Source organism: Haliotis rufescens, unplaced genomic scaffold (genome assembly GCF_023055435.1).
Source record: "Haliotis rufescens isolate VD_foot unplaced genomic scaffold, xgHalRufe1.0.p SCAF_25, whole genome shotgun sequence".
Lineage (NCBI taxonomy): Eukaryota > Metazoa > Mollusca > Gastropoda > Lepetellida > Haliotidae > Haliotis > Haliotis rufescens.
The window spans coordinates 3,084,205-3,228,383 of NW_025963946.1; the positions used below are offsets into that span (position 1 = coordinate 3,084,205).

The 144,179-nt window shown below is 39.5% G+C and overlaps 2 protein-coding genes, 1 long non-coding RNA gene and 1 pseudogene across 10 annotated transcripts; 3 read left to right on the forward strand and 1 right to left on the reverse strand.

The window, feature by feature from the left end:
- Nucleotides 1-18,391: 18,391 nt before the first annotated feature.
- Nucleotides 18,392-64,965, reverse strand: LOC124150704 (glutamate-rich protein 6-like). Of its 8 annotated transcripts, XM_046522706.2 has the most exons (19): nt 64,891-64,965; nt 64,149-64,475; nt 62,797-62,950; nt 58,950-59,101; nt 56,498-56,554; nt 50,802-50,953; nt 45,895-45,975; nt 44,047-44,417; nt 41,727-41,756; nt 38,309-38,338; nt 36,403-36,470; nt 34,477-34,593; nt 32,461-32,499; nt 27,253-27,413; nt 26,447-26,532; nt 25,825-25,977; nt 23,026-23,254; nt 21,632-21,711; nt 18,392-20,731 (listed from the first exon to the last, which is right to left on the reverse strand). In XM_046522706.2, exons 2-19 carry the CDS (start codon nt 64,456-64,458, stop codon nt 20,536-20,538), a joined length of 2,466 nt encoding a protein of 821 aa, XP_046378662.1. In that variant the 5' UTR covers nt 64,459-64,475; nt 64,891-64,965; the 3' UTR covers nt 18,392-20,535. The 8 variants fall into 8 exon arrangements, with proteins under 8 accessions (XP_046378662.1, XP_046378664.1, XP_048258203.1 ...); XM_046522708.2 differs by lacking the exon at nt 56,498-56,554; XM_048402246.1 differs by lacking the exon at nt 34,477-34,593.
- A 6,834-nt stretch (nt 64,966-71,799) lies between these two features.
- On the forward strand, nt 71,800-76,899 carry LOC124150703 (annotated as a pseudogene).
- Nucleotides 76,900-84,305: 7,406 nt separating this feature from the next.
- LOC124150713 lies at nt 84,306-86,067 on the forward strand. Its single transcript, XM_048402248.1, has 2 exons — nt 84,306-84,401; nt 84,668-86,067. Exon 2 carries the CDS (start codon nt 84,713-84,715, stop codon nt 85,865-85,867), a length of 1,155 nt encoding a protein of 384 aa, XP_048258205.1. The 5' UTR covers nt 84,306-84,401; nt 84,668-84,712; the 3' UTR covers nt 85,868-86,067.
- Nucleotides 86,068-86,318: 251 nt separating this feature from the next.
- On the forward strand, nt 86,319-87,196 carry LOC124150693. The gene is made up of 2 exons (XR_007222847.1): nt 86,319-86,765; nt 86,938-87,196. It is a non-coding gene; the product is annotated as an uncharacterized LOC124150693 (long non-coding RNA).
- Nucleotides 87,197-144,179: the final 56,983 nt, after the last annotated feature.

Below are 144,179 nucleotides of genomic sequence, written 5' to 3' on the forward strand. Positions count from 1 at the left end.
CGGATTCTATTCAGGGAGTCGTCATTATTTAAGCACGGGTAAATATTTATTTAATTTTAAAGCGTGTACCTTTTCCTAATTTAACACCCTTAAAGAGGCTGTACATAATGTTGATATCTCATATTTGAAATAAACGAGTCGTGGTCCTTGTTTATCGTACAGTAAACAACTCACACTCGCCGTCTGTTTCCTAATTACATTACCATATACACTGATATTATATCTCATGTTTATCAGTTGACAAAAGCGACAAAAGCCGTCCCATCATAAGAAGCCCTTGCCAAAAGTAGCCCCAACTGCACGATTCCGACAACACCAGGAGCATGTTTCATTATTCACCATAAAATATGATGACACTGGGTACTTGCAAAAAGGCGAGCTCATCCCGATCCACTAGTGACACCCTTCACAAACACATGCAAAGGCAAGCCAATTGTTCACCCGAAAAGGCACGGAAACACACGTTTCAAGTCAAAACAGAGAATTGCAACAGGCATCATTTTGGTCATTGATACGTCAAACCTGGAAATGCCGTCTACACGTCCAACACAAAGCCCAAGCCAGGACCCGAATCCTTTAAACCCGCCCAAACAACCCCCCGAGCTCGAAGCTTGCTGCTAATTACATACATTTACCCCTAACCTAAAGTAATCTATACTAGTTCTGAAGTAAATCGTATTTACCCGCATGAATCGCCTTATGTCATTTATTGCCGATAAACACAATATGCATACTTTCTGACAGTAATGTCTGATAAGTAACACACCAAACCTATACTTTCGATATACATGTTGCTCTTACTTAAAGACTATTGGGCTAACAAGATACGTATATTAAAGTGTCATGCTTTCCTGATGTGCTATCATTCTAATTTGAAATAATGACATAAATAGTTACCACTCATCCTTCAATAATTTCCAAGGTCGGGTTCATCACAAACATATGTGAATATATACAACAGCTATACTTAGTTATCTTCATACTTAAAAGCATTAGGTTTGTCTGTCATACACAACCCGAAACAAATATGTCCAATACAGCCCAAAATTTGGCAAAATGAAGAAAGTCTCTTGGCTCCGTTTTATCATATTTTATAACTATTGTTTAACAACTGTTTTTTTTCCTGTAAAATATGTTCATTTCAGAGATTAGATGTTATTTTAGCATCAGGTCTGTGGTACGTTCACTGCATTAGCCTTGACATTAAAACGATATTTACATAAATATACGAACAGAGGAAATGCTTAGCATTAATCTTTAAGGAAGAGTGTAGGTCTTCCTTAATACATGTATATGTGGACATATATGAATGGACATTTGGATGAATATAGATACACCTCCTTATAGATAGTGATCGTAGATTGCTGTAGAACGTGCATGAAGAAAATGGAATAATTATGTGAGTAATCGGGTAAATACCACGTTTAGCAATATTCAGCTATAATGCAATATTGGTTTCCAACATACAAGACGGACCATGAAATTATGACTTGAATTTGGCTAAAAGCACGAATAAACATCACGAGATGAAACTGATGAATACTGACGCTTAGTCTCTGAAAATATATTATTATTTTGGTTAAACGAGAAACTGTATTTAAATTTAAAAGGAGCTCAAGTGAGATGGAAATTTCAGCATGAACCTGTTGAACATCTAGGCTTGTTTCATTTGGGGCTATAGCATTGCAGTAAGGCCTGGGAGGAAAGGGAAATAATAAGGTTCAGGGACTGTGAGACAAACTACGTCACGGTCTGGAGCGCCGTAGTGATCTTTAGAGCTACGGAATTAGAGCCATCTGAGACAGCGACTCGACACCTGTTTGCACCCATCAGATACCAATCACTACTGTCACTATTACCTATTTCTCTCTCCAAATGAAAAAAAAATACAAAAAATGTCGGAAGTGTACATTTTTAATCCTTCTAATGTACTATTTAGATACATGATTTAACTTTGAAGTAATTATATGTATCTCATGTTCAAAAATGTAGTATAGGTATCTGTGATGCTGGTACCGTTTTATCGCCATTGTGTAGCTTTTGTGGAGTTATTATGAATATCAAATACATGTGTTGAAATATGGACTTGTAAAAGAGTTCATCATTGAACCATATGCAGTCTTACCCATTTAATTGGCGTGTGTGGATATATTATCCATTTACTTATGCACACTTATTATGGACATATACAGAATTTCATTGTACCTTATTATTTAAAAAAAAATACTCGCGAAGACCCGGGTTAGAATAGGCCTTCAACAACCTATGCTTGTACGAAGGCGACTAACGTAATCGGGTGGTCAGACTCTCTGACTTGGTTGATGCATGTCATCGGTGCTCTTGATGTCAATAACTGGATTGTCTGGCCCAGACTGGATTATTTACAAACCACCGTCATATAGCTGGTATATTGTTGCGTGCGGCGTTTAACAACACACAATCAAACAAAAACTATTATTAAACACCTTCCATCGATGAGAAATTAATCTTTTATTTTCTATATATTTAGTTTTATTTATAAAACAATATGATTCATAATTTAATCATTGCGTTGCTTTCTTGTCTGTTATTCAATGCACATGTTCAAACCCCTAAACTTTGAATATTTGATTTTTCACAAATGGTTACGTTAGTGAATTGCCTCGATCTTTCGTAACCCATTCACACGAACTGATCAAAATAATTTGTTTGTACTATCATATTTCAATTTATTTAATTCATAATACGAAATTAATAATTCATTTATCACAGTATAGATCATATTCGTTTATATCAATATCTGGAATCCAGCTCAAGTCTAGAACGATTTGCCAAGCCTAGATTGCCTCAATTCTCTCCATGGAAGTAAGCATTGATAAAACAATGTTGTTCTTGGCTCCTTTAGATTATATTTTGTAGATACATATTTTAACTAAGAATATTTTACTGACACCGGTACTGTCCCTGTTGAAGCTATTTATAGCTCGAATAAGAATTTCGAATTATCGTCCATTGTTCGATGTAAATACATCGATGACAAGTGAGGATATCATATAGTAATCGTTGATGCCGCGCTACACTATAATAAACATTATAATGAAGTTGTCTAGAATGTACATTACTACAGTGAACATGTCCATGATCATGCCCTTCGTAATATCAAATACTAATATATTATTGTGTGATGAATTTAACTGGATCATTGGTGACATGTGATATTAATATTCCATCAATTTTGTTCCTGGTTGGTCCATCCATGTCTCCAAAATAAAATTAAAAAAATTAAAAAGGAGAACAGAACAATTCTTAATTTCAGGCTAGAGCTGTGGAAAACTAGACTTTCCCAATCATTGTAGCCTTGCGTTGGTCTCATTTTTTACTTTATTCTCTTGGGTCTACGTCACAGCTCATACAATACAATAACAAGACCAGTTTGCCCCCCACCGGAGCTCCTGGATTTTGGTCATCTAACATGGCCAACTCTGCTCTTAAGTAAACAAGAACCTAATCAGTGAGGGGTCCTTTATCATCCCTATTTGACTGCTTATAAAAATCTTATATCTCTCCTCACAGCTGGTTAATACATATTTTTGCTGATGAATATTCGAAACAGAGTGATTTGGTCGGAACTACACATGTATACGGTTCTATTTCACATGACTGCAGCGCTCCATTCTGAAAACAAATGGTTTTAACGGCTCTCAGCAGTATTCCAGTGATATATGACGGCGGACTGTTGTATATGAAATGAATACAAATTGAATCTTGAATCTTGAAAGTTGAAACTTTTCCGCAAATCAGTATACAGTATATCAGTGTGTACAGCTGATTGCTGTGTCCGGCTTAGTTTACGAGAAAATACACAAGGTAATATTATTCCCTGGATATAAAACAATACCCAGCAGGACAAAAAATACAATTTAAACTGTAAATCAACACGTCTGGTGATTTTTTATCTCAAATTTCGAATTTGTACTGACCAAGTTTCTCATCACCTGTTCGTTTGCCGGACTTCGCTGAAGGGGTACGGTGTAAAAAGAATTCTGCGCTTGGTATTCGATTTTTTTCCTCCAAAATATTGAATCCGCTAGAGGGGGGTGCGCATTATACGTTGGTGCGCACTATACTCAAGAAAATACGGTAACACGCAGTATACAGTATATCAATTGCAATGCAGCATACAGTGTGACGCGAGCTCGATCCGCGCTGGGCGGGAGCACACATTTCCTACCCCTCTCCCTTCGGCAAACACCTCATAGGGGGTGTAACGAGGTCACAGGTCAGGCGTGCACTCGTCAGTTGTCTTATACGGTCAAGAGTAAGATCTTCCGGACGATCATCGACTAGAGGTATGTGGATTCTTGATGAGTTACAACGTGATTGGAACTGGGAGTTGAACACTAAGCACTTATAGAGAAGAGCTCACAATAAAACGTTATGAACTCGCGGACGGACTTGTTTTTTCAATTCAAGACGTACATGTATCAGGTTGAACTTCTACGACAGATACAACTTGGTTACCGCTCCCTAACTGTAACATTAACTGCACTTAATGCCTTTTATACACATTTGTGATGGGGCGACGAGACATATTTTGACATTGAAAATGTCGCGTTATGGCATTGTCGCCCTTTTGTAAAATATAGAAAGAGATTATTCAAAGAGCGACAACGCGACAATGCGACAAATGGCCAAAATGTCACGTTGTTGAATTGTCGCGCTTTGGTTAATTTTGACACGTTTTGCATGTTTTTGTAAGGGCGTCAATGCGACAATGTCCCTTCCAAGATTCCATAGTGATCCGTGCAAATAAAACTGAGTTATGAAATAAAAGTCTAACATGCCAATTAAAAGATAAAGTGTGAAAATGCGCTATAGCAGCTTCTGATTTCATAGCTCTTCAAGAAGGATTATCAATAATGGGATGGGTGACGAGTTCATCTGCATGCCGAGTCGATACGCTGTGATTAACAATAATGCTCTGAGTCAATTCATTTTGTCAAATGTATGACATGTATTACCCGTAGGAACATATTGTTTATACTCGTCCATGTTTTTGACGGACAATATAATTTACATGCTCGGTAATAGTGAGGACGGGCATCATTGTGTGTTTCCGTGTTTTGTTCAGGTGAACAATTGTTTTGTCCTTGCATGTTTTTTGTGACGGGTGCCACCTGTGTGGCAGGATACGCTCACCTTTTCGCGAACACCCGTTGGATGGCCTGAACCACGTCGGATTTGTATCACACACCAGTCTGATACACCGTGATATAACTGACATACTGTTCAAAGTGGTGTTTAATGCGATCACCGTAGTCTGTTACTGCAATTGTCCAATTTTTGTGTAGTGATGTTATGTAATATGTAAAATAAAGCATATTCAATTACCCAATTGATTTGATTAGAATAAACCTGCGTCAGTGTATTTTATTAACGCCCAAAACCGTATTTGTTAAACACATATAATAACAGATCATATACACGTATGGTGCCTTGACATACTATTAGCTTAAATAGGTCATTCCGGATTAAAATAGTTCCCCCCAAAGCGAGGAACATATGTTTTAGTTTGTTTACAAGAAATATCCTCATTAGATGAGGTCTGTTTAGAACTACCTCAGTTAGTCAATCACAATGACCGAGCGTCGTAATACATTTACATCACGTACAAGACGTGCGCGTAAAAATGGCCGACACGATAAACGGGACGAGAGATATTTCCGAGGTTGTTAATTAACCTGTGGCGATTTCAAGCCTGTGTCATCACTGATCAATTGGCCGATCATTGAAAGGTGATTGTAAAGATGTGTCAAATAGATACTAAGGTCAATTCATAGATTGATGTAGATTGTTACTACGACAGTTTGGATTTTTGGTCGGTTTTTTTCTCTCTAGGATGGGTTGTAGAGAGGGTATCATTGAACGGGCATGCAACCAAACTCTATGACTTATCCCAGAGTAACTGTTGATGAAAAATTAGAGACCAACTCATTATTATAGAAAGTAATGCGTCTTAGCTGAAGCTGAAAAAGATAGACTCACTATAATAAGAAATGGGGCGCCTCAAGGGGTACCGACACATTGAAAGACCAACTCAGGGCTCGAAATATTTCTTTAACATAACTTGTCCTGCAAGCAAGTAGATATTACTTTGTACTCGTCTTGCAATGTTTTCGCTTGCCCGTTTCATGTTCTCGGTTATTTTACCTTTTTCTGCAATTAACCTATATAAAGAAACAAATCACAAATATATTCATCGGTTTTGCATAATATTGTGCCGACTGAAGTTAATTCATAACTTGTTCATATTCACAACATTGAACATATTCCCCCTTTTCCCTTGAAGGTTTAATTTTTAATTTCTGAACTTATTGTTTAACCCAATCACCAGTCAAGAATTTGGAACTGATAGTTCATGGTATTTAACACAGACAGTACAAAATAATTCACAGTCCACGCCATCTAGTCATCTTCACCAATTCGCTTACAACAGAAATAATAAACATAATTGTATTCCTTTAAAAATGTCTGTTTATTTCTTTAACAGACAGTTGCCAAGTGTGCCGTCTATTAATGATATGAGTGACGTGTGCAACCTTATTATTTCTGAGAACGTGCGAGAGATAAAACATATTTTAGGTTTGAAATTATCCTGCATACTGTGCTTTATTTGTTTCTAAAACAAATATATACACAGTTGTCTAGAGATGGGTGCGCAATCTAACACACACGCCATCATAATTTGTGATGGGTTTTCTTTCCCAATGCAAAGACATTACCGTGAGCACGTAACACTGGAAATACCATGTCAAGAAATCCGTACTGAAGTACGCAAATTAAATATCTATTTACACTGTCTGGTTATAAAATTGTTCATTGTATATCTGGACTTATGTTTGTAACCTATTTCATTAACTGTATTCCAAATTTAATTCACTTTTGTTTACATTAATTTCGACGAAATCGTTTGTGAAGTGATCGGTAGCTCGCACAACTGACTGTTTACAGCAACCATGGTCAGATTACCGCTATTGACGCCTTGAAACGAACTTTGTTTGACAGAGAATGGATATCTATATATCATAAATGTCGTACTTTTACTCGTTCAAAGTTATATTTGTTGTAGTATGACTATTATATGTCAACGTAAAATTTTCTCGATCAGAAGGGCGGGAGCCTCGACGGTGACTGGACAAATTATTCCATACGTAAAAATATCCGGCAATAGCGATCATCCTATGAAAGAGCTTCACTTATAATTATGATTATTATTTTAAATGTATATGATAAGGCTGCAACTGAAATGAAAAGATATTAGAAAATTCCTGATAAAATAAAAGTTTTCAGATACAATTCTGCCGATCATTGCATCAAAATTCTTTGAAGTTTTATTATTGGGTAATTGTTAACCGAATCACCGGAAGAAAAAGTGTGTACAGCTGATTGCGGTGTCCGTTTTAGTTTACGAGAAAATACATGTAGTAATCTTAATCTCTGCAAATAAAACAATGACTAGTTGAACAGGAAATATAATTTAAACGGTAAATAATGTTGTCTGGTAATGTTTTATCTCAAATTTCAAATTCGTATTGACCATGTTTGTAATCAGCCGATCGTTAACCTGCATGAATTCGCTGAAGGGATATGCTGTTGTTTTTCTGTGCCTAATACTCGAAAATTTGTTTCCAAAATACTGAATGACGTAGTTGAGGGGGTGCTTGCGTGCAATATTCTATTTGATTTGATTAGAGATGAATTGATAGGACGAGCGTGTGTTCACTGCTTTCTCGCCCTGCATGTGCTACCACTCGTCAGTACGAGCGGACAAGTGGTATTTTCGAGCATTGCCAACTCATTTCAATAAGCATAAAATTGAAAACGATGATGTCTGTATCTGCATCGTCCGAGAAATCCAGATGGATCTCAACTTGAGCGAAAACATTAAAAGTACAACTCATTTTAACAGGAGGTGGCGCGTCTAATGGAACTAATATATTAAACAAACTAGCTAGTTATTGTAGGAAATGGAATCACATGTCACAACTGAAACTCAAGCATTTAAGATGCACTGATAATGATTTCAAGCATCTGAGCTAAAACATTAAAAGACGCACTCATTATCATTTATGTACATTATGTCATGGTATAATGGGCCGTAGCAAGTACTAACAGCGACAGTGACATCCCGGCATCCACATTAGCACAAGGTTCAACAACAGCTTTAAACCTCCATCACTAAAGTCTCCGACCAAACCACAATCCAACAAAGTTCTGCTCCTATTCTTCGAATAATTAAAAGAAAATACCCTTACCATATTCAATAGAAATTTTAGCAGAGTCGATTGTACGATTCCGTCTATATATGAACATGTGTTTATGAATCACTCCAGAATGGTAAAGATACCAGGTATTCGCGAAAAGGTGAGCGTATACTGCACCACCGGTGGCTCAGTCACAAACACAAGTAAAGGCAATTAAGTTAATTGTTGACCTGCAAAAATAATGATCAATGTACAAACTGCAAAACAACCAAGGACCTTGACAACTGATCTTTGTATCATGATCGCCAGCAAACCTCTGTTCGAGCTCTACGTCAAAATATAAAAACAATCTAGCTTTACTCTTCAGGCCATTCGATGCATCGACAGTATTCTCGGTAATTTCAAATTTCATACAAATATACAGCAAACATTTTAGATGAATCTTTGACAAAACAAAACAAACCAATTGCCAAAAAAACATTTCTCCATTTCGGATCGGGATCGAAATTATCTCTACATATTGTAATATTCGTTCATATGGAAGAAATAAAGAATATCTTCTATCTTTGAATCGACAGGTCCCCGTGGTAGAGCGTTTGCCAGGAGAGCGGAAAGTTGGGGGTTCGATCACCGGCCGCGTCATACCAAAAGACGTTAAAAGATGGTACTTAAAATTTACCCTGCCTGGCGCTCGGCGTTAAGGGCTTTAAACAAGGCTCGAAGTCAGTATACTTTGGCTGAGTGGGGGTATTCATGTTAAACTGCGGCATGGTATCTCAGTGGGGTAGCACTATAAAATCGGCATTAGTCCGGACTAGTACAAGTACACACACACGTACGCACGCACGCACACACGCGCGCGCACACACACACATACGCGCGCGCGCGTGCATGCATGAACGTCCCAATATAAGTGTAATAATATTGAACCCGACGTTTAAACCCCATTTCACCTAACCTATCTATGAGTCCATCCAACTCGATTATACAACCAATTTATCTAGGTCACCACGCCCACACAACCCCAACACTGCCATCATCAGCCGCCTTACCCCGCCTCCCAGCCCAACGTTTTTTTCGAAACAGCAACAATGATTTATCTCCTTTTTTCTTTTTTATAGGCCTATTATACTGAAACCAGTTTAACTTATACATTTTATTTTATACTCTCTTAATTCTATACTTCACAGTATTAATGTTACACATTGTTTTTACAGCTAGTATTAGTCTTTGTTTACTTTGTTTTGCTTTTGAGAGAATGAGACAGAGAGATATATATTTATTGTTTACGTGTCACGATATATATAATATGCACAAAGTCATGGTATAAATTCTTGGTGATGTATAAAAATAGTGTCCACGGTATTATATAAATACAACCGTACAATCACCGTATAAAGAAAAACAAGATAATAGCTGCGCGTTAAGATGTAATAATGTTCATACAGACTTATGACATAAAAGAAAGGTTTATCTTATACATGAATAGCAAGGTCCTTGATAATCGTGTTACTAAACTATCATTTTGTATAATGTATATTATTTCACACTCGTAAAGATTGTTAAACTTCGGTACTATATTATTTGCATGTGATAAAAGTTTAACTCTTAAGTCAGTCAGAATAGAAAAAAAGTGCTTTTCATCTTCAACAGTGCGAACATTACATATACTAAAACTATTTGTGCAAATTATATCATTTAAAATATTTGGTTGGTTAGTTTGTTGTTTTACGCCGCACACAGAAATATGCAAGCTGCAAATAATCGAGTCTAGACAACACAATCCATTGATTGACATCATGATAATCGATCCACGCATTTGGGATCGATGACATGCATCAACCAAGTCAGCGAGCCTGACAACCCGATCCCGTTAGTCGCCTTTTACGACAAGCGTAGTCACCCTTTACGGCAAGAATGGGTTGCTGAAGACCTGTTCTACCCCGGAATCTTCACGGGTCTCATTTAAAAGAGTAGGTGGTCTACTATAACGGCCGGGTTCTACTGCAAAGGGGAGGAAACCACATCTAAACATGGCTATGGTCGGCGCTGGTCTCTAAACCTAACATTATCGAAAACAAGTTTGACCCAGGAATGACTTGCAAAATGTAATTAGGCTTCAAACTGTTGAAATAAACAAAATGGCTGACACAACAATTAACAAGAGTCATCCGAAGATGACATATCCCCCCGACGTGGCATGTCGGTAAACTGTGTGTACCTTCAAATGTATTTAGATTGGCAAGGAAATCTTTTTCCTTGATGCCCAAATCAGAAATATAATGAAGGTTATTGAATATTGGTTCATGTAACTCACTTTCTGTTGATCTCATGAAAATGTAATAACAATAACTTCGCAGATTCGCATATGAATAGCTCTGTAGTAGCCTCATGACACAAAGGCATAAAGAGTATGTACTAGGGATTGACAAAAAAACAAACCTAAACATATTGTTTCATTATATGTCAGGGGCTACAAATTAAAAAGATTAACATCTATAAATAACAAACTGCACTACTAGTGAACATGATTGATATTTGCATTAAGTTTGGTGAATCTCTGTCGCATTGTTTAGAAGATATATGCTCCAGACGAGGACATAACCCTAAGTTCATCAATTTTCAATTTAAATTGAAAAAAAGAAGAAAAAAGGAAAAATCTGTTAATAGCAAAGGCACCACTACATAACCTGCTTGATAGGTGTAAAAACTTTTGAGAAGCTCAGTTGTATGGTTCGGGAGATATGGTCCGGACAAGAGCACTACCTGCAAATGTCCTAAGTTCATCATATTTCCATGGAAACGACAAAAATAAAAAAATCTAAAAATCTCTAAATAGCAAAAAGGAATTACTACTGAGCCTGATTGGTAAGTGTACGAAGTTTTGTGAAGCTAGGTTGTACGGTTTAGGAAATATACTCCGGACAAACAATGATTACAGACGGACAGGCAGACGGACAGACAGACAGACGGACATACTGATGGCTATATCCCCCGTCATTATATGTCGGGGGGATAAAAAACAATTAAAGCTCATTTTTTTAGATTTCCCAAACAAAGCTGCTTTTGCATCTGTAGCTGAAAAAATCCAGTCTCCATACATGTATCGCATTTTGAGAGTTTATGTGACACACGGGGCTGCACATGAGCATATCAAACACAGACGTTACTTGAAACACCATTTCAAGCATAGTTATTTTGCCAATTATGCCTACTCATTCGTTTGAATGGACAAAGGACAAAACTAAACAGCATATTATTTAATCTAAACATAAATATATAAATATTTATTGAATTTAAATTCGGTTTCTAAAATCTTTGTATGTTTGTAGATGTCGGCAATGGGTGTGCAAGGGTTTAGCAAAATCACACCTTGTGAACATTTGTTGATAAATACATAATGCCGAAGAAAAACGTGACACCTAACCTCACCTCTTCCTCTTTAGACACTGGTACTAAATTTGCGGCTGCTTACAGCGGTCCAAACGACTACCCTCGTTGGAGTATGACTGCTGAATCGACGTAGCTAAACTCGTTTCTATTGCAATTAAGTTTTATTGACAGTAAACCAACAGTTTGCAGGTTTCACAAAGAAAACAGCATGTGTTGCTGTTATTAAACCTTTCAAAGCGGAACTAGACAAGATAGAGCTGCATTGAATGGTTAAAACGACCATTATGTTCTAACACCTATGTCGTTGGTGTTTTCAACATTACCAACTACACAATTATAATTATATTTCAGCCATACAACACCAGTGATGTAAACAAAAGAAAACAGTTTCGTTGGTGTCATAACGGCTTCTTCAACACAATTATGCCTATTATCATTTATCGGTTTCTTTCAGATAAGGTCAATATATTGAAAATAAGTTTATTTCGCATTTTGGATTATTAGGGATATCATGACAAATACGGAACCACGATGTCAGTTGAACTAATAGCGGGTGTAACTTTCATTACACAGTACACAGGCTCGTGGGAGTAGTACCACACACACACACACACACACACACACACACACACACACACACACAGAATTATTCTTTTCAACAAATTTTCACAAGGAGACTATTGTCCAACACCCCCACACATTGACCAACATCTGCATACAATATAATATGCATCAAATTCATTGACAATTACCCAACCCCCGCCCCCCCCCCCCCCGCCCCCCCCCCCCCCTCCCCACCGACACACACCAATTCCACATTCACACAAAAAGGCACAGAGAGACACTAAATGACTGAGAAACGCTCCAATTGGCCTGGTCCCCATGACATGAGCTGTTTTGTATCGAATATAACAGGGGCGGCCGGGAAGCCTAGTGGTTAAAGCGTTCGCTCGTCACGCCGAAGACCAAGGATCGATTCCCGACATGGGTACAATGTGTGAAGCCCATTTCTGGTGTCCCCCGCCGTGATATTGCTGGAATATTGCTGAAAGCGGCGCAAAACCATACTCACTCACTCGAATATAACATCACATCATCTGTGAATCGTTACAGCCACAGCGATTATACTGTTACAAAATTATAAGTTCACCAACTGATTGTTTAATTACATATTGCTGCACTTACCTTGTCGTTTTGTTCAACGTCCTCTCCAGAGCGACAACGTTCGACAGGGGAGGAAAGTCTTCAAAATGCACATATACCGCTCCAAAAGGCAGCGTTCACCGTAGCGTATGAATAATATAAACATGAGAAATTGCCCATTGCAATCTCGATTTTAAATGAATTCTAAACAGCTTGTTGAAATTAATTTAACATGCACCGGTACACTTGATTAAGCAAGCGTCGTCTGCTCCGATCCATGGAGTCGCGTGCAACGGAAGTGTTTCCCGATTGGCTAAACTCGTGACCATGCCATCATGTGACTATTATGGTGAACACCTGCATGAAATATACAACACTTCTAACCTGATTTGACATTTGTTTATACAAATAATCTTAACCGACAAAGCCATTGGCGGTGGGGTTTGTCCAGCAAGGTTATAGCGTCGACTCGTCACCTCATGGGTACACTATGTAGAGCCGATGTTGACGCCCCTCTCCTTAATATAGCTTGGATTTTTGTTAGTTTTTAAATAATAAATGGTAATTTTAAGCGGTATTCATCATAACAGAAAGAAGATATATTACAGAGCATGCGCCTTGACAATTTATTGCAGTTTAATCTTTGTGACGATTATGAATAAAAAATATGAAAGAATTATGAACAATATGTATAAAGTACCACACGAGCAAAAAAATGTATTAACTGAGGGTCAAAAGAAAGAATACCGTGTTTGTTTTTTATCTAATGGAAAATTTAAACAACTGTTGTTAAATTTGATTTTGTCTATTTAACCATCACTCATTCCTGCAACAGTTTGTGAAAGGTAACCTGTGGCTGGGTACTTTGTGTAAAAATATATTGGTTGTGTATTATGTGAATTAAATCTTTTAATTTTAAAGTTTTTAAAGTTCTCAATCAAATCATATTTAAAAACATGTTGGGGTATTGTGTGAGTGCTGGCAAAGTGCCAGAATATTTTTTTTGGGTATGATATCGCTAACTTAAGATATTTTTATTTGAAAATCAAAGATATGATAAAATCCACAGAGATGTACAGTTTCCTTTGTTCGTCAGTATATATTTGGAATGCAACACAGCGGTGCAGCAACTACGTGGCACAGCAAGCGCTCACAATTTGAAACCGTGTTTCTGGACGGCCCAGTGTGGAAATTGTCGTTTATGAGTTGACTCGATATCGTTGTTTGATTGTTGCATTAGTTATATGGGTTTGATCACAATGCGACTTACTCTTACGACTATGCTTGTCGTAAGACGCGACTAGCGGGATCGGGTGGTCAGGCGCGCTGACTTGGTTGATGCATGTCATCGATCCCAATTGCGTGGATCGATGTTTAGGGTGTCAATCACTGGACTGTCTGGTCCAGACTCGATTATTTACAGACCGCCGTCATATAGCTGGAATATTGCTGTGTGCGGCGTAAAACAACCAACCAACTATTAAAAATTATATCTTGTTTTGCATCAGAAGCTGAAGAATGAAGAAATATCTAGCCTCCAAACAAAATCCCTCCAAAGACATTAATATGGTCGGTCCCTTAGGATATGAAAATAGCGTCCATTTTTAATACACCAAATTGCTGGGTAAGTCACTACGTTCCAGTTTCAGTGTCACATTATTGCCAAAAGCGGCATAAAACAATACTCACTCTCTCACTCACTCACTCACTCACTCACTCACCGAGTTTTCAAGGAGATGCGGAACTAAGGGCAGATGTAACTGAGATGTCAGTGACATATTCTTACAATTGATATATTGTTTTATTGCTGGTATAAGACTAGAATATTCCAGAAAATGTGTTTCACGGTCAGATATCTGTTTTAGGTAAAAACAAGTATGGAACCTTTCAACTCTCGTCCAGCAAATCATGTATAAGATTAATGCCTTTTCCTGAGTATTTTGTATGGTACACAGGAGTGTTTCCTATTCTTATATTCGTATTTGCCATAATGGTTGTGATAAAATATCTTTTCCCTCGTTGATAGAATTTCATTATTTTTCAAGTAAGCTTCCCTATACATATAGAACACCTTTCCAAAAGACGCGTGAGGATTACGGGGTAGAATAGGTCTTCAGCAACCCATGCTTGCCGTAAAAGGCGACTAACGGGATCGGGTGGTCAGGCTCGCTGACTTGGTTGATACATGTCATCGATCCAAATTGCGTGGATCGATGCTCATGATGTTAATCATTGGATTGTCTGGTCCAGACTCGATAATTTACAGACCGCCGTCATATAGCTGGAATATTGCTGAGTGCGGCATTAAACAACAAACAAAACAAACATTGGTCCTCGCATTAATAACCATTTCCGAAAGGTAAAATTGGCATTTAAGCTGAAATTAAATTCGTGTTAGGGTAATATTATTATTCAAGGGAGTGGTAAGCTAAGAGTGTTGGTGTGATTGGACCAAACGTCCAAGATATCTTTTGAGCAGTGATTGTATTTTTTATAACAGGCATTCTAACACATCCCTTTTCGTACGGTTTTATTATAATATTTCTTCAGATTTTGACTTGTTTCATTTAAAACATAACATGAAGAAAGGTGTTTCGAGTTCTTTCACAAAGCTTTCACTTGGATCCCGCCCCCAGGACTTTTTAAAATATATTTACTATTGTTGCAGATGCTATCTCTTATGAGACATTTTAGAGCGAAATTGGTCTCCAATGTTTTAAGTGCTGCTTTGGTTTGTCCTTTTGTTTTTGAATGCATTAGATCCTGCTTTTGATTTATTGATAATTCTCCTCTGTTGAAATCTAGGGAAACTGATCGTATCAGATATTTAAGAAGATCTTGCCAGAAAGAAAAGGGGAATTCTACAGTAATCCATCAGGACAGGACTTTTCTTCATTTTTCATAATTTTCAAAGACGTTAAAACTTCCTCATATTGTAAGTCACCTTTCATAGCCTAATTGTTGTGGTGTGCTTAGTTTTGGAACATTGATATCTAGGTTTACGTTTTTACAAATCTGTAATTACTTTGAGTTTTGTTTATGATATGCTGTTTCAGTTATGGCATGCCCATTCTTTGTTTCTAGCTAAGCTACATTCTTCAGATAGTGGGCGGTCGGGTAGCCTAGTGGTTAAAGCGTTCGCTCGTCACGCCGAAGACCCGGGTTTGATTCCCGACAGGGCTACAATGTGTGAAGCCCATTTCTGGTCTTCCCCGCCGTGATATTGCTGGAATATTGATAAAAGCGGCGTAAAACCATACTCACTCACTCTTCAGATAGTTTACTTTTTCTAAGAATAAAAAGTATTTAGTTGGCTATTTTCCCATTTCTCTCCACTCTGTCCAAGAGTGCATGATTATTCTCTCTTTTTTTACAATTTATTTCTTCTAGTTTGGTGTTTGCCTCTTATTCATCAATATTTCATTTGATTCTTATATCCATTGAGGTATTTACAGTGATTTGCAATTCTTTGATATCTTTTTGTAAGTCGTTTTCTTTCTGTTATCGCCTTCATTTCATTTAGAAGCGTATTTCATAGTTTGACCTCTTATCACCAACAGTTATGATTCGAAGAAACAGTTCGTCTTCTATTTTAAATCTGACATTGCCTTGCTCATCGACACGTTTTATATTCTTCTATTTTACGTTTAATTACTTATTTAGTTTTAAAAACAAAACAAAAACGTTTTGTCGTTGAGTAAGGAATTAATAAACTTCCAATGGCCCCTTCCTCTCTCGGTGCTATTAAGTTTTAATTAAGTTAATACCTGAAACATAAGATGGACATGTCATTTTGACGGTTTTATTAAAACAGTTAAAATTAAAGTCTTTTCAGTCCACTGTCTAGGGTTAAATAATCAAAAGAAAAGGAGAGATGTATTCGAATACTTCAATCAGAAAAACGGAAATATATACTTGGTGCAAGAGACTAATTTTACCCACGACTTAGAGCGGAGGATTACATTAGAATGGGGATCGTCAGAAGTACGTTATAACTCCTTTATTAGCCAGTAAAGAGGCATAGCTATTTAATTCCAAGATAGTTTCGAATTCCACATACGGTGTATGAGAGGAGATCAATGACAGTGATGATGGAAATTACACAATACTTTAAATAAAAGTAGATCACTGTGTGAAGGAGTATGAGGCTGTTGCTGACGTGGCCCCAGTGTCGTTGATCCAGTGCATCCCATAAATGTTCGAATGGGTCTAAGTCTGGAGACCTGGAGTAGAGGGATATGGCAGGACCTGGAGTAGAGGGATATGGCAGGACCTGGAGTAGAGGGATATGGCAGGACCTGGAGTAGAGGGATATGGCAGGACCTGGAGTAGAGGGATATGGCAGGACCTGGAGTAGAGGGATATGGCAGGACCTGGGTGTTGTGACACCTGAAAATGGCTGTTATCAGTCTTGTCTTGCCGTGTGGTCAGACGTCGTCTTGTTGGAAAATGGCATTAGCTTGCTGCATACTAGGAAGAATCTCATCCATGTAACGTTGTGTGTTAAATTCCCCAAAACGTGCACAGAGTCTGTTCTATCAGTGTAGGAGATGGCTGCCCACATCATCACACTACCACCACCCTGTTTTTACAAACAAGAGAAAAGTCTGGTTATGTGATAAGCCTTCACACAAAGAGTGGTCACTAGAACAGAATCCTCTTTCACGGCATAAGGTGACCATAGCCGAGTATGTTTTTGAGTTATTGGCTATTGTTCACAAACAATGCTTCAGAATGGTCGACATCTGTCCTTTCAAGAAGCGTCCTGATCTAGGATTGGACTAAAAGTCCCAAACTTGCTGCAAGACACAACAGTGGAACCAGATAACCAATGGGAAGGTCACAAGTAAGTAGTCAATAACGTCTGGGGCCCTTAGTCAGTAGTCATTATGTTTTCGCCTCAGTCAAAAACACACGTAAAATGTTTCAAGTGAATCTAAAATGCGAAATCATCTATATTAGAATTTAGATCATCAGCATGTCTGTAGGTAAACATGGGGACAACTGGTATTTGTTTCATTATTGTAGACCCGTGAAGATCCAGGGTAGAATATGTCTTCAGCAACCCATGCTTGTCGTAAGAGGCAACTAAAAGGATCGGATCAGGTGGTCAGGCTCACTGACTTGGTTGATGCATGTCATCACATTCCAATTGCGTGAATTGATGCTCATGATGTCAATCACTGGATTGTCTAGTCCAGACTTGATTATTTACATACAGACTGCCATCATAAAGCTGGAATATTGCTGTGTGTGGCATTAAACAACAAACAAATAATCATTACTGTAATTCGTGTTTTGCAAATAGGGTGCTGACAAACGTGGAAACATAATCGGGGCCAACAGGGATTTGAACCCACAATCATATTTCTGGCGTGCCCAAGGGACGCAACTCTGCACAGCAAATTGCAGCGCCTTAGATGACTGGGCCACCCGTGCCCCCTGTTGTGTTATTAGATCTATGCGACTTGTATGAGATTTAAGTTAAAATTTGACTCATTATGTTTACAAGTTTTCGTAGCTGTTTTTCGCTCAACAGTATAGCAGATTGGAACTCTCATAAACAACAAACAAACAAGGTGATGTCATAGCATAAAACAATGTCAATGAAGGAGATATTCAGTTTGGTTTATTTACAAGAATAAGGTATCAGCACAAACCCTCACATCAGCAGCAGGTCATAGGCTACAGTAAGATACAGGTCTTTAAAATGCAGCGCATGGTTCTGATCTAAATCATGTAATTAACAAACAATTCACCATTTAAGTTAGGTGAGAAAAGACAATCCTGGATTTTATTACAAGTAATGATAAATTGCCTTCTGCCAAAAAACAAATTAAATTGCATGATTATGTGTGATCCAAAAATACATATACCGTATTCGACTTAATAAGCGCCCCGCTCTAATAAGTACCAAATTTGTTAAAATATTGGTTAGTAAACGTATTACGACGAATACGGTATGCTATATAATACTTGTTGTATAATACTGACAACACCTGCCCCTAGAAAATATCAAGTGTTAGTAAGACATAATATAACCCTACCCGTACAAAAAAGTTATTTTTATTTATTAATAATAAAAAATTTGTTAAGTGAGTGAGTGAGTCTGTTTATTAGATACAATATATTAGGAATAAAAACAATGTGTATTATGCTCGCCAAAGGCTATCGTAATACAATATATATTCCTAATATATGATATATAAAAGATACACAGGTGGGGCATAATCTCCTTATCATATAAAGTCGTTCTTTAAATAATACCTAATTTATATATGGCACCAAATGACTTGCAGTTATGTCTGTCGCCATATTTTGACGACAAATTGGGAAATTCACCAAAGGGAATGATTTTGAATCACGTTTGATGAATGGAGCTTCAAGTTCCTGCTGGGGCGGTCGGGTAGCTTAGTGGTTAAAGCATTCGCTCATCACACCTGACCTGGATTTGATTCTCTACCTTGGGTACAATGTTTGAAGCCCATTTCTGGTGTCCCCCGCCGTGATATTGCTGGAATATTGCTAAAAACGGCGTAAAACAATACTCACTCACTCACTCTAGTTCCTGCTGGGCAACCTCGTTTGCATGTCCATCGGATCAAGTTACAAAATTTATCAGATTTGTTTATGTCATTGATGACACAAACCTATAAATGATAAATTCACTTAAGGGTATCAACTGGTGCTAATTTCATAATTGTATATGGTTGGCGCCAGTATTGAATATGTCAAGAAATCCTGGTATTCATTTGAATCGTGACGATCAACACCCTCTGAAAATGTCAGCATCAGTATATTCTGCATCCTGCTAATGTATAACTGTTTCTACATGCACTACTTCCAATCCCCCAAGTTATCTGAGTCTCTACATACTGTACAAGCAATGGCATGTATTTACACTGTACAATACAACTTATTGCATTCTAATGAACAGATTGTTGTGACTGGTGGTGGCAAGGTGAACTAATAGTAATACTTTGATATTATTAATATTATTTGCAGGTTTATTTACAGAATCATTACATTGATAAAAGTAAAGACAATACGCGTTAGAAAAATCATGGCAGCGGAACCTGGATAAATTAAACAGGGAATTCTGAGCAAAGAGAAATGGCAGACACGGGAATTATGGAAGTTCATAACTTCATAAACACAGGTCGATGTAGGCACTATAGGAAGTAAGTAAGACACCAGAAGTACATGCCACTATAAGTACATAGTGGTCATTCATCATTTATAAAAAAAGAGAAGTAAAGAATATGCTTGAGCTCTGAGTAAATGTTCTTGAATACAGTTGTTAATTAATTGAAACTGATTAAATCTTTCAGATGCTCCAGTCCCAGGTGATATTCCGGTACACAGTTGGAACAACGTTGTCGGGATGGTTTACTTTGATATCTGTTTTTGAGGCCTCTCAGAAATATCAAATGTTCATCGTATCCCAGAATAAATATGAAACATGAGACAGAGTCTTCTGCTTATACATATAAGTAAATCATAAAACTCAGGTCATATTCCTCAACACAATATTAACTAGCATTACAGTAAATGTTATATATTTTTGACTACACATAAATGTTTTTCAAAAGGAGAGAAAGGGAGAAACATTATTTTTAACAATATTGAGGAGTTTAACACAAAATATCTCCTCAATAAATTACAATGTTCATCACAGTGACTTTGGAGCAACAACTACTTGACAAGCTTGGTTCCTTAAGCACATGGTGAAGAGTACAGGGAATTTGTGGTTGAGTTAGTTGACAGTTACAACCGGAAGTGTTCCCTTCCCTCGCGCTGACTTTCTGCCAGATAGCCTGGTGGCAGTCTTCTCCTGCCGCAGTTTCTCTGTGCGTTGTAGTTTGGACGTCAGGTGGATTGGCGGTAGGATCTTGTCAAGTTTCGGTGACTTGGGGAACTTGAGGAGGTTGGACACTTTGTCAAGTATTGATCTACAAGGAGAGTGGGAGATGGAGTGAGGTCAAAAGGTCAACACTAGTTAAGTCACCATGGACAAGGTCAAAAGGTCATGAGTGAGGTCATTAGGTCATGAGTGAGGTCAATAGGTCATGATGCCTATTATCAAAGTAAACAATGTGTTGGAGTTGAGGCCACTGCCTGAATGAAAAGATGTCAGTCTATTTGTTTGTGTGCTCACGTCAATGGCTTAATGGCCCATTGCACAGTATTGTTAAACAACAAACAAACAGCACGCACAGTAAGATGATACCCAAGTGTGGTGCTGACAACCCAAAGATGATAACTTGTGTGAGTCCAGTATCTGAACAACATCACTGGTCACCTTGGCAGGAATACCGTAATCGACGTAATAAGCGCCCAGGGCGCTCTCAAAATTAGAAATAGGGGGCTCTTACTAGAATATAATTTTGGTGAGATTAAAAACAAGGTTGAAAGATTGTAAATTTTGTGGTTGATCCTAACAGCCTGAAATGATATGAAAGAAGAATCTGTGTGTATTATACACGATAGATATATTTTCGAGAATTAAATTGCCCATAATTAAGGGGGCATGTAACAAACGAGTGCGTATTATACACAAATAAAAAAGTCTTGTGTACATTGATCAATTGGAAAGGGTGCTAACTGGGATTGTTCACTAGCCATTATATTAGCAAATACCGCCGTGGGCGCTTATTAGAGTGGGGCGCTTATTACATCGAATACGGTAGTAGTAGTTGACTTCATTTGCCGATCTTTGATTATCGAGTAAGCAGATTCATAGATACACTCGATTTGTGGGAAAAGGCTCACTACATTTTCATTTCTAGAAAGAGGTAGATGCCTGCTTTCAATAGATTCCTATACAGTCAGACCACATGTCAGCTACTTACTCAACATAAGCTTTGCGCTCATCCAGGAACAGCATGGCCTCATCAATCTCTTTGGGCGGAATGTTTTCTGGCGCCACCAGCTGCAGCAACGCAAACATGATGTCATTATCCACAAAACATTTTAAAATCAGTTTCATAGCAGCAAGCAGAAGCTGAAATATATTGACTATTCTCTCTACAAATGTGTTCTTCGCTACAATCCGCTGTGACAGAGCTGAGATACAACTACGTTCTGCAGCATTACTACACGCAGCTGGCTACAACTGGTCCCCCACATCTTCAAGAGGCAAGGGAGATAACTGACTCTAAAAGTCCAGTTTCCACCCTTGCCGAACTAGCCTGGTATTAGGGAGTTACATTTTGGCTGGACTAACGAGTCTATGCATAGTCCAATCAAAATCCCGTAACAAACTAGACATCCGGGGCGTAAACAACATGAATTTCGATGTGCAGATTTCGGTCGACTGCAGCATTTGCAAAGCATGTGTACCGTCAACTGGCTGTCGACAGACATTTTGCAATTCTTTTCATGTTTTAATCAAGGTGCTCAAGTGATTTGATGCACTTTGTGGGGTAAGACCTGTTTCATTACAATATGGATCCTTATTATCAATCAGACCATCTTGACCGGGCGCAGCCATTTTGTTAGAATCAAATGATATGAGAGGTGGAATCTGATTGGTCAATAGGAGGAACATAGAACGAACAAAACTAATAGCCACTGGAAATGCCAGCCCAGTTTGGCAAGTTTGCAAGCAGAACTTTTTTAAGTCTTTTATCATCTTCCCGAGGCAAGAGAGTTAACTGACTTTAAAAGTCCAGTTTCCACCCTTGCCGAACTAGGCTGGAATTACTGGGCTCGATTGTAGCACCACCAGTGGCTATTACAAGTTATGTCCCTTCTAAGCATCTCCTATGGACCAATCAGATTCCACGTCACGTGTCACTTGTGTTTGCTTCACACAAAATGGCGGCGCCCAGTCAGGACGATCTGATCGATAATCAAGATCTATATTGTGATAAAACTGGTCTTACATCGCGAAATGCATCACATCACGTGAGCACCTTGATTAAAAGCATGAAAAGATTTGGAAAATATCTGCTGACAACGATTTTGCGGTGCACATGCTTTGCAAATTCTGCAATCGATCAAAATCTGCACGACAGTTTACGAACCGGATTTTGATTTTGGTGCGTGATTTTGATTGGATTATGCATAGACTCGTTAGCCCAGCCAAAATGTAACTCCATAATACCAGCCTAGTTTGGCAAGGGTGGAAACTGGACTTTTAAATTCAGCTAACTCTCTTGCCTCGGGAAGATGGTCTTTTATTTGCCTCTGTGAGATGGTTCCCCAGGGCTGCAATACTGTTAGTACTTTACATCAGTGTTACCTTAAGACGCGAGCCGACATTGAACCTGCAGCTTCTCTTCCTGGCCGTGAGGGTGAGGGCGATGCTGTCCTGGTTCATCACACGGATGCCGATGTAGCGGTTCAGGCCGAAGCAGATTGGCTGGAATGGCGGGGCGTGGACGTGAGTCTCCTGGTCCTTCCACGTCCACTTCCTCCTCCTGCCCCCATGAACATCCAGCTCGATGCCGCCCAGCTGGTCAAAGTACAACCTGGGAACAGTTTCATCAGGTGGTCAGGAGCCGATGTTTGAAGGAAGAATCAGCTGATTCTTAAACATGAATTGTTTGTTTGCTGTTTAACGCTGCACTCATTAATATTCAAGCTATATGATGGTGGTCTGTAAATAATCGAATCTGGACCAGACAATCCAGTGATTGACATCATGAGGATCGATCTACACCATTGGGATAGAATGACATGCATGAGCCAAGTCAACGAGCCTGACCACTCGATCATGTTAGTCGCCCCTTACGACAAGCATATTATGAACATGACTGTCAAGAATGTCATTGATTGTAATGTCATGATAACCTATGGAAGCCTGTTTGGAGAATTCACTTACACAATCTTGGGAAGATACCTAAATGTGAAACCGAGGTGGGCCTGTAAAAACTCCATACATATCATGTTTGTTTTGTGATAATAAGTACTATAATCTAGCAATGTTTTAACATGTTGCAGTTTGAAGTCTCTATAAAGTCTTCAGTTACCATGTTTGGGCAAACTGACACAGATTTAATAGATTTCACTGAATTGAATTTTGCTCAAGGATAGCAATGAATTGCTTGAAAGGCATTTTTTAGAAGTTGACAGATACCGTATATCGCTGTGTATAAGGCGAGTTTTTCGTACCTAAAATGAGGGGGTTAAGAAGGGGGGTCGTCTTATACACGGAGTCGAAGATCTCACATTTTTTTCCACTGGCGATGTCAACCGGCGTCCGATAGCCAGCCCAGCATTTGACAATAAAACTTCGCATTTCGTCCTAAATAACTGTTCCAATAACTATTTCCATACATAAACATGATCTGTATCTCTTTTCCTTGAATAAAGTTTAATAATTTCTGCAAATAAAGTTGAAATGACCCTCGCCTCGATGCAGATTGTCAAACCACCTGACACGGTAAAACAATCAACATCCGTGAGTAGAGAGCCGGAAGTACCGGTAAGCATTTGCATATTGCACATGTGACCTAACATGTGATAACCGGTGAAGCTGAAATCAATTCCCGCTTTACAGTTGTATTAACAAGTGTTGGAGACGGTGTGTACAAGTGATTGTGGAATAAACACGCTGAATGTGAAGCAAACATAAGCCTAGTTAGTTACAACATAGTTAATTGGCGATTAAATTACTCACCATTGTCTCTTATATGTTATTACTTCAGAAATGAATTTTATTTTACGGGCACTAATTTGGTGTCGAACCGTGTAAACACAAAATGGCGACGTGTGCTGGAGTTACACACGCGACCTATCATTGTAGAAAAAAACAACGCAAGATAAACATATTTTTATTGCATATATAAGGTTTGTGTGCGCACTTGTGATGTGCTTCATTCCAGGTCGCCTTATACACAGAGTATAGGATTTTGGGTTGATTTTGAAGGCATGTACAGGGGGGTCGTCTTATACGTGGGGTCGCCTTATACACAGCGATATACGGTAACAAAGTAGACAAAAGTTTATGGATAACAACTTGCTTGACAACGGCATAAGCATCAACACCGAAACCCCTATTGCAGCATAACAAAGAAGCTGTTATCCAAAGGTTTCTCTACTATTTGGTCAGCAATGTCACAGTTAAATTCTGCCCTGAATTTGGAATTTACTCGATTCTGATTGGTCAATCAGAGGCTATTAAATCACAATAAACCCCCTCTGATTGAAACAGCTGGTTTGACGGCCGCATCACTGCGCGTTCGGTTCCAAATTTAATTTAGCGCGGTTAAATCTACAGGTAACCTACCTCTACATTGAAAACACAGTGTGTTTGTCTCCTAATTGTTTCCTGTTCGTAACTGAGTCAGATAAACAAGTGGCTGATAATCAGGGTGGTTCCATAAAGAGATATGATGCTCGGAGTATCCCTGGTAATGTATGAGAGATATGATCGTCTTTGTGCGCATCAGTGATATGTGAGCAACAGCCAATCCGGTTCAGGAACACGACACACACCTACATCAATGGCACAGTTCTTGGATAGAGGCTATCATGGGAGTGGTTTGGAATGATAAATTTTCTGTATGAGGAATACACATTGTGCTTAGCAAGCCATCTAATCCGTCTCAGAAAGTAGTGGACAATTTTGTCTCGGATTTTACAAACAATAAGAGATATTGTTCCCTGGAAAACCAGGTTGTTCAGAAGAAATGTTTGTTAGCAATATTCCAGCTGTAAATGATCGAGTCTGCACCAGACAATCCAGTGAATAACACTGTGAGCATCGATCCACGCAATCGGGATACAATGACATGCGTCAACTAAGTCAGCGAGCCTGACCAACCAATCCTGTTAGTCACCTCTTACGACAAGCACAGTTGTCTTTACAGCAAGCATGGGTTGCTGAACACCAGACACGGATCTTCAGAAAATACTGGATAATTTTGTCTCAGATTCTACAACCAATAAAACAATTGTTCCCTAGACAACTAGATTTCTAGGAGTGATGGCAAGATATGGTTTCCTGTCTCTAACAAAATTTCTGCCCCTCCAATGTTTGGGATCTTGCTCTGTCATGGAGTCCTTATTAGGTCAACATATTCATTCTTCCACTCACCTGACTATTCCGTTGTTATGGTAACAGGACCCATACCCACTGGGTTCAAACACAGCCTTGACCGTGCGGCTGGGTGAGTCGTCATGCACCACGTAGATGTACTGACCAAGGCTCACACAGCTGATGAGGATGGCGATCTGACCGTTAGGGTAGCTGGTCATCGGTCAAGGAGGTCAGCAGATAACCAAGTTAATACAATTGACAACAGAGTGTTTGGGTTTAGTTAAGTGCAGATTTGAACAGCATTTCAGTTAAATGTGAGCTGGAAGCAGTATGAAATCTTGGATGAAGATTTTACGGACGTGGACGAAAAAACCCAGGAAAATTAAATTTGACAAAAAAAAGTTCCCCTTCCCCGAAAAAACAAAATTGATTGCCAGACATGTTGGATGATCTGGGAAAATGTGCTGTGAAAAACGTAAATGTTCAGCTCCTTTCACAGAAAAAAATGCATATTTTCTAAATAATGACCCAGATCCCACAAGAATATTAAGTGTTAGGTCCCTTAGACTACTGTGTTTATTACATGCTGTCAAACCAAGAATCTTGGACTTAAGCCATGTTTCAAACTGTGATGTGTCAGGGTGTGAGCTGTTACACAGAGGTATCTCTGGAAGGATACAACACATTGCCGGATCCATCAGGGAATACTGTTAGGAATTTCTTTCCATCCTCATAAAACTTCTGTATCAATGGACGTTCTCGAAACTGAAACACAATCATTCAGTTTTTAATAATAGTCATGATAAAAATATCTGTATATCGTCAGTATCAATCCCATAAGTAAATTGTACACAACCCAAGCTGCCTCGCTAGAAGCTGCTGTGTGGCCATTACTGTCTCATCCCACTTGGTACCCATCTGCTGCTGGTTAACATACGGTAAACAACAGTAAAGAATTAATCTTTACGAACTGTAATAAAAGGCACTGTCTTTTGTCAAGGGTAATATTTTCACGTTTTTCACATTCAAACTAGGACAGTTACGACACCAATACGTTACACGTCCTTCTTCAGACTGCTTGTTGACAAACATTTCAGAACGTGAAGTTACCAAGTCTTACGTTGTTTGTTGTTTAGCACTGCACTCAGCAATATTCAGCTATATGATGGCAGTCTGTAAATAATCTAGTCTGGATCAGACAATCTTGTGATTGATATAATCCACGCAATTGGGATATGATGACATGCATCCACCAAGTCAGCAAGCCTGAACACCCGATCCCATTAGTCTCCTCTTACAGCAAGCAGAAGTTGCTGAAGACCTATTCTACTCCGGATCTTCACGGGCAACCAAGTACTTATGTAAACAGAAAGGTTTACTTGAATGTTTCCTTTATTTCGATGTTGGCAGAACTGTAAATCTATCCAATAAAATATAAACCAACTGGGATAGTCAGCAGTTATACCAAGTCAGTCTACCACCTACCCTCCCTGTCCCCATCATGGCCGGGTTTAATGGTTCAGGCATGAAGATGTCTATATCCTCGTCCTCTTTGTTGAGTGGGCTCGGCGGCCGCAACGTCCATCCCTCCTCCAGACATCGCTGTGATGACAACTGGTAGTTGATTGTCTTCATCTGACGGGCAACTGCATCAAACATTAAACAACTTTCTAAACTTTCAAGCAATCTTCTGAGCCACACCCTAATATTAAAGGTATTTTACCTGCAAATAAAACATCTAAAAAAATATATTTAACGAATCTTATGCTAAAGATTAAGACACAAAAAACATGAAATTCTCCTCATATTTTGGTCATTTTGTATTAAATTAGAAAATCATACAATATCACAGAGGTTAATAATTAGACTTAAGACAATTATTTTAAGAATCACTTATGCCCCCAAAATATGTCTTTCTTGGTAAACTCTGTTTCATCAACAGTTTCCTGGAATTATCCCATCCTATGTGAACAATAAATTAAGCCACCTTGAGGCTAAGGGAATTAATATTACTGGAGTGTGGATCAACTTGATCATCATGATCATACACAGATTTGATCAGAAACATCATGCTCCTTGTAAGACAACTTTCACTGACACACAACAAATATGTTAGTGACAACTTGCCTTCCCACACACAACAAACCATCACTGTACCCAAACTACCGGTAGACAAACATGAGATGAAAATATTTTGAAATCTTTGTCGGTTCAATTATCTTTTAATTCATAATCCATAGAATCTCTCTAATTTCAGAAACTGAAGAAATCTAGACGTGCTAAAACACTGAGATTAAGATATTTTTGTTTCAGGTCAGTGAGAGGGGTTACATCATAATATCTGCTACAAAATAAATATAACACTCCTCCAGACTCCATGGCTGCTTGTACTGACTATATGGAGGGGGTGGGAGAAGGGTTGGGTGAGAGCAGGATGGGGTAGATCTGAGGGTGGAGAAGATCATGTGACATGTCATGTGACCGTCACATGTCATGTGACTGATCCATGGTATTACAGGTAAATGATTTCACAATGATGAACAGTCTAACTGCAAGAACTTATCGGAATATTTGCATAGATCTAGGTCTATTGTGGCGATTTGAGCACATACATAGCGTATGGAATTTAGATTATTACAAATACATTTTCTTTTATTATTACCGTATTCAACATAATAAGCTTCCCGCTCTAATAAGCGCCCACGGTGATATTTGCTAATATATTGGCTTGTGAACAATCCCAATTAGCACTCGTTCTCCATATGATAATCTGTGTCATGAACTAGACAGGAAAGTGTTATAGATATCAATTTACCAGTCTTGTCAATTGTGAAACCATTGCTGCAATTGTCACCAGGGATGTCTATGCACAAACAATACAATATATTTTTCTGGGGTCGGTTGGTCACTGCGTATATATATATATATGTATATATGCACAACATGATGATCATATATCAGAAGGATCAAAAGCAGGGCCACTCATGTACAAAATCATATTATGCCAAAACATTTAATTTTTTATTCCTTTTTTTTCAAACAGATTTTATATCACCAGGACTTGAGCACCTATCTTGGTTAGAAATTGCATTGTAATAAGGACTGTGGTATTAAAAGGCTCTCTCCCAAAATTTAGAAGAGGGAGGTATTCATTCACTAGTTTCTAAACCTTTTTATTTCATCGGTTGATGAGATTAATATGTGCCGAGAGAATTTTTTTTTTGATGTCATATTTTCTAAAGTAAAACACATTGTAATTACAAAATAAAATAAGAAACATGATCCAAGACCTCACTTTGGGACAAATTCAAAGAACAAACAATCAATTTGTTGAGTTTTATAAATGACATGTGGTTATCATATGGGTGGGGAATAGCTGAAAACGTAGCTGAGTACTGCTCCCCTTACACAGCCCAATATCTATTGGTCGCTGATATGTAGCCACAAATACTCCACAACAATGTCTTATGGAGTAGGATGCTGATTTTTCATCAACAGTCACAACTTGTTCAGCAAGCGAGCCTTTTAAGCCGCTTTTAGCAATATTACAGCAATATCACAGAGGGGGACACCAGAAATGGGCTTCACACATCGCACCCATGTGGGGAATCGAACCCGGGCCTTTGGTGTGAAAGGGCGAACACTTTAACCACTAGGCTACCCAACTGCCCCCAAACATGCTCAGTGCACTCAAACTATTTAACCGTTGGCACACCAAATACTCCAGATGAAAATGTATTTTCTCAAAAGTTATGTCTCTGTAAACAAGGGTACAGAAAACTACAGTTATAACAAACTGAAAGGTGGCCACTAATGTCAGTTATAACTGTAGTTCGTAATAAGCATACATACAGCAAACGCCTGGGACCAAAAAAAGTATGTTATATCCATCAGTTCGCTACAAGCGTGTTTGTTATAAACGTAGTATACCGTACACGCGAAAGGTATACTTTTCTTTCTCAATGTTGCTGTGTTCAGGAGCTGATGTAGCAACTCTCCTAAATTGTCTTTCTGGGCCCCGTTCCTCAAAGCGATCTTAGCGCTACGATGATCGTAAGCCTATGTTTAAGTATGGGACTTACGATCACCTTAGAGCTAAGATCGCTTTGAGGAACGGGGCCAAGGTTCATAACTTTTGACAAGAATATATTTTAAACCAAATTCTTGGAAAAAAAAAAAAATGGTTTGTGTACTACGAGTTATAACAAACTCTGTGCTGTTCTTTAGCGCACACTTCGACCAAGCTGGTGAGGGTGAAACCTGTTGCTGTGAGGATTCCTAGCTATATAATGGTGACCAGAAGAGGTCGGACAGTAAATTGGAGCAGTACGGAACAATTCGGCAGCTGGGGAGGGTAATGACATCCTCGGTTATCCAGTATACCATATCTCCATTCTATTTTGATATACACCCTGGACCCAAAATATTATAACTATCTCCTGATTAAAATAAATATATCAAAGGCTCACTCCTGTGAGATTGTGATTTTGAATGTAACCCTGTGTCAAACTCGCATCTAGAAGAGGCATTTGATTGGTTGTTGATTTCAATTTCAATGAGTAATATTCTGTGCTAATTCGAGCGAGGGAGCGGTTGAGATGGTGATGTCGTTCCGAAATGAAGCTATGGTTGATTAATTAATGTTTAATGCCGCATTCGGCAATATTTCAACTACTGTATTTGACGTAATAAGCGCGCTCTCAAAATTAGAAATAGGGGGCTCTTATTAGAATATTATTTCGGTGAAAGAGTCGAAAGATCGTAAATTTTATGGTTTCTGCTGACAGCCTGAAATGATACAAAAGAAACGTCTGTGCGTATTATACTCGACTGATATATTTTTCCAGAATTTAATTGCTCGTAATTAAGGGTGCATATATAGCACACGAGTGCATATTATACACGAATAAATGTACACGTATTGTGTACATTGATCACTCAGAAGAGTGCTAATTGGGATTGTTCACTAGCTAATATTTTGGCAAATATCGCCGTGGGCGCTAATTAGAGTGGGGCGCTTATTATGTCGAATACGGTATATGACAGCGTTCTGTAAATAATCAAGTCTGGTCCAGACAACCCAGTGATCAATATCATGAACATCGATCCACACATTTGGGATACAATAACATGCAATCAACCAAGTCACCGAGCCTGACCACCACCAGATCAATTTACTCGACCCTTTGGACCAGAATAGGATCCTGGGGATTTACATTCTTACCCAGAACCCCTGGGGGTCAAATGAAGCTATAGCTATTGGTCATGAGTGAGTGCAGGGGATATCCCAATAGAATGGAGGCCCCTGGAATGGCGAGGAGTGGATTATAAGGGAAAGCATTGGTCCACAGAGACCCTGTCACACTCCTGGTACCCCACACCTGCAGGTATACAAGTATATACCCCACATCTGCAGGTATACAAGTATATACTCCACATCTGCAGGTATACAAGTATATACTCCACATCTGCAGGTATACAAGTATACACCCCACATCTGCAGGTATACAAGTATACACCCCACATCTGCAGGTATACAAGTACATACCCCACATCTGCAGGTATACAAGTATATACCCTACACAAGGGCTTCAGTTACCAAAACACAATACATGTGACCAACCATGAGATAAGCGACCTTATGGGTGAAAAATCACATTTTGACTTTTCATTATATTTTAAAATTACATTATGTTCAGAACACAAAAATCCAATTCACAAGATTGAATTCATATTTTTTACAGAGATACATGACATCACACATCTTCATGACGATGTCTATATGACGTCATAGCACAATTGTATCCTAGCACCCATAAGTTGCCTTTTCTCCTGGTAGTCACATATCTTTATTAGTAAAATCACCAATATGATGCACTTCACACATATCAGACCAACATTCTATCACATCCCTTAAAGAAATAATCAACAGTCTTAACCATGTTTAAACCCCACCATCCTAACTACACTGACTGATAACTAAATGACTTAACACTAATGATTTTTTTAATTAATCAAATATGGATAAACATGACAAAATGAAATGGATGGATGAAAACAGATACTGAAACTAAATGACACTTTTGAAAATGAATGTAAATGGTCAATTTACATAAATATATTCCCCATACATATTAAGTGACGATGACATCCTCCGAGTTAAGTCAGAGCTCCAGATAACAATTTAAGCAATTGAGTTTTTACTCGAAGGTTTCTATTTTAATTGGGTTATTACATTTTTCATTGGGTAACCAATATTTTTTCACTCTTCTATTCATCACTCTATTGTGTTTTTCCCAAAATGAGCTAACATTTTGAGATTTAAAAAAAAAAAAATAATGTTTTAGATGTATATAAGGTTTCTTACTATAAGCTTGACTTGGAAAGTAAATTAGCTTGTAATTGTGTTTCGGAAATTAGCTCCATTGTACCCATGCTGAAAAAGTTTCATTGGGTATTTACACATTGAATATTTTACACCTTTGAGTTTTTTTCTTTTAATGCATGCGTTTTTGTATACAAGTTAATTGAAAGTAATTGGGTTTTGAATATTTGGGGGGATATTTTACGCAAATGCGCAGCTTATCTGTAGCTCTGATTAATGTTCCTCTTGTTAATACAATCTGCAGGGTTTAATGAGAGAAGCAACACGGGTATATAGAGGGGTGATACATGTCCCGGACACTAGCCAACCTTCATTAGGGAGCAACCCTGAAGATCTGTTCGAGGTAGCTGTCAAAAACACAACAGACAACAGGCTGATTGTAAAATGTCTCCCAGTGGCATTTACTTCATGTATTCAGCGAGCAGCATGATGGACACTTACCTTACACTGGGGAAACAATATGCAGTTGGGTCTTTGATAATTATACTTAGAGCTAAAATGGATAGAATTATTGTTAAACCGCCTGCAAGTTATCAGAAATGAGCGGGCCACTGTAACTTGATAATGCCCTCATATTGCTTGACGACGGACCATTATCACGCCCGTTGTCAGGTGACGACATATTGATGTTTAATTGTGACGTCATCTGGCATGATCTGGTTTGTTCTGTGACGTTACCATATTTGTAAAAGTGGGTCAGTGACATTTGTTGTGTGTTGATTGCAGGAAAACGTTTCAAAACCGATATTGTTGTTTATTTTTATTTGATAACAAATTCTATCCATTTTAGCTATAATAATGGTAATGCTATTTTTCAGGGCATTATCATTTGCAGAAGTCCTCACTTTTTTCAACTGCCCTCTTTCGTTGGGCAGTTAATGGAAGACTTCGGATTTCTGCATATGATAATGCCCTGAAAAATAGCGTTACCCTTATAATATGTCACTGAGTTTGATTCAAAGCTTATGAAGCATATATTATCAAGGTGTTTACACCTATGTCTAAAAATATATATCTGGACCAGATTAATTAATACAAATTCAAACAATGATGCCTTGTATGAGAACACTTAGACACAAATGTGAAAACATGGTTGAATAAGATGTTCTAAATACAGTTTCAAAACAATACTGATAAACACAAACATCTAAACAAAATGAAACCAAATTTTGGAATATGCTACAACGAAACGATGGCAGGCTTTATCCAGGTGCTGTATACGCTCCATTCTGCGCAATAAGGGGAGATAACCCTTGTCGATTGGCATCTCGTACAAGAGAATCAAGTCTGCAGTGATTTGGGTGATATGGTTGTTGATGTTTTAAATGTCCACTCTCAGACTAAATGTTATTCATTAATTCACACAACTACACAATGTGAGGAGAAACACTGTTAGTGTGAAAATCTTATGGTTCTTGAAATATTCGAAAACTAGCAAATTCAAATGTTCTTTACCGAACCTTAAAAACCTTGTCACATATAGCACTATAACCCACACTAATATATATAAAAAAAGACAATTGTCAAATAAAAAAAATACCCTCATCCTTGTCGTACAAACAAAGTACCTACACCCTTGTCATATAAACAATATAACAACACACATAAAGAAGACAGCCCTCACTTATCATACAATTTAAAACAAAAAACCAAACATATCATATAAACAAAATACCCCAAACAAACAAAAACCTTTCCTTTAAAAAAATAACACTTCACCTGTCATATCAACAAAATAACTAAACCCACCCGCAAACATGTTATATCAACAAAATACACTTATCATGTTAACAAAATACCCCAAATTTGTCAAATAAACAAAACAACCTACGCTTATCGTGTTAACAAAATACCCCAAACTTGTCAAATAAACAAAACAACCTACGCTTATCGTGTTAACAAAATACCCCAAACTTGTCAAATAAACAAAACAACCTACGCTTATCGTGTTAACAAAATACCCCAAACTTGTCATATAGAAAAATAACACCCTACTCATCATATCAACAAAATAACCCCCCTCTTGTCATTCAAAGAAAATAGCTCTCACTATTCATATAATTTTAAAAAACAAATTTACTATATATAAACAAAATAACCCCACAATTGTCATGAAAACAAAATAACCCTCACTATTCATATAATTTAAAATAACCCCCAACATTTGTCATGTCAAGAAAATAACCCCAACATTTGTCATGTCAAGAAAATAACCCCAACATTTGTCATGTCAACAAAATAACCCCCAATGTCAGAAATGAACAAAATAACCCCAACACTGGTCAAGTGAACAAACGCATGCAGACAACCACACTGTCACCTACCACCATCTTTATAGGACATTCCTTGCGAAGGTAAAACGTTAGCTTTGATAGCCGCAGCCTGCGTGGCCCGCGCGGAGGGCATGATGCCCCCGCCGTGCCCCCCTGTGCCCCCTGTTGCTGGAGTGAAGGAAATAGGGATAGAGAGAAAGGAAAGGAATCAGAAAAAGAAGAATAAACTAAACTGTGAACATGTCAGATGGAGACTACAGGTAAGGCTTTCACAACACTTGGTTCTCAGGCCATCAAGGAAAGACCTCAGTGGATAATTACACATAATAGTAACTGCCCCAACAATGATATGGGTTTCGACAATCGAGGTGACTGAGGCACGAACCTACTTATACTACTGGGATGTGTTATGTCCATAGCTCAGGCATGTTGTTATACTTCGTAACAACCCTGCAAGGCAACGTGCCATGGTCGGACGATGCGATTCGGACGAGAAGGGAGTGAGCTTCGTCCAACCCTGGCATGTGCACATACAGGAAAATTAGGCCCAGCTCTCGTATTTTTTAAAATCCTTTACGGCTCCGCAGGCTGTAAATTTTGTTCAAATTTAAACAAAATGCTCTCTTTTTCACTCGCCGATAAGCTGACAGCAAATTGCACCCAGAAAATATTTCCTGAACAAACTTGTCCGGAAATTGATAGAATGCATAGATGCACGACAGTATTCCCGGTTGATTTGTCAGGTTTGTTTTGCTTAAAGCAACAACTGTGTTGCAAGCTCTCATCCCACATTAAACCATTTCTATTTTGTTATACCAGCCGACCTGTAGGAAAAACTAAAAAAGAAATTGACTTGCTATTTTTTTCCCCCTACCCACCAACAGGTATTTTCCTGTAAATAATCTGTCAAGTGAAAAACAATTTGTTGAAACAATGGACATAGCACAGCCTAGTGGTGTAATGTGACATAGCTGCCTCTGGCCTGATAAAGCTGAAAATAGACCTACAATGTGATAAGTCAATAGCTCAACCAGGATCCACTGCTCAAACTATGCTGGTTCACATGCAGGTTATAGTGCTCAAGTATCATTGTGATGACCCAGTAAAATTAGAAACCAAATCAAACATTGTCTTTTTCCTTTTATATTTTCTGCCACCTACTGACAGGAATTTCCACAAAAGAATCCGTAAACCATGCATAATAGCCTCAACACACTACATGGACAGTTTGTTCTTTGTTACTAAAGGAACTAAGGTGTAACAAGCTGACTGTGATATATAATGATAGGCCATGAAACCCATCAGTCTGATTCCCCCCTATGTTATTGAATGGACATGACCATCTTCAAAGAAGAAGGTTGGCCGAATAATGGTCCGTTTGGCCAACTGGAAGTGTCAGATATTTAAGTGCTGAAATCAATTAGACACATTCAAAAGATTCACAAGAAGACTTGTTATTTCTTTATACTTGCAAGTTTTGGACTTTTGACATGAAAAAGTATCAAACAATACATCAGTATTGCTAAAGGTGTAAATATACTCAGGAAGAACTTAAAGACCTTCTTCAGGGTTTGGTATACATAAGGTTGCTAGTCCAAGGCAAGTAAGTTAAGAAAGGTCAGGACTAGTGATATTTCCTTGTAGACTCCCACTCTTACCATTAGACAGACAGCAACACAGCAGATCATTTTTATGGACAAGTGAATATTAATATATATTTCTAACCCTGTCCTCAAGGAATCTGGAATATAAAGAAGTGCTTGTTGCATCTGGAAGAGGAACTAGACTATATCTACCTAGCAGTACCATACAACGGGAAGTAAGAGATGTGTAACATACTCCTTAGATGATACACTTACAGCTAAATCAGCGCTTGTTGCATCTGGAAGAGAAACTAGACTATATCTACCTAGCAGTACCATACAACGGGAAGTAGGAGCTGTATAATGCTGTACAATATACTCTATAGACACTCACAGCTGTAGAAGCTCTGCTGTAGGCCACTGGCCTCCTGTTGTCTTCGCTGAAGTTCTCTTTCTCGCATCCTGAAATACATCACAGACACTATCACAGCTGAACGCTGACGAAGCAGCAATAATCATGTTTGTTTGTTTGTTTGTTGTTTAATGCCACACTCAGCAATATTCCAGCTATATGATGGCGGTCTGTAGATAATCAAATCTGACCACCCGATCCTGTTAGTCGCCTCTTACGACAAGCACATAGTCAGTCGCCTTTTACGGCAAGCATGGCTGCTGAAGACCTATTCTACCCCGGATCTTCACGGGTCTCATCAACATCAAATCTTGCCTGACCTTTCCCAACAAGTGTCAGCTAAAATAAATCAGGGTGGCACATGGTCTTTCAAGAAACTTTATAATACCGGTAATAACTTGCCTGTAATTATGCACCACCCCAGTGGGAGAAGAAAATAATTTGGTCAAGTGAGCACCTCAACAATCCCAATGAAAGAAAAATTCAAACTATGATCCCCTGTAAACATGGTAAAGCTGCATGCTCTGTGAAATTGGGCCTTGGACATTAAGTCTGTTCATTAATGTCCATGTGTTTGTCAAATCTAGTTTCAAATAAAAAATGTCATAAGGTTGATAATTAAACATTGTTTCTAATTTTAACAGTGCCATGGTGATTTCACCTGTGTCTAATTGGCACACTGATACAAGAAGGTTTGAACACAAGCAGATGGTAAAGAAATATTTAGAATGTGAACATCCCCCATAACTCACTAGACTGAAGTTGCAAATTAGAAAAAGACTTCTTCCACCAAACCACACCAAGGTATCTCACCATCACATGAAGCAAGTCTGCTAAAGTTTCAACTACAAGATGACACAACTACAATCTCAAGATAGCCTCAAATGCCAAAGGCGTCATCAAATTAACATATTCCTGTTGTTCTTAATGACTGAGAATGACATTGGATAATAATAAAATCGCACCCTCCTGTCTGTTCATATCAAATAACCAACAATCATCAACAAAATAAGATATCTTCTCGTCAGGCGTCAGAGTTCTGCAGCACTATTTGACTTGTGTTGACATATTTGACATCAAAAGACACTCAGGTGAGATTCACCATTTACATACTTTGAAGGAAAGACGGGAAACATGGATCTTTGAAATATTTGAAAATACACAATAATGCATGATTCCATGTAACCATGGTAATGGGACAAATGAAATGAACAAATGAAGCAAATGTTGTTGGCATTAGCTACTGAGCTACTCTATAACACAGCAATCAGTACAGGCCATGTCCGTGTGAAGAGCTGTGTGTCTCTGCAAGCATCTGTAGTGCTGGCATTAGCTACTGAGCTACTCTATAACACAGCCATCAGTACAGGCCATGTCCGTGTGAAGAGCTGTGTGTCTCTGCGAGCATCTGTAGTGCTGGCATTAGCTACTGAGCTACTCTATAACACAGCCATCAGTACAGGCCATGTCCGTGTGAAGAGCTGTGTGTCTCTGCGAGCATCTGTAGTGCTGGCATTAGCTACTGAGCTACTCTATAACACAGCCATCAGTACAGGCCATGTCCGAGATGGCAGCCTGAAAATAATCACATCTGGACCAGACAATCCAGTGATGGATATTATGAACATCCCATACCATGGTGGAGCGATGACACACAATCAACCAAGTCACGGAGTCTGACCACCCGATCCATCTTGTCGGCCTTGACTACTAGAGGTTTCTGGGGAACACTTTTAACCCAGAATACCATGAGTGAGTGATTATTGTTTTCCGCCATAGAGGGGTCTCAACAATATGAATGTAACCATGGCAATACTGAACTACATAATCTAAGCAGCGATAAAACAAAAGAAAAAGAATAAAAAAATATCCTCAAACTGATGATTACCTCCCATGAGCTACAGAATATTTCTTTTTGCTGGAAAAATAAATAACATAGCTTCAATCTTTTACAGCACTGTACAGAAGGACATATAGCATGTGTAGACGGAAAAGTGAGAGTTATCTTAATAGGGTGTTATGTGATGGGTAACTCGGGTACTCAGGTCATGTTGGCCCTGAGTAGGACCTGGGTACCCATATAACTATACAGACTCGTGGTTAGTCATGTGATATATTGCTTAATGACAAAAGTTATCTAGAACTCTATAGTTACACTACAAGTCACTAATGTTCGCATTTCTTTCTGATTATGCACTTCAATCAACTTCAGTGTATGCATGACCAGATAGTTTCATATGTGTATCAAAATACATTTGCCAGGACAACTGTCAAACTTTTCCCCTCCGGGCAGTTTGTACCCATCTCTTGAATGAGTGAGTGAGTGAGTGAGTGAGTATGGGTTTACGCCGCTTTTTGCAATATTCCAGCAATATCACGGCGAGGGACACCAGCAATGGGCTTCACACATTGTACCCATGTCGGGAATCGAACCTGGGTCTTCTGCGTGACGATCGAACGCTTTAACCACTAGGCTACCCGACCGCCCCCCCATCTCTTGAGACCTACAGCAGGTACCCGGGTAGGTCAGGAAATAGGGGGATGCTCATCTGGGTAGTAAATTTGGACTTGTCCCAGCCCAATTATGTACCTAGTCTGCCATTAGTCTGCCATTAGTCTGCTTCAAACACAGACATGACACACGTTGTACACTAACAATTCACCAGATTCAAGTTTCAGAAGACAAAAACTAGACTGAGAAAAGCATATCATTCCAAACATACAGTATATGTATATCACTATATGCTTCTCACAGGAGACACAATTTATGGATAACAACTTCTTTAATATACTATCATAGCAATGTTCAGATAGAGATCCTTAAACAGTATACTACGTTTATAATGAACACGCTTATTACGAACAGACAGATATAACAAAACTGTCTTTTTTGTCCTGGCCATTTGCTGTATATATGCTTCCAATGAACTATGGTTATAATGAACTAAAATTCGTGGTACGTCCCTTTATAACTGTAGTTTACTGTAATGTTGTCCAGCAAGAAGTTGTTATCGACAAAAAGTGTCTACTTTGTCATCCGTAAACTTCTAACAAATGCCATCCGTCAACTTCTAACAAATGCCATCCGTCAACTTCTAACAAATGCCATCCGTCAACTTCTAACAAATGCCAATCAAACAATTTACTTATAGTCAGTCATTATTAACCCTTATACATATGGAATCCTTGTCTTCATTATTAACTTATTATTTATTATTCATTAATTATTGATTTGTGTGGAGTCAATTCTTAAACATGAACATCAGAAAAGAATAAAAAATGTTCACAAGAGCTGTTTCAAATACTAGCCAATTCATACTTCCTTCAAGGTGAATTAATAAAAGCATAATAGAGGCTCATATACATAAACTGTTTTTAATAGCTATGCCGATAAAATAAACTATATACCTATAAAATATATATATGTGCTGCTATTATAAAACCTATCTAATCAATTTACAACTATGCACTTGATAATGTTAGTTAGCTTGTGTGTTGTTTAACACTCAGCAATATGCCAGCTATATGTTGGGCTGTAAATCGCATCTAGGCCAGAATTTCCAGTGACTGACATCATGAGCATCGATCTACGCAGCTGAGATATGATGACAAGCATCTGCCAAGTCTGACAGCCTAACAACCCGATCCCGTTCGTGGCCGGTTACAACAAGCATGGGTTGCTGAAGACCTATTCCACCCCGGATCTTCACGGGGGAGACAAGCATAGGGTTCCTGAAGTCCAATTCTAACCCAGATCTTCACGGGGGAGACAAGTATGGGGTGCCTGAAGTCCAATTCTACCCCAGATCTTCACGGGGGAGATATGGTATTAACCACACAGGATAACCAGCAGAAATGAGTGAGTGAGTGAGTGAGTATGGTTTTATGCCGCTTTCAGCAATATTCCAGCAATATCACGGCGGGGGACACTAGAAATGGGCTTCACACATTGTACCCATGTCGGGAATCGAACCTGGGTCTTCGGCGTGACTAGCGAACGCTTTAACCGCTGGGCTAACCGACCGCCCCCCAGCAGAAATGCATGGCATGTTCTATTAATAAGGATGCTGTGTTTGTTATTTAATGCTGTACTCAGCAATATTCCAGCTACATGACGCCAGTCTGTAACTAATCAATCTGGACCACACCATCCAGCCACTGGTATTATCAACAATAGGTTACCATGGTTACATTCAAAGTCACGGGGTACAATCAAGTCATTGAGTCTGACCACTAAATCCATGTTTGTTTGTTTGTTTGTTTAACGCCGCACTCAGCTATATCGCAGCCATATGACGGTGGTCTGTAAATAATCGAGACTGGACCAGACAATCCAGTGATTGATATCATGAGCATCAATCTACACAATTGGGATATGATGGTGAAGTGAAATGGGGTTTAACATCACGTCCAAGATTATTGCACTTATATAGGGACGTGCATGCACACGTGTGTGTGTGTGTGTGTGTGGCTGCTTGTACTACTCCGGACTGATGCCGATTTATAGTTCTAGCTCACTGAGATACCATGCCACAGTTTAACATGAATACCCCACTCAGACACAGTATACTGACTCCGAGCCGACCAGACCTTGTTTTAGCCCCTTAATGCCATTCTAGGCAGGGTAACAATAAGTATCATCTTTTAACGTCTTTTAGTGTGACATGTCCAGGAAACGAACCCAAGAACTCCGTCTCCGGACAGACGCTCTACCACTAGACCACAGAGGAGGTCCACCGACCTACTCTAACCCAGAATCCCAGGAGAAATTAGTGAGTGAGAGAGTTGGGTTTAACGCCGCTTTTAACAGTATTCCAGTTAATCACAGCGTGTCAGCTTAATGTGGGAGGAAAGCCCCAAGTGATGCAGGTCTCAGACGTTTACCACTTCGGTGAAACCCACAAGCACGGGTATTGTGCTGACAAACCTAGAAACATAATTGGGGCGAACCGGGAATCAAACCCACGATCATAGGTTTCTGGCGTGCCCAAGGGACGCAACTCTGCACAGCGAATTGCGGCGCCTTAGACGACTGGGCCACCCGTGCCCCCCAGGGGAAATCAGAGCCTAATGCAACCCTAACTGTGACAAGATTCTACCATATCTCGCATCCTGACTCAGGAGGTCAATGAGATCTCACAAGGGCTTCTTACCAGTGAGCATCCAGAAACAGGGATGCTTTGTTTTGTCTTTTTAAAAGTATAAAGCGATACAAGACATTTTCTTACATCATTGCGACTACATATACCTAGAGGCAAAATGAAATAAAATAAAAATATAAACATCATCCTGGAGCTGATGATTACCTCCCAAGAGGAAAAGAAAATTTCTTTTTGCTGAAAAAGTAAATTATGGAAAAAATAGAAAACATGTATACATATCATTAACAGCGATTAATGTGTAAAGTTCTGCCAAATATTTGATAATCATAACAATAGCTTTGGGTAGATTCTACACTTTAGTTTTCTGTAAAAGATCTGTAAAACACACCCTGATACACACTAAAATATACAGAGCCATATTATTGTTGGCCTAAGTAGAGGCTTAATATCGAAATCCCTTACAGATTGGTCCAGAAGTTGGTGAGGTTTTTTTATTTGAACATAGTGCTAAATACAGTACCAGGAAATAGGGGATGAAAATGAATTTGAATACATTAGTAACAAATCAATCTTTTAGAAAAGTCTGACATATATTCTGACTGGACCTCTGACAGGTACTTGAGGATGTGTTGACCAGCAAAGCACGGTTCAGGTTTAAGTCATCTTCCCCAGGCAAGGGAGTTGACTGATTCACAGTGATTGTAAAAGTCCAGTTTCCACCCTTGCCGAATGAACTAGGCTGGAATTTCCGGGCTCGATCGTAGCGCCACCAGTGGCTATTATTAGTTATGTCCCCTAACATGTTTAAACCTAACGAGAAGGGCTCGAGAAGTCGACCACATCTTCACTTTCCTAACACATGATGTAGACATAGAAGGGAAACAGTAGTGTCTTGATGTCTCTTGAGTAAGATGAGGGTGAGAGTGAGTGAGTGAGATGGGTTAATGCCGCTTTTAACATTATTCCAGTTACATCACGCGTGTCAGCTTAATGTGGGAGGGAAGCCCAAAGTGGTGCAGGTCTCAGACGTTTACCACTTCGGTGAAACCCACGAGCATGGGTATGGTGCTGACAAACCTAGAAACATAATTGGGGCGAACTGAGATTTGAACCCACAATCATAGGTTTCTGGCGTGCCCAAGGGTGGCCCTAGACGACTGGACCACCCCTGCCCCCGATGAAGGTGAGAAAATATTTGTGAGTGTGTGCCAGAATGCTATTGAAGTTGGTTTCTTGAGTTCGGTTTTCCCTTTCCCTACTGACTGGGCTCCTGTCAACCTAAATTAGTAGAGGAACCGTTGCTGATGATTCGTTGGCTGTGATTGGAGGATGACACTTAATCTAGTATTCGCTGGCTCTCAGAATGAAATGACAAAAACTACACACTGAAGTAAAGTTTGTATGTGAAGAAAAATGTTTTCGCTAAAATTAACATCATCAGATCATCAGAAAAAAACTTGAGTGAGTGAGTTGGGGTTTAACACCACTTTGAACAGAATTCCACTTACATCATGTCATGTCAGCTTAATTTTGGAGGAAGGCCTTTCATGTTGAAGTGAATCAGGTCTTAGACGTTTACCACATTTTCCATGAGCACGGGAATTGTGCTGACAAACCTAGAGACGTAATCAGGGCGGACCAGTATTCGAACCAATGATCACAGGTGTCTGACATGCCCAAGGGAGGCAACTCTGCACAGCCAATTGTGGCGCCTTAGATGACCTAGGGCCATCCGTGCACACCGTTAAATTTGTCAACAACAGTGAAACCAGTTTACTCCTGATGTAGACATAACTGCCAATTTTCCTTAATTCCAATTACGATATGTCACAAAAGCTCGACAATATGAATCATCCACAGTACCATACAGTCACGTTATTACAATCTCAGTTTCTATGCGACTACAGTGACTTTAGAAAATATGAGTTTCTTGATTGGACGTATGCACAACACAATAATGGCCTTTATACCATGAACAAGGGACATATGTATATACAACTACTTGAATGGGACGTTTGGGGGCAGATACTAAACACTTATCAAGCACGTGATGAGTGAGTGAGTAGGGTTTTACGCCGCTTTTAGCAATATTCCAGCAATATCACGGCGGGGTACACCAGAAATGGGCTTCACACATTGTGCCCATGTCGGGAATCGAACCTGGGACTTCGGCGTTACGATCGAACGCTTTAACCACTAGACTACCCGACCGCCCCTATCCTTGCAATGAAGAAGTAGAATATCCATAAAGCTATCATCCATGTTCATTATGGCAAATCCAAGAACACTCCAGTTGAAACACAAGACTTATTTGTCGCAGACCGTGAAAGGCTAAACAATGACTCTCTCTTTACCATTCTGTGTGAAAATTTAGTTAAGATGATTCTTTTGTCTGTAGATGGGGATATTATTCATATGATCTTAAGAAGAAATCATATTTATGTATTTTAGTAGTAAATTTGTAACAAATTATGCGATTAAATTTGGGCTAGTTGTCAGTTATGAAGGACGGAGAACAGCCTACCTCTGTACTGCTCTCTCCTTCGCGGCCTTCCTGTCGTTCTTGTTGCCAAAGTGAGCGTGAGGTTTGATATTGATCAGCTTGTTGGCATTGCTCGTCTCCTGCTCAAGATCCATCGCTGTTGAGGTTGCGAACTGCACAAATTCCCGGTATTCCTCGCAGCAGTACAGTTCATCGGGGGGGAGTTGACGCTGGCGTTCCAGCGAGGGGAACGGCTTTATGTCCTGCGCACAGAACTCACACTTGCCGCCGAACATGCCATACATGCGTCCGCACTCGTCCAGGGGGTAGTCGGTGACGTCAACCCCCTCCTTTTCCTTCCGCTTGTCTGGGTCCTCCACTTCTATCTCAGCCAGCTCCGACTCTCGGATGTACTGAGGATAAAGCAAGTATAAAGATGTATCAATGACGGATGCAAGGTGAGGTGAGGTGAAATTGGGTTTAACATCACGTCCAAGATTATTGCACTTATATAGTGACGTGCATGTACGTGTGTGTGTGTGTGGCTGCTTGTACTAGTCCGGACTGATGCCGATTTATAGTGCTAGCACACTGAGATACCATGCCGAAGTTTAACATGAATACCCCACTCAGACACAGTATACTGACTCCAAGCCGACCAGTCCTTGTTTTAGCCCCTTAATGCCGAGCGCCAGACAGGGTAACAACAAGTACAATCTTTTGGTATGACGCAGCCGGGGATCGAACCCCAGACCTTCCGCGGACGCTCTACCACAAGACCACGGAGGCGGTCCCGATGCAAGGAGTAGCATGACCATGTGTCAATGATTGTTTGTTGTTTAACACCGCACTCAGCAATATTCCAGCTATATGACGGCCGTCTGTAAATAATGGAGTCTGGACCAGACAGTCCAGTGATTGATATCATGAGCATCAATCTTCACAATTGGGATACGATGACATGCATCAACAAAGTCAGCGAGCCTGACCGACCGATCCTGTTAGACGCCTCTTACGACAAGTATAGTCGCCTTTTACGGCAAGCATGGATTGATGAAGACCTATTCTACCCCAGAATCTTCACGGTTGGATGTGTCAGTGAGTGATGTAAGTGATTCATCATTCATAAGGTCTACACCATTAAAAGTTTGTTCGGATCAAATTTCTTTGGATTCATTCAGAGTGAAATAAAATATACTATTAAACATCAATAATTCATCTTGATACAGAAGAACAGTTAAACAAAATTATCTAGGAAGTTTTACCTTCATGAATCGGTGATTGAACATGAATATTTTTAATGATATCTAACACCTTCTCAACACACAAAGCACTAAGGGTTAGTTCAGCTTGCTAAAGGATGTGAAGAACTCAATTAGATGTATGCACATACGAAGCAAGTGGAAGCACTAAAAACGAAATGAGAGAGACTGTTGCCATGACAACCAGGCAGACATTGGAAGCGAATTCAGGTATAAGTAACCATGGCAACAAGACGAAGAAGAATTCAGGCAAGAAGAATTCAGGCAAAGTGCAACACATGGTAACCATGGTAACAGCCAGAAGCCAGGAAGTGTGCGAGAAGAGGGAAAGAGGTGTAACCATGGTAACAAGGTAAACAATTAGAGGCAAAGTCGGCCAGAAGCTAGGAATTCCGCTGAAAGTGAAAACAACAAAGAAAGAGCGTCAGCATAGATCGTGCACAGGAGACAGAGAACACAGGTGGACGCTAATAAAACAGATAAAACAGATAAAAAGAGCAGAATGTGTGTGAGCCGTGATGCAGGAGTGAAAAGTCATCGGATGTTACTGAAGTGTTGTTATGAGCAGAGAAAGCTGCGGAGGGTGGTCGAGGTGGAGATGTCACAGGGTCTCCATCACCAGTGTTACCTGCAGGATCTGAGGGGGACCAATACTTGGCAGAAAGCTACGGTCATCCGGGTCTTTCCTATTGGAGTCCTCGTCGGAACTCTTCGTGGAACCAAAACAAGCATCAATTATTTCAACAGTCAATAAAACAACAGGTTCAACACGAGGGGCAGATAAGGGACGCCTGCTGTGACCAGACACCGATCATCGTGTGATATCAGGTTATCAATGTTTTATTGTTTGTTTGTTTTTTAACACATACTCAGTAATATTCCAGCTATATGACAGCGGTCTGTAAATAATCGTGTCTAGATCAGACAATCCAGTGATTGAAGTCATGCACATCGATTCATGCAATTGCGATACATGTAAATAATGGAGTCTGGACCAGACAGTCCAGTGATTGATATCATGAGCATCAATCTTCACAATTGGGATACGATGACATGCATCAACCGAAGTCAGCGAGACTGACCACCCGATCCCGTTAGTCGCCTCTTACGACAAGCATAGTCGCCTCTTACGACAAGCATGGGTTTGTTATCGATGTACTGCCACTGACCCATGGTCAGGTGCGATGCATGAATACCTCCGTCAGTTACATGCCAATTTCTCTCTTCCACATCAGAAAAATAAGCTATCTGTTAAGGGCTCAATCTCATTAAAATCAGATCTTGGTTCTCGCTAACATCTGAGGACGTCACATTACAGGTCACTTCAGAACGACCTTGCGTGAGAACATTGACCAACCAACTACTGACAAGAACTCAACATTAGCCAATCACAAGGCAGCTTTCTCGTGCTTTATGGCGACTCCGCTTCGAAACATATTTTGACAAATTCTCGTATAAAAATTTGAAACCTGAACAAAAAACATTCTTGAATGGCTAATAGATGGTCTAGAATGTATAGATTCAGTCGTGAAGCCTGTAACTATCATTCAGAATACCCTGTGTTAAAGTTTTCGAGGTTGTATGATTCCGACTGTCACTTTCATGATCTGGTAAGTGACACTCTGATTGCTTCGGATGAAAGGTCGTTCTGATGTAACCCGTAATGGGATGTCCTCAGATCTTTGTTTAGCGGTAGCGAGAACTAAGATCTGATATAATGAGATTGTTAAGTGCTCAACTTAGCTATAAAAACATGCACCAGTGCAACCTATCATTGAAAAAAAGCAATCTAATATTTATGTGAACATGTACCAAGTCACGTTAAAAAAATTCAAATATTGTGTCTATCCCTTACTAGTCCAGACAACATCTATCTTTAAACACATTCAATACCTCTAACTTAGTCTAAGGCTTATTTACCACGCTACATCACCAATCTCTGTGTTACGTGTAACTTGTCATGCTTTCACGGGCTTGACATCATCAAACTGTGGGTACTTCAAAATTATGTGCAGATGTTCCTATTTCTATTAAAGCAAAGTGGGATTAATTCATGTGACACAGGCAGCAGACCAGCAAATGTTTTAAATTTGGTGCAACCTAGTTTTGTCCGGTGCAACTGGCTTTTCTTGTCAACATGAACCTTGTGCAAGTTAAATCAAGTTTCCTAAATCAAGCCCTGCTACTGGTGTCGAGCCCCTTGTGTGAATACAGTTGGCTTGACAGCCTGTTTAGTGTCCGTGCATTGACAACAAGCCTAACAGCTGTGCACTAACCCACTAACCCCGTTCCGCATAGCGATCGTAGAGCTACGATTGTCATAAGTCTATGTTAAATTATTGGAGTCAGGGATCAGCTTAACGTTAGGATCACTCTGAGAAGTGGGGCTCTGTACACTAACCCCTGTGCACTAACCACCTGGGCACGAAACCCTGAAAACACCGAACCCCCTCACCCTGTTCCACAAAGCAATCTTAGCGCTACGACTGTCGTAAGTCTATGTTTAAGTATGGGAGTCCTGATAATCTTAATGTTACGATCACTCTGAGGAGTTGGCCCCTGTACACTAACTCCAATGCACTAACCTCCTGGGCCCACTTGCACAAAGCGATCTTAGCGCTACGACTATTGTAAGCCTATATTAAAGTATGGGCGTTTTGATCATCTTACGTTAAGATCGCTTTGTGCAAGTGGGTCCTGGGCACAAAGCCCCGAAAACACTTATCCACTAACCCCGTTCCACAGAACGAATGTAGGGCTACGACTGCCGTAAGTCTGTGTTAAAGTATAGGAGTCCCAATCATCTTACCGCAGTGTTCGAAATACCTGCCTGCCCGACCGTCCGAGACGGGTTGATTTCAACATATGATTATAGTGGGCAGGCAGGTTTTGGTCAGGGCTGGCAAGTATTTCAGCTAGCCAGTCCTGTGGTCTGGCTGAAATTTTGGGGAGTTTCATACCCTGCTTACCATCATGATCGCTGTGAGGTGTGGGGCCCTATACCCTAACCCCCTGTATACTATATCCCAGTGTACAGTGACCCAATGGAGTGCCAAGCTGTGAAACTGTGAACGACAGAACACTTCACCACCTGGGCATCGCATGTGTGTATCACAGTGCCACCTGTGTGGGTACAACACAGCCTACCATGACATCAGCATCGCATTCAACATCATATTCCACATCACATTCAACATTACATTCAACATGACATTCAACATTACATTCGTATAGAATACTAAACGAGCTCCCGTGTAATACAAACGTGAATAGTTCTGGTATCTGACGAGCGAAAGCGAGTCAGATACCACAACTATTCACGAGTTTCATAAAATTGGTTTTACACGAGAGCAAGTTTAGTATTTTATTTATTACTTGTCATTTATAATGTTTTTAGAATTATACTGTTGAGTGTAAATAGGCTGACACCTACACGATCCATGGCATAATCCAATTGAGTTTAACAGAATAATACTTCAAACACGTCAAAAGTTGAAACGTATGAATTTAATATCATACAATGGTCCACCTTTAGAATTCAGGCGTTCGTCCCACAAAATTATCGTAGTGCTAAGTCTATCACAACTCATATACTTTAACTTTGACCAACGACTGTCGTTGCGCTACAATACAATCGCCTTTAGGAACGGGCCTTGCACCTCAAAGTTTACAATCACGTCACAATACCCGATGACGGAATTTGTTGAATTTTGTTGCAAGATCCATCGGCGAAACAATGCCATGTGACGTCAGCCTAGCAACAAGGTTGCTGGGGTCATCGAGTGTGCATAAGCTCCTCCCAGTGATCTATCATCTCCACACACAATGTCGTTGAATAAGCCAAGGGATGTTGAGAGCTTTCAACATTTGTTTGTGAAATGTGTTCCGAGAGTACATAAGCACGCGTTTTGGTATTACTCAATCTGTAATACAGCTGTATGTTTATTAAACGGGTGATCTCTTCACGGGCAAGTAATAAAACATCACATTCCACATCACATTCGGCATGACAACATTTCTACATTCCACATTATATCGTTGTTATTACCACGAAAACTAGTTGAACACTTTCACATTACACACTTGAACTAACAACACAAATGATTATTTTGAGATGACATGGCTTCCCTACTTTAACATTCACGGAATTGTGAAACATACTCCAATATTGCTACTGGTCTGACGTGTGAAAATCTAAAAAGGAATAGTTTTCTCCTGAGATGTAGTGAAAACAAAACACTGGCCCCGTTCCACAAAGCGATCTTAGCGCCACGACTGTAGTAAGTCAGTGTTAAAGAATGGGAGTTACGATCGACTTAGTGCTAAGATCACTTTGTGGGACGGGGCCCAGGTCCCAATTTAGTTGGACTTAACTCATGGTGTGTTCCCAGGGAAGTAGCATATCGTACATCTCTCTAAAATACTGCTAGCATGACAACAGATTGTGATACACCAACATGCTACATCTGCTGCAGTGGGGTGCGACCCTACCTGTGGCCATCAGACAGCTTCTCAAGGATACAAAGGTGCTTCTTGTTTAATATGTTACATCACATTGAAATATATGTCAAATAAACCCTTCAGAGCTGTGCTCAACTGGTTTGACGGTCTCTTACTGATGCCATGTCATTACACATGCTCTAAAGCCAGGCACTAAACACAGACCGGGAGTTCCTTGTTTTAAATCAAATGTAGTGAATATATAATTAGCATGATTATTTTACAAAAATCCAAACAATTTGAAATTTAATTATATTTCTTATTTGAAGAGAAACAGCTGTTAAATATCAATGTTGCAATTGTATCATGTTAATGATTCAAACAGCCAGACAGTTTTATATCAATGGAATTCAGTTGTATGTTATTTAGATCCCATTTGTCTGAGAAAATGATAAGGTGGCGAACAGCGGATATTCTTCAGGAAACCTGGGATGTTTTTTTGTGAAAATGAACATTTCCTGAAAATGCAGTAAAATAATATTTTCCCATATTCACTGGATATGCAGGATGAAAAATAGGTTTTTCATCCCAAACTGGATTCTACAGGCGATATTGCTTGGACGGATATTGCATCTCAATACTTTGCATACAATTGTGACATCATCGGTTACCATGGTATCACAATCAGATGAGATCACTAATCTCTCTGCCACAGAAGCTGGTTAGATGTACCTTGTACATTCAAAACACTGATTCTAACTCTTTACAAACTGATGAAGTTGGAAACACGATGTTGGATGAAGGAATCTCATGTTTGTGTCTTTATATCAAATAAATGTAAAATATAAACACTGCCGATATATTTGGAATCAAAAGACACGAGGGTATGATTCTCATTGTGTCTTGGTAAAAAAAGTATGTGTTTTTTGCTCCTCCTTTCAGAGAACAAAAACACTGACGAAAAAATTTCTGCTTCAAACAAAAATCCCAGGCCGTTACCGTGTCAGAATATTACATTGTCGGTCCCTAGGTTAAACTGTCTAATGCAATGTCATCAAGATGATATGTCAAAGTAGGTCTACAGAGGCTACTCACATCGGAGTCTGAGCTGATGTCAAGGATGGGGATGCCGAACTCATCACTGTAGGGCGTGAAGGGCGTGGTAGGGGCCATGCGGTCATCTGCCGACACTGCATCCGTGAGGTCCCCCTTGGACAGACTGGTGGTCTCCCGACTGTCCGGCTTCACTGAGGAGAGATCAGGGTGAATGTGTCCATCAGTTCAGGGTCAAATCATTCTCTGCAGTAGAGTTCATGCATGTTGTTTTACGCCGCTCTCAGCAATATTCCAGCTATATGACAGCGATCTATACATAATGGAGTCTGGACCAGACAATCCAGTGATTGATATCATAAGCATCGATCCACGCAATTGGGATACGATGACATGCATCAACCAAGTCAGCGAGCCTGACCAGTCGATCCCGTCAGTCACCTCTTACAACAAGCACAGTCGCCTTTTACAGCACGTATGGGTTGCTGAAGACCTATTCTACCCCGGATCTTCACGGGTCCAACTGGAAGAGAAGCCACAGGCCATACTCAAGTTCTGTCACGTTATCGTGTGTCAGTGTGCATCACATGATCACAAAAGTGACCCTTGACATAACAAATTCGGCAGAATTAAGTAGGGGTGATATAACACAGCAAGGTCACATGATGATACGTATCTCATTACACAATACGGTACACATTGCGATACACATATTTACATGAAATTGTGTGGAAACTTCTTGACTATAAATATTTCGGAGCATGTTCTATAGGAACAGCTAGCTGTAGACACATGTTCGTAGCTGTTATTTTTAAGTAGTGAACTTGGAACACATTTTGTAATAATTTGGCTGACAAAATCGCTGAGGTCATTAAACGAGTAGCAAGTAATATATTTTAGCAAGTGTATCATCTTGTGTTGACATAGAAGAAAACGTATCATGTATGATATGGTCGCATGAAAACTAATGGTGCACTGATGTATCCATTTACCCCTAGAATTCAGCGAAACCACGGAAAATTCTCAGCCCCATTTTATAGTGTGAGTTGGGTTTAATACCGCTATTAACATTATTCCAGTTATATCGCAGCATGTCAGCTTAACATGTGAGGAAAGCCTAAAGTGATGCAGGTCTCAGACGTTTACCACTTCGGTGAAACCCATGAGCACGGGTATGGTGCAGACAAACCTTGAAACATAATCTGGGTGAACTGGGATTCGAACCCACAATCATAGGTTTCTGGCGTGCCCAATAGACGCAATTCTGCACAGTGAAACGAGGCACCTTAGACGACTGGGCCACCCGTGACCCCCAACCCCGTTTTATAAGGTACCAGTTGTATATTAAAGTTAAGCGCTGTTAACAGCATCAGCTCTCTTGGATTAGTGTTAGTAGTAGCTGCACAAAATGGATGACGAGGCACGGCTCCAGATAATGTTCCGAGCCATCCAGTACTTACACATTATCATTCACATCGGGTAATCCTAGTTTCTTATGGGTATCAATATATTTTTATTCCTTTGGGTCTTGTCCATTTGGTATTTTTAAGCAAAGAAAAATGTTTAAAACCCAAACAGTCTGGCAGGTGACCCATAAATGCTGACTGCCCAATTTCAAATTAACCTGCACACATTCAGACATTATAAATGTTAAAAATGCGCATAAATAATGAGAGTCAAATCGCATCTTGAGTCAGTTGAAACAATGCAAACAATTACTTGAGAATCTTCAAGAAGACCTTGATAAAACTAAATACATAAGTAGTCTTGAAATTATCTGCCTGATAGTCGGGCAGGTGGAGGAAAATTTCATGTAGCCCGACAGAAATGTTACCAGCCCCCGACAGAAATGTTACCAGCCCCCGACAGAAATGTTACCAGCTCCCGACAGAAATGTTACCAGCCCCCGACAGAAATGTTACCAGCCCCCAACAGAAATGGTATCAGCCCCGACAGAAATTTTACCAGCCCCCAAAAGAAATGTAACCAGCTGCCGACAGAAATGTTACCAGCTGCCGACAGAAATGTTACCAGCTGCTGACAGAAATGTTACCAGCCCCCAACAGAAATGGTATCAGCCCCCAAAAGAAATTTTACCAGCCCCCAAAAGAAATGTAACCAGCTGCCGACAGAAATGTTACCAGCTGCCGACAGAAATGTTACCAGCTGCTGACAGAAATGTTACCAGCTGTTGACAGAAATGTTGCCAGCCCCCAACAGAAATGTTACCAGTTCCATACAGAAATGTTACCAGCTCCAGACAGAAAAGTTACCAGCTCCCGACAGAAATGTTACCAGCCCCCGACAGAAATGTTACCAGCTCCAGACAGAAAAGTTACCAGCTCCCGCAAAGAAATGTTACCACCCCCCGACAGAAATGTTACCAGCTCCAGACAGAAAAGTTACCAGCTCCAGACAGAAAAGTTACCAGCTCCCGCAAAGAAATGTTACCAGCCCCCGACAGAAATGTTACCAGCTCCCGCAAAGAAATGTTACCACCCCCCGACAGAAATGTTACCAGCTCCCGACAGAAATGTTATCAGCTCCCGACAGAAATGTTACCAGCTCCCGACAGAAATGTTATCAGCTCCCGACAGAAATGTTACCACCCCCCGACAGAAATGTTACCAGCCCCCGACAGAAATGTTACCAGCTCCCGACAGAAATGTTACCAGCTCCATACAGAAATGTTACCAGCTCCAGACAGAAATGTTACCAGCTCCAGACAGAAAAGTTACCAACGCCCGACAGAAATGTTACCAGCCCACGACAGAAATGTTACCAGCTCCCGACAGAAATGTTACCAGCCCCCGACAGAAATGTTACCAGCCCCCGACAGAAATGTTACCAGCTCCTGACAGAAATGTTACCAGCTCCCGACAGAAAAGTTATCAGCTCCCGACAGAAATGTTACCAGCCCCCGACAGAAATGTTATCAGCTCCGGACAGAAATGTTACCAGCTGCTGACAGAAATGTTACCAGCCCCCGACAGAAATGTTACCAGCCCCCGACAGAAATGTTACAAGCCCCCGACAGAAATGTTACCAGCTCCAGACAGAAAAGTTATCAGCTCCCGACAGAAATATTACCAGCCCCCGACAGAAATGTTACCAGCTCCAGACAGAAATGTTACCAGCCCCCGACAGAAATGTTACCAGCCCCCGACAGAAATGTTACCAGCTCCCGACAGAAATGTTACCAGCCCCCGACAGAAATGTTACCAGCCCCCGACAGAAATGTTACCAGCTCCCGACAGAAATGTTACCAGGCCCCAACAGAAATGTTACCAGCCCCCGACAGAAATGTTACCAGCTCCCGACAGAAATGTTACCAGCTCCATACAGAAATGTTACCAGCCCCCGACAGAAATGTTATCAGCCCCCGACAGAAATGTTACCAGGCCCCAACAGAAATGTTACCAGCTCCAGACAGAAATGTTACCAGCTCCATACAGAAATGTTACCAGCCCCCGACAGAAATGTTACCAGCCCCCGACAGAAATGTTATCAGCTCCCGACAGAAATGTTACCAGCCCCCGACAGAAATTTTACCAGCCCCCGACAGAAATGTTAACAGGCCCCAACAGAAATGTTAACCATGTTAACAGCCCCCGACAGAAATGTTACCAGCCCCCGACAGAAATGTTACCAGCCCCCGACAGAAATGTTACCAGCCCACGACAGAAATGTTACCAGCTCCAGACAGAAATGTTACCAGCTCCAGACAGAAATGTAACCAGCCCCAGACAGAAATGTTACCAGCTCCAGACAGAAATATTACCAGCTCCCGAAAGAAATGTTACCAGCTCCAGACAGAAATGTTACCAGCTCCAGACAGAAATGTTACCAGCTCCAGACAGAAATGTTACCAGCCACTGGAAGGCAGTGAATTCACGTTTCTAAGCCAAGTAATACTTAAAATGCTCTTTCAGGTCCTTTCTAATTTGCATCTGTTCATGTGTGTCACATGTCACATCAGTTAACATCAGGGATATACTTGACAATGAACACCATTGTGCATTTCACTGCAGTTGAGTAGGTCAGAATATCGGACAAGAAAGACACTGTTGATATAGTATAGTTATTTTTATACTTTTCATGCATATTTGTTATTAACTTATTGATTGGGTTATGGGGAAATATGCGGCATAACTGGATCTTGTTTGTTTCTTGTTTAACGCCAGACTCAGCAATATTCCAGCTATATGATGGCTGTCTGTAACTAATCAAGTCTGGACCAGACAATCCAGTGATTGACATTATGAGCATCTATCCAAGCAATAAGGATATGATGACATGCATCTACAAAGTCAGCGAGCCTCACCACCGTGCCTTCGGCGTGACAAGGAAATGCTTCAACCACTAGGCTACCCCACCGCCCACTTGGAGAAACTTAGACATGACCTGCAAACATTTCTGCTGATGTCTACCCTCTTCCCTGTGGTCTTGTTATCTTTGTAAATGTGAAAAACTGGAAATTATGCCAACGTACAAAGTTAAAATAATCTCAGATGTTTTTAGCACCTACTAACACTGTTAATACATCCATTCAGTATTGGGGTACCGACTTTATGTAAAAACTAGCACACATTACACTTACTATTTTCTGCTTCTTTTGATAAAAATTCAAATGAATGACTGTTTCATTTTGTTATTTTTCTTCTACACAGTACAGGGAAGATTTAAAAACTCGGAATCTATCTCGTACAGGTAAGAATTAGTAACTAAGAATCTATCTCCCCTTAGTGTAGAGGTATCTCACTTGACAGTGTTATTATCATAAGTAATCAAAATAACAATTATCTCCCCTTATAAGTCATGTTAACATCCTTGACAGTGTGATTATCAAGCTCCTCACAGCGACAGCCAATTCGCGGAGCTCTCTATACTTTCCCTGCCACCCGTGAAAGCTCCCCACTGTGATAGGTGGCAGAAACCATGCTTGGAGTTGAGCTCGCAACCGACTGACCGTTATGATTACAAACAAGTGATTGCTGCCGTGACACCAAATACTCTTACGCCTGTTAAATTCTTTTCTTTGTATGTCAGTTGGTATTACTGTTTCATTACAACTATCATGTAATTGGTATAAAAAGAATGTAAGGGAGAAAGTTGGTTGATTTTCAATTCGTCTGAAATCTCCAACCAATCCGATCAATCAAACAAAATGGTTTACTTATCTGGGAAATATGGACAATCGTAAACCTTTTTAAAATAACTATGATCATTCCAAAAGAGCATAATTGGTTGGTTGGTTGGTTTGTTGTTTAACGCCGCACTCAGCAATATTCCAGCTCTATGACGGCGGTCTGTAAATAATCGAGTCTAGACCAAACGATCCAGTGATTGATATAATGAGCATCGATCCTCGCAATGTGGGATCGATGACATGCATCAACCAAGTCAGCAAGCCTGACCACCCGATCCCATTAGTCGCCTTTTACGACAAGCATAGTCGGCTTTTACGGCAAGCATGGGTTGCTGAAGACCTATGCTACCCCGGATCTTCACGGGTCCCAAAAGAGCATAATAAAAGTATAAATGTTACTACATTTGGGGTTAGAGGGCAAATTTCAAGACTCTTGTAATGGCAGCACCAACACTGCTGGCAGCGATGTTACTGAGAGTGTAATGAATGTGTTACGCGCTGGGAAGGAGCTTGTGTGATTATCTCCCTTGACATTGTGATTATCTCCCTTGACATTGTGATTATCTCCCCTTAATGGTTCAAGATTTACCCAGTATAGATTTGAGATCACTTTTTTCTTTCTTTTCCTCACTGCCGATGACTGCACCTGAAATATACATGCAATACACAACACCTGTCAATCACACTCAACATGCAGTTACAATGGGATATATATTGAGTTCATGCAAACTTCCAGGACAATGTATATATCTGAGCAACAAACTTGGATTAGAAATTTGTGAAGCTGTTAATACATTTTGACTAATGTCATGAATTAAATGAATGATGAACTATCAAAAAATATTGAAAATGAAAGAAAAAAATTCTTAATAATCTTTATGAAAGAAACATAAAAAATGAGATAACAGATAATAAACACTTTGGTCCAAATACTTGTTGCTTCATTGACTTCGTACTTTGCGTGACCCTGTCCACTCAACTTGGCATAGTGTTACCATGGTATTAGTAATAGCTTTAAGTTTTTAAGTGACTTCTTTTTTATACAATTGTTTTCAACCAGAAAAGTTCACTTGTCATAATCATCAGATTTACCGTATTCGACCTAATAAGTGCTCCGCTCTAGTAAGCGCCCACAGCGATATGTGCTAATATATTGGCTAGTGAACAATCCCAATTAGCACCCCTTCCGACTGATTAAGTTACACAAGACTTATTTATCCGGGTATACCTTAAGTCTTAGTTGCCCCACTCTAAGCCTTATCATAACATTTCAATACTTTATTTCAGTAATAATGGAAAGACATTTTTCTGGTTCCAGGAGAATTTTAAACTCTTTATACAGGATGTACCTAGATCTAGCCTTGATAGTACTATTCAATGATTTGTAGAACATATTTATCAAAACGTTTTTGAAACTATTTATGAATAATGGTTTGTCGCCAACAGCTTGACTGAGCCAAACTACTCCAAATCCGTGAGAAAATAATATGGAACGAATAGAAGAAGCGTAATTTTGATGGCCACACTTATCGTTATATACAAGCATATCATAAGATTTTCTTGGTATCCTATCTTCGTACATTTCAATCACTTTAAGACAATACTTTACAGAACGGCACATAGCATTTACATATCGTGGGTACCGGCCGCATTCCCCATACACAATAGCATTTGGTGTTTGCAAACCAACGTTAAGAAACTTCTTACAAGCCATAATATGCACTTGTTCTATTTTTTTTTAAATCTCTCTACAACCCATATTTCCGCACCATATTAAAGAATAGGTTGAATCTGAGTATCAAATATATTAAAGAAAACTGAAGTGTCAACAAAATCAAGTCTGAACCAGACAAACCAGTGATTGATGTTATGAGAAATGATCCCCCCATCACTGACCAAGTCACCGAGCCCAAACCACTCAATCCATTTCAGTCACCTCTGAGAAGCACACCTCAACCAATCAATTTCAGTCACCTCTGAGAAGCACACCTCAACCACTCAATCCATTTCAGTCACCTCTGAGAAGCACACCTCAACCACTCAATCCATTTCAGTCACCTCTGAGAAGCACACCTCAACCACTCAATCCATTTCAGTCACCTCTGACTCTGAGAAGCACACCTCAACCACTCAATCCATTTCAGTCACCTCTGAGAAGCACACCTCAACCAATCAATCCATTTCAGTCACCTCTGAGAAGCACACCTCAACCAATCAATCCATTTCAGTCACCTCTGAGAAGCACACCTCAACCACTCAATCCATTTCAGTCACCTCTGAGAAGCACACCTCAACCAATCAATCCATTTCAGTCACCTCTGAGAAGCACACCTCAACCACTCAATCCATTTCAGTCACCTCTGAGAAGCACACCTCAACCACTCAATCCATTTCAGTCACCTCTGAGAAGCACACCTCAACCACTCAATCCATTTCAGACACCTCTGAGAAGCACACCTCAACCAATCAATCCATTTCACTCACCTCTGAGAAGCACACCTCAACCAATCAATCCATTTCAGTCACCTCTGAGAAGCACACCTCAACCAATCAATCCATTTCAGTCACCTCTGAGAAGCACACCTCAACCAATCAATCCATTTCAGTCACCTCTGAGAAGCACACCTCAACCAATCAATCCATTTCAGTCACCTCTGAGAAGCACACCTCAACCACTCAATCCATTTCAGTCACCTCAATCCATTTCAGTCACCTCTGAGAAGCACACCTCAACCACTCAATCCATTTCAGTCACCTCTGACTCTGAGAAGCACACCTCAACCAATCAATCCACTGAGTTGACTCAACGTAAGTTAATGGGGACCTATTCTAACCTAGAATCCACACATATTGTGTTTTAATATTAACCCTTTCATTTCTAATTCAATACTTATCCATGATTATGATTCCATGATTATTATGATGATCATGTAAAAATATTGCAATAAAGCAACCATCACCCAGAGCACAATACAAAGTCGTATCATTTTAAATGAAGAAATTAGATAAGACCATCAACACAGCCAACAGCAAGGCAGTACCAGAAGGGATGTGTTTCCCGAGTCCAGTCTCCACAGCATCTTCCACCCATTGCCAGTCTGTCTGTGTGTCCAGCGTAACCATGGTGATCTCACGCCCATCGTAAGTCTTCCGTTTCGCTGTTTCCTTAATAGCTGGTGATCTGGAACTTAACCTGGAAAAAAAGTGAGTGAGTTTGGTGAGTTTCATTCTAAAGAATATTTCAGTCATATTATGGTGTGTCAGCTTGAGGGAAGCCCAAAGTGATGCAGGTCTCAGGACATTTACAACTTAGATGAAACCCACAAGCAAGGGTATGGTGCTGACAAACCTAGAAACATAAGGGAGAACAAGGATTTTAATCCCCCCCATCACAGGTTTCTGGTACGCAAAAGGGACATAACTCTAACCCGAAAAAGAAAATGACAGAATAAACTTGGCGATTCAATAATTGGAAATTTTACAAAAAATTCTACATTTATATACTTATCCTATCTCATCATGCTCATATGCATTTCTCTTTCTTCTTTCGGCCCAGATCTTGGGAAGTGTGAGGTATGTACGGGTGAATTAACTTTAGAGGCTCGAAACCATTATTTTCAGCTAAGTATCCACTTATAGTATTAGGATCGAAAGAAGAAAGAGAAATGAACGGTGTGAGATGGGACAAGTATAAAAAATTATACCTGGTGATTCAGTGAAACATGGGCAAGGGTGGACACTCGTGAAAATATCTCCTTTTCCCCCCCGTCACTCCACACATGAAATATCCTCTATGTATGTATATATACATCTTTCCGAGGCAAGAGAGTTAACTGACTATAAAAGTCCAGTTTCCACCCTTGCCGAACTAGGCTGGTATTATGGAGTTACATTTTGGCTGGACTAATGAGTCTATGCATAGTCCAATCAAAATCCCACACTGAAATCAAAATCCAGTTCATAAAATGTCGTGCAGATTTCGATCGATTGCAGGATTTGCAAAACATGTGCACCACCAACTCGTTGTCAGCAGATATTTTCCGAATCTTTTCATGTTTTCAATCAAGGTGCTTACGTGATTTGATGCATTTCGCGATGTAAGACCCCTTTTATCACAATATAGATCTTGATTATCGATCAGATCGTTCTGACTGGGTGCCACCATATTGTGTGAAGCAAACGCAAGTGATGGAATCTGATTGGTCCATAGGAGAGGCTTAAAAGGGACAAAACTGGTAATAGCCGCTGGTGGCGCTACGATCGAGCCCAGTTATTCCAGCCTAGTTCGACAAGGGTGGAAACTGGACTTTTAAAGTCAGTTAACTCTCTTGCATCGGGAAGATGGTATATATGGTGTATTTCATGAAGTAAATAACGTTTTACATGTACTTGGGAACCAAAAAATGAGTGAGTGAGTTGGGTTTAACACCATGTTGAACAGTATTCCACGTTTGTCACGGTGTGTTGGCTGAATGTTGGAAGACAGCCCAAGCTGGTGCAGGTCTTAGGCGTTAACCACTTTGGTGCTGACAAACCTGGAAACATAATCGGGCTAACAGAGATTTGAACCCACGACCATAGATTTCTGACGTGCCCAAGGGACGAAAAAATTCACAGCGAATTGCAGCACCTTACACGATTGGGACACTGTGGGCCCCCAACATAAAGATGGGGTGTTGGTAGTGAGGTGGACAGAGGATGAACATAATTGTAGGAGAGTGAGTGAGTGAGTGAGTATGGTTTTACGTCGCTTTTAGCAATATTCCAGCAATATCACGGCTTCACACATTGTACCCATGTCGGGAATAGAACCCAGGTCATCAGCGTGACGAGCGAACGCTTTAACCACTAGGCTACCCGACCGCTCCTAATTGTAGGAGATATCAATAAACTTATCTCAACCAGCTCATTTTACTGCTTTCCCTACTTTTCAGTAAAGGAAAATATTCTTGCAAGAAATAACTCGGAATTATAAATGTCTATCAGTATATTTCTATATGATTTAGGGGGCCCAGTCGTCTAGGGTGCCGCGATTCACTGTGCAGAGTTGCGTCCCTTGGGCACGCCAGAAACCTATGATTGTGGGTTCGAATCCTGATTCGCCCCGATTATGTTTCTAGGTTTGTCAGCACCATACCCGTGCTCAGGGGTTTCACCGAAGTGGTAAACGTCTGAGACCTGCATCACTTTGGGCTTTCCTCCCACATTAAGCTGACACGCTGTGATATAACTGGAATACTGTCAAAAGCGGCGTTAAACCCAACTCACGCTATATGATTAAAACATGGTTTTATTCCTTTAATATTTGTTTTACATAAATTTGTCTTTTTGCTAATATCAACAAGAGTTTGCCACTACATTGCTATCCCCGCCCCTGTTGCAGAATTTATGACATAATTAAATCTAAACAAACCCTAACCTTTTTTAACCGAGGTGGAACTTGTCATGGAAATTGTAAAAAAAAGAAGAGTTTGGAACCCAAGTCCATCTTGTTGCCATGGAAACATAAAAATTAAACATTTTTAAAATTCACCAGTTCAGCATGTACCTGACAAACCTGCAAAGTTTCATGAAAAAATATTGAACGGTTTCTGAGAAACGAAACGTGACGGACGGAGCCCGTTTCTATATCTCCCGCCAACTTCGTTGGGCGGGGGATAATAAGTGATTCAATAAGAAGGTGTTTGTACCTCCAAAATAGGTATCTTGTTTTGTGATAAAAACCACGATAACATGTCCAAAAATAACAGTTATAAAAACATTAAATTTGTCCTACAAGAACATTTTAATACACGTGATCAATGGTTTCATTGCCTGACTTACAAAATGATCATTGGTTTCTGTCAGCTTAGTTGATCTTCAATTATTCCTTTTTAGTGTATTTAATTTTGTGTAGGAATTTGAATTGAAATTTTAATACTTTTATATCCATTTTAGATTTATAGTTTAATATTAAATAAAGTACCTTTTATGCCATACATTATCTAGAGCTCAGAAAATGGAATAAAGCCTTTCTTTCACATGGCAAATACCCATGTACACCAATTCCTAATAAAATCTGAAAATTTACAAGTGTGATTATACCACAGTGGTTACATTAGAATTCCATTAACATCATTTTCATTTAGCATATACTTTTTCATATATTTGTCCCATGCATCTAATGTGTCTTTCCAAAAAGGGTTATCTGAAAGTGTTTTTGAATATTAGAACCCAAACGAAAGTATCTCGTGAGGGAAAGCTTGAAAGATGGTAGCATTTTGGTTTAGAAATATATCATTTGATACATGATAACTTAAGTGAGTAAATAAAAATTATAATATCAACCATTGTTGCTTGTTGTTATGACTAACTTCAACACCCAACTCCCCAAAGATATGACAAAATGACAATTTTATATCTGTTGTTTTACAGAAATCCACGACGCTATCAAATATAACTTAATGATAACAACAACAACAACAACAACAACAACAACAACAACAACAATGCCGGAAATGTCACAATGTCTAAAATTTAAATCATGAAGGCTGAACACAAGAGTGAGTGAGTGAGTTGGGTTTAACGCCGCTTTTAACAGTATTCCAGTTATATCGCAGCGTGTCAGCTTAATGTTGGAGGAAAGCCCGAAGTGATGCAGGTTTCAGATGTTTACCACTTTGGTGAAACCCACGAGCACGGGTATGGTGCTGACAAACCTAGAAACATAATCGGGGCGAACCGGGATTCGAACCCACAATCACAGGTTTCTTGCCTGCCCAAGGGACGCAACTCTGCATCGCGAATTGCGGCGCCTTAGACTTGGCCATCCGTGCCCCCTTGAACACAAGAAAAATGGGACAACATTCAACAATAGGACACTGGCAGATTGCATATAAAGCAGCTTACATGTCGTCTGATGGTTTGGGGGTGAAGGTCACTGAACGTTTAGATGTCCTACTTTCAACTACAGCCTCATCATCAAAGATTTCTGGTCGGAACCCGCGTGCTATCTTTGGAAGAGACCGCCCTTGGCCAGGAACGTCCAGTGTGGCTGAAGAGCCTGAAAACAAAACAAAAAACAGTTAAAGTTAAACGGGCAAGTTCACAAAAAAGTGACCTTGACCATCATAGTCTACCACTAAGTTGGTTGGTTTTGTTTGTTTGTTGTTTAACGCCGCACTCAGCAATATTCCAGCTATATGACGGCGGTCTGTAAATAATTGAGTCTGGACCAGACAATCCGGTGATTGATAGCATGAGCATCGATCCAAGCAATTGGGATCGATGACGTGCATCAACTTAGTCAGCGAGCCTGACCACCCGATCCCGTTAATCGCCTTTTATGACAAGCATAGTGACCTTTTACGGCAAGCATGGGTTGCTGAAGACCTATTCTTCCCTGGAATCTTCACGGTCTCTACCACTAAGTAGTATATCCTAAAGATCACATGAACATGCATTAAGTCTATTTCTAGTGGGAAGCACTCTTACTCTAACAGCGTACGTATCCTATTGTCTTACATGTTTTTGTATGCACATTTTGCTTCTTGGTGAACGCATAAATTAACTTTGAGCAAAAACATGCTTTTCAGATTTCTCCCCACCCTCCCTTAGTTTTAATCTTGCAATTCTGCAGCATCTGAAAATAAAAGTTTAAAACAAACCAACCTTGCTTAATAAAAGATAAAATATTAATTCTTAAAACAAAGCAAAGTATGACAAATTCTGTATCACAGATGTATCATTTTGGCCCTATCAGTATCAGCTGGAAAACAGACACACACGATAACATACATAAAGCATTAATGCATAACATAATTAAAGGTGCTACTTTCTTACCGAGGTAAAACCATGGTAGATACTGTATTTTTTGTAGAAATTTCATACTCCACTAAACATGCTAAATGTACGCATTATTCCTGTCTTGTGTCTACTACATCCAAACAGCACCCTGTGACCTTGTCTATCGCTCTGTCAATGACATCACAATCAGGGTCATGTGACCAATAATGATATGACATCACAATCTAAACCTGGTTTGGTGTCAGCAATGACATCACAAAGGTATGACATCACAATGCTTATGACATCACAGGTTTTATCATTTCCCTGACACAACAAACCCTTGCAAATAATAGAAACATTAAATTCATTTTTTTAATATTAATTATCATCCAGCTCTTATTTGTTAAATATTATCCAGTTTTTCACAAAAACTAATTCTTACAACTTTCGTTAAATTGATTTATCGCCTATACCTTCTGAGGATGTGTCTTCAATGTCGGGCTTGACACCGATATCTACTTCGCTCTCACTGTCAGTGGCGAAGCCATTGTCGGGCCCGTCCTCTTCCCTGTTGTCCCCCGGGCTGTCCTCACCCCCACCCCCAGGGCTGTCCTCACCCCCTCCAATGTCAACATCCCTTTCTTCCACATTGTCTAAGAATTCCACACTTTTCCTTTTCCCAGATCCTGGGCTCTGTCTCTCCATCTGTTTGGTTTGTTCTCCCGCATCCCTGGTCCGCTCTGTGGAATTCGGGGGAGATAGGGACGACTCTTCCTCTTCCATATTTCACACCTATGGCACTGTGGAAGTCAGACATTGGGACATATACCATTCATTATATGGTAAAAATAGCTCCGCCGAAATATGTTGACAAACATGATAAATATTCAACAGGATTAGGAATAGAAGACAATTCAGAGCAAGAAAAAAAGTCAGCGACATATTGCTGTGATTATATTCCTTCTAATCAGGTAAATTAGACAATATTTTATGTCATGCAAAAGGCGGAATAGGCCTCGGGCCTAAAATATTGTAAATAGCCTAGTGAACAGTTGAAATAGTATTTATATTGCGAACGACTTCAGTGATTTACCTGACAATTTATAACGTGATGCATTTTCAACATGATTTAATAGCAAGCACATAGTTTGTTAATCAAATGTCGGGATGACATACCATAACACGTTTACATGAATACAACAATAAATATTATACCTGTACGAATGTAAGACTCTCGTGTTATCGGTCCGCCATTACCTAGTTTGTTTATAGCGACGATCACGTGCTGAGAGGACGGATTTGATTGGCTTATTTCTACCATCATTTGGATCGCCCATGCTGCAAATATCAATTTTACAGCAATGAAAATCCCCGGCGAATCCACAAAACAGCCATACTTGTATCTTCAGGAAATATGTACTGCTCATAAAATAATACATTTACCGTAATAAAGAAAACACTGCTGTCGTAATATTCCAAGCGGTGTCGATGCATTCCAGACCGGTGTGGACCTCCTTTCTCCCCTATAATATTAAGTACTACACCGAGGAACAAAAACTGCCCATCCAGGATCTAAATGACATCTATAATGCTAAGACGATGAGTTGTTTGCACAAATATAATAAAATAATGTACTTTATACTATGTATTCTTACCTTTGTTTGTGAGTATGTGATATTAAATGATCGAAGTCAAAGATCGTATAGGGGCACGAGTGACCCAAGAAATGCCTATCAAACAATCTGATGCTCGGTAGTTTTGTCTCATGTGGTTTAGATGAGTGAGTTGGGTTTAAACGCCGCTTTTAACAGTATTCCAGTTATATCAAGGCGTATCAGCTTAATGTGGGAGGAAAGCCGGAAGTGATGCAGGTCTCAGACGTTTTACCAGGAGCACAGGTATAGCGCTGACAAACCTAGAAACATAATCGGGGCGAACCGGGATTCGAACCCACAATCATAGGTTTCTGGCGTACCCAAGGGAAGCAACTCTGCACAGTTAATTGTGGCGCCTTAGACGACTGGGCCCCCCATGCTCCCTGGTTGTTAATAAAAGCACGAGGATCATATCGCGCTCATATTCTGCGTTACCATTGTTCATAAACATAGGGCATATCCCAGCCGAAAATTTCACGTTGCATTTTTAATATTTTAGCCTCATATATTAGAATCTCGTATGGTTCAATTTATAACAGTAATTTAAGTTATTAGATCTACACACTTTTTTTTAGAGAATAATCGATTTCTTAATGATAACATGTTTTCAGTGTAAATGTAATTTTTCGTAATTTTGATGTTTTAAATACATTAGATTCAATTGTGTGTTTTTTCACAGTGCATTATCTATAAATTATCAAATACTTCGATTAGTGACATACTGGTTTGTAAAAAATAGACTTTTTGAAAAATGAATGCATTCTTGTGGTTCTTTTTCACAATTTTAAATTGTATATGTTCCCTCGAAGCTGTAGTTCAGCTAGGCCAGGAGAAAAATGGAAAGACATAATAACTGAAAACCATTTATATTAAATATTTTGCTGGTTACATTTTCGAAGTTCAATACCAAGAATATATTTTTCCTTTTATGATATATAATTCCATTACTTTCACTGACCTTCAATCATTATCTATTTCAAACTTTTCCTTTTGTAGAATCGGATGAAATGGGAACTGTACTGGAAATAAACTATCACACATGTCCTTGAATGTATATATGTGCATACCAAGGTGTAAACACACTAAAGTCGTATTTATAACACAATATGAAAGAAAAGGTCTCCGATGACCAATCGCTAAAACAGGTGGGCAATTTTTTGTTTACATTTTTGTTTTTTATAAACTTAAGTTTCTTTCCTTACCTTTTTACGTTTTATGGTTTCTCAAAATCTTAGATTTTTTCCCCGATACGATAGTAAATCGGGTTTTAGTTTGGGTTTGATCAGGAGCAGTCGCGTTTGTTCTGTGTCAGCGGCCACATCTGAGCAGGGTACTATATTGTTTTCATTGGTGCAAGATTCCTGTCATTTCGGAAAACAAAGCATCAAAGTCAATATCGCTCAATAAATCAATTTCGTTCACCTCAGTAAGTTTACAGAATTCATTTTCTTCACTTTCGTTATTAGTATTGAAAGATAGCCATCTAATATCCAAATCACCGTGAGGACAATCCATTTTGTTTCATGTAGCAGCTAGACAACATTAAACACCAGAACCAAAGCATTTATTTATTTTTAAGTCAGATGAAATGTTACTAGACAAGGCAAAAATACTAAATTAATTATAATCCTGATAAATGGAGGTATTAAAAAGAAAATAGAAAAACGAGTTGATTGAAAACACCGATCGAGAATTCGGGGAAAACCCGGAAAGTAGTTCCGGCAAAAGTTCACACGATCAATTTCACAAAAAGATGTTCACATCGTGTGAACTTTTCTGTCTGTTCACAGGAGTGTGAACTCCATATATCAGATCACGTGACTACCCATTCTGCCAATCAGCATGAAAGAAACAGTGTAAACTTCAAAGTTTGAAATTATATGGAGATGATTGAAAACACCGATCGAGAATTCGGGGAAAACCCGGAAAGTAGTTCCGGCAAAAGTTCACACGATCAATTTCACAAAAAGATGTTCACATCGTGTGAACTCTTCTGTCCGTTCACAGGAGTGTGAACTCCATATATCAGATCACGTGACTACCCATTCAGCCAATCAGCATGAAAGAAACAGTGTAAACTTCAAAGTTTGAAATTACATGGAGATGTCAACAAGCGACCCAGTCGGGACAAACAGTGACAATGTACGCATTCCGGTACTATCTCGGTAACATTTATCATAAGTATTGAACATTATACTTATTCTTATCATTGGCAAAATATTTTACTGTTATCTTGTCTTCTTACTGATATAAATTTAGCAAAAGAGTCTGGCCGTTCTGTTGTGATTTCAATTTCAAATATCCATGACCACCTTGTAACTCCCAGTGCAGTTTATGCTACCTGAACAGATGATACAAATCCTACTAAGATCGTGTAAAGTATAATTCATTGTTTACACACCATTAACTGAAAGTATTTGTTTATCATGTGTTTAAGTCAAGGTGTGAGTTTGAATAACTTTGCGAGTTGTATTTGAAGTCGAGTAGAAAATATTGACTTTGACCATATCTAGATAGATGTCAGAAACTAACTAAATTGATATGTTGATATAATTCATCTTATTGTAACCTATTGAAGATTTACAATCATAAAACAATCAAAATTGTGCATCAGTTGTGTGTTTGATGTAAATTGTAATGGACTAAATGCATTCTAATGAAATATTAGACCTCTAGATCTACTAGTGCTGCTGTGAACAGTAGTTATTTTAATTTTCATTGTTGACAGATTAGATAGCATGTGTTGTAATATTTTAACTGAATTATTACAGAAAGGGTCTGTAAATATTTAAAGTGAAGTACAGTTTGATCAGCAATTTTGTAAACAATATTTCTACCAAAATGATATTGACTTTTCTGTACCAAATTAATTATGTCATGAAATGAACACAAAAACAAGTGATTAATGGCCAGTAAATCTACATGTGATCTTTATGTAATGTATAGAAACAGACAACTCTTTAACAGTCTGTATTCAGATATTTCAAATTCACAAATTAAGATTACTATAAACAGAATTGTTTTTTTATGAATGTTGCGTAATTCCCATGGGTATTGCAATCATAACTCTTTGTTAAACTAACGAGATCGGGTGGTCAGGCTCGCTGACTTGGTTGATGCATGTCATCAATCCCAATTGCGTGGATCGATGCTCATGATATTAATCACTGGGTTGTCTGGTCCAGACTCGATTATTTACAAACCGCCGTCATATAGCTGGAATATTGTTGAGTGCGGCGTAAACCAACCAACCAACCAAACCAACTTTGTTTAATTGTGAAATCCATCAGGTTTTACGTACACAAACATATTTTGAAACAAATAATTTCTTTTGTGCAAGCAAATGTCATGTAATGTATTATGATTATTAATCATATTAATTTATATATTAGATGATAGTTGTGCTTATTGTGTCAGTGTGCAATGATTATATTGTTATGATGTGATATTTTGCTATTGTTAACAATCTTTAGGACTTCAGTTTATTTTTTAATCAAGTCAAGTGGTGTGATAATTTTGATAATTCAATCAAGACGACTAATATAAAAAAGTATAAATACATAGAGGAAATTTGTTTTCCTTGTCAAATAATGATGATTACATGAATTTATCTCATCTTGTGATCTGACAAAGTTAATATATTCATGAGTGGCACATCCACAAGTCAAAATATCAACTTTAGTAAATCACAAGATGAGATAAATATTTCATTTGACAAAAGATACAAGTCTTATTCATGTTATATTTTCTTTGTGATCTTCACGACCTTACTCAGAGAACCATAGTGTCAGTGAGGCAGACCGACTGTAGGTGTGACAAAACGTGATATTTCACCTGATTTTAATAGTCTTATTTGTTCACTCAAGCGAAGGTATGCTTTCAGCATGGTTAGGTTAAATAAATCTTAGAAGTAGAAATATTATTACAATATTATTGAATTATTTATTTCAGATTTTGTGTCCAGAGTCTCAACACAGAGAATATCTATAAGTCGGCAGTGTCCACTCTGTTGATTTCCTTTCTTCATGGAGAAGATGTATGCTGAAACTGAAACCATCTCCGGTAATGAATGTCTGGTTACAATGTGCTTCCTGTCACATTTCACTTAAATAGGGCGAGGAAGTGAAAAGCCATATTAACTCACCAGATGGACCCTTGACGATCCGGGGAAGAATAGGTCTTCAGCACCCAATGCTTGCCGTGACACGCGACTATGCTTGTCGTCAGAGGCAACCAACGGGATCGGGTGGTCAGGCTCGCTGACTTGGTTGATGCATGTCACCGATCCCAATTGCGTGGGTCGATATTCATGATGTCAATCACAGGATTGTCTGGTCAAGACTCGATTATTTATAGACCGCCGTCATACAGCTGGAACAGTACTGAGTGTGGCGTAAAACAACAAACCAACCAAGCTTAACCCAATACCAGCAATTGCCATTATAGAACCTATACTCATACATTTACCTCAGAAATCCTGGCTATATCCACAGGCGGACTTGGCAGCCATCACAACATATATTTCAAACGCCAACCTATAGCTACACTACACAACTTTTAGACCATCCCAAACAAATTCAGGGGCCTGAAGTTAGCAGCGGGTTCGTTATTCGTTTTTCGTTATTCAAATGCTGTATATTAAACAACTACAGTAATGTGGTCAAATACACTGACACTCATTTAATATATGACAGCAGGTTCGTCTTACGTCATCATCCAAAAGCTGTTTAGTTATTCAGTACTTTTGAATAACGAAAAACAAACCAGCACCGGGTTCGTTATTCAGACTTGGTAAAACAAATATAAGATACCATATTTCCAGTGGGTTCGTTATGTCCATTTTATAAATTTGCTGTGGACAGAAAGTTATATACGTCACAATGCAAAACTGTTCCATCTGACTGCTATACTACTAAAAGGCAATGTATCTATACAGACAATGTACACTTATGTTTACTGAAGCCTTGAACTCTACTGAACTATAATCTAAGTTTACTACACTATGCAAGTGGTTGTCTAGAACTGTGCAAACAAAAGTGAGGTTAACGTGTCACCTGTAAGATGAATACAATCATGGGATCCATTACAGGTCGTAGTCAACGATCAAAGTTACAAACCCAAACAAATCTAATGTCATAGTTTCAGACATTCGGAGAGTAGTAAGACATCTTAATGCAGCTGTGTGATATGTCATCACCATTTACTGACCAGTCATGTAATTCATGAAAACATAGATACATTGTAAAACTCTGTTCTATAGTGGGTGATGATGGGCACTGACCAGAAACGTGTTTTGCTGTGGGAACGGATATAGGTTGTGTGGTTGAAGAAAGCGATAGAGTGGCAGGGTCTCCGAGCAGAGGCCACACTCATTATACAATTAAATTTTCCTATATTTGTTAATTTGTCCTAAAATACAGTCAATATTTAATGAGGGCTACTTCTGCAAAGGTTTTCCCACAATTTAAGTCTTTATTGTAAAAACGTTCATAAATAAAAACAGTAGCAGATTCTTTATTCCATTTATTTATATATTTTCTGGGACATGAACTGAATAACGAACCCAGTGCTGGTTAGTTTTCCTTATTCAAAAGTACTGAATAGCTTAACAGTTGTTGGGAGATAGAACATAGACTATCTTATATTTAATAGAATTGTTGGACATAAACTGAATAACGAACCTGGTATTTGACCACATTACTGTAGTTGTTTAATATACAGCCTTTGAATAACGAAACCGGTGCTAACATCAGGCCCCAAACAAATTCACCATCCAAAACACCGACTATGAACAACTTTTCACATTTCAGTTCGGGATCAACATTCTAAGCGAGTCTTCTACGACGTCAGCGCCCCATTTTATCTATAAATTTTGTACTATTATTTACTATCATGATATTTATATTTAATCTAAACCCACAATGACATAGCCCCTCATCAGCGCCAGTAGCTCCATGTTCCGGGATGGAATATGTCTTCAGCAACCCATGCTTGCCCTAAAAGTTGGTTGACGCATGTCATCGATCCCAATTGTGTAGATCGATGCCCATGATGTCAATCACTGGATTGTCTGGTGCAGACAGCCGTCATATAGCTGGGATATTGTTGAGCGCGGCGTTAAACAACAAAAATCAACATCATTATCTTTGCGATATTTCGTTATTATGTTTCAAGGGGCGGGGAGTGCCACTATATGAGCTGCCAGCTTATCAGTCGACCAGCATCTGCACCTTATCACGAAAGTCGGCCTGTGTGTTGATAGACAAGAAGTCCTGCCACTCCAATCACACACAGCAGCCCTCTCTTATAAGTAGATGGGTATTGTATTTCACACTTCCCATGCTGCATCAGATAAGCAGTAAATATAAGATGAGGCATCTGTATCAGGGGGCCGACTGCTGATTGGCTGCAGTTATAACCGTGACAAGCACGAAGAAACATACTGGGATTACTGTGCGAGGAGGTCGCGGTGAAATTGACATCGAGTGCTGCACGTGGGATTCGACTTGAAACTGACATCATCGCTCTGTTCGATACGAGGCCCGAGACTTGAAGTGAAACGTGTTGCACGTGGGAATTGTGTTGCGCTAACATCACGTGTTGCACGCAGAATTTGTGCTGCAACAAACATGACTTGCTGTCTTAAGGTAGGTAAACAATTAGAACACGTATACAGTAAACTACGGTTATAATGAACCCGCTTATAACGAACTGACCGATATGACGAACTTATTTTTTAGTCCCGGCCATTTGTTGTATATATGCTGTATATATGCTTATAACGAACTACGGTTATAACGAACTAAAATTAGTGGTCCCTTTGAGTTCTGTATTATGTTTGGAGCATGTCATAGCCCTGGAAAACGATCACTGTGTTGTCTGAACAATGTTTGTTGAAATATATATCCTCACAGATCAAAACATTCAGTTTCTTAACGAAATATGTGTGTATTTCCGTACTTGTCGATAAAGCATAACATGTGTTCCGACATGCAAAAAGAATATGTTTGGGAAGAAAACGCTATGTTGGTTTAAAATTTACTAATTTAAATCAACAGAAAATCGTGGCCTGATGCATATAATATGACATATTGATATCATGAGCTTCGATTCACGCAAAAGGAATACGATGCCATGGATCAACCAAGTCAGCAAGCCTGACCACCCAATCCCGTTAGTCGCCTCTTACGATAAACATAGTCGCCTTTTACGGCAAGCATGGGTTGCTGAAGACCTATTCTAAACCGGATCTTCACGGGTCTTTTAGTGAGTGAGTGAGTATGTATGTTTTAATTGTTTTACGCCGCTTTTAGCAATATTCCCACAATATCATCTCAGAGGACGACAGAAATAGGCTTCACACATTGTACCCATGTAGGGAATCGAACTCGGGTGCTCGGCGTGACAAGCGAACGCTTTAACCACTAGGCTACCCCACCGCCCCTCAAAATATATATTAATAAACACAGAATGAGTGAACAGCATTTCAGTAACATCTACGGTTTATCAGCTTGGTGTGGAGGAATTGTGTATGAGTGTCTGACGCATGCATGGACTTGTAGCAATTTCCGAATCCCATGATGGGATTCGAACCACGGATCTTCTGATTCGAGGTCGAACGCCTTGTCCATATGACCTAAGAGATTAAGGATGTCATCTGTGTGATGACTGCACATCCTGCTATACAGTGACGCACATCGAGACATCCACAATGTGACATGTCGCTGATACCAATATAAGGTCGCTCTTCCAAACAACACCGTATATCTCATATAACTTGGCCAGAGAACGCTGTACATCAACGAGTTTGAACTTCGGCTCGCGTGAAGGTTACAATCAACTATCTCAGTGTTTGCCAGTAACGTTTATTTCACATCATGACTGCACGCCACTCTCCTGTGTTTAAACGACACAGGTCTAGTGGTGGAGCGTCCGACCGGAGAGCGGAACGTCCAGGTTTCGAACTCCGGCCGCGTCATACTAAAATGCGTTAAAGGATGGTACTTGTTGTTACCCTGTCTGGCGCTCGGCATTAAGGGGCTAAAACAAGGACAGGTCGGCTCGGAGTCAGTATACTGTGTCTGAGTGGGATATTCTATTCATGTTAAACTGCGGCATGGTATCTCAGTGCGCAAGCACTATAAGTCGGAATTAGTCTGGACTAGTACAAGCAGCCACACACACACACACACGTACATGCACGTCGCAACAAACTTGAACGCGACGTTAAATCCAATTTCACCTCACCTCTCCTGTTTTTAAACTGACAGATAGCGAACAGACATGTGAATTTATCTCAGCCCTTGGGATCTCCAGATTGATAAGAGAAGGGTGTTATTCATAAACAAATGTGGTGTTGTGACAGGCGGTCTTGCGAGGTTTCTGTGCAGATACTTGAGCATTTATTAACATTATCTGACATTTTAATCTCGCAGCACAGTCAGCTTTACGTTCAGACAACTAGAACAAGTGGGGTTAGTGTTGAGTGGTGTTTTGGTTTAAGGCCGCTCTGAACAGCATTTCAGTTACATGTACAAATACATGTATCATATATATAAGTATGTACATGTACGTATATAAGGATACAAGTATCATAAGTATATATATATGTATATATATATATATGTATATATATTGATACAGATATTGTATTCAAAATGGACCATATTTGTATCCCCTAAAAATGGTGACATGTATGCGACTCTTGTATAGTTTTAAACATTAAACGTTTAACTTCTTGTTGATATAAAATACCACAGTCGTTCGCTCTGACCTTAGCATAACAACACAAGCTCATGTATAAGGAGCTATCATCAGGCTCGCTGACTTGGATTGTGCATGTCATCGTATCCCAATTGCGTAGATTTTTGCCATGATGTCAATCACTGGATTGTCTGGTCCAGACTCGTTTCTAATGACCGCTGTCACATAACTGGAATTCTGTTGGGTGCGGCGTTGAACAACAGTCATACAAACAAACAAACAAATCTTTGTTGCAGTCACTCTAGTTTGATAACGGTGTACAAAGCTACACCGAAACGTCCCTAAATGCAACAGACCAGACGGTGTTGCCCATAAGTTGTATTTTTTCTCATTTACTCACCAACTTCTAGACTACCAATGAAACACGTATGTGTCATATATAACACTCGCTAATTTAGTTCTTCCCAATGCCATATAGTTTGGATGTCGCAAATCAATTTAATAACTTGCATGGCTATAAACTGGAATATTATTGCTGCCTGCATTGATAAACCTGACTGTAATAAACAAGGCCTCAGATATATTCACATCCGTTGACTGGGGTGTGATGTACGTGCCAAAGACCCTACCCTTTTATGAAATATTCTGTGACATTTAGGTCGAATGAGCCGTGAGACGTTGGTGTTCACAGCCCCAATCAAATACTCATCAGTAATCAAATACGCTACAGTACATCACAATTAAAACAACAATCAAGACCAGTGAAGATCCCGGTTGGAATTGATCATCATCAACCCCTGCTCGTTGTCAGAAGCGACTAACGGGATGATGCCAAACACTGGATTGTCTGGTCCAGACCGCCATCGTACAGCTTGAATACTGCGACGTTAAACAATCTATAAAACAACAATAATCAAATGTTCAATAACAAAGACTCAACAACAACCATATACACTCCAGTACCACTATATCGTCACTATAACACCAATCAACTGTTTGACAACAACTACTCAATTACAATCAAATACGTAACAACATTCAGCTGTTCATTAACCATTAAAATACTCAACAAAATTCACATACTCCATTATAGCTATAAGTAAATACTCAACATGAAGCAAATACACTTTACTACACTACCGTAACCATGTCCCAAACAAATCAACCAAACAACACAACAATCAAACTTATTATAACTGAACAACAAGTACACAGACTTAAAATCACACGGTCATATGAAATAACCTACATCTCTACTTTTTCCAGATCATTCCACAAAGCGACGCCGTCAAAGACGAGAGGAGAGAGATGGAACCACACATTTCCAGAAGAATTGGCATCATTGGAACGGGCACCTTCGGCAGAGCTCTTGCTAAACGATTGATTCTCTCTGGGTATGACGTCATCATCGGCAGCAGAAAACCAGCATGCCGGAAATTGTCGGAATATGACGAATGTCTCCGTGACGTTAAGCTCACAACAATCACAGAATGTGTGAATCTGTGTGAGGTTGTCTTCGTTGCTCTTCACGCAGAACACTTCCAAGACACACTATCACCTCTCACAGACATATTCACCAACACAATAACCATCGATGTGTCAAACAGAGATCGTCCTTCAAACAAAATATCTAACGCGGAGCTTCTTCAGTCTTTGTTGCCAACAGCAACGGTCGTTAAGGCCTTCAACGTCACTTCAGCCTACGTAATGGAAAACGACATCGCCGGCGGGAGTAGAAACATCTTCGTTGCTAGCAATGACGTCAGTGCACGAGACAGAGTGAGTAACCTTGCACGTGACATGGGCTTTGTGCCAGTAGACTTCGGTGGGTTGACGTCATCACGGAGAATCGAGGCGTACGTCACACGTCTATTCCCTGAATGGAAGATGCCAGTCCTGGTCACCGGTGCCATATTCGGTATTTGGTGTCTGTACACAATTTATTTGTGTTTTATAAGACACACGTACAGTTATGATCAATTATTCTTGAAAGTTCTCAACAAACCAATCAGCGCGACGGCCATTACACTAATGACCTTGACTTACATGCCCGGATGTTTCGCCGCTTTCATGCAGATGGCGTATGGGACAAAACACAAGCCGTTCCCGAAATGGATGGATGCTTGGTTGAAGTCGAGAAAACAGCTTGGAGTTCTTTGTTTCATCTTGATTTTAGCCCATGTTCTTATGTCCGTCATACTGATTACGCCGGCAAATTTCAGCTCGTGGTTTCATTCAACCGCCATTACAATACCCGCGAATCTTACACACGACCTTCACCTTCCCATGAAGACGGTGATGATATGGAAGGGCGAGGCCGCATGTCTTGCCGGTATCGTGGCGTTCATCCTGCTCTGTCTCCTAGCAACCACCACGCTGCCGTCTGTCAGTGATTCTTTGAACTGGCGGGAGTGGCGCTTCGTCCAATCATCGCTGGGCTTTACAATGTTGTTTATTCAACAGGTCACGTGATGATCATGGGCGTTCCTGGTTGGATAGAGACGGGATTTCCAGAAGCGTTCACTATTATCAGCTTCCTGTGTTTACTACTTCCCGTTTGTGTTGTCGTTATGAAACTGGTACTCATTCTGCCGTGTGTTGATAAATATTTGTCAAAAATACGGAAAGGCTGGGAACACAATACACAGAGACTCCACACCAACACGGGATCGACAGAGGAACGACATTTGTGAGGACGGCATGTGACGTAAGAAGCACATCGCCACCACTCGCCCCTTTCCATAATCAGAGAGGAGACTGCACGATAAAAGTAGGTTTGTAAAAGAATCCTACCTTTTTTAATTGCTGGAAATGGACGCGAAACAAAGGCCTTGTCAACCTTTCACCTCTTTTCGAAGGAGTCCAGCCATACCACTTAAAACAGAATGATCTTTACACGATGTACCCAGAAAGAATCGAACATTGAACTTCGGCGTGACGACCCAACGCTTCTGCCACTAGGCCCTTTATGCGCCTGGGCCTAACCTATAGTTAGTTTGATTGTTATTATGTTAGAGTAGCTGTTAATTCCATACCTTATTGATGCATTATTCATAAAAAGGCTCCTTCTGAGATCCTACGACTGTTGTGCAGTGATCGGAACCGTGAGGACAAGCAAGACCCAGTCACGTTCTATGCCATACACCTGCATGTCTTTACAACGTAGGATCACGTGTAGTTCCTGGTTTGAATTTGTCTCCAGCATGAGCAAGTTAATCAGCGTTGTAAGAGTCGCCTGAAGTTTTTTGTTTGTTTATTTGTTGTTAAACGCCGCACTCAGCAATATTCAGGCTATGTGATGGCGATCTTTTAAAAATCGTGTCTGGACCAGACAATCCAGTGATTTATATCATTAGAATCGATCCACGCAGTTCGGAACGATGACATCCATCAACCAAGTCAGCGAGCCTGACCACCCGATCCCGTTAGTCACCTCTGACTACAAACATAGTCAGCTTTTACGGCAAGCATGGGTTCGCCTGAAGTGGATCGGGTGGTTGTGAGTTGTGACGCTGCCAGCCCCCTGTTTGTCTCTTCCAGTTGACATTACTTAGAGGCCACTGTAACGCAGCCTGAATATTGCTGACAGCGGGGTAAAACCTTGAACTCCCTTCAATGTGCATGTGTAAAACTAGACGTGGGTGTTGATGACTAGTAGACTGTGCCAGACGTTGCTGTCCAAAATATAATGTCATCTAGGCGTTTTGATGTTGTTGTTTTTATGTGTGTGTGTGTGTGTGTGTGTGTGTTTGTGTGTCGGGGGGGGGGGGGGGGGGGGGGGGGGGGAGGGGGAGCTGTAAAACTAGACGCGAGTGCTGATGACTAGTAGACTGTGTCAGAAGTGATGTTTTACTCTAATAGTTATATGTTTAGATTGATTCAACTGGATGTATATATAGGTAGTCGTAAATAAAACATCATATATCGTGTGTATCAGTTTGTTGTAATATAATATTCCAGGGCAGACATTCTCAAATCAATTAATCAACCTTAAAAACAAAAACTCACTGACGTCAAATCTGATCAATACTTATGTCAACAATAATAGCTTTTCAAAATGACTATTTAATCACTAACACAACAAAAGTGTAAACAACGAAACACGAAATCAGTGACATCGTTCTTTGCAAAGGTTCGATCCCCGGTCGCGTCTACCAAAAGACGTTAAATGATGGTACTTGTTGTTACCCTGTCTGGCGCTCGGCATTAAGGGGCTGAAACAAGGATTGGTCGGCTCGGAGTCAGTATTCTGTGTCTGATGGGGGAATTCATGTTAAACTGAGGCATGGTATCTCAGTCAGTTAGCACTATAAATCGGCATCAGTCCGAACTAGTACAAGCAGCCACACACACACACGTGCATGCACGTCGCTATATAAGTGCAATAATCTTGGACGCGACGTTAAACCCCATTTCACCTCACCTCATTGCAATAATGCAGAACAAACCCAACCGTTTTATTACCAGCCAATCATAGAAACATTAGTCCGTTCGTGGACGTTACCTAAATATTTGTAAACGCAAAACTGCTTGGTAAGCCAACAAAGGCCACAAAAGTACTTGCAATTATATTTTCAAGGCAATCAAATTAGGTCTGTTCCAGCGAGTTCTCAGATGACCTCACACAAACAGCAGTGATTCTCGCTTAATACGGTGCACAACAAAGCCTTGTGGCGTCATCTCATTAGCGGACTGAAATAAGACACACGTCACCACTACGTCACTGCTATGTCGCATCTCCGCCTGTGTATTCACAAGCGAGCAGGGGGCACGGGTGGCCCAGTCGTCTAAAGCGCCGCGATTCGCTGTGCAGAGTTGCGTCCCTTGGACACGCCAGAAACCTATGATTGTGGGTTCGAATCCCGGTTCGCCCCGAGTATGTTTCTAGGTTTGTCAGCACCATACCCGTGTTCGTTGGTTTCACCGAAGTGGTAAACGTCTAAGACCTGCATCACTTCGGGCTTTCCTCCCACATTAAGCTGACACGCCGTGATATAACTGGAATACTGCTAAAAGCGGCGTTAAACCGAACTTGGTTGATGTATGTAGATCGATGCTCATGATATCAATCACCGTATTGTCTGGTCCAGACTCGATTCTTTACAGACCGCCGTCAAATATCTGGAATATTGACGAGTGCGGCAACAAACAAGCAAACAAATAAGTAAACAAACAAACAAACACCAAATCTGTAAACACGACCAGCATCACTTCTAGCTCTGCTACGACATTAAACTGACACTAAACAGACTATTCAGCATTTAATCCTTTCTCCTCACTCTGTAAATCGAACACTATAGCTCAGTCACTATCATCAGTATGTCTCAGTACCTTTCTAGATAGAGAATGCATGTTAGCCATTACGCTGCAGCAGAAACCAATGCAGAAGAACACAAGGATTAGACTATCTATCAAACGATCAGACACACAGCGTTAGCATGCTGTCAAAGTCAGCGTAGATAAGCCTGCCTTCCTTTACCTCGTCACTGTGACAGCAGATACCCCTGATGGCGTTGTTTGTTACCACGTGATACATTTGTGAATTTAGTGATGGGAGTCTCCTGTCACTCGGGGAGACTGAGGTAAGTGGAACTATAGCAAACTAAGAACTTAGATCAGGTAGGGATCTCTTGCTTAAATATATTCCACTTCTTTCTTTAACATTATACGTCATTCTACAGCCGGTGTTAACAATAAGCGCAGGTCGTCATATGGCGACGTCTCTGTGTGTGTGGATGTCGTAGGAACTGTATGTTGTTGAACTGTTGGTTGGTTGGTTGTTTTGTTGTTTAACGCCGCACTCAGCAATATTCCAGCTATATGACGGCGGTCTGTAAATAATCGAGTCTGGACCAGACAATCCGGTGATTGATATCATGAGCATCGTTCCACACAATTGGGATCGATGACATGCATCAACCAAGTCAGCGAGCCTGACCACCCGATCCCGTTAGTCGCCTCTCAGGACAAGCATAGTCACCTTTTACGGCAAGCATGGGTTGCTGAAGACCTATTCTACCCCGGATCTTCACGGGTCTTGAACTGTTGAGGCCTATTACAGTATCATGCTTGGACTTCACACATGTACGTTATCACGGATCCTTACCTTAAAAATCATAAAGCATGTAAATAAAAACAACAACACCCTTTCAATAATCATAAGAAATCTCTGTTAAAATCTCTGCTACATCATAAGAATGCGTTTAGAAATCCCTTTTAAATAGTGATGATAAATAGGGATGGGTTTCGCGGCAATGTCACACATGCGAAGACAGTACCTTTTGTCAGTACAAGGATGACATCGGAAATACTGTTGGGCGACGCAACCTTACCTATGCTCACACTTGTAACGTGTTGCCGGACACTATTGATAATGGGCTATGTTCCAGATATTGACATGGAGGAAATCCATTGGTATGCCGTCTCCCGCCTCAAGTTCTCCACTGCCTGGTACCCATTTTCTGCCCGGTTTAGACATTGTAATACCATCTGAAAAGTCTGAGACATTGTCACTGTGTGTCACACATTGACAGCTTTATTGATCCATATAATTATATCTGCACAAAAAAGTTGTGGTTTGGGATATTTCAATCATATTAAATGCCTGAGTTCTTGTTTAGTGTGGTCAGGTTGTTTTCTATTACAAATTGCTTCTTATTTGACACACAGCTAAATGTATGAGTGAAGAGTTATTATGGATTATCTGTCCTGAGTGAAAATAATGTTGAAAGTCCCTGGCTTATTATCCATCGCCAAGTCTTACCAATAAGAAGCTAAAAGAACAAAAACAGAAACATGTGGGAATGATGTTTCATTTGAATTGATAGAAAAATACATTTTTAGAATGCTTTCTGATATAAATGACAAGTTTCGTGCGGCACACCATTTGTTGAAAAAGATGAATAAACAGAATGGATGGGGAAAAAGTAGTTCCAGCAATTCGTCCGTAAGCAGTGAAATTACAGGATGTCTAAAGCAGCCGGTCGGCATAAAGCACCTTCCTGCCAGGTAACAGGAAAAGTTCATCTCCCTTCCCATATGAGCTATAAACACTTTTAGTGTTCGACACCATGGATTTTATTTGATTTCACCAACACATAAAATAAAAATTACAAGCGTAAGGTGTGTTGTCAAACTGCATCCCTATCTCCGCATATAATGCATGTAGAGACAGCTACAGAGACAGACAGCAGAGACTCGTTTTAGGTGAGGTGAAATTGGGTTTTAACGTCGCGTCAATGAATATTGCACTTATGTAGCGACGTGCATGCACGTGTGTGTGTGTGCGTGGCTGCTTGTACTAGTCCGGACTGATGCCGATTTATAGTGCTAGCTTACTGAGATACCATGCCGCAGTTTAACATGAATACCCCACTCAGACCCTGTATACTGATTCCGAGCCGACCAGTCCTTGTTTTAGCCCCTTAATGCCGAGCGCCAGACAGGGTAACAACAAGTACCATCTTTTAACGTCTTTTGGTATGACGCGGTCGGGGATCGAACCCCGGACCATCCGCTCTCCGGGCGGACGCTTTACCACTAGACCACGGAGGCGGTCACACTCGTTTTAACGCCTGATAGATAACTATACATATCGATTTACACGAGCTGTTTAGACATCTGTTCTTTTATGAGCATTGTGCATTACCTTCTCTCATGCATTTAACCGACAAGTTTGAAGTGTCGCGTGTCTCTTACGTTCCTGTTTTGTTTCACTGTTGAACATGGCGGCTGTCATATTTGGCTGTCTATTGTCATTGACATGGTGTGTCGTATAAAGTTTATTTCACGTGTACAGAGCACAATGGATGATAGAATTTATGTGAACCATTTTGTTGAAGCAAGTTTGTTTGAAGTCATCATACAAGGAAAATATGTACTAATTGTTCATGATGCAGTAAACATAACACTTTGCCGGAAGTATTGTCATACAATAGTTATCTCCTCACAAATTGTCTCCCTTTATCGTGCCTGGCCCGTACACAAACTATTGATTTCATGTTTACTTTAGTTCCACATTGATAAGGCAAAATAATGACAGACAGTCGTTTATTGAGTTGATATCGCTTCTTGCCATTTGTATTTCTCTTGAAAATGTTTCGTTATAAACTATTAATTTCTCATTTAACTCTTCAGTCGAGACTTTTGTTTTGCAAATCGACATTTTTCTTACTTGACCAGAGTGTATTCTTTCGCTTTCAACAGCGGTCTTGTAGCTTTCAAGAATATGTTTCTGAATTTGGTAATGTTTGTTTGTTTGTTTGTTGTTTAACGCCGCACTCAGCAATATTCCAGCTATATGACGGCGGTCTGTAAATAATCGAGTCTGGACCAGACAATCCAGTGATTGATATCATGAGCATCGATCCACGTAATTGGGATCGATGACATGTATCAACCAAGTCAGCGAGCCTGACCACCCGATCCCGTTAGTCGCCTCTTACGACAAGCATAGTCGCCTTTTACGGCAAGTATGGGTTGCTGAAGACCTATTCTAGCCCGGAATCTTCACGGGTCGAATTTGGAATATAATAATATCCAAATGAATGATAAGAATTTTAGTGACCTCAAATATGTTTTATTACTTTTGGTGACGACACGTCCCCTGCGACCCGTTAGATCCGGGGTAGAATAGGTCTCCAGCAACCCATGCTTGTCATAAGAGGAGACTAACGGGGTCGGGTGGTCAGGCTCACTGACTCGGTTGATACAAGTCATTGTATCCCAATTGCGTGGATCGATGTTCATGATTTCAATCCTGGATTGTCTGGTTTAGACTCAATTATTTACAGACCGCCGTCATATAGCTGGAATATCGCTGAGTGCGGCGTTAAACAACAAACAAACAAACAAAACACGCCCAACACGCCCTTGCGTGTCAGTTAGGGAGAATTCACGTTTCAAGGATTCACCTTTGTAATGTTATAACATCCCGTGGACAACTACACCAAAATATTATAATACATAGGGAATATTCCATATGTATCGTAAAATGTCATGATTCTCTCATCTCGTGACGGGGGCAAGTAGATATTTTCACTTGTGGCTACCCCGTCACTCGATGAAAGAAACATGATATTTCAAGGAAATAATGAGTCAAGTTAAATTGGTTTCCTTGGATAATATGCTGAATGTTGCCACCCATATTTTTCGGTTAAGTAGTTAAGTTCAGCCACAATTCCATTCATGTTGACGCAATAAAAATAGACGAATTACATAACATGTTTTGGATCAATACACGAGGGTTAAGTCTGGGGCACTACCGCAGGACATGATAAATATATGTATATAGTCGTTTTATTTCGAAGAAACAAACACCAAAGTACATGTTATGGTCCTCACTAAAATATTTAAATCATTTCTTAACCTGACACAACATATTGGAGTCTCCTTTTTCCCTTCAACCATTTAACAAAGAAACAAAAACGTGCCTTTTACCCAACCAGGGCGCCGGTTGCTCTTGTTTACAAACAGATTGTTAATCCTTAATCTTTCGCGTTCCTTTTCATTGCACACGGGATACGTATGTATATGTGCTCATATCCTTGACTTCACAGATACCTTTCTAGGAGGTTATAACATTATAATTTTTTAATTTGAAGTTTACACGATATACGGCTTTTCCATTGGACGAGAGGTCGGTCACATGACCGCGAAATTGACGTTCATAAGTGTATGAACGACACAATTTGACACAATTCCCTAGCACGAAAACATACATAAGCGTTCTATCTGATCATTTAGAACATTTATTCTTGGTCTCAGCGTTTCAGTATACATTGTGAAATGTCACAGAGCGTGACTGCATGATTGTTCACGAATATCCTCGCTACGGCCTATTCTAATGAACAAAGGAAGAAATGCACATCTAAACTATCGTAGTATCGACTCGATCCGTGTCTAGGCTGACATTGACCGTCTCCAGCAATCTATGAATTTACCCTAGTGTCTGTTTGACGCATCTTTATTCACCTTTCAATGGTTGCCCAGTTGATCAATGATGACTAACACATGTAACCGCCACAGGTTCATTAACAACTTTGGAAATATCTCCCGTCACGTTTATCGTGTCGGCCATTTTGACGTCTTGTACCTGATGTAAATGTATTACGAAGAGCTGTCATTGTGACTGACTTACTGAGGTAGTACTTTACAAAACTTTCTCATCTAATGAGGATATACAAAACTTTCTCATCTAATGAGGATATGATTTGTAACATTAACACAACAACATATCGGATCATGATGTAGTGTAACTATTATTTCAGAGACTACAAGAAGAACTGGAGGCATATGAAGCTTTATCAGGGGTTCCCAGGTCACTGACTCCAGATAGGGCTAACATTACAGAGCAAGTCCAACGAGCAGGTACATTGCACGAAGGGACAATCCATCTTATAAACATGTTCGTCACGCCGAACACCCGGGTTCGGTTCCCGACATGGGTACAATGTGTGAAGCCCATTTCTCGAGTCCCCCGCCGTGATGGTGCTGGAATACTGCTAAAAGCAGTGTAAAGCTCACTCACTCACTCTTATAAACTTAAAAAGTGATGAACATAGAAACATCAAAAGATAAGTAGGAGCTTGAATAGATAAGTCTAAATCGGTTTCTTTACACTTTTACACCATTAGGTTCCACTGAGAGAAAGTGCCAGTTTTCAACTCACTCTTGCTGTGATGAGAATCAGCTTTGTCTTCTTCCGTGCCTTCATTCTGCCTGCAAGCCATGCATCGATCACCAAGCTACCAAAGCAAAGCAAAACTGCACACAGTGTCCCTCTTGCGGCCACGAGTTCATGGACCACACAGCAGTTGATCATGTCAGACGCAATGAAGCTGCCTATGTTGCCAACGTTGATGGAGAGAAGAAATGCAACTATCTCGAAGGAGATCATCATGCAAAGTCTGACATGTACTGTCACGAATGTGATGACCTGTTCTGTTCCGACTGTCAGAACCTGCATGACTGCTGAAAAGGAATCAAACCACAGAGTGGGTCAAATCAACGAGGACGAAAATATCCCAACAAATCAATGGCTTAAAGAACTCAACTGCAGAGACTACCCTGACACTATGTTGCATTGTCATGATTGTGATAACCTGCTCTGTTCTGACTGCCATAAAGTGCATGACATACCGACACAGAATCGAAACCATAAGATCCCCCAGGCAGGAAATATCCCTTTGAAGCAATGGCTGAAAGATCCCATCTGCAGAGACCACCCTGACACTAAGCTGCAGCTGTATGACCACACATGTAAGCAGGCTATCTGCCTTGTGTGTGTACACTGGGCCCACAAGGATCACAAGAGTGAAGCCTATCGGGGTGCAATGGGTCTGCCTGAGGAGCAAGTGCAGAAGCAACAACTAAAACTGGAAGATGTCACAGACAGGACGGGAAATGTCAAGAATCACCAAAATGAACTGGGCAATACACAGAGAAAACTGGAACAAAAAGTCATTGAAGTTTTCAGAAATGCTGCTGTAAAGTTTCTTCATCGACAGAGGCAACTCATGAACGGGATTAAAGGGAGTCTACAGGCGCCCAATGAAATGGTTCAAGAGAAACAAAAGACTACACTGAGAGAACTTTTGAATCTACAAGACGAGAGGAGCTCATTACTCTTCACTGGTGTACTGCAGAAGCAATCTGATGAAAACATCAAGAGGCAGCTTCCAGAAGATGACACACGAGATACGCGAATCCTTCTTTCCTGTCACGGCCAGAAAGCTCTGGGGGAACTCATCGACACATTTGGTGGCCTCGCCTCCAGTCTCGACTTGGGTGATATTCCAGATTCACAGCCTACTTTACAAGGTAAATATATATGAAAACATGTAAATTACTACAAAACCCATGGGACATTGCCCAGTTACTCATTCTACTGTCGAAACTAAACCATTTCATAAATGTCTCAATCACCTTTATCCATGATACGTCATCAACGAAAATAGTGTAAACAGTATCAGAATCGACTAAAAGGACATTGCATTGTGAATATTCATTGTAAAGCGATCGTTAAAGACAATACAGTTTTGCCAGAGCCGGAGAGAACAAGAAACCAAAGCGGTAAAATCTTGTTTAAAATACAAACTTATGATGTTATGGTAAATGTAATTGAATATTTCTTTAAGATCAATATGGTTTGAATTGGACTCTGACATTTGTAAACAACTTCAGTACGGCATCGAATAGAATAAATATAGTCTGTGAGCCTATATATCTTTTGTTCACTAACTGATTTCTTTGATGCAAGTGTTGTTGTTTCAGCTACATGAAGGGTGGTGGCATCAGCTTGACCCGATAATACATCGCATCCCAGGTACAATAACACTGGGATTGAGGATGGGAAAATTAAATAACACATTTAACACTGCAAAGGGTATAGTATACTCAGCGCATAATTATTCAAATTTATCTGCCAATATGACTTGCATCATAATGTTGACATATGCATTTGTAAACAATACAATCAGATGTTTTTAGTGTAATTCAATATCTTTATTTAACAACTGAATGCAAAGGAACTGACACCAGAATACCGGGATCACAGGACCTCCAACCTGAACTGCAGACATCACAAGACGTGTATGACGCTGTTTTAAATGTAAGTTCAATCCTCCCGTGGGCATTGTGGGTTAATACAGGTCTCCAGTTCTCACTTCTGACTGTAAGAGACAACTAAATGGATCGGGTGGTCAATCCATAAAGTGTTGACTACATGCCCAGGTGAGCTACAGTGTTATAGCACTATTATTAACCACGCTATGGGCTATCATTACCAAATCCATTCACCTTTCATTGGCAAATACTGTAGCCTTACAGATAAGAAGAATAAAATAATAATTTGTATGTTAAAATTATACATTTAACTCGTTCAGTTGTTTTTTTGTGGTTTCAGATATCCGCTTTAATGATGTCATGAACTAGACGTTGCACTCTTGATTCCAGCACTAATCTTGTCATGACCAAATGCTAAAGTTGATATTCAGCAAGTTGAAGATAACTGACACCACCTTTAAGTATAAGTTTCACAAATATGGTGAAATATATATTATATATATTATAAGAATGGTATTCAGATTTTTTTTGTTTTCACTACTGATTAATATATAGTTTAAAAAATGGATTTCTGTAATAGAATAAAGTATTGGAATACATGTGATACTAGTTGTGTTTCCGTCACTAAAGTGTGGATGTTTTATGCTGTTTGAGAGAAAAGTTGGCCTAATGGTCTAAAATGCTTCAACACTGTCATCCTCCTCAAATTACAAGAGTAAAGGCTACGTATTTCAAATATCCTGATTCACCTGGCGGTCACATCCGCACAAACATCCTGCAAGTACATGCGTAACCACTGCTGTTACAACGTATTGCTTGTGTTAACCCTCTGACTGATAAAGTATATTCCTGCTTGACTGTCTTGATTTTGCCCTCACAAGGGATGCATATTCCATATCATCAACTATTTAGGACCTTTTTGATGGTGTTAATTATCGTTTAATCATTTTAAAGGAAAGCGTTGTTTGAAAACTTTTGATTGATGTGTTTAAAAACAGAATAGTTTTATGATTGGTAGATTAACAATCGATTAATATGTTGTGTATGAAATCAAGTTTTTTTTATAAATGGCGGAAAAAAAATTGATTACTTAGATTGTTTGTGGCTGTATCCTCCAAGGGGGTTCAAGTACTGTAAAAGTATTGTTCCCCCTGAAAGGCTACGCAAGTTCCACATATATTAAAGTAAATTTAGAGCTATCACGATTTTAATAGTAGAATCTAATAATTGTCATTTTAATAAGTTAGTAAATAATCGCCAACACTCGAAGGGATGATGTAAATCCTGTTTGGTCCTTGCAGGTAGCAAATGTACTGTAATTCCCCATGGCCCCCAGACGATAGGTCATTGGCTGGCTGTCTATAGCCTGTTTGTTTTTTTATTTAATACTAGTTTCTTACCTTTTTCTGTGATAAGTCTTGTTATTTTACTGTCTATTGTTGGCAGGTTGTCATTAATGTTTCATTGTATGTATAATATGTAACCCTTGATAGTTGCGATATATCTGATATTGCCGAGGTGACTTTTTAAATTTTTCACTCACTCACTGAGACTGATTAAGGTGAACAATTTCAAATACACTTGAATCACGAAACATCTTAACAAAATGTATTTTATGAGTCGCACATATTTTGCTCACTGTATGAATCTTGTTAGTTCTGAGGAATGAACCTGGACCGATGTGATGCTATCCAAAACCTAGGAGTAGTTGTTCCACTTCTGACCCATTCCGCCAATCAATGGATTTGTGATGTAAACAGCAAATTATTGATATGTTAGTTTGCTTCATTTGCTATAATTCTTAATTTAACTCTAAAATAAAACACTGAAAGCAGACTCATGTTTGTTTTAATTTGCATAGTTATCTGCGAGTTGTGTTATAGTCAGTTGGCCAGGAGTGAAAAACAAGCTTTTCGTTCCCACATTTTCCTGTACACCTTAAACCTTTTCAAATGCATAAAGGAGGTATTTGTACACAATTTTCATTGGGTAGTAAGCTTTCAAGTGTGCGCGTGAATTTTCAGGGGGTCAAAATTGCATAAATTGAAGGCGAAATGCATAATTTGACATAATTGGCGGTAACATTTTTATTAAGTCATAAAACTATCCAAATACTGTCTTTGATTACAGGTAATGTGTTCGGTTATCTGAATTTGGCAAACATTTTGTTTCATTTAACTGTTATTTTAATTCTCAGTTGAAACATTGATAAAAATAAGTTTTTTTTACTTCATTTTCAAATCTTGTGAGTAGGTAAAAACACTAATTCCATTGAATGTGACAATAAAACCACTATAACTGGGTATTGAAATCTGCCTGAACCATTGTACTTTCCTAAATAGAAAACAAAATGAAAACATATTACATACGGGCTGAGATAGTGTATACAATGTTACCCCACCCGCTAAAAAACAATTTTGACGAAAATTGCTTATTGAGATATAGTGGTAGATGATGTTGATATAGTGGATGAGTGGAATGATTGCAACAATGCTTAAAAACACCAAAATGGTAAACTCATAAAGAAAAAATATGTTTCAAGTTTTTCTGTTAGCATTTATGGTGGCCATCTTGAATTTCAAGATGACCGCCATTTGACCTGTTTTCAAAATCAAGATCTAATATAGTTCTTCAACATGGTCATGTAATATATCATATGAAAGCTTTTCACATTGTCTTTTCAATGAAGTACATTATTCACTCACTTCTGTGGTAAACTGATCCCAAACAATGAAAAAAAAGAAGAAATATTGAAAGCTATTTTCTCCAGCGGCTAAATTTAGATTTAAATTAACATGGACATCAATTCACTCAAAATTGTAGATATACTGCACCTTTGTCTGAGCATTTCACAAGTTTTACATTTGAGTGAAGAAACAAACATGAGAATACTTGTAGTATTATGAAGTATGAAAAAACATTGTGAAATAATGTCACCTCTAATCACCGTCAGAGTACGTCTCATCTGGAGTGAGTTTTTATTTTACGCCACTTTTAGCAATATTCCAGCAATATCACGGCGGGGGACACCAGAAATGGGCTTTACACATTGTACCCATGTCGGGAATCGAACCCGGGTCGTCGGCGTGACGAGCGAACGCTTTAACCACTAAGCTACCCGACCGCCCCGTCTCATCTGGAGAGGTAGGTAAGTTGTTTCTGTTTAGACATGACACAGCACAACTGTATCTTTGATGTCGAAGGCGCCAGTTTCTTCTGTTGGTTCCAACAAATACGGTTGTGCGATACATATGTTCCAGGTCCACAACCTGTGACCGCATGGAATGCTGGTAGAGCTGCTACAACATCTGAGAGAATGAGAGATTGTTGTACATCATCAACTGTGGTCTTCCAGAACATCGGTCCAGGGAGAGGCAATGATGTCGCAGCAGCTCGGTGCAATGGTCAAGTCTTGAGACCACACGCCATACCTCATTTGTCACGTCGCCGTAACCACCAGTTTCCGCATGATAACGCCCGTGTTATGATGGTGTCGTGTTTCACTTTAAGAACATTTGACACTTTAATTTCAACCTTGATGATAAGTTTTGCCAAGTTGCATCTTTTAAATATGTATCAACGTATGTTTACTGTGTTTGGACAAATAACTTTTTACATCATTGTCACAGATACCAAATCGTGCTCCTTAGGTTCTTGGAGGCATCACCCACACCGCCGAAACCATCCAAATACGGTCCCTAGTAACGTTGCTATCAAGATCAGATTCCAAACTTCCAATGAAACTGTGATCAAGTTATTATATTCTAAAAGGGGTAATTGGCTTCGGTTTCGTATTCTTGAAGCAAAGGGTGACCACAATCCTTCTTTATATTCACGGTTGCGTTTGGAAAAAAAGGTCTACAAGTAAAGCTGGTGAGTTGGAAGATGTTACAAAGTTTCTGTCTTGAGGCCTTTTGATTGAATGGGCCAGTAAAACTCAATTACTGGTCCTACAATCAATACTCTTAATTACAACAAAGGTCTTATCCGGGAGAGAGATCAAATTCACGTTGATGCATAAATTGTGTTTGAAATAAGAAGTGAAGGTACCATTGAGGCAAAACGATTTACCTATCATAAAGATGGCCCCCTATTCCTTTCGCACACATATCGTTTGACTATTGACACTCCAGTACTTCCCAGTCGGATGTTTTTCTATACATGTGGATCTTTTCATCCAACGTCCTACACATTGCTTCAAATGTCAGAAGTGTGTTCAAGGGCACATTTTCTGAATAAAATAAGCTAACTTGCTTCATATTTGGAGAATTTTGTGATGATGACAACACAGGTAGCCAGACCATAAAGTGCTGAAATTGCAAAGACAACGTATGACATCTTCAACTGACTGCTCCGTTTAGAAATATGAGGCCACTGTGCCCAAAATGAAATCTGAGAAAAGATTCAGCTGCACTGATGCTAGTGAAGACGCTCGGTTACTTCACATTTTCGGACGCCACATGCCCAACAGAGCCTTCAATTCTCAGAACATTCACAGCCACTTTCTGAAGTAGAACCTACATTAACACACACAGAACCAAACATCGAACAGACCAAATCTATCCATGCCAACCTTAAGAAACAAACACATTCAATCTGACCTTATGCCAAAGGAACTCAAAAGATTCTGTTGGTTGCTTCAAGATTTGGGTTGTTTGAAGATATGGTGGATACCGAAGTGTTTACCAGTGGTCACTCACCAAAAGAGAAAGCTAGAGCGGTATCACCCATTATCCCACCTTAAAAACAAACGCATTAATTCAGTGGAATTGTCGAGGTTAAAGGGCATTTTTTTACACGATAAAGCAATCCATTTGGGGGTTCAACAAATCATAATGACAAAGGTGCAAGACGACTTGCTTCAAAAACATAAACGATGTTCGTTTAATGATGGTAGTGATACATATCTACATCCAGCAACAGGTACATACTCTTCCAAAGACTTATCTATATCGATATTTCTGGTCAGTTTATGACGATTAATGTGGTAGTGATCATTTTCCGGAAGACCCGGGTTCGATTCCCGACATGGATACAATTTGTAAAGCCTATTTCTGGTGTCCCCCGCCGTGATATTGCTGGAATATGTCTAACAGCCGGGTAAAACCATACTCACTCACTCACTCTCTTATGTGACATTGCAACAGAATCTTTTCCCAAAACATCGACCAACTCCAGTGTACATACTCCATGTTACACTGATGGCTGTAGAAAAGCTAGGAATGTCAGGAAGAAGTCGAAAAGACTATATGGGTGTCATACTCCAGCATTAAAGACATACATAGTTGTCATGAATAGAAATTTTAGGCAGGTGCGACCCATGCCATTTTCCTATAGAAATATACAGAATTCATCGGTCCATATCAATAGATTGGCCCGTGAGCCACCGCCTTGTAGGTTTGGACTTATTCTATTTTATATAATCAATGTTATTAAATCCATGATCAAAACTTGTGTGATATCTTATGTCTAAATTATCAAGTAATAAATGCACATGGTATGGCGTGACGGGACAATTGTTTGACCCCTGAAGGTGAAGTAAGGGTCGAAGTGGTGAACGGTTCCTGGCACCAGTGCCCTCAATCACAAAGGAGAGGCAGCGTAAAATTGTTCAACGTCATTCGAAGTATTTTTCCGCATTCCAAAATTTAGAAATAGTATATTTGTCATTTTACATTGATAGCAGACAAGTTTGCAGACAATCGCCAGCAGCTGAATGGATGGTGCAAATCCTGCTGGGGAAACAGGTGCAGGGAGTAGAAGTTTTGTAAGTCTTGTTGATTAATTATTCGTTTGTTAAATGTTCCCAACTAGTTTTGACAAGTTTTAATTAAATCTAAATATTCTTATTATCTATGCATAAGTTCTCGTCACGATATTGCTGAAATATTGCTGATGTGAAGTAACACTTAACTGACTGACTCATTCCCTCATTGAAAACGGTTTGAGAGACGGTGCACTTTTATCAGCAACTCTTCGTTGCCACAAGTTATTCAATAAATATGGTGTTTCCTTCGTATATGAGTATTCTTTGTTCCGCTTGCCAATGCATTTTACCTGATCGTTTACCTCACAATTTAATCTTAAGAAATAAAAATATGTTTGATGCCACAAAACACATGCATTGATTTGGTTGCAACACTGTTCAATGTTACGAAAATACACGACAGTGCATGACGTTTAGAGTTCCTTTTATTGTTTCCGTAAAACGCTTTGCGTATAACAATAAACATGATGACGCAGGACATACCTCTATCGATTTGTGAAATACATTGTTCTATTAAATACTATCAATAATTTTTACATTATTTGTTTTACTTATTTATCACTTTCAAAAGTAAGCATCGTAGAATGGCGCACTCTGAACATTTGAAGGCAGATGTAATTGCATTTACATCAGAAAAAACTGCTGACACGAAAATTGTCAGCCACTCAGCCAATGTAACGCGAGTGAGTGAGGAGACGTGTTTAACGCCGCTTTTAACATTATTCCATTAATATCACGTGGTGTCAGCTTAATGTGGGAGGAAAGCCCGAAGTGATGCAGGTCTCAGACGTTAACCACTCTGGTGAAACCCACGAACACGGGTATGGTGCTGACAAACCTGGAAGCATAATCGGGGCGAACCGGGATTCGAACCCACAATCATAGGTTTCTGGCGTGCGCAAAGGGACGCAACTCTGCACAGCAAATCGCGGCGCCTTAGACGACTGCGCCACCCGTGCCCCCAAACAGTGTACACGACAGAGCATGACTTTTAAAGTTCGGTTTATTTTTGTACTTCATTGTTTACGTAAAACAACCACCATTTTGCACTGACGATGGCATACCTCAACCAAATGGTTAATTGCACTATTTGATATCAAAATACATTTGTGATTTATTTTGTGATTTATTTTTTTCAAAAATAACTCCCATAGAATTGAATACATTTTACGACGAAATTGCATCTTAATCAGCAACCTTTGCTGTCTTCGTCGTCAATATTGTTAGCAATAAAACATTAGTAATTCAAATATATGTTTATTATATACTATTTACATGGGGTTATAGATAAATATTTAACCGGATAAACTATTTGTTCAAATAAGGTAGTACCTAATTACGTCGTATCAGTCAAACAGCACGAACAGTCTACACAGTTTTCAATCAATTTATTTGTTTTTGCTTTAAATCGGAAAACTAATATTATGATAGCAAACATAAAATCAGAGTTGTTACATTTTAAATATACACGTTTTATAGGGCAAAACACAATAAAAATGAATTATTCACATATCTAGCAAAATCTTTTTTTTAAACTTTTATAAGCTACTATCGTTTTGTAAGGAATAATGAATGTATGTTATGATTTCTGCAACCAGGGAAATGCTGCACAAATCTATGTCACAACGAAATCTGGCGAAGAATATAGAAATGGGCTCCGTCCGTCCGTCCGTCACGTTGCGTGTATTACATCACCCCATGTAATACCCCATCACCCCACTCCTTTGCTTTTTGCTATAGAATTATTATTTAGAGATTAAAAATAATGCTATCAAATGAAAAATACAATATTGTAAAATACCAAACATTGTCAAGCATGACGTGTGTATGCTGATGAAAATAGAGTATGACGAAAAATCTATATTAATTAAATACGGCAAAATATTTGAACGATATAATGATATATGTATATGCTTATATATATACCTTCACAACTCCGAGACGAAAAATAACTTCTTATATATGTCGAATACACTTGCACAAAGTAAAGGGGCTATAAATCCGTTATGCTTCAAAACAATGCCCCGAATCATGATACAAGATGTGTTCATTGTACGATTCCCATTATATCATGAACATATGTTTAGGAATAACTATCAATTAGTGACGACACCAGGTAGGTGTTCGCGAAAAGGTTGGTGTATGCTTCCTAAAGGGTGACACCTGTCACAAACACATGCAGAGGTAAGTATGCATAAAGTTTTATTTAAAAGCTTTACAAAGGCCTTCAATGTTATCACCTGATCAAACCAGGTTTTAGCAGGATTCATATGACGAAGTATCGCAGAAAGAACATCCGTGATTAGACCACGAAAGTTGTGAAATGTAGACCCAGGCTGGAGTCCATAAGTGGAAGGAATTGGCTACCTGATCACCATAAAACAACATCAGATCATCGATGTGCCTTTTCAAAGTCGCCCTTCTTGTCACAGAGTATTGTGGATATTTTGCTGTCACTCTACATCTTTTTGCACTCATCAAAATATGAAACAGATTAGGAGGTTTCACAGTTTTTGAATTATATCTGATCATGATATACCTGTTCAAAACTTAAGTGAAACGTCTTTGCCTAATTCAAGCATATAATTTTGACAATGGGAGGTAAAAAGATATTGTCCTCTTGTGTGACACGTGCACACGACGTGACACAGTGACTTAGTGGATGCATGTCATCGTATCCATTGTATATCGTTTCGTGCCCAGTGGGGATCCGGGATTGTGAGTGAATGAGTGAGTTTATGCTTTACGTCACATCGGCAATATTTCAGCTATATCTTGAGGAGAAGTTATACGTTATGAATACATATATTTAAACATGTCATCGACGGACAGTAAAATAACTAGAATATGACAGATTAATAGTTAAAACTAGCATCCAACCATAAAATGAAATCGTTATATGTTACGATACAATATAAAAAGGGCTAGATTTCGCCAGCAGCTGAGGGTAGGTCGCCATGTTAGGGTCCATGGGGACTTACAGTACCTTCGCTACATGCATGGACCCAAGCCGGATTTAGATCATCCCTTCAGTTGCTGGCGACGATTAGGAAATGCAGCCGAAATTTAAAAGAACACTGATTCTACGATTAAAAAGCCAATAATTAAATGACAACTGTACTATTAAAAACATCCTAAAGAGATGATAACTTGAACTGTTTTTCCCTTGTGATGGCACAATCAATACAGTCAAGCAGGACATGCTTGACCGTGACTCTCTCATCACAAAGCGGAGGATCCTCACCTTTCAACAAATATTCATGGGTGTGACGAGAATGGCCTATACGACATCGTCGTAAAATGACCTCTTCAAATCTGGACGGACAACTAAGTCTGTGAAACCGATATTTGCTTTATTTTCATGTAAATTATTAAACCTACTTGGGTGTCCCACTTCTTTTGCACCAGATCTCGAATATATGATCCAATCACTGGCTTATAGTTAGTGTATGGAATACGAAGTGGTGTCACAGATTTTTTGAGTGCTGCGTTTGCAGCAGCATCAGCCATTGTGTTACCAGTGATACCAACATGGCTGGGTAACCAACGAAAGACGATGTCATATTGGCCAGTAGCAAGATCATTAAATAACTCAAGAATTTCAATTAAAATTGGATGTTTACAAGACATATGTTAATAGACAGAAGGCACGAAAGTGAATCTGAAAAAAAAGAAATGATAAAATTTGGACTGTTTCTTAATATATTTTAGTGCTGTTAAAATTTCGTTCGCTTCTGCTGTGAATATTTAACTATTATCTGGTAGTCGTGATGATATTGTTCTGGATCCAATAGCTGTGGCACTAGCAATTGCCCCACCATCCTCGGATCCATCTGTTAATGTAGTTTTTTTATGTGTCATAAGTGTTTCGTAATTGATTGTATTCTTGTTTATAAATTAGTGGATTTGTATCAGATAGTAGAATCTAATAATTGTCATTTTAATATGTTACTTGAAGGGATGATGTAAATCCTGTTGGGGTCCATGTACGTAGCAAGGTCCCCATGGCCCCCAGAGAATAGGTCACTGGCTGGCTGTATTTTATGATAAAATACTGGTTACTTATCTTTTTCTGTGATAAGTCTAGTTATTTTACTGTCGATTGTTGGAAAGTTGCCATTAATGTTTCATTGTATGTATAATATGTAACCCTTGATAGTCGCGATATTTCTGATATTGCCGAGGTGACCTTTTGAACATTCCACTCACTCACTGTGACTGATTAAGGTGAACAATTTCATATACACTTGAATCACGAAACGTCTTAACAAAACGTATTTTATGAGTCGCACATATTTCTTTTGCTCAATGTATGCATCTTGTTAGTTCTGAGCAATGAACCTGGACCGGTGTGATGCTGTCCAAAACCTAGGTGTAGTTGTTCCACTTTTGACCAATTCCGCCAATAAATGGATTTTTTTTATATAAACAGAAAATTATTGATATGTTAGTTTGTTTCATTTGCTACAATTCTTAGTTTAAATCTAAGCGACAAAACACTAAAAGCAGAGTCATGTTTTTTTAATTTGCATAATTACCTGCTGTGTTAGGAATCATGGCTCGAGAAACTAGTGATCGATATAAGGAGCAGCTTATATAACCAAGTCACCTGGCAACACAGTTTGAATAAAGACACGTCTTGCGACATACTAACGTTAGAGTTTTAAGACCCAGTAGGACACAAGACCTGCTGTTGAGAAGAAAATGTCAATATTTTAAATTACATACTATTTGCATACTGATCTGTATACACAGTTTCAGCAAGAAATATACAACGGTTTCGAATTTCTGCTCGGGTAACTGACAACAGACAGAGGCCAGACATACGGACGGGCGGAAATAGGATAATAAAAGTGACAAAACCCTGTCAATATTAATAAGAAATCTCCACTGAAAGCAGAACCCAGTGAACGATTCCGACTGCATAATGAGTATGTGTTTGTGAATCACTCTCAAATAGTAATGATACCAGATATTCCTCAACAAGTGAGCGTATCGTGCCCAAACCTGTGGCACCTGTCACAAACACATGCAAAGGCAAAGTGAATTGTAAGGTTTGGTCAGAGTCTTATCACTTCATCTGCCGTGCTCTTGATTTATATCAAGAGTCAAGGTCATCACAAAGTTCACATCCAGAAGCATAAAAAAGAGGACTTAAGGATTTCCAAGAACCTTCCTAAATGTCGAGCAATCTCCCAGTAGCTCCAGCCTTTGGTGTCTACATTTCACATTTTTAGGTACTCAATCTGCGAAGATTTCAAAAGAGCGTCCTACAGTTTGATCATGGTCATAACATTCAAGGCCTCAGTAAATGTTTCAGAAAGTGTCATGGGAGACATGTGGAGAACGGATCTAAATTTCACGCAGTGACTAAAATAATGTCCGATGCAATTATTCAACCATGACGAGAACAAGCTATACAATAATAATAAATACATTTAGATCACAATTTAGACAATGCTTGTCGTCAAAGGACAACACGATAATTGAATATCATAAATGTTTTATTTATAAGCTGGTATAACATTAGATTATTTAACTGTTATTTGACATTAGAATATAGATCTCCAGGTTCCAAAGGGTAAATCGCTTTATTGAGAACAATGGGTGCTCACTCACTCACTCACGGGATGATCATAATCGCATTCAACATGGAAATGGCTATAACCTTTTAGTCCATTGACAATGCAACGTCATCGGAAAGTTACATGAGAAAGAATCCATTCAAGGCCAACTCTACCTTGACTCATGGACAATGCTGTCAGTTGGGGCAGGACATTTCCTTAATGTTTTGGTTCATCACCTTCACATTGGTTCTTGTGGGTTCTTGAATTCGTTGCTGGTTTTGTTGGCCTGTGACCAAAAACGTCGCTCAGACATTGACAATAGAATTTTTAAAGATTAGAACGTGTTATTCTTACCCCGGACTGGGAGTAAACAAGTTGTTTTGTTGTGACAACGTATTGCTTGTTAGTTTAGTTAACCCATTCGCGTGTTTAGTAAATGAATTTCACATCAATTACACACATCCAGTACACGATAGGGTTAATGATAATATCATTGACAACAAGTCTGCATGTACGTTGATGAATCACAGACGGCAGAACCCCAGTGAGAGAGTGTGACTGTATGTACTACTCTTTTTGATGTGCTTGTATAGTTAACATGGTGTAGATATGTTTCTGTTTATCCTTTCACGTTTATGTTTCTTAGAACACCAAGTGTACTTTAATGTCCACTTCACCATCAAAGAATGTACAAGTTGACATTTGAGTTAATTATGTACTTTATCTTATTTCTTATATCAGAGACCCGTGAAGACCTGGGGTAGAATAGGTCTGCAGCAACCCATGCATGCCGTGAAAGGCGACTATGCTTGTCGTAAGAGGCGACTAACTTGCGTGGATCGATGCTCATGATGTCAATCCCTTCATTGTCTGGTTTAAAACTTGATTATTTACAGAGCGCCGTCATGCAGCTGGAATATTGCAACAAACACACACACAAATTATAATATCAGATTTTGCTGATGCAACTTTGAATTGTAGTTTAGTCACTCACTTTAATTCATGTTACACCAACACCAGACCGATACAAGCAGCAAGGACCATTAGGCTGGGAAGAGATTTAACATGCAAAGTTGACTGTCATATCTGGAGGCTTTTCGCCGTTGTCTTTCCTTCTTCGTTTTCTAAGTATTGTCTTCTGGATGTATTTTCCGGATGAGATATGCATCTGCAGCCTTCACGACTTTTGCAGGTGATAATCATTGCGTCCAACCGACACCAGTTCCCACAAACTAATAATGAAGCTTCCACAGATCTTCCTGCTGATGCTATTTGTCTCCCCCTGGGTGATCCTTGCAACCAGGAGGCGTGTTTCGTTTACGAGTTGCATGTCCGCTAAGACGGACAGTGATATAGTTGAATCAGTACCAGTCAGAAGCAGGATCGAGTGTTCTGTGAAGTGCCTGAATAACCCGGTCTGTCTGTCAGCCTCCTACTGTAAGACTGGGGATGGTTATACGTGTCAGTTAACCGGGTCGTACATGGAGGGGAACTGTTCGAGGTTTGCCGCTGGGAATGACTGTAGTCAGACTGCGATGGTAAGTTTATAATGTTGTTCTTTATTTAAGTGAGTGAGTGAGTTGGGTTTAACGCCGCTTTTAACAGTGCTCCAGTTATATCGCGGCGTGTCAGCCTAATGTGGGAGGAAAGCCCGAAGTGATGCAGGTCTCAGACGTTTACGAATTCGGTGAAACCCACGAGCACGGGTATGGTGCTGACAAACCGAGAAACATAATCGGGGCGAACCGGGATTCGAACCCACAATCATAGGTTTCTGGCGTGCCCAAGGGACGCAACTCTGCACAGCAAATCGTGGCGCCTTAGACGACTGGGCCACCCGTGCGCCCTCTTTATTTAAGACTGACCTTTTTTTGTTGAGCCGTTGGCTAAAATATACTCACAACACGTCCCATTTTAATTCTGTAAACCCATTTGTCCAGAAACTCTCCATGCTGTGGCCAGGTAAAAGGTATTTACAAATTGAATATGCTGTTCTCATGGGTACATAAAAAAGTGGAAATTTAACCAAAAAAAATCTTTCGAAAACTCGAAAACAATGTCGTCCCTTGGCCTGCCTTGGGAGCAAAGAGTAGCCCATGAGAAGGCCCATGGGCGAGAATATGTTCCTTTGTTCGAAACGCATGTTGTTTTTCTTGTGAAAATACATAAAGGTATGTCTACAAACATCATGACACGTGATTCAACTCATTTTAACTTAATTAAACAAATTTGTGGCGTTTTAAAAATATTTCGCCCATGGGTAAAAAGGTTTCGCCCATGAGCAGACCTTTGGGCGAGAATATTTTCTTTTGGTCAAAATTCATATTTTTCTTTTGCAAAAACATTAAGGTGTATCTACGAGCATCATGACACATAATTCTCATTTAAACTTAAATCAAATTATTTGTGGCGTTATTAAAATATTTCGCCCATGGCGAGAATATTTTCCTTCGCCAAAAACACGGTTCTTTTGCAAATATATGAATGTGTGTCTACAAGCATCATGGCACATAATACAACTCATTTTAACATAAATTAACTGACTTGTGACGTCATTAATTTTGTTTCGCCCATGTTTTGGACAGTCTCTTTAAAGCAATAACTAATTGTATGCAAATTATATTGCATCATGTGAAATATACTTTAGATTATATCATAACATTTCTATTTAAAATGGGCCTTTGGTTGGATGTTACCTTTTGTACAAATTGTAATGAACTGAAATGAACTTGGCCTTACCTCTCAAAAATATTTATAGTTTATCATACGAATTCATGCGAGTGTACTCCAATTCATTGGCGTTATTGTCCACAACATTGAGGTTAGTTGGGTTCTTTCTCAATTCCCATTGTATGTCTTGACGTTACATTTGTATTCGTTACATTGTTTATGATGACTTACAAAGACGAGGCCTCACCGCTCAACAAATATTTATAGTTTATCATACGAATTCATGCGCGTGTATTCCAATTCATTGGCGTTATTTTCCACAACATTAAAGACCACCTGGAATTATGTTCGAGGCCGATTGAGGAAAACGTTAGTACATATATTGAGACATGAAAGCAACTTTTAAATGCATTGACACTTTTGTTATAAAAAATGGGAACAGTTCAGAAAAAACGATTATTCCCGTTATCTCACTGGTAAAATCTACAGTGTCGGCCTTATTTACAGGTGAGTCTACAAAAACTACTCTCGTTCAATTACAATCTGCCATATCAGCGTGAATAAACAGTTATGTAGGTGTTTGTGTGAGCATATACCTAACCTGTATATATATTTTTGTGGACACATGTATGACATTTTTTCGTTAATGTTGGAATGTTATCAGTTCTGCGTTCTGAGATATAATGATGTAAGTATCTTCTACAATTAACAATACATGTATATAATAAAATACAATAAATAACATACAAAAAAAGTCTCTGCCCGAAGTTTCGTAGAAATGATTCGATCAAGTAAAAATGAAATATTTATACCCGATGAGCGAAACTGCTTAATTTACAGTGCTATAAGATGACACTTGAAATTGCCGCTTTTAGCAATATTCTAGCAATATCATGACGGGGGACACCAGAAATTGGTTTACACATTGTACCCTTGTCGGGAATTGAACCTGGGTCTTAGGCGAGACGAGCGAACGCTTTCACCACCAGGCTACCCGACCGCCCCCACAAGAGAGGATACCAAGACATATTTTATACGGTTGTATTGCCTATGCGGTCTTAAAATTGATTTTATTAGTCTAGTCTAACGTCTAGTTCATATTGTCATTTTCCAGTTAACTTAATTACTGTATTGTGTGTGTGTTTTCTTTTTATCAAATAAGAGGACTGTACACGACATACGTCAGTCTGTAAATGAACTTTTTACAACTGAAATTTTGAGAAAGCCATTTAAATGCCAGTTTAACGATATGGACCTTGTTGATTGTTACTGATTTCTGACGTAATTCAATCTCCTTCCACACTGACACAAAGTTAATTGTGTTCCGATTACATAACTCTTACTGACAGGGTAAGAGTGACCGCGGGTGGTAGTTCACGCAAATAAGACCACATTGTGTCTATTGGGCGGCGCCTTTGATATCGCCTCCAAAGATACGGTTTTTGAATGGCCCATTAAACGATGATGCACATCAGAATCGCGGAGGAAATACAAGATCCGTCCTTGTTGAATATATCAAGGTACCAATTTTCATCTTTCATAAACATTTTGTTTCGTTGTGCTTAACAAATCCACAACTAACGAAATTATGTAATACATGTATCTTCGAAAAAATATATATACAGGCTAGGTATTTGCCCACAGCTACACCTGCATAGCTGTTTATTCACGCATGGTGTGGCAGATTGTAATTGAATGAGAGTAGGTTGTGTAGACTCATCTGTAAATAAAGTCCTTGTGGGGACTTGGGGAAGATAAACAAGAATGTAGAATATGTCCACAGCATCCCATTGCTGGTCGTAAAAGGCGACCAAAGTTGGCAGCCTGTTTGCCGTGGGCTGCGACCCTGTGTCGGCAGAGCCTGGTTGTTGAGGGCGACGGAGCCGGCAATAGTGCTCCTAAGGCCAACACACCACTTCGACCCTAACTTCGCCAAGACAGGTGGTAGAAACTAAAAACTAAATCCGTTTGCAATCTCCAAAGGTACCGCTGGCACCTGCGGAAAAGGTTACAAATGTCACCAAGCTTCTCTCCTTGTGGAATGTGCACGGCGACAGCAATCCATCACTCTACTCGGTTTGAAAGAGTTTGTAAACATCAAGGTCACTGTCTCTGAACACAGGACACTAAACTCATGCAAGGAAATTGTCCGTGACAGGGCTCGCTGCCTGTCCGGCATGACCGAGGATGAAACAGTCAAAGAACTTGTCCAACAGTCCGCCACAGCTGTTTAACGATTTACGGTCAAAAAGGATGGTGTGGTTGTAGAGACCAACACCTATCTCTTCACTTTCGCCTGTTCGAAGATTCCACAATCGATCAAAGCTGGTTACTGTAACATCGGGGGAGGTGTATGTCCCCAATCCACTCTGGTGCTACATTTGCCAAGCGTTTGGACATGGATCAAGTCCTGCCATGCCTCAGTTGTTTGTGCTGCGGTGACAAGCACGGGGCCACTGACTGCAGAAAGGATGTGAAGTGTTCAAACTGCGGTGGGAACCATATGGCATCTTCCAAATCCTGGCCTGTCTGGCAACAGATCATGAAATTCAAGACCGAACAAACCCACTTCTACTATGAAGCTAAGAAGAGGGTTGTAGGTTCTCCTGCAACCATTTCTTCTATCTCTTACTCTGCTGCTGTCTCTCGTCCTCCTGTCACTTCTGCCTTTATCGACTTCAGACTGATCTGACATGAGTCAAGTCTGTTCAGCCACTTCCGACTGCTTCAATCCAGAAACCAGCTGTGCCACCTTCACCTGTAACACCCCCAAAACCAAAAATCTTCGAAAATGTTGAGCCTCAGACTCCTAAAATAACATATGTAAAAAAACCTGAACCAGAACCAGTTAAACTTACAAACAGGGAAAAGAAGTTATTGAAAAAGAAGCCACTGAGAGAACATCTGCAAACACCAAAGGCCACCTCTCCTTTAGAGGTCCGAGCAGAGGTCCATAATCCCTTTGGTCCCCTGGACATGGTACCGATAGGAGTACTGAAAAGTCTTCTCGCGTTTGCGTGACATTTCTCCTGTGGAAGCATCCTCAAAACATAATACAATTGTTTGGTTTGGTTTGGTTTAATGTTTAACGCCGCACTCACCAATATTGCAGCTATATGACGGCGGTCTGTAAATAATCGAGTCTGAACCAGACAATCCAGTGATTGATATCAAGAGCATCGACCCACCAAATTTGGATCGATGACATGCATCAACCAAGTCAGCGAGCCTGACAACCCGATCCCGTTAGTCGCCTCTTACGACAAGCATAGTCGCCTCTTACGACAAGCATAGTCGCCTTTTACGGCAAGCATGGGTTGCTGAAGACCTATTCTACCCCGGACATAATACAATGCAATTGCAGAGGTCTTAAGAAGAATCTTAATGAAATACAACTTTTAATCCAAGATTTTAAACTGTCAGCAAACTCCAAGAAACGTATCTAAAAAACACAGATCTATTTGATATCCGTCAGTCCAGTTCTTACCACTCGTTTTCCCCTCCTGGCGATGAAGCAACAGAAGGTTCTTCTATCCTGGTGAAGCAGGGCATTATCCATAGCCCTGTTCCACTCAATACTACTCTACAAGCTGTTGCTATCCGTGTAACTTTGAACATGGTGTTTACACTATGTTCACTGTATCTTCCACCTTCCTCAACTCTCCGTCAATTAGATCTTCAGACTTTGTACGATCAGCTCCCGATCATCAGCCCGGTATCATCATGAGCGATTTAAACGGTCATAATCCGCTATTGGGAAGTACTGATACAAATAATAAGGGAAAAGTCCTTGAAGATTTCTCTCCAAAAATGATTTATAATTTCATACTGTTTCTTTCATGCTGATTGGCTGAAGGGGTAGTCACGTGATCTGATATTTTGAGTTCACACACCTGTGAACGGACGGAAAAAGTTCACACGATGTGAACAATTTTTTGTGAAATTGATCGTGTGAACTTTTGCCGGAACTGCTTTCCGGGGTTTCCCCGAATTCTCGATCGGTGTTTACGATCAACTTGTTTTTCTATTTCAATTTTAATACCTGAAATAATCAGCAATATAATTAATTTAGTATTTTTGCCTGGTCTTGTAACATTTCAGCGGACTTATTAATAAATAAATGCTTTGGTTCTGGTGATTGATGACGTCTAGCTGCTACATGATACAAAATGGATTGTCCTTGCGGTGATATGGATATGGAATGGCTATCTTTCAATACTAATAACGCAAGTGAAGAAAATTATTTCTGTAAAATTACTGAGGTGAACGAAAATTTTTTTGGAGCGATTTTGACTTTGATGCCTTGTTTTCGGAAATGACAGGAATCTAGCACCATTGAAAACAATGTCGTACCCTGCTCAGATGTGGCTGCTGACACAGAGCAAATGAGACTGCTCCTGATCAATCCCAAACTAAAACCTGATTTACTATCGTATAGGGAAAATATCAAAGATTATGAGAAACTATAAAACATAAAAAGGAAAGGAAAGAAACTTAAATTAAAAAAAAACACACCAAAAACTTGCCTACCTGTTTTATCGATTGGTCATCGGAGACTAGAAATCTACTATTCCGGTTTCTGAGTTGGCCGACATTCTCCGTGCATTTTGGGCCAAGAAGCGGCGGCATATGAGGAACAGAAATGAAGCTAGTATCAGGTCATACAGTAGGTCCATCTCAGGTGACAAGAAACGCCAACTGAGCAAAGTATTACAGCACACGCGACAAATCCCAAACTCCAAAATATAACACACCCTGACGTTGAAAATTAACACAAAATACACAAGTTTCAGGGCTCTCAGTTCAATCCCCACCACTCCATTCCACATCGTCTGAATTGGTTTGCGATTGTCCAAACACAAGCAACACATTCATTAATTGGGGATATTCCCAATTTGTTAGGGCCATGAGAGGGTTCATGCGTCCGGGTGTTTTCCATAACTGCTCCATTAACGTCATTTTCAACAGCAGTATAAATTGCATCCTCATGCTCCCGTTCGACTCGAAATGCACCTCTTTACAAACTTATGTGACGTCATATATAAATCCGCGCTTGAAGGTTAACCTCGCCTCGGTGCATCGAGGTCATGTTTAAATTTTTGTTCACCTTCCTGTAACCTATTTTAAAGATTTGATTTATCCCAAATATTGTTTGTAAATTTGTTCATAGAAAGAAATTATGTTGACATATTTCTAGATTATGTTGTATATATTCTAAGAACTATTTTTCTTTGAGTAACTGAGTATGAGTGGGGAAACGTATTTGACCGAGAGCCGGCAAATACCGACAAAGTAACATTGTTGCAATGTTCTCGGCGAAAACAGAGGACTTCAAAATGAAGCAAACATTGTTACGATATTATTCGGCGAGACCAGTAAACTATATAGTATAAAATTATAAGAACTGAACGTCAGTTTGGATGGGTTCATTGAAGTGTGAACGATTTAAAAGCGCTGAATAAACTTTCGTGTGAACACACAGTTTTACCAGCGCTTTTAAATCGTTTGTTGCGTTTAGAATCATTTATTAAAAAAATCATTGTCAATAAACAACATACTGTATCAATCTTTTTCGATCTAGAGAAGGCATATGATACAACGGGGAAACATGGTATTTCAGACGATTTGCATCAATTTGGATAGGAGTCAGATTACCTCAGTTCATATCTCAATTTTTAAACAACAGACAATTTTAAGTACAAGTGGGATCTACCCTGTCTGATCATTTGCATCAAGACCAGGGCGTCCCTCAAGGCAGCATACTATCAGTCACACATCAAAATTAATAGTCTCACTAAAGTATTAAACAATAGCCTTGATGTTTCACTTTTTGTGGACGATTTCAACACTTCTTGTCGTGGTAAGATAATGAATACAATAGAAAGACAGCTACAGCTCTGTCTTATCAAAATTTAAAAATGGGCGAAACGAAAATGGCTTAATTTTTTTCTATATGAAAAACAAATTGTATTCACTTTTGTCCTAAATATAAACCTCACAAGGACCCAGATCTGGTTTTAGATGGTACTCCTATCAAGGTAGTAGAGGAGGCCAAATTCCTGGGCCTCATATTTGACCGTCATCTCACATTCCTACCACACATCAAATATCTCAAGGCAAAGTGCCTGAAGGCTCTCGACTTGTTGATAGTCGTTTCAAATTCCGAGTGGGGAGGGGATCAGACCACCCTCCTTCACTTGTACAGATCGTTAATATGCTCCTAACTAGACCATGGTTCCATTGTCTATGGTGGAGCCTGCAAAAGCAATTTAGAAGAAATGGACACTATACACCACCAAGGCCTAAGACTCTGTCTTGGAGCTTTTTGGACCTCTCCCGTGGACAGTTTGTATGTGGAGGCTGATGAACCTTCATTCGAACAGCAATTCAACTTTCACTGCAATACATTACTAAATTGCATTCCAATAAATCAAATCCAGCATATAATTTCATTTTTCACCCTCAGTTTGAAAACCTGTTTCAAAATTTGTCCAACTTGATTCCACCACTTGGAACCCGAATTTAACCTCACCTCACTGCAGCTAAAATAGATCGAAATATTATATCACCTGGCAGATTGTGAAAACAGAAGTAAACCTCACCCTAACCCAACTAAAAAAATCCGAAACAAATCCTTTGGTTTATCAACAAGCGTACAACCAATTGCATTTCAATATAATTCTCACAGGTCCCTTTTTACAGACGGATCCAAGGATGGTGGCGAAGTTACTAGTGCCACCATCATTGGATCCAGAACCTTAAGAATCCCAGATTCTAGTTCAATTTTTACTGCTGGGGCCAAAGCTCTCTGAACAGCTTTGACCCATATTCAACAACAAAACCAATCTAAACATTTCATCGATATTATCTTCTCTGTTGTCTTGCCTTCAGGCACTTAAACGTGTCTCACCATATCACCTTATTATCCTTGCAGTTTAGAACCCTATAATGATCTTGCTACTGGCCAATGTGACATCGTCTTTTGCTGGTTGCCTAGTCATATAGGCATAATAGGTAACTCAAAAGCCGATGCTACAGCTAAAGCAGCTCTTGACAAACCGTTATCTCCACTACTTATCCCGTACAGTGATTTCAAACCAACAATTAAAAGTTATACTCGGGATCTCATGCTAAAGGGGTGGGACATTAATAGTAGGAAGCAATAAACTTCACGAATTAAAACAATCAGTCATACCTACTTGGGTTGTCAGTCAAGACATGACGAGGTCGTTTAACGACGATGTCTTATTGGCCACAGTCGGTTTACACACGAATATCTGATTAAGACAGATAAGGACGAACGTCCTAAATGTATCCCTTGTGATGAAAGGTTCACCGTCAAGCAAATATTGCTTGACTGTGTGGACTTTGCACATTCACATTATCAAAACGTAAATCTGAAAGATCTCTTTTCCCGTGTCAGCGGGCATCTCATTATCAGCTATTTGAAAGAAATTGGTCTGTATAATAAATTTTAAATATGTATGTGAATAATTACATGCTTGTTCTTAAATTTGGTGTGATGCTATTATAAACTGACATTATTGAAGGCTCTGTCCAGGAGGTTAACGTAGCGTAAAAATATTGTCCCCCTGTGTGACACGTAATCCTATCATAATAGATGTTACTATCATCAACCAGTGTTTTTAAGCCAACTCATTGCAGACAATTTTTTTCATATTAGCTAGTATTATGCACAACCACCAGCCGCTAAGTAAATCCTGCTGGGGTATCATGCAGGAAGCCGAGGTACTGTAAGTCCCCATGATCCCAAGCGAGGTGGCCTAGGTTTGGCTTCTGATGGCCTATCGCCCGTGTTTTAAAACTGTATTATATTGTTATCTTCAAATATGTTTCATTTATTGTTTTTTAAATATTATGCATGACTTGATTTAAATATGTCTTTGCATAAATGACACAATTGTTAACATATTAAACTTGGTCTCGTCGCTATATGGCTGAAATAATGGCGATGCGACTGTAAATTTTAACTCACTCACTGTAAATAAGGCTGACACTGTAATAAGATACAACATACTAATGAGAATATGGACTTATCGTAAGAAGGCTGTTGTTTTTTTCTGGACTGTTCCCATTTTGTTCATACCAAAAGTGGCAATGCATTTAACATTTGCCATTGCGTATCAATATACACTCAAATTTTCCTCAATCGGCTTCAAACACCATTCCCATTGGTCAGATATTATTTCGCGATTTCGTTAGAATGTGAGAAATTCAGCCAGACATTATGTAATGAAAGACGAATCGGTATTTTGTCATTACGTGAACCTGTATATCGCACACCTAGTGTCACTTAATTTCCCATTGTGATTAATGGAGCGCATAGGGAACGCAAAATCCACTTAAAAGTGGAGGCCTTTAACATTTTTCTTAAATACACAAGACCTAAAATGCGACAGGCCTGGTTTTTCCGCTCTGTGGCCTCGTCTTTGTAAGTCATCATAAACAATGTAATGAATACAAATGTAACAACGAGACATAAAATGGGAAATGAGAAGGAAACTTACTAAACTTTAATGTTTTGGATGATAACGCCAATGAATTGGAGTACACTCGCATGAACTCGTACGATAAACTATAAATATTTGTTGACAGGTGAGGCCGGGTTCATTAAAAATCGTAACAATATGTGCAAAAGGTAAAACATGTAAAACTTCTATAAAAGGTAACATCCAACCAAAGGCCCATTTTAAATAGAAATGGCATGAAAGAATATAAAGTATATTTCACATGATACAATATACTTTACACACAATAAGTTAATGCTTTTAAAGAGACTGACCAAAACATGGGCAAAATATTTTAATAATGCCACAAATTGTAGACAAACCTTTATGTATTTGCAAAAAGAAAAACATTAGTTTTGAGCAAAGGAAACTATTCCCATGGGCGACATGGTTTAAAATTTGAGTTTTCGAAAAATTTGTTTACATTTTTTTCCCTTTTTATGTACCCAATTTTGTAAATACATAGACCTTGACACAAACGAACGCACGCACGCACCCACACAAGTTGTGAGTTGAAAATATGTTTTTCATTGTAAAATATATACGTGTCTACCCATAGGTGGATCCGTGTGAGAATGGGGGAACTTTCTACCTTCACAACAGGACCTGTCACTGTGCTGAAGGCTTTGTGGGTCATTACTGTCAGAGGCGATACCGTGGTAGGTGATTCAGTGATACTTTAAATTTACAACATGTCAACCTATCGTTCCGTATGTTGGCCAAAGGAAACCAATCACTCGTAGGTATCTGTTATTTCTAATACAAAATGAAATGATCGTTTAAGTATGAAGCATTCACAGGGCTATTTCTTTATTGATATTGTCCACTCCGATATGACATCCAAACTATTTTAAAGGCTTCCCTAAAACTTAAAGTTGATGTGTCAAGATGAGGAGACAGATCACCGTGAGAAGCAGCTAATGGTTCGGGCGTCGCGTGGATGTCATCGCATACCAATTGCGTGGATCATGATCAGTGGATTGTCAGGTGTAAACTCGAATATTTACAGTCCGCCGTCATACATCTGGAATATTAGTGATTGTGGCCTTAACGAACATACAAACAAACACTAAACCAGAGCTTCTACAATTTTCTTCTATTTTCTACTTCTTTATCACACAGCTGACCCATGACGATCCCGGTTAGAAAAGGTATTCAGCAACTCATGCTTGTGACTAACTGGATCGGGAACGGGATCGGATCAATCGTATCCATATGGCGTGGATCGATGCCCATGATATCAATCACTTGATTTTTTACAGACCGCCGTCATATAACTGGAATATTACTAATGGCGGCGTTAAACAACAACAACAAAAAAACAACAAACAAACACATGTATTATCACACAGCTACAAATTCTAGAACACAGCTGATATGTGTATTGCCCAGTTTCGTTACATGAAACTTTACCACTATGTGTATGACACCACGCCTTCTGTTGATGCATTACCTTCTTTTCTATCCAGATTGTACAGAGACACCCAAGATAGCGAAGTTTATTCAATACACCATCCAGCCATTTGGATCTAAAGACGTACTTGAGTGGGTTTGTGCTCAGGGGAGCGGTCGTGTTTCACAGATATACCCAATCAGTTTTAATGTAAACTACACACTTCCATGGCAACAGATGAAACGGTCTTATCCATTTTTTGAAGGCTTCTCTTTTTTGGGCCTTGAAAATCTACACCAGCTCACACAGCAGGGTGTGTATCACGTACGTATCCTTCTAGTAGTTTCCCAAAATGATGTGGGTGATATATACTATAGGAACTTCCGCGTGGACTCTGAAGCGGAAGGTTATGCTCTGCACTGGGATAGTGTTGAATGGGACAATACATACTACGCAATGAGCGAGCAATATCTGGATGGCTTTGGTGGAGCAGGGGATGAAACCAAGAACTTGAACGGGGCACGTTTTGGAACATATGACAATGACGTCAATGGCTGTGCCCGTGCCAATAGCGCTGGATGGTGGTTTAATCCAATTGGTTGTACAAAGCTGAGATTTCATTCAAAGGGATTGTATTGGCCAACAAACCGAAATGGAACAGTTGAAATGGAGTTGATGACCTTCGTTCTTATGATTTTAAAGAAGGTTTATTGGCATGTAGAAGATGACCTTGTTCTGTAAACAGATTATCTGTTCCGTCAAGTCAACGACAAGGAGTGTTCTATCAGTAATAGTTAAGTATAACGCAATTGAACTGTCACATTTGTCAGCGAAGTATATACATTAGATAATTTTGATTAAACTTGCATTATGGTAAAACCCGAATGCACCTAATAAATGCAAAAGCGAGATACTGCTTCCTGATTGGCTCGTGACAGAGTGGGATTGTGTTACATTATTATTTCGAATAATGCTTGCAGTTCTTTTCTGTTAATGATTGAAAAAGAAGTTTGTGAAGTAATTATTGTATTATAGAATTTAAAGACTTTTCAAAGGTTTTGATTCGATTAAACATGACGTTTTCTTAAAAAGCTTAAATGAAGTAGGAGTTAGTGGCAAATGTTTTAAGATAATAGTTTCAATGTATTCAAATTAAAGTGCTTGTGTAAGACTCTCTGGTGATTTATAAAATTATTTAGGTGTAACATTGGTACGAGGCAGGGATGTACCCCAAGCCCGCAGTTTATTATTATTTTTATAAACAAGTTAATGTACTTCACACATGGTGGCAGGGGTGTCTATGTTTCACCTTCCTTTAAAGAGATGTTTGTTTTGATGTTTGCTGACGATGTGTCATCTATGGCAGATTCGTGTTTACAGTTACAAAAAAAGATATATGCCTTGGAACACTTTTGTGATGTAACAGGTATGAAAGTTAATTTGAATAAAACAAAGATAATGTTTTTTCGTTTTGGAGGCCCTTTGCGTGCATATGAGAAGTGGTATTTTATGGGAAAACAGGTTGATGTTGTATCGTCATATAGATATCTGGGTCTGGTTTTTACGCCCAAACTTGTTTGGAGTAAGGCACATCTTTCACTTACCGCCCAAGCACAAAAGGCTTTATTGGCTATTTATACATATTCAAGGAAATTTGGTAATTTTTCATGTAAAGATTTGTTTAAAATATTTGACGCTACAGTTGTACCCATTCTTTGTTATGGTGCAGAGATATTGGGTGTGAATTACTGTAGGAGAGTTGAAAGTGTACAGATAAAGTTATGTAAATGGATACTTAAAGTTGGTAAAAGTACTACAAATTATATGGTTCTAGGGGAATGTGGAAGAATTCCTCTCAAGTATATTTATATGACAAGAGCAGTTAAATATTGGACTAAACATATTAATTTAAATGACAATAGATTACCATTTCAATGTTATAGTATGATGTTATCACAGGATGAGAGTGGAAGAATAAATTGGGTCACACATATAAAAGTTTAACATATTCTGTTTCAATATGGATTTGGATTTGTTTGGGTTGCACAGGATGTGGGTCATATTGATACATTTTTTCAACATTCAAACAGAGATTGTTTGATAATCTCCATCAAAAATGGGTTGCAGAACTAGGTAGTTCTTCGAAGGCAGTTTAAATCATTACTCAAAGTTGAATTGTATCTATCCTATAGTCTACCTTTATCTATCAGGACAGCCATGTCAAGATTTAGATGTGGTAATTATGTACTTGCAACAGAAACGGGACGTTATAATAATATTGAATACTTAATGCGATTGTGCCCTTTTTGTCTCAAGAAAGGTATTTCATCTATTGAAGATGAACATCATGTACTACTTGTGTATAAACAGTATGATACCTTAAGAAGTATGTACATTGTTAAGCACTTTAGATCAGCCTCATTACAGGCGTTTATAAGTATTATGTCATCAGATAATTATAATGTTATCCATGCTACTTGCCAGTATTTACATAATGTTTATAAACACAGAATTGCATTCTTAAAGGAAGAGTGATATATATATAGTCCATTTAAACAGAATGTTCAATGTTAAACAACTGTTTGAAACATGTACCACACTTTCTTGCATAAGGATTCTGTCATCAAATAATTATGTTATTCATATACCTGTCAGTATGTACATAACGTTTATAAACACAGAGCTGCACTCTTAAAAGATGAGTGATATTTATAGTTCATTCAAACATACTATTTTATAATGTTTAATAACTGTATGCAATATTTGAAACATGTACCACATTTTCTTGCAAAAGTATTAGGTCATCAGATAATTATGTTATTCATGGTACTTGTCAGTATTTACATAAAGTTTATAAACACAGAACTGCACTCTTAAATGAGTGATATTTATGGTTCAATGAAACATAATGTCTCAATGTTAAACAACTGTTGTCAACATTTGAAACATGTGCCACACATTTCTTGCATATGATTGTACATCTGCCTTCATATTAGCGTAAGCGCAGTACATGTTAATAAAATCAAGCATGTATTATGGGCCTTTGGCCTTTATACTGTAATAAAGAATCTGAATCTGAATCTTTATGGGACTGATTTCAATATAAGTTTATTGGGGCGGTATAAACTCAAAGCCAACCACAGCATGCAAAACATCAAGGTTGTCAAAACGAGAGGGGCGGGGAGAAAGTGAAGTTAAGGTGAACTATCAGACGCAACCCACTAGAGGTATCAATGGAAATATGGTAACATGACTATTGAAATTATACACATAGATAAAAAGTTAAGCACACCCCTATTTCTGAACCATGACCATAGGCAAAAATCGTGGCATTGGGCGATAATTTGCATGGATAGAATAAACATTTGACAACAAATAAAAAAGATATTGGTGAGTTGTGATTGAACTTTGCTGACAAAAACATGGTAGCACAGGTACTGTGTTTGATCCTAGACAATACCTTAAAAACGTATGGAGCTGCAGGATTAAGTAAACGGGTTACTTTTGATATTTCATGTGAAAATGTGTCTTAAAGTCTCTACTTGAGATGACACGTGAAACAGATCAGTAGCGGGTAAAACCGCCATGTGCCCTGATGACGCATTCCAAACTACGTCTCATGCCTCCAGTCAGACGTTGGATCTGTTGATGGGTCAACAACAACCACTCCTGACGCAATGCTGTATCCAATCGGCGTAAATCGTGTACAGGAGGATCTCGTGCATGTATGCGCCGCCCTAGCAGAGTTCAAGGGGGTTCTGGTCTCATTGCTGGCCAGAGTAGAGTCGTTATTGCATTGACCCTCATGTAGTCAACGACTGCATGCAAACGATGGAGGCTTGCATTGTCATCCATGTACTGAGGTCGAGTAGCAAGAGGTAGGTTGTCAAAATGAGGGATGACGACTGGCCTCAAAACGTCCCGGATGTACTGAGCCCCTGTTAAGTTGCCCCTTATGGTGACCAAATCCAACCTGCAGTCATGAGATACACCCCCAAATCATTAACGAACCCCCTTCCGTATGCAACAGTCGGTTTAATGTTCCTTGGGGTGTAGGCCGTGTTCCGGTGCCTCCAAACTCTCGTTCTTCCATCAGTGACGTGGAGCAGAAAGCAACCTTAGTCTGACCAATGGATCCGTCTCCAAGTTCTCAGATTTCAGTTCTGTCGCGCAATACACCATGCTAAACGAGCAGCTTTGTGGTGATCTCTCAACAAAGGACGCTTTAGGACTCGTCTAGACATCATGCTTCTTTCAACCGCTCTCTGACGGTTCTGATGCGGTAACGACGATTGGGCAACAACAGCTGTTTCAGACGAGTACTTGTTAAAAAGGGTTCTCGGCGTATGAGACTAGAAGGATCCCTGTCTTCGCGATGTGTCGTCATAGGAGGTCTTCCGGATCTTGGACGGTCATGTACATCACCGGTCTGAGCATGTTTCTCGACTAAACGGCTTACGACAGTGTGATGATACCCCAAATTCTGACCAATGGCATTACAAGTCAATCCTGCATGCTGAATTATTGCCATCTTGTGGCGTTTGATAATCGCCCTCGTGCCACTGTCACACAATTTCACGGAATAATTGTTTAAAACCGAACTTAAGAAAGCAATTTTAAGGTTTGGATATACTGCCTTTAGAGATACTCGAAGGTAGCATGCTGCTCGGGCCTACCATGCATGGCACGTGATCATGAGCTGTCGTCATGCATGACTGATTACTACATCTCGAGAAAACATAATTCTTCCCGTAATTTAATCTTTCATGACTGTTACAAATATTGGGAACAAACAATAATGAAATATATTAGGGTGTGCTTAACCTTTTTCTTTGTGTAGAGATAAAAGTTCTGCGTCAAGATCTCCATTTACACAAGCGAGTTCGCCTCATGGACGTCAATACAGGGAAGATCAAGATAATTAATAAAAAATACAGACAGATGGCTTCCTCATTTTTGCAAGCACATGCATCGAATTATTTCATGACAACCAGCATATATTTGAGTATCATTTCCGATGACCAACAGTTTTGATAACAGCAAGTGATTCACAGTAATACACCATGGTCACTGATCAAATCCAGTTCAACACAAAAACCTTAGTTTCCTCTTCCAACAACGAGCAGTGTTTGAAGCAAAGTGAAAGGCGTCAGTGGAACCCCGCAGGTAAAGGTCCATCTGTGCATAGAAGTTGCCCAAATGTAAAAACTGGTCATGAAGTGCACCCCAGCACAAGCTAGATAATTAGTTGTCATAGTTATCAGATTGTTCTGACAAGGCGACAGTAGGATATCTTTGACATGGTTTTCATTATAGATTTAGTCTGGAAAAAGAACGACCATGTGCCATTGGTATGCTGCAAACAGGAATATTGCAAAACGGAGTTGCCGGACGTTTTAATCTTCATCGAAACACAACATCATCAAATTTTATGTTTTGTGCACTGAGACAACAATCTCAGTATTTGCAAAATGATGTGCATTGAGAAGATTTTGAGACTGTTGTCACCTTGCACATTCCACAAGCAATGATCCGGACCAAAGAAGAAGCACATTTTTTTTAACTGTTCCACATATATCTTCAACTGTATTTGAAACAACGAAGGGGTTGATTTTGAGGGACTCTTCATCAACTCCTCCTACAACCAGAAATCGTGGCCAAGAATCAATATTGTGTACAGACTCCTCATCCGAAGATGTAGCTGTATTTGTATCAACACGCCTACGTTTAGTTTTTGATCTAGAACCTTTGAATTGTTGGGTAGCCATAGTGAAACAAATGAAATTCAACACACCTGCTCCCCACCCGCAATGGAGTGTCAACAGAAACGATGTTGAAGTGGAAACCAACTGCAAACACCAGGGCTGCAGGGGTGCTATACTCCAGCAAAAAGGAGACAGGTAGCTACAATTGTCAAACAGGGTTAAAATTCAAGCTGGTTCCACCCTAGAAAGATACCTGATAACAAATAAAACCCGGAGGTCATTGATGCGAGATGGCCCTTGAACCACCGCCTTCGGTCATAGGACTTATAATGTATTCAAAATCTTGTTTTCCAAAATAACTATTTTGAATATAAGAATATATTCAAAATCGAAATATACCATGCACAGGCCATGGCGTGACCAGCCAATTGATAAAACCGGACCCATTCTACCACACGTCTAGGTGATGATGGAAAATTAAGGTAATAAATATTGTGTTTTTTAACAACCTCAATGTGTACGTGATTTAAAATGTGACTTCGCATCGGCATTATTACAGCAATATAGCGACGAAAACAAGTTGACACAATTGAGTCATGAATACAAATTTAAAATGAAAAACATATTTCTCGACCATATTTGGACATACAAATAGTATTTACAGTTTAAAACGGGCCATAGGCCACAAGTAACCAAGTCACCTCGCTGGGGATGATGGGGAAAGCGGCATCCTAAACGAGTGATGTACATATGTGTATCCTGGCTCACTAAACCTGTATGTGATTATGTCATTCCAACACAATTTATTCAGTTGAATATCAACTATACACCGGTTGTATTTCATATCCAGCATATATTTGGTTTTCAACTACATGTCTTTTCTTGAGTATGTTAAAACTTTACATCGTATCAACAATATTTCATCCATATTAGGGTGGAAAGTTGGTAGTTTTTTCTTAAAATATCTGACGACAAAGGACAGTAAAACAGTAAGGTATACCACAGTTTTAGGATAAGAAATGATATATTTTTACGTGTGTGCATAATCGCAAATTGACGAGGCAAACCAGTTATTAATACTGTAAACAACGATCCAGGCCCTCGAATTACGATGGCACAAAATGAACCTATCCACACGACGAGCAAAAGCTACTTTGGAATCCCCACATGGTTTGAATATTAAAATGGTCCTACCATGTTGTTTGTATCAATTAAGAAATACGTCCATACATCACTGGACATAAAGTTATTAAAATGAACACATATAAAAGGTGTATTCTTTTTATTAAAGGGGCGGTTGGGTAGCCTGGTGGTTAAAGCGTTCGCTCGTCACGCCGAAGACCCGGGTTCGATTCCTGACATGGGTACAATGTTTGGAGCCCATTTCTGGTGTCCCCCGCCGTGATATTGCTGGAATATTGCTAAAAGCGGCGCCAAACAATACTCACTCACTAACTCACTCACTGTTTGTTAAAGTTGTCTATGAAGGGACAAATTCAGTCACGACAGCTCAGAAAGACTAAATGTTATTGGTTGCCAAAATGTTTTTTTTTCAAAATGATAGAATCGGTATTTACATCAGATACATTGTAGGTTCAATAAGTTGACATGAATAAACGAGCGCCTACTCGTAACGCCTACGCCTTACTGTAAGACGCGGATGGAATAAGAGAGATCCTTCTTGTAGGCCTGTTGTTCATATGCCAATATGGATACCCTCGAGAAGCGCACGTTTTGTCCCGGAATGAAACAAGCTGGTCACGAAAAAGTCAAGAATGTCGTGAGGTACACCGGAAATTGACGAACACCTGTGAAACTGGCGCGATAGACTATGTAGGGTTTCCATTTAATTATTATGACACATGTTCTAGTACAATTTATGACTTTATGGATTTAGTTAAAAAATGAAATTGAATGTATACAATTGCCAATTGTCACAGTCAATAGAAGACAAAATTAGGATGCATGAATTTTCTACACAATTACCCATCAACTCCCATGTCCCCACAGCCTTTAAACAGAACTATTACAAATAGACCGAAATCGACAGCTTTATTTGACATAATTATACCTCAATCTCAATATTATATACACAAAGAAAAAAGTTAAGCACACCCAAATATATTTCATTATTGTTTGGTCCCAAAATTAGTAACAGTCAGAAAAGATATAATTACGGGAAGAATTATGTTTTCTCGAGTTGATGTAATCAGTTATGCGTGACGAAAGCTCACGTGCCGTGCATGGTATGCCCGTGCATCCTACTACCCTCGAGTATTTCGAAAAGTAGTGTATCCAAACGTTGCAATTGCTTTCTTAAGCTCGGTTTTTGTATGATCATGGCACGAAGGCGAGTATCAAACGCCACAAGATGACAAATAATCGGCATGCATAACGCAGAAATGTCTTGTAATGCCATTGGTCGTGGGCCGTTTGGTCGAGAAACATGCTCAGACCAGTGATGTACAGGACCGCCCTAGATCCAGAAGATCTAGACCTCATGTGACGACACATCGCGAAGACAGGGACCTTCTTCATGTCATACGCCGAGAACCCTTTTTAACAAGTACTCGTATGAAACAGCTGTTGTTGCCCAATAGTCGTTTCAGCACCAGAACCGCCAGGGACCGGCTGAAAGCAGCAGGACTGAGAGCTAGACTTAAAGCGTTCTTTGTGGAGGGATCACCACAAAGCTGCTCGTTTAGCATGGTGTATTGCGCGACAGAGCTGGAAACTGAGATCTTGGAGACAGATCCACTGGTCACACAAATGGTGTTTTCTGCTCCATGTCACTGATGGAAGAACGAGAGTTTAGAGGCACCGGAACACGGCCTACACCCCGAGGAACATTAACCCGACTGTTGCATACAGCGGGGGCCCGGTAATAGTTTGGGGTTGTATCTCTCATGATTGCAGGTTGGATTTGGTCACAATAAGGGGCAGCTAAACAGGGGCTCAGTACATCCGGGACGTTTTGAGGCCAGTCGTCATTCCTCAACTTGACAACCACCCTCTTGCTACTGGACCTCAGTACATGGATGACAATACCAGGCCTCATCGTTTGCATACAGTCGTGGATTACATGAGGGTCAATGCAATAACGACTCTACTCTGGCCAGCATTGAGCCCAGATTTGAACCCGCTTGAACATGTGTGGGATATCCTGGGGCGGCGCATACAGGCACTCGATCCTCCTGTACAAGATGTACGCCAATTGGAAGCAGCATTGCATCAGGAGTGGTTGTTGTTGACCCATCAACAGATCCAACGTCTGACTGGAGGCATAAGACGTAGGATGGGATGAATCATCCGGGCACGTGGCAGTTATACCCGCTACTGATTTGTTTCACGTGTCATGTCAAGTAGAGGCTTTAAGAAACATTTTTACATGAAACATCAAACGTAACTCGTTTACTTAATCCTGCAGCTAAACACTCTTTTGAGGTATTGACAACGGTCAAAAACAGTACCTGTGTTACCATGATGCTTTTGTCAGTAAATCACAACTCACCAATATCTTCTTTTTTTGCCATTGGTATCGCCGAGCTCCTGTGGTGAATCATCTCATGCCATAATTTTTGCCATTTGTCATGGTTCTGAAATAGGGGCGTGCTTAACGTTTTTCTTTGTGTATATATTGGGTATTTACCACATTAAAACACGTGAACATTTGGTTAGGTTATACCACTGCTTGTCTTGATTGGGCGCAAAAGGAGAAAATCCGCATTGACACCAGGTGTTCGCGAAAAGGGTAAGCATGTCCTGCTCTTCCAGTAGCACACCACCAGCAACACATTCTGCATGCAAAACGCCTCACATGAGAGTCATTTTCAAAAGATGCCACTATTTCTGTCCAAACCCATTACAAAATTAAAAATATATATATTGACATTGCAATTTGTACAAATTATCACCTGCAAAGTAATGCATATAATAAAATGGTTATTTTCAATCATTGTGTCATATTATGTGTTTTTGATGCGTTTTAAAAGGGTAGAAAGTGCATTTTTGGCTGTCCCAGTGCATTTAGCTTCAAATTTGAGAAACGGTCATTGTATAAATATTGGCATATATATACTGAACCAACTTAAAAACTTCACAATCCTAAAATTTTAACATTTTGACCAGATCTAATTGTGGGCCCTTATTGTGTATTTAAACAGTAATGGTCACGTATTGTCTTCAGATAGCACCCGTTTTTGTGGAGGTGAATCGATCAAAATCATGTGCACAACACTATAGTGGCAAAAGTGGTTTTCACGTGCAACTTGTCAATACCGCACGTGTTTTCAGCCATACTTGTTAGCAGTCATTAACAAAAAAAGAAGAACACAAGAAAACAAAAGTTTTTGCGGCCATTGTCATGCCACGCCTTTCAAATGTGCAACGTGAACGGGCAATCGGCATGTTGCAGACGGGACCGTCCATAGCTGAAGTCGCAAGGACGATGGGTTGTAGTCGACGGACTGTTTATGATTTACAGACGCGTCTACAGCAAACGGGTACCACCGCTGATCGCCCTCGGCCAGGTCGACCACGTGTGACGTCACATGCAGAGGATCGTCAGATTATCTTACGTCACCTCCGTAACCGATTTTTTACGGTTACATCAACCAGAAATTAACTGTTTAGGGGTAGACTGTTCGAAACCGACTGAAAACTGCTCACCTTCAAGCACGACGGCCATACTGCGGGCCGATTCTGTCTCAATTACACAGATTTCAACGTCAATTGTGGGCACTTACAGCGGCACTTACGATGGACTCAGAGGAATTGGAAACAAGTCTTCAGTGATGAATCCATATTTAATCTTCGATTTGCTGATGGCAGGGCAAGGGTGTGGAGGCGCCGTCACGAACGTTACGCCCAGTGTTGTGTACAGGAAGTTGACAGAATTCGAGGCGGTAGTGTCATTAACAAATCAATTTTCGGCCACGGGGATGAGAGGCCTAAACATGGTTTGAATGATGTGGAACTTACATACCTTCTCCTGGACACAATATTTGCGCAGTACTTAAACCCCTTCGAAAATACATCTAAATAAACTACTGACTCGACAAAGGCAGGTAACATCCCTCCAAATATGTTCAAAGGGATACTATTATTTAAACTAAAACATATCTCTCGGACATATACGACCTAAACCCTCACCGTTTCTTGACCAGACCGTGGTATGTAACGTTACATTATCGAAGAATAGTTTGTTCAGCCCACAACTCTTTTTCGTAGCCTTTTGAGTAGCTTCGGGATGTTTAAGTAAATATGTCTTTGAAAAAATACACCTTAATCGATTTAAGTATTGACTGTATGAGCCGATAAACGTCTACAGTATATTGGCACAACAGTGTAAGTTGGTTGCCATAACAATTTCACAGCAAATCCTAGATTCTGCTTCCTTCAGATTTTACCAAACTCTCAAAGTGAAATTACAGCATTGTGTAAACGCGAATGTTTGTCATACCAAGATGGAGAGAAAACATAAAACATTTAAGGAATCTTCAATGCACTAACATGCATGCAAACTAGCTTTATGAGTTGCTTTCTGTGGATTTAAATAGAGTTAAATGATTACACATTACATTTAGTAGACAGGAACCTGACAGAGTGTTAGCGACATCCATACAAACTTAATATAAAAAATGAATGGGTCGTTTCTGCATGGATTGGGGTTGATTTGTGTGGAAAGAACGAGTGCGGGCAGAAATGTAGTGAATAAATGGTAAAACGCAAAGAAAACCACAACAACGTGAGAACCTGGCGCTGAAACACACCAACATGAAACACACGTGAATCACATGATGGGCTATGCAAAAAAACAAAACCTTTGGGTTTTCATTTGTAAGCCATCACATTCTTACAGCTAGTGAACAGCAAATACTTGACATGACTGACTGAAGCCGAACACAACAACTGCAAACAGGAGAATGGCCTTCAGCTGAAGCCAGGTTTATCCATGTAGCGCCAAGCACAATAACAAGGCTGTGGAACCGTTATCAGTCACACAAGACAACATTCCCAGATCCGGGCAACAACGCTCACTATCAGAACACGAGACAGATTCATACAGCCACGTCACTTACGTCAAAAAAACACAGCGAGGTCACCTCTACAGCTGCGGGATTACCAGTAGGAAATTGCGTAGGATATTAGGCCAGACAGTGAGTAAGTTAAGAGTTAACGTCGCATCGGAAATATTTCAGCCATATAGAGACGAGACCAACTTGATATATACTCAATTTAGTCATCTATCCAAAGCTTCTTTATCAAACAAATTTGGGCATAGCACTATTCTTTATACAGTTGACAAAACGGGCCACTGGCCACTAGTAATCAAAGCGAGGCCACCTCCCTGGGGATCATGGGAACTTAATGGTTGTCTGCTTCCAATACATAAGAAATCGCTGCTGCAAGCTATCATGTATATTTTAGTTTGAATAAAGAATCTTGGTGAGACAAACTAGTGATTGGTATTAGGGGCACTTTTCCCACTTTTAGACAAGACACATCTTCCCGAGGTAAGGGAGTTAACTTACTCTAAATGTCCGGTTTCCACCCTTCCCGAACTAGGCATAGTTGCATTTTGGCTGGACATACTAGACTATGCACAGCCAATCAAAATCGTGTAACGAACAAGACATCCGGTCCGAAAACAAAACAACATGGATTTCAATGGGCACATTTTGGTAGACTGCAGGATTTGCAGGATTTGCAAAGCACGTGTACCGCCAACTGGTACCGGGCAGATATTTTGCACATCTTTTCATATTTTTAATTAAGGTGCTCAAATGATTTCATGCAGTTAGCGAGGTAAGACCCGTTTTATGACAATATTGTTCTTGATTATCAATAAGATCGTCTTACCGGGAGCCGCCACTGATGGTATCTGATTGGTCAATAGGAGAAACATAGAAGGGACACAACTCGTAAAAGCTTCTGATGGCGCTACGATCGAGCCTTGAAATTCCAACCTTGTTCGGCAAAGGTGGTAACAAATCTTTTATAGTCAGTTAACTTATTTCTTCATTTTGTTGGGCCTGTGACTAAAAGCATCCCTCAGGCATTTTCATATGTTTTTTTAATGAATATTAGAAACGTATTATTCTTATTCCAGATTGGGAGTAAACATGTTATTTTGTTGTGACAACGTATTGCTTGGTGATTCATTTACATGTTAACCCATTCGAGTCTTCAGAATCAATTTCACGTAAATTAGACACATCCGGAATTCAAAAAAGTTAATGACAATATCACGGGGAAGAAAAGAAATGAACAGGTGAATAAACTTTGCAGGCGCCACAACCACAGTGGAAGAGGGTGACTGTAAGTACTAATTTATTTGGTCTGCAGATGTATATGTTTCTGTTTTGTCTATAATGGACACGTTTCTAAGAAGACCGCTTGTCCGTTTGATTTCCATTTGACCATCACATTAAGTTCAAGATAAAACTTAACTTGAGAAGAGTGTTAGTGATGTACTTGAAGTAATGTTATGCTGTACATGCGTTTTTAAGGATATCTAATTTACTCACTTACTTCAACTGAAGCCAAACCTGCACCGGACAAACAGCTGGCAAGAGCCTCAGAAGGCATATAGTGTTATATCTGACAGCTTATCTTTTAATGATTCTTTCGTCATGCCCTAATTACTATTTTCTGCAGGAGACACGCATAAACGGGGGCACGGGTGGCCCAGTCGTCTAAGGCGCCGCGATTCGCTGTGCAGAATTGCGTCCCTTGGGCACGCCAGAAACCTATGATTGTGGGTTCGAATCCCGGTTCGCCCCGATTATGTTTCTAGGTTTGTCAGCACCATACCCGTGCTCGTGGGTTTCACCGAAGTGGTAAACGTCTGAGACCTGCATCACTTCGGGCTTTCCTCCCACATTAAGCTGACACGCCGCGATATAACAGGAATACTGTTAAAAGTGGCGTTAAACCCAACTCACCCAGATCCATCGGTTAATATAGATTTATAAGTATCATATTTGTCTCTTAACTGATTAAACTCTTGTTGATAAATTAGTTGATTTGTTTCAGATTTCTTCAATTTAGTTAATGTTAGATCCACCTCTGGCTTAACTAACTGCCATGGTCGAGAAGACATAATACGGGTTGGGCTATATTTTCAAGTGTTATTTTAGCAGCAGAAATATCAGGTTTGATTCTTATACCAAGGGGTGGAGTAAGAGATGATTTTGTATTATAGAGATCGTAATAGGGAGGATTAAAAACACAATGGAAAGCTGGATTGGAGTTAGTAGACTGTAATTTAGAAATGTAGTGTAAAGACAATTTAATGCGACGTTGCATTAGTGACGGTTCATCAGCCTCTGCATATAGACTTTGGATCGGAGAAGTTCTAAAGGCACCAAGGCAGAGCCTTAGGCCTTGATGACAAATTGTATCTAGTTTTTTTAAAAATTGCTTTTACAGGCTCCACCATAGATGATGGAGCCGTAATCAAGTTTAGAGCGAATGAGGGCTCTGTACAGTTGGGGGAGGGTTTTCTGATCCCCCCCCCCCCCCCCCCCCCCCCCCCATTTGGAATTTGAAATTACTTTTAATAAGTTAAGAGCCTTCGGGCATTTAGTCTTTAAATAGTTAATTTGCGGTAGAAAGGTCACGTGATGGTCAAAAATAATACCAAGAAACTTGGCCTCCTTGACAACTTTGATCGGAGTTCCATCTAAAACTAAATCAGGGTCATTATGTGTCTTATATTTCCTACAAAAATGAATGCAGTTGGTTTTAGTTTTGGAAAACTTCAAACCATTTTCGAGACACCATTTACGAATCTTATTTAAACATAATTGGAGTTGCCTTTCAATAGAATGCATGTTTTTACCACGACAAGAAATGTTAAAATCATCCACAAAAAGCGACCCATCGATTGAATCAGTTAAAACTTTTGGTAAACTATTGATCTTAATGCTAAATAGTGGGACAGACAAAATACTGCCTTGTGGGACACCCTGATCCTGATTATAATGATCAGACAGGGTAGAACCCACGCGGACCTGAAATTGTCTGTCACTTAAAAACTTGGATATGAATTGAGGCAAACGGCCTCACAATCCAAAATCATGTAAATCTTTTAAAATACCATGTTTCCATGTGGTGTCGTAAGCTTTTTCTAGATCGAAAAAGATAGACACGGCATGTTGTTTATTTATTATAGCATTTTTCACAAATGATTCTAGACGGACTAAATGATCAATTGTACGTTATATTTCTGTTTTTTACGGAAACCACATTGAATATTTGTAATTAGGTTATTGGTTTCTAAGTACCAAACAAGTCGATTATTGATCTTGCGTTCCATGGTTTTACAAACCCAGCTGGTCAATGAAATTGGACGATAATTTGAAGGATCAGTATGATCACGTCCTGGCTTAGGTATGGGAACAACTATAACATCTCGCCATGAGGACGGAAATTCACCTGATGTCCAGATTTCATCAAAAACTAGTAGAAGGATTTCTGAACATGAGTCTGGTAAATCTTTCAGGAGTTGATGATGTATATAATCAGCTCCTGTAGCAGTATTATGTGCTTGTCCAAGAGCAGTGTGAAGCTTATGGATTGAAAATATTTCGTTATAATGTTCCCCATTATCTGATTTGAAATTTATTATTTTCTTTTCTTTTGGTATTTTTGGAATTGAGGTACATAGTTGCACATGCAAATGCACATATATGGTTAGCGACGGTCATTATACAGGAGGGGGGAATTCGTCTGTTCACAAAAACAATCCAGCCCTTAATTACCGAGGCAGCTGTGTCATAGTAGCATTACATTCGCTGCGTTTGCAGCATATAAGATGTGTAATCTGTGGAGTAACTGAAGTAATATTACGGCTGAAATCTTACTTGCATGGTCGTTTTAATGGAAAACTTACGTTTAAAAAACACAATTGTTCTTATATAATGTTTTTAGGTTTGGTTTAAAAAAACTAGAGAAGATTTTTTATACATAAAACTGATCGAAAATACAGTTGAACAATAGAAAAATCAAAATAGGAGTTGTGAATAGTGACAAATTTTAATTACATCACTGTGTCAATAATTATTGACTGATTCTGTCAAACAGCTGTCAAACCATTTATTGCCATGTACGTACATACACACAGGAAGTCGGCGCTGTCTGAGGCTCCAGGTAAATAAATATCTTGGTTTTATGAGGGGAGATCAGACGTAATTACACCCAAAGGTGTTAGAACCAGGGTATTGTCTCTTGGACTGGCTCATTGACCGTACATATAATTGGTAAATATATTCGTTTTGACACCCGTGTTTCATGCGCATCCAAGCTCATAAACAGAATACAGACAAATGAGGCCCCGTGATCAGCGGAGCGTGAACAACATGGATGCCGCCTTTCGGCCGTACCGAACAGTCAAGCTGCGATCTCGGAACTGTTCGCCCGATTGAATCCAATTGCAAGCGGAGACAAGATTACTGCCCTTACCCAAACATGATCGTTGCTCGCAAATGTTCACATCTATCTTCCGTAAATCATGAAATGTATGTGAGCATGACATTTATGCGAAAAATGCGATCGTCAGTCCCTCTGATTATTTTAATGTTTGATTTCATCATGATAAAAAAGTTAGTCACTTATAAGGTTACCACGTTGAAAATGGAATCGATCGTTAACAAAAACAACAAAATGTATTCTCTCATCACTCAACCTAACAGTGATATAACTGCAAATAAAACAATCAAGTACGCTAAAGTATTGCACATGGTGGGTGGAGGACCAGGGGCACTTTGAGTTTGACAGGTGTCATCAACTGGTCAAGTAACATCACAGTTTGTATATTCACGTTGATTGGACAGTCTAGACTGGCACCAACTAATCATGACGGCGTCTTCAGAACAGAACAGAACTTTATTTCTCCCAGGTTTAGGCTTACGTGGATAACGGAAAATTTTGTTTTAGTGATAGCACATTTTTAATTCAAGCTAATATACTTTCCTTGATTGATTATACGACTGCGGTCGTAGATCCAGATGTATCTAAATATGCTCAGTAAATAAACAGGATTCATTGTTATACTATTAGGATTAATAGATACAATTGAGTATTTATACCCTTGATCATAAATGTGTATTTTGTGTTTAAATAAATACACTAGGTTAATTACTGTAATTGATTATTTGATAAACATATTCACCTAAAGCTAAATCATAACAACTAATTGTCCCATTTATTTGGCTTCTATCTTTTATATGAAACAAATGCTATAACATGGGGTGATAAACTTCATTGGCAATAGACGTAGAATATAATTGTCCGCATGAACAGTCTACTCTCTTCCAGATATGTTTATTCATTTCGTCAGCATTTAAATCGTTGCATTCTTCGCTCAATGGTTCATTTGACAAAATCTTGTTCCCTGTTTTGAATTACCGTCAGATAGTTCCAGACCAATTATAAAATATCCAGCCCTATGTGTTGCGCATAATTCCGAGATAATTCGATGTTCATATACTTGTATGAACACTTATGAAAATTATTAATACCTAGTACTATTATGTACATATAGATAATAGTTCAAATTATAATAATGAGGCCCTCGAAACGGTCTTTGTTCTACGACAACCGTAAGTCGGTATGGGAAAACAAAATATTTGTTTAATTGTTCAAAGTTCAAAGTCAATGTCATATGATTATAGGCAAGGAAGATAAGAAATTAAATATAAAGAATAGCCACTTCAAATGACTTGCTCATGATTTGGTCTTTTCATGGTAAATAGTGCCAAAATATTTTTAATTATTTACTTTCATATCATTACTAATCTCACAAAAGGTCAAAAGTTGTACAACGTTTAACAGATATGATTATGACATGTTGTATTCAAACATATCCAAACATAGCCAAACAAATCCAAACAAATCCAAGCTTGGAAAAATGACCTTCACAAATTTTGGAATGGTCACATTTCCATTTGGAATGGATGATATTTTGTCCAGTGTAGCTAACCCCCTAACCCACTAGGGTTAGCCCTAACCATGTCAGTTAGCTCGACTTTCGACTCTAACCCTAGCTAAGACCAGTTTAGGTCAAAATGACCCCAAACGAGCCAAACTAGGGTGAAAAAAAGTCTTTTTAAACCTCCTACCTCAAACGCACACTCCCAGGGGTAACAAAGGCCATTTCTACCTCTTTCCAAACCTTGTTCTTACGAAATATGCCCTAAAATGACACAAAAGAGTTCCAAACAAAACCAACCACAACAGAACAAAAACCACTCCCACAACAAAACAAACAGCGCACAAAGACCACAGCAATAACAGTAAACAATAAAAAATCCCCAAATAATTAAATGAGATTGAAAAGAATAAATTGCACTATCTAACCCTAGTTGAGGCGCAAACAAAACGCTCAAAAAACGCCACAAAACGCAGGCGCGCGCGCACACGACAACGGGGAACTGCAGACATGAAAAACGTCACCAATGCTCTGCACCGTCCCGACCCTGCTGCGCGACCTCCAAAAATCCATGGAAACATATAAAAAAAGCAAAATTGAGCTAACCCTAGCTAATCCCCTAACCCTCTAGGGTTACCCCTAACCATACCCGTTAGCTCGATTTTCGACTCTAACCCTAGCTAAGACAAGTTTAGGTGAAAATGACCCAAAACGAGCCAAACTAGGGTGAAAAAAACGTCCTTTTATACCTCTCAAAAACAAAACCAACCACAACAGAACAAAAACCACTCCCACGACAAAACAAACAGCGCACAAAGACCACAGCAATGACAGTAAACAATAACAAATCCCCAAAATAATTAAATAAGATTGAAAAGAATAAATTGCACTATCTAACCCTAGTTGAGGCGCAAACAAAACGCTAAAAAAACGCCACAAAACGCAGGCGCGCGCACACGACAACGGGGAACTGCAGACATCAAAAACACCACCAATGCTCTGCAACGTCCCGTCCCCGCCGCGCGACCTCCAAAAATCCATGAAAAAAAAGAAGCAAAATCGAGCTAACCCTAGCTTACCCCCTAACCCTGTAGGGTTAGCCCTAACCATACCCGTTAGCTAGATTTTCGACCCTAACCCTAGCTAAGACCAGTTTAGGTCAAAATGACCCCAAACGAGCTAAACTAGGGTGAAAAAAGTCCTTTTTATACCTCTTTCCTCAGAATGCACACTCCCAGGGGTAACAAAGGCCATTTCTACCTCTTTCCACACCTCGTTCTTACGAAATAATTTTACCATTGGAGAAAGTGCCCTAAAATGACACAAAAGAGTTCCAAACAAAACCAACCACAACAGAACAAAAAACACTCCCCAAACAAAACAAACAGCGCACAAAGACCATAGCAGTCACAGTAAACAATAACGAATCCCCAAATAATGAAACAAGATTGACAAAAACACGTCCCATTTTAATTCTGGGAACCCAAAAGTCCAGAAACTCTACGCTCTTTGCCCAGTCTCGGTTAAAGGTATTTACAAAATTAAACATGCCGTTTTCATGGGAACATACCAAGGAAGAAAAAATGAAAAAAAAATTGTTTAAAAACTCAATATTTAGACTATGTCGCCCATGGGCCTGCCCATGGGCGAAGTGTGGCCCATGGGCCTGCCCATGGGCGAAGTCTGGCCCATGGGTAGGCCCATGGGCAGGCCCATGGGCGATGATATTTTCCTCTACTTAAAACTCATGTTTTTGTTTCGCAAATACATTTAATGTATTCATTCAAGTATCATGACACAAAATTTAACTCATTTTAACTTAATTCAACGATTTTATAGCGATATTGAAATATTTCGCCCATGGGCGAGAAAAAGGTTTGGCCCATGGGCGAGAATATGTTCCTTTACTTAAAACTCATGATTTTGTTTCGCAAATACATTAAATGTATTTATTGAAGTATCATGACACAAAATTAAACTCATTTTAACTTAATTCAACGATTTTATAGCGATATTTAAATATTTCGCCCATGGGCGAGAAAAAGGTTTGGCCCATGGGCAGGCCCATGGGCAGGCCCATGGGCGAGAACATGTTTCTTTACTCAAAACTCATGTTTTTCTTTCGCAAATACATTAAATGTATTTATTCAAGTATCATGACACAAAATTTAACTAATATTTACTTAATTCAACTATTTTACGGCGTTATTAAAATATTTCGCCCATGTTTTCGTCAGTCCCTTTCAAGCATCAACTAACTGTTTGCAAAGTATATTGTATCATGTGAAATATACTTTATATTATATCATTACATTACTATTTAAAAAGGGCTTTTGGTTGGATGTTTCCTTTAGTTCTACAAATTTCACCTGTTTTACATATTGTAGCGATCTTTAATGAACCCGGCCTTACCTCTCAAAACGTTTTGACAGTTTATCATACGAATTCATGTGCGTGTACTCAAATTCATTGGAGTTATTTTCCACAACATTAAATTTTAGTTAGTTTCTATTTCATTTCCCATTTTATGTCCCGTTGATACATCACACTGGGCAATTACGTGACACTAGGTATGCAATATACAGGTACGCGTGCGCGTATTTTAATGAAAAAAACTATTCGTCTTTTATTGCATAACGTTTGGCTGAATATCTTACATTCTAACGAAATCTCGAAATAATTATTTAATTACAAGCAGTGTCGAACTGACCAGTAGGAATTATGTTTCAATGCGATGAGGAAAACGTGAGTGAATATTGTGACACTAAAGCAACTTTTAACTGCATTGTCACTTTTGGTATGAAAATGGTAATAGTTAAGAAAAACGTAACAGCCTTTTTATGATAATTCTCATATTCTCATTAGTACGTTGTGTCTAATTACAGTGTCGGCCTTATTTACAGGTGATTCTACAGTACTTGTTGTCGGTCAATTACAATCTGCCACACCACGCGTGAATAAACAGTTATGCAGGTGTTGCTGTGGGCAAATACCTAGCCTGTACATGTATATTTTTGTGGATACATGTATTACATATTTTCGTTGATATGTGGATATATTAAGCACCAAGACACAAAATATTTATGAAAGATGAATTTATGCCTTGATATATATATTCAACGCGAACGAAGCTTGTATTTTCTCCGCGATCCTGATGTGTATCATCGTTTAATTGGTCATTCATTAAAAGTATGTTGTGAGGCGATATCAAAGGAGCCGCTCAATATACACAGTGTCGTCCGTTTCGCGTGAACTACCACCCTACCCTGTCAGTAAGAGTTATGTAATCGGTACACAAATATATTTGGTGCAATGTCAGTGTGGAAGGAGTTTGAATTACGTCCGCCAGTGGCCACAGAAAGTATAGTACCAATCAACAAGGCCAATGCCGTACTAATAACCTAGTGACTCGCGTAACAACGGCTGTCAATATGTCTGCTACATCTACCATACCATCATCCCTGTCACAACTGGCGTATTAACGGCTTATTCAAAATATTAATTGTAGAAATGTCGTTACCAGACTAACGTACGTCGTATTCAGTCCTCAACTGGATGTTATATCAGTTAACAGCCCTGTTTGGGAAAATATTTACTAGACATAAGATTTAATGACTAATAAAATCAATTGTAAGACCGCATAGACCATAAAACCGAATAAAATATGTCTTGGTATCATCTCTTGTGTATTAGATGATGGCAATGACCGGAAATGTTATAACGTTAGATTAAGAAGGAGAAACATTAAAGTGTTTTACAATACTTGGAAACATGAGCAATAAGATGTAGCAACATAAACATGCATGGAATAGGGAAAAAGGATGAAAACAAATTGAAAAGGATTTTAATACAAAATTATCGAACTAAATAACTTGCCTGAACAGAAGGGGTACCCAAACTTGTTTGACAGTTATTCGTGTGTTGTAGACTGTCGAATGGGACTCATGTGTGTACGTAGGGTACGCATATCTATTGCAAGTTTTAGTACTCATACACTTTCTCTTTTTGTGTTTTGTTTGTTTGTTAGTTGTATAACGCCACACTTAGCAATATTTCAGCTGTATGACGGCGGTCTGTAAATAATCGAGTCTGGACCAGACAATCCAGTGATTGACATCATGTGCATCGATCCACGCAATTGGGATACGATGACATGCATCAACCAAGTCAGCGAGCCTGACCACCCGATCCCGGTAGTCGCTTCTTACGACAAGCGCTGTCGCCCTTTTACGCGAAGAATGGTTTGTTGAAGATCTTCACGGGTCTATTGAATGCAGGGATTTGGGTAAAGTCATTCAGACAGCATACAATGCCAACTAAAAAATTATACTCAGTGCCTCCGCAAAGTAATATAGTACGGTACTTAGAGTACATGAGAGATTATACTCAGATTAGGGAGATGTTTAATCCATATAACGTGTTATTATTCTACCTAACAATGTATTTAATGAAATGAATGCAAAACAAACTCAAAAGGTTTCATTGAAAAAACTACCCCTAGTCTTGACTTATAAAACAACTGCAACCCGACACAGATTAAACGCAACTTACAAACACAATCATAATCTGGTTAGTCTGTATCACTCAACGAGGCCGCTTACTCTGCCCACAGTATGACAGTATTGGGCAGTTCAGTAATTAGGAGCCAAATCCAGGCAGGTACGCTGGTCACACTTGACTGGTCTGACTGATGATTAGGTCGTCTGACAATTGGGAGTGAACCATAGCAAGAAGTATCTGCGAAACTATTTGCTCCTTTTATGGGACCGATTAGTTTTATTACCATGGGCCTCGGCACAAGCGTGGTGTTGGAAGACAAGTTATACATGTACATCCGATATGGTGACTGTTTTTCGCTATTCATATTCTAAATACATTCATAATACCACAACATTTTAGTACTCCTTGAAACTTTACAATCACTTCAACATGTACAATAGATTGAACGAGAACACTTGATATATTGCAGATTATTAAAACATTGTCTCTATTATCAGCCGCTACGTTTGTATCGTTTGCATTGTACAAAGAAATATTTTATCTGTCCTTTTGCAGATTTAGCCTCCGAATGTGCTCATTCAAATTAGGAACGAAAATAATTGCTTATCATGAGTATATATGATACAGTTAAAAGTTACTTGTACACTGTAGACGTATTCACTTTAAAGTCGCATACGACCTTCGCGAGCGAGTTGAATGATCCAGGTTAATTGGAACGAAGTCTAGAAAGGGTTATAAAGTTTTGTATTTGGTAATGTGTAGGTTTGTTAAATATAATTTTTTAAATTCCTTTTATTTCAATATGTAAAAACATAACTATGCGCTTAAAAACAGAGCTGACTTGATGGGAGATAGCCACCTCAGATTGTCTGTTGGACACGGTTTAACCTTACTGTGTCCTCACCCTGGTTGTTGTTACCGTTGTTATAAGGGATTAAGAGCTACGGCTCATTGCATTTTTGGTTACAGTCTGTATCACTAAAGTGGACATGTGCAGGTGAACTCTGTTCAATTAGTATATGAAATGCCCCAAAATGTGAACTCCAGACAATTATAACCTGAGGGTAAATCCACGTGCGTCTGCCTTTCCCCTCGTTCACCTTCGAAATCCTTGATTATTATATCATGCCAGAGTTCTGAAATTCAGTGACAATGTTGCTGAACAGTAGAATCTGATGGACGTTTTGTGCAGAACCTGTTTGACACTATGGGTTCCAGGACCACTAACACTCTGAGCTGAAAAAGTTTGGTCCTAACCGCACCCAACATCTACAAGTTTGTAAGCTTGTAGACATCATTAAGAAGTAATTAACAGTCCCATGCTGAGACCTTTCTCAAAATTCAGACCGGTGGCAGGCTGCCAACAAAGAGAAGAAAATATCGCAACACCGACACGAGTGTGCTCAGTCAAACAATGAACTTACGACCGGCAGAAAACAACTCCAGTTGAGTATGCCGATGCTGTATCTCAGCCGTGTTGGCCTGAAAATTTAAACATGCTAATTAAATCCAAAATCGTATAAATATTTTTAATAGAAACCGTATCTTAATTTGTTCTTGCACTGCATCATATCGTGTATTTCATCTGTATATGTGTAATGTGTATATGTATCCATGACTACACTTATACCGCATATTCTGCAACAGACTATAATTAATCACCTTATTATTGTCTCTCCATTTACCATGGCTGACTGCACTAATACCCTTTTAACAGTGGACACCGATATCAGTATACATGTAGGCTTTTTGTTCAAAAAGGAATATGCAGGAAATTATATGTAACAATTAACTGTGTACTAATTACATGTTTGAATGTTATCAGTTTTACGTTCTGAGATACAGTGATGTAAGCATCTTCTAAAATCTTCTAAAAATATAATAAAATACAAAACTCTCTGCCGTAATTTTTTGTGGAAATCATTCGTTCAAGTAAAAATGACTGCGTGGCAAGATGAATCAACTATATATTTATACCCGATAAAAGAAACTGCCGTATTTTAGGAACAGTGCTATAACAAGACATTTGAAATTTCTAACAAGCAGATACATTAGATACAGTGACTAGACTACAGGTACGTAATCCGTATCAATCAAAGGTGTAAAAAAACTGAAAATCATATCTGTCGGAGACCTACCAAATTACCAAGTTTTATCATTACTATATTTATTTCAATGCAAATACTTTAGTGATACATTTTTTAGAGGAGAGGGCATACACACAAGTATATTGCTTCCGTGTGTGAATGCAGGTTGTACTTGGCATCTAAGTTCTCAGTTTCATACCGGTTGTATAACTGAATTTGTATATGGAACCATGCGTACAGCATGACAATTACTTGCTATTCGTCAGTTTACAACACACATAACACGGTCAAACAATTTTAGGCACCGCTTTTGCGAGTTATTTAGTACAATAATGTTTTATTAAAATCTATTTCAATTTGTTTTCACCATTTTACCTATTGACAGTCGTTGTTGCGTGCGTCACTAGGTAATTAGTACGGATTGACCTTGTTTATTGTTTCTATACTTTGAGGATTTCTGTGGCAAGTGGCGGACGTAATTCAAACTCCTTCCGCACTGACACCGCATCAAATATATTTGTGTACCGATTACATAACTCTAATGGACAGGGTGGGGTGGTAGTTCACCGGACGACACTGTGTATATTGGGCGGCTCCTTTGATATCTCCTCCAAACATACGTTTATTGAATGACCCCATTAAACGATGATACACATCTCGATGAATATATCAAGGCACTAATTCTTCTTTCATAAACATTTTTTTGTCTTTGTGCTTAATATATCCACATATCAACGAACATTTGTAAAACATGTATCCTAAAAAAAATAAACATTTTCAGGCTAGGTATTTGCCCACAGCAACACCTGCATAACTGTTTATTCACGCGTGGTGTGGTAGATCGTAATTGACCGAGAGCAGGTATTGTAGAATCACCTGTAAATAAGGCCGACACTGTAATTAGATACAACGTACTAATGAGAATTATCATAAGAAGGCTGTTGTTTTTTCTGAACTATTACCATTTTCATACCAAAAGTGACAATGCAGTTAAAAGTTGCTTTAGTGTCACAATATTCACTCACGTTTTCCTCATCGCATTGAAACATAATTCCTACTGGTCAGTTCGAAACCGCATGTAATTAAATAATTATTTCGAGATTTCGTTAGAATGTAAGATATTCAGCCAAACGTTATGCAATAAAAGACGAATAGTTTTTTTCATTAAAATACGCGCACGCGTACCTGTATATTGCATACCTAGTGTCACGTAATTGCCCAGTGTGATGTATCAACGGGACATAAAATGGGAAATGAAATAGAAACCAACTAAAATTTAATGTTGTGGAAAATAACTCCAATGAATTTGAGTACACGCACATGAATTCGTATGATAAACTGTCAAAACGTTTTGAGAGGTAAGGCCGGGTTCATTAAAGATCGCTACAATATGTAAAACAGGTGAAATTTGTAGAACTAAAGGAAACATCCAACCAAAAGCCCTTTTTAAATAGTAATGTAATGATATAATATAAAGTATATTTCACATGATACAATATACTTTGCAAACAGTTAGTTGATGCTTGAAAGGGACTGACGAAAACATGGGCGAAATATTTTAATAACGCCGTAAAATAGTTGAATTAAGTAAATATTAGTTAAATTTTGTGTCATGATACTTGAATAAATACATTTAATGTATTTGCGAAAGAAAAACATGAGTTTTGAGTAAAGAAACATGTTCTCGCCCATGGGCCTGCCCATGGGCCAAACCTTTTTCTCGCCCATGGGCGAAATATTTAAATATCGCTATAAAATCGTTGAATTAAGTTAAAATGAGTTTAATTTTGTGTCATGATACTTGAATGAATACATTAAATGTATTTGCGAAACAAAAACATGAGTTTTAAGTAAAGGAACATATTCTCGCCCATGGGCCTGCCCATGGGCCTACCCATGGGCCTGCCCATGGGCCAAACCTTTTTCTCGCCCATGGGCGAAATATTTAAATATCGCTATAAAATCGTTGAATTAAGTTAAAATGAGTTTAATTTTGTGTCATGATACTGCAATAAATACATTTAATGTATTTGCGAAACAAAATCATGAGTTTTAAGTAAAGGAACATATTCTCGCCCATGGGCCAAACCTTTTTCTCGCCCATGGGCGAAATATTTCAATATCGCTATAAAATCGTTGAATTAAGTTAAAATGAGTTAAATTTTGTGTCATGATACTTGAATGAATACATTAAATGTATTTGCGAAACAAAAACATGAGTTTTAAGTAGAGGAAAATATTCTCGCCCATGGGCCTGCCCATGGGCCTACCCATGGGCCAGACTTCGCCCATGGGCAGGCCCATGGGCCAGACTTCGCCCATGGGCAGGCCCATGGGCGACATAGTCTAAATATTGAGTTTTTAAACAATTTTTTTTTCATTTTTTCTTCCTTGGTATGTTCCCATGAAAACGGCATGTTTAATTTTGTAAATACCTTTAACCGAGACTGGGCAAAGAGCGTAGAGTTTCTGGACTTTTGGGTTTCCAGAATTAAAATGGGACGTGTTCAAAAATAAATTGCACTATCTAACCCTAGTTGAGGCGCAAACAAAACGCTCAAAAAACGCCACAAGGCGCAGGCGCGCGCGCACACGACAACGGGGAACTGCAGACATCAAAAACACCACCAATGCTCTGCAACGTCCAGACCCTGCCGCGCGACCTCCAAAAATCCATGGAAACATAAAAAAAAGCAAAATTGAGCTAACCCTAGCTAACCCCATAACCCTCTAGGGTTAGCCCTAACCATACCCGTTAGCTCGATTTTCGACTCTAACCCTAGCTAAGACCAGTTTAGGTGAAAATGACCCCAAACGAGCCAAACTAGGGTGAAAAAACGTCCTTTTATACCTCTCAAAAACAAAATCAACCACAACAGAACAAAAACCACTCCCACGACAAAACAAACAGCGCACAAAGACCACAGCAATGACAGTAAACAATAACAAATCCCCAAAATAATTAAATAAGATTGAAAAGAATAAATTGCACTATCTAACTCTAGTTGAGGCGCAAACAAAACGCTCAAAAAACGCCACAAAACGCAGGCGCGCGCACACAACAACGGGGAACTGCAGACATCAAAAACACCACCAATGCTCTGCAACGTCCCGTCCCCGCCGCGCGACCTCCAAAAATCCATGAAAAAAAAGTAAGCAAAATCGAGCTAACCCTAGCTTACCCCCTAACCCTCTAGGGTTAGCCCTAACCATACCCGTTAGCTCGATTTTCGACCCTAACCCTAGCTAAGACCAGTTTAGGTGAAAATGACCCCAAACGAGCCAAACTAGGGTGAAAAAACGTCCTTTTATACCTCTCAAAAACAAAACCAACCACAACAGAACAAAAACCACTCCCACGACAAAACAAACAGCGCACAAAGACCACAACAATGACAGTAAACAATAACAAATCCCCAAAATAATTAAATGAGATTGAAAAGAATAAATTGCACTATCTAACCCTAGTTGAGGCGCAAACAAAACGCTCAAAAACGCCACAAAACGCAGGCGCGCTCACACGACAACGGGGAACTGCAGACATCAGAAACACCACCAATGCTCTGCAACGTCCCGACCCTGCCGCGCGACCTCCAAAAACCCATGGAAACATCCAAAAATAGCAAAATTGAGCTAACCCTAGCTAACCCCCTAACCCTCTAGGGTTAGCCCTAACCATACCCGTTAGCTAGATTTTCGACCCTAACCCTAGCTAAGACCAGTTTAGGTCAAAATGACCCCAAACGAGCTAAACTAGGGTGAAAAAACGTCCTTTTTATACCTCTTTCCTCAGAATGAACACTCCCAGGGGAAACAAAGGCCATTTCTACCTCTTTCCACACCTCGTTCTTACGAAATAATTTTACCATTGGAGAAAGTGCCCTAAAATGACACAAAAGAGTTCCAAACAAAACCAACCACAACAGAACAAAAAACACTCCCAAAACAAAACAAACAGCGCACAAAGACCATAGCACTCACAGTAAACAATAACAAATCCCCAAATAATTAAACAAGATTGACAAAAATCAATTGCACTATCTAACCCTAGTTGAGGCGCAAACAAAACGCTCAAAAAACGCCACAAGGCGCAGGCGCGCGCGCACACGACAACGGGGAACTGCAGACATCAAAAACACCACCAATGCTCTGCAACGTCCAGACCCTGCCGCGCGACCTCCAAAAATCCATGGAAACATCCAAAAATAGCAAAATCGAGCTAACCCTAGCTAACCCCCTAACCCTCTAGGGTTAGCCCTAACCATACCCGTTAGCTAGATGTTCGACCCTAACCCTAGCTAAGACCAGTTTAGGTCAAATGACCCCAAACGAGCCAAACTAGGGTCAAAACACGTCCTTTTTATACCTCTTTCCTCAGAATGCACACTCCCAGGGGTAACAAAGGCCATTTCTACCTCTTTCCACACCTCGTTCTTACGAAATAATTTTACCATTGGAGAAAGTGCCCTAAAATGACACAAAAGAGTTCCAAACAAAACCAACCACAACAGAACAAAAAACACTCCCAAAACAAAACAAACAGCGCACAAAGACCATAGCAGTCACAGTAAACAATAACGAATCCCCAAATAATTAAACAAGATTGACAAAAATAAATTGCACTATCTAACCCTAGTTGAGGCGCAAACAAAACGCTCAAAAAACGCCACAAAGCGCAGGCGCGCGCTCACACGACAACGGGGAACTGCAGACATAAAAAACACCACCAATGCTCTGCAACGTCCAGACCCTGCCGCGCGACCTCCAAAAATCCATGGAAACATAAAAAAAAGCAAAATTGAGCTAACCCTAGCTAACCCCATAACCCTCTAGGGTTAGCCCTAACCATACCCGTTAGCTCGATTTTCGACTCTAACCCTAGCTAAGACCAGTTTAGGTGAAAATGACCCAAAACGAGCCAAACTAGGGTGAAAAAACGTCCTTTTGTACCTCTCAAAAACAAAATCAACCACAACAGAACAAAAACCACTCCCACGACAAAACAAACAGCGCACAAAAACCACAACAATGACAGTAAACAATAACAAATCCCCAAAATAATTAAATGAGATTGAAAAGAATAAATTGCACTATCTAACCCTAGTTGAGGCGCAAACAAAACGCTAAAAAAACGCCACAAAACGCAGGCGCGCTCACACGACAACGGGGAACTGCAGACATCAGAAACTCCACCAATGCTCTGCAACGTCCCGACCCTGCCGCGCGACCTCCAAAAACCCATGGAAACATCCAAAAATAACAAAATTGAGCTAACCCTAGCTAACCCCCTAACCCTCTAGGGTTAGCCCTAACCATACCCGTTAGCTAGATTTTCGACCCTAACCCTAGCTAAGACCAGTTTAGGTCAAAATGACCCCAAACGAGCTAAACTAGGGTGAAAAAACGTCCTTTTTATACCTCTTTCCTCAGAATGAACACTCCCAGGGGAAACAAAGGTCATTTCTACCTCTTTCCACACCTCGTTCTTACGAAATAATTTTACCATTGGAGAAAGTGCCCTAAAATGACACAAAAGAGTTCCAAACAAAACCAACCACAACAGAACAAAAAACACTCCCAAAACAAAACAAACAGCGCACAAAGACCATAGCACTCACAGTAAACAATAACGAATCCCCAAATAATTAAACAAGATTGACAAAAATCAATTGCACTATCTAACCCTAGTTGAGGCGCAAACAAAACGCTCAAAAAACGCCACAAAGCGCAGGCGCGCGCGCACACGACAACGGGGAACTGCAGACATCAAAAACACCACCAATGCTCTGCAACGTCCAGACCCTGCCGCGCGACCTCCAAAAATCCATGGAAACATCCAAAAATAGCAAAATCGAGCTAACCCTAGCTAACCCCCTAACCCTCTAGGGTTAGCCCTAACCATACCCGTTAGCTAGATGTTCGACCCTAACCCTAGCTAAGACCAGTTTAGGTCAAATGACCCCAAACGAGCCAAACTAGGGTCAAAACACGTCCTTTTTATACCTCTTTCCTCAGAATGCACACTCCCAGGGGTAACAAAGGCCATTTCTACCTCTTTCCACACCTCGTTCTTACGAAATAATTTCACCATTGGAGAAAGTGCCCTAAAATGACACAAAAGAGTTCCAAACAAAACCAACCACAACAGAACAAAAAACACTCCCAAAACAAAACAAACAGCGCACAAAGACCATAGCAGTCACAGTAAACAATAACGAATCCCCAAATAATTAAACAAGATTGACAAAAATAAATTGCACTATCTAACCCTAGTTGAGGCGCAAACAAAACGCTAAAAAAACGCCACAAAGCGCAGGCGCGCGCGCACACGACAACGGGGAACTGCAGACATCAAAAACACCACCAATGCTCTGCAACGTCCCGTCCCCGCCGCGCGACCTCCAAAAATCCATGGAAACATAAAAAAAAGCAAAATCGAGCTAACCCTAGCTTACCCCCTAACCCTCTAGGGTTAGCCCTAACCATACCCGTTAGCTCGATTTTCGACTCTAACCCTAGCTAAGACCAGTTTAGGTGAAAATGACCCCAAACGAGCCAAACTAGGGTGAAAAAACGTCCTTTTATACCTCTCAAAAACAAAATCAACCACAACAGAACAAAAACCACTCCCACGACAAAACAAACAGCGCACAAAGACCACAGCAATGACAGTAAACAATAACAAATCCCCAAAATAATTAAATAAGATTGAAAAGAATAAATTGCACTATCTAACTCTAGTTGAGGCGCAAACAAAACGCTCAAAAAACGCCACAAAACGCAGGCGCGCGCACACAACAACGGGGAACTGCAGACATCAAAAACACCACCAATGCTCTGCAACGTCCCGTCCCCGCCGCGCGACCTCCAAAAATCCATGGAAACATAAAAAAAAGCAAAATCGAGCTAACCCTAGCTTACCCCCTAACCCTCTAGGGTTAGCCCTAACCATACCCGTTAGCTCGATTTTCGACTCTAACCCTAGTTGAGACAAGTTTAAGTGAAAATGACCCAAAACGAGCCAAACTAGGGTGAAAAAAACGTCCTTTTATACCTCTCAAAAACAAAACCAACCACAACAGAACAAAAACCACTCCCACGACAAAACAAACAGCGCACAAAGACCACAGCAATGACAGTAAACAATAACAAATCCCCAAAATAATTAAATAAGATTGAAAAGAATAAATTGCACTATCTAACCCTAGTTGAGGCGCAAACAAAACGCTCAAAAAACGCCACAAAACGCAGGCGCGCGCACACGACAACGGGGAACTGCAGACATCAAAAACACCACCAATGCTCTGCAACGTCCCGTCCCCGCCGCGCGACCTCCAAAAATCCATGGAAACATAAAAAAAAGCAAAATCGAGCTAACCCTAGCTAACCCTCTAACCCTCTAGGGTTAGCCCTAACCATACCCGTTAGCTAGATGTTCGACCCTAACCCTAGCTAAGACCAGTTTAGGTCAAATGACCCCAAACGAGCCAAACTAGGGTCAAAACACGTCCTTTTTATACCTCTTTCCTCAGAATGCACACTCCCAGGGGTAACAAAGGCCATTTCTACCTCTTTCCACACCTCGTTCTTACGAAATAATTTCACCATTGGAGAAAGTGCCCTAAAATGACACAAAAGAGTTCCAAACAAAATCAACCACAACAGAACAAAAAACACTCCCAAAACAAAACAAACAGCGCACAAAGACCATAGCAGTCACAGTAAACAATAACGAATCCCCAAATAATTAAACAAGATTGACAAAAATAAATTGCACTATCTAACCCTAGTTGAGGCGCAAACAAAACGCTCAAAAAACGCCACAAAGCGCAGGCGAGCGCGAACACGACAACGGGGAACTGCAGACATCAAAAACATCACCAATGCTCTGCAACGTCCAGACACTGCCGCGCGACCTCCAAAAATCCATGGAAACATCCAAAAATAGCAAAATCGAGCTAACCCTAGCTAACCCCCTAACCCTCTAGGGTTAGCCCTAACCATACACGTTAGCTAGATGTTCGACCCTAACCCTAGCTAAGACCAGTTTAGGTCAAATGACCCCAAACGAGCCAAACTAGGGTCAAAACACGTCCTTTTTATACCTCTTTCCTCAGAATGCACACTCCCAGGGATAACAAAGGCCATTTCTACCTCTTTCCACACCTCGTTCTTACGAAATAATTTTACCATTGGAGAAAGTGCCCTAAAATGACACAAAAGAGTTCCAAACAAAACCAACCACAACAGAACAAAAAACACTCCCAAAACAAAACAAACAGCGCACAAAGACCATAGCAGTCACAGTAAACAATAACAAATCCCCAAATAATGAAACAAGATTGACAAAAATAAATTGCACTATCTAACCCTAGTTGAGGCGCAAACAAAACGCTCAAAAAACGCCACAAAGCGCAGGCGCGCGCGAACACGACAACGGGGAACTGCAGACATCAAAAACATCACCAATGCTCTGCAACGTCCAGACCCTGCCGCGCGACCTCCAAAAATGCATGGAAACATAAAAAAAAGCAAAATTGAGCTAACCCTAGCTAACCCCCTAACCCTCTAGGGTTAGCCCTAACCATACCCGTTAGCTCGATTTTCGACTCTAACCCCAGTTGAGACAAGTTTAGGTGAAAATGACGCAAAACGAGCCAAACTAGGGTGAAAAAACGTCCTTTGATACCTCTCAAAAACAAAACCAACCACAACAGAACAAAAACCACTCCCACGACAAAACAAACAGCGCACAAAGACCACAGCAATGACAGTAAACAATAACAAATCCCCAAAATAATTAAATAAGATTGAAAAGAATAAATTGCACTTTCTAACCCTAGTTGAGGCGCAAACAAAACGCTCAAAAAACGCCACAAAACGCAGGCGCGCGAGCACACGACAACGGGGAACTGCAGACATCAGAAACACCACCAATGCTCTGCAACGTCCCGACCCTGCCGCGCGACCTCCAAAAACCCATGGAAACATCCAAAAATAGCAAAATTGAGCTAACCCTAGCTAACCCCCTAACCCTCTAGGGTTAGCCCTAACCATACCCGTTAGCTAGATTTTCGACCCTAACCCTAGCTAAGACCAGTTTAGGTCAAAATGACCCCAAACGAGCCAAACTAGGGTGAAAAAACGTCCTTTTTATACCTCTTTCCTCAGAATGCACACTCCCAGGGGTAACAAAGGCCATTTCTACCTCTCTCCACACCTCGTTCTTACGAAATAATTTTACCATTGGACAAGTGCCCTAAAATGACACAAAAGAGTTCCAAACAAAACCAACCACAACAGAACAAAAAACACTCCCACAACAAAACAAACAGCGCACAAAGACCATAGCAATGACAGTAAACAATAACAAATCCCCAAATAATTAAACAAGATTGACAAAAATAAATTGCACTATCTAACCCTAGTT

Excerpts from the sequence above, each read along its gene's own strand:
- LOC124150704 (XM_046522706.2), bottom strand. The coding sequence starts at position 64,458 with ATGGAAGAGGAAGAGTCGTCCCTATCTCCCCCGAATTCCACAGAGCGG. Across the intron at positions 41,757-44,046 it reads AAGGAGAGAGCAGTACAGAG|CAAAAAGAAATTTTCTTTTC; the intron begins GTAGGCTGTTCT and ends TTACTTTTTCAG. Across the intron at positions 20,732-21,631 it reads GAGCGCAAAGCTTATGTTGA|ATCAATACTTGACAAAGTGT; the intron begins GTAAGTAGCTGA and ends CTCTCCTTGTAG.
- LOC124150713 (XM_048402248.1), top strand. The coding sequence starts at position 84,713 with ATGAGAATCAGCTTTGTCTTCTTCCGTGCCTTCATTCTGCCTGCAAGC.